The following is a 111,896-nucleotide window of genomic DNA, read 5'->3' as shown; positions in this document are numbered from 1 at the left end:
TCCTCCATCTTGTATCCGTTCTTCACTGCGTGCTGCTTTCCAAGCCCATTCCCAAGTTTCTCGCTGATTATTGTGGCTTACTTTGGGTATAACATTGAATGTTAAGTAGAATATTGAGTCTTTTAAGGTTTTGCAAATTTTTTCTTAGAGCACAACGATGACGTATTGTATTGTTTTATCAGCTAGAAAAAAAGCACTAGACGTACTACATACGAGGGAAGATCCTAAATTGTTGCGATGGGATATAGGAGACTTCCCAGTCTGGCTCACGGTACCTGCTTTATTAGATACTTCTTCGTTTAGTACTTGCCTCGCCCCTGTCCCGTTCTGGACCCGTCACTCGGAGCATTTCTCTCACCTTAATCCTTCACGGTAGCTGGAATAACTACACAAGGCAAAATTGTCTTACTTTCTCAAGACCCAGTGCAGGCATTACATCTCTAAGCCTTTTATCTCAATGCTGAGCCCCACCCCAGTACTTGACCTACTGATTAAAAAAAGTATAGGATTTTTTGTCTTAGGGTACAAAATTGGAAAGAGCTGTGAAGATTAAAAAGAAACAGAACTTTCTGTTAATAGGTACCATGTTCTGGTGGGAAAAAAAAGTATCAGGTTGAGGTAAATTAGGTTAATTTTGCTACCAAGACTGTGTTCACTGATAGAAGGCTTTGTAGAACAAATTAACTTTCTTACAAGATAACAAAAATCAGTGATAAACTTGGTAAGAACAGTCAATATGAGACTCTTAGTGTCATAAATTCTGTTAACAGAAATGATACTTCTGTCACAGGCTAGTAAGGTAAGGATCTTATCAGTTACATTTTGTCAAATTATTTAAGAATTATGAAGTTTCCCTCCAAGCGTCACACCTTTATTTAATGGTAGTTAAGGACTAAAAAAGAAGGGAGCTCTTTTAATAACAATTTGTAATCAGAAAATTGCCAAAATTGGGAAAAACAAGGAAAGATGATGCTATTATGGACTATAAAAATACCACATGGTCCAGAAAACAAAAATGCAGACCCAAAGTGGTAAGAAAAGTGAAGTGAAACTGGTACCTTCTGCTCTGGTGGGAAATCAAAGTGAAGAAGGTGGAAGAAAATGGACCCGAGAGTTGGCTCCAGCATAGGTTCAAGGTTTTGAACCAACACAGCCAGGACAGGAAAAGCTGGTCAGTGTCTCAAGAACTGCCACCATGGAAACCACTGCTTTGATCAGCAGTGCAAATGAACAGGTTTCTGGAACAGGGTCAGTCTTGAACCACTTCCCATCCTCCAGAAATGGCTACAACAAGGTTTGATATTTTTCAGACTGTAGGTTGTGATCCATTGGTCACTCATGACAAGACAGTAAGTGAGGATGCGCATTTCGTCAAAGCGTTCTCTTGGTTATATATGTGTATACAGGTCAAAATGTGTTATCTAGCTACAGTTGGAAGCTATAAGTTTATGGATGAGAGAGGACAAGGGCTCTGCAGTCCCTTTTTGCTAATCGCATCAAACACTTGACATTAATCAGGGCAGAACTAAAATGAAAAAAGAACCATATACCTCAGTTACCTACCAATACAAGTACCACAGGGAAACACATTGTTTTGTAAAATATATAATGTAAATATGGTATTGATAGCATCAAAATTAAATGCTTATGAAAAACTCAAGAAAGGTCAAAGGGGATACAAGCAAGTATTATACAGATCATTTCCTTAAAAGATAAATTTTAATATACAGAATAAAATTCAAGAGTTTATCTTTTCATTTCCCCCCAAGTTTGCAGCCATCAATGCCTTTGAATCTGATCAGGAAAGTTTATATTTTGGTCCAATACATTATTAGACTACCTGTATGATCAAGTCTGGCTTGATTATCGTAAATCATAGAGGTTAATGGAATTTACTTTAAAAATCTGTTACTTTTATAGATGATAACATTTCAATTTTTTCTTAGCTAAGAGCTTATTCCACTTTCGCCTCAGAAACCAGATTCAAGATAAGATATCTTCCTTAACAGCTGGACATCATGTTAGGCTTAATCTAGGCAAATTATTTAATACTTTATTGAATATCATTAAAAAAAACTCCACAATAAATAATGAAAAGAGTACACAAAATCATTAGCCTCTGTTTGCAATACAGAAAATACATGTCAGTTCTGGACCAAAATAATTCCATTGAAATACAAAAAGTGACAGGGAAGAATGAAAGGATTTGCAGTGACTGCTTTTGGTGGTCAGCTTACAACAAACCAACAACCGTCAGCTATTTTGGAAAGTGAAAGTGGGTTTTAATTTGCAGATAAAGAATGTCTTCGGTAGTTTAAAAAAATACAAACTCTAAAAAAGCTTGTGAATCATATACAAAAGCAGCTGTTTGAGACCAAGGCTGAAAACCAGAAATTGTGAGTTAGCACCACCAGCAAGCACAGGTCCTGTGACTCATCTGCCCTCCTCTCTTGTGCAGAATACAGACTTGAATTTTGGATGCATCATTTATAGGTATAAAAATCTGCCTGGAGTACAGGTTTCCTGTAGTGTAAAGTCTTAAGCCCTAAGAGGCACCTAGTGGTTACAAAGGCTGGGCAATCATCCATATCACAAGTTCCGACGATACAATAAATCCCGTGTTGCCTTATCAACTTTTTGCTGGTAGTCCTCTAATTTGTCAAGTATTTTCTGGGATAGCTGTAGGAGAGTAGAAGGGAATCATTAGAGAATAGGTCAAGGACTGGAAAAGACTACAGTTATCAATCACTTTGACTTTACCAACTAGATTTCCCCTAATAAAGCTGTTAGCCACTGTGCTTCATTTAATCCCCATTCAGTACAGGAGTCTGCTGTGACTCCATCGATAAAACTGGACTTTGCTGTTGTATGCAATACTCCTACCCTGTTTTCCTAATGAATTTTCTAAATATGCAAATCACACCAGTATTTTTAATAAAAGCTTTACTAGCTCTCTTCCCAGAACCAGAAAGGTTCTATCTGATCTAACTAATCCTTTCCTAAAGGGGTTGGGCAGCATGTGAAAGGCAATAAATGGCTTCTGCCCTCCCCTTGATCCTCGAGAACCAGAAGAGCAAGCCGTAGGTGTAACTTCTAGTGCAAGGGCTCAGGAAAGACTCTACTCACTGCAATGTTGTGACTGTTGGCACTGTTCTCTCCCAGAGCCTGGAGAAGCTGATCAATGGAAGAGTATGGGAGCCACACCATTGGAGCTGTTGCAGACAGTGGAAACTGAAAGGAAAAATATCTATTATTTGAAGAAAATCTGAAAAGTGGACCATTTCTAGGTAGTTACTTTCACAGGCCTCGACAACATGAAATGCTTTTTTCATAGCAGGAGATTACATGTGTATGTGTACATGCACGTGTGCACACAAGTACGCAACTGGAACCCTCCCCCCATGCCTTTTCCATTGGGGAACGTGTCCTTTTCTTAGTTAAATCAAATGTATTATTAAATTCACGTCTTCTTGGAGGAGGGTGTAGCTCAGTGGTAGAGCGCATGCTTAGCATGCACAAGGTCCTGGCTTCAATCCCCAGTACCTCCATTTAAAAAACAAATTATTAAAACAAAAAAAACCCCTAATTACCCTCTCCACCGAAATTTAAAAAAGAAAAAGAAATCTATGTCATCTTTATCTTAAAAAAGCCTTAAGGCCTATTAAGGATAAAAACAGTCAACAAAACTCTTCCCTAAATTGTCAATGAATGATACTATTTCCAGTCTAAAATTTATATTCAAATTATCTGGAAAAAAACTTTGGAAAAGGAAAATTCAGCTTCTGAAGTTCTGAATACTTTCTTGAGAGTTTAAGAACTTGGGTCTGTAGTTAACTAGACCTGGATTTTAGACCTGGCTTTTCTATTTACCATCTGTGTGAGCTTTGGTAATTTAACCTCTGAGCCTCTGTTTCCTCACTGGGTTAAAAAAAAAAAAGGATTAAAACAGTCCCTGATAGGCTGCTGTAAGGATTAAATGAGAAAACACTTGTAGAGAATTAGCACAGTCTTTGGCACACAGATAATGCCATTTTGTTCTTATTTATCTCACTCCTTCAAATATTACCTCATCCACATTCCCTTGATAGAGAAAAATGAAAGCTACTTCCCTTTTATAAACAGGAAACTGGAGACTCCTAGAGTGCCAGTTCCTGCTCTTGGAGAAAACTAGTTGTATAACTACAAACAGTGGAGGTTAAGCCCACTATTCTATAGTTCAATTTACTTCCAGATCCTGCTTTTACTTAGTGTGATAATACAGAATTAAAAATAAATGTGTACACAAGCCTACCTCAATTCCAAAGTACTGATGTCCTTTTCCCAGTACAGCATCCACATATTCTGAAACCAAATCCACAGCTTCTTCTAAAAGGTCATAGTTTAAGTAGAGACGGAGCAACTCAGCGGCATCAACCATCTGTAAAAAGTCAGTGATTTAGAACATTTACCTATTTCCATCTTACATGGGCACTGACCAAAGGATGTTGAGTGTCTGATTCCCTGGCATTTATACTTTTCATTATAAATAAATCGAGCACTATTGTTTACTTATCTTGGGATGAGGGATGAATTCCTAAGAGCTCGGTTACCTCTGAGCATCTTGTGAGGCCCTTTCTGTTAAGTGGCCTTCCTCCACTGTTCTGTGGTCTAAGACACATTTCAATTCTTTTCTATTTCAGTTTCCATAGTTGTAAAAGTCAACAAAACCTTCCCAGAAATGCTGACTACCAAAGAGATGATATAGTCACATTAATTCTCAGAAATATATGAATGACAAAGGTAAAAGAAGTTAAAAGAACCACCAACTTTAAATGCTTGAATTATATTTGTATTTAACTGAGGGTGAGAGAAAAGTGAATACAACCTCAGTTTGGAAGGGCTCTCCTAATGATGTCAACTATGCTTTCTCTATCTGATTTTTTAAAAATTTTATTTATTTACTTATTTAGAATTAATTTATTTTTATCTCTATCCGATTTAATCACAATCTTAACCTTTACCATCTTAGTTGCCTTCTCTACTTTCTAACTTAAAAAAAAAAATCAACTTTCTTGATTTTCAGCTTCATATTCTTTTTCTGTTGTACCAAATGTATTTCAAATACAGTAGTTCTCCAACTTAGTTGTGCATCAGATCAAATTAGGACCTTGTTAAAATATAGATCCTGGATCCTAACTCCAGATTTGATTCTGTAAGTCTGGGATGGAGCCCAGGAATCTATATTTTGAAGAAGCCCACCATCCAAATAATTCTGATGTAGGCGGCCCAAGAACCCAATTTTTTACAAAAAACGAAAGAAACACTTGTAGTATTTGAAAACTACTCCACCCGCTCTTGTGAATTTTTGAGTAATGAATAGTAAATGCTGTGTTATGCATATACTCATTATTCTAAATACACACTCATTGTTCTAAATACATACTCATCGTTCAGTGAGCACACAAGCATGCATTAACTTAATCACTAGCCCGTAGAATGTTAAGTCTGAACACCCAGTACACTTCATCAGGATTGAAGTAAACAGTTCTTAGCGTTTTTAGTTAAGACTGAGAAACTGTAAGCATGTAAGTTGGGGTGGGGAGGGTATAGCTCAGTGGTAAAGTGCATGCTTAGCATGCCTGAGGTCCTGGGTTCAATCACCAGTCCCTCCATTAAATAAATAAATAAACCTAATTACCTCCCCCCAACCCCCCCACAAAAGAATATGAAAATGAATACATGTATGTATTTCACTGAAACATTATGCTGTACATCAGAAACTGATGTACTGTGAACTGACTCTACTTTAAAAAAAAAGTCAGTATATTTCCATAAATTATCGCTCTTTCTTTTTAATCATCTTATGAAGTTTTTCAGGATGATAAACATCAGGTTCTTACTCTCTACAGTTAAGATACCACTCACCTTGTAACTGTTTATAAGCCAGTTAGGCAGAGGCACTCCATGAGACAAGAGCTTGTTGATTACACAGTGGTGATACAGGTTATTCTGGACTTTGTATCTTTCCAGGTAAGTTGATAATAGTCGCCATGCTTCATCTGTAGCACTTGATAAAAGCAGAAAGGACTGATGAGTTCCAGATTCTTAACAGGTAATTATAGTTCCATTCAAAGCATGTATTTATAATGGAAGAATCTTTGGAAGCTCACAACTGAATTGATAATACAGCTAAATGACAACTAACATCTTAGGGCCAGTGTGACTTAGGGTGGTTCTAGAAACTGGATGACTTGGATTCTTGTATAATTCTCTCCCAATAACAACATATGGATCGAACTATACAATTCACTTAATATCTTTGTTCCAGATTTCTAAAACAAGGAAATTGGCTCAGATCACTGTTTCCAAACCTGATCAATCATTAGAATCACGCCGAAGTTCTGATTTAGAAGACTAGGGTGATGTCTTTTAATCTGTATTTTAATAGTAATTCTGGTGTGTTAAGTTAGGGGTTGAAAAATAATGTCAGAGGACTTCAAAATTGTAAAATGCTATAATTCTAAAGTGCAAATCTGCATAATACAAATTGCAAATGCAATTCAAAGAAGGGAGATTTGCTAAGGGTTAGGGATGTTAGAGAAGTATTCTGAAGACACTGAAGTACATTCAGTTCATTGAGTGCACAGGAGAAGTATAGGGACGGTAAGCCCTCCCAGGGTCGGATGAAGACTGAGGCTGTACCTTGACTCCTTAGTGGTGATGACTGACGAGAGCTGATTGGCTGCCAGCCAGGCCCAGGCTTCTGCTTGTGCTGCCTCTCCTCCAAATTGCAGTTTGATGCATCTGCAACAAAAATGGTTCCAAACACAGTAAGCTAATCTGCCGACAAGCACCTCATCATTTTATTAATAAAAATGGAAATACGATGACAACACTAACTCTAGTCTATTGCTGAATTTACTACTGGGATACTGGCCCTTCCCTCTCCTCACAGCTACACAGCTAACTAGATGACCCACAAGGCCATTAATAAGTGTTAAGAGATAATTTATTTCCAAGAGAAAACTGATGAAAAATTCTAAAAGTTTAAAAAAATGTTTCCAACTCACAAACTACTTGACTATTTAGATACAATGTAACTTTAATAAGAAGTATTTTTTAAGTGTTTACAGGGGCCAATAGATGTCCCAAAGGATTGAAGAGAACATATGCCTTGTCTAAATGAACACCACTATTTAACTGCCGGGTGGAGCATATGGGCTTGGGAATGCCAGATCTGATTTCTCAAAAGAAGCTATAAATTAAGATTTAAAAAAAAAAAAAAAAAAAAAAAAACCCAGTCAACTACAAAAAAAAAACCATTGTGTGGACTACAGAAAAACCACTTCTTTAAACTTGGCTCATGGGCCCACTGCTTCACACTAAGCAATGTATAGTATTTTTGCATTAAAAAATTAGGACTATAAAAAGACAATTTCATACATACTTGAAAGCAAGTCCCTCAAAGACTGGCGTTAAGGGAAGCTTAAAAGTCTGACAGAGTGATATGGCGGTGTCAAAAAGGCCAGCCTGAACCAAGAGAGTGACCATCTCCTCTGCTGATGAACTTCCTGTGGAAATGGAAAAGAGCTATCTTTAGTGCAACCAACAGTACGTGCAAATAAACCGAACCCAAAGACTTGTTGATGACTATCTCAGAATAACAACCACGTGCTTTACCCCTGTCTAGCACACTGTGCCCATGCCCCGCCCTACAACTTGTATTGTGCTGACAGATTGCTGAACGCCAACCTGCCACCGCGACTGCTGAGGGGTCGTGCTGCGCCAGAGTGAGGCGAGTGCGGGCCAAGGAACACTCCTTCTCCAGATCTTCCAGTTCCAGGATTTCAATCTGTCTGTTTGCTGTAAGCCAAAGAAAAACATTTCCAAGTCCCAAAGTACAAAGGAAGTGCCTGTTAGACAAACTCAGCCTGTCAATTTCCACTAAACATTAACATCCAGTTTAATTTCATGACAAAGGCATGAAGATGGGGAGAAAACAAGGGGCTCAAGACAAGCTAACTTTAAAAAAGCAGCAGCCCTGCTTCCTGCTACAGCTGAGTCAGATCAATGTGCTCTAGTATCGACAGCTGCCGATGAGGAGGCACCTGCGAGGCATTTCAGGTATAATTTCACTTAACTCAATTGAATTACAATTACGTAATTACAATTTATTCCTTAATTACACTTGCAAAATACTGTTATTTTTATGAATAAGAAAGGAATAGGCCCAAAGCGAGAGGCAAAATTAAAGCCAGGTGTGTCCAACTCTACAGCCCAAGCCTCCACGGTGATACCAAAGGAGCCCTGATAAAACAAATGTTTGGTACTAAGTGATTTAAACACAACAAAAACACACACACACTTTTTTTAAGCATTCTCATTTTTCATACAGGCAAAGAAAGCTTTCAGAGGGCTGCCAGACAACCTTTAGCAGAAAACTAAAAATAAATTAACAAGAAGGAACTTAACAATATTTTTATAACTACTATACATAATACAATATACTACAATATAAATATACATAACACTACTGAATTACTGTTCAGCAAAGAATCAGTGAGACCCTGACTCACTTGGGGCAGCTGTGCATTCTCCATCATGATTCCTCTTAGGGGATGCTCCCGGGCGATCATACTGAAAAGACAAAACAAGTGATTTAATTGTGAAAAACTGGTATTTTATTTTTCATATCATTAACTATGATCCAGAGCTTTCATGCTTAAATTCTCTCAACAAAAATTATGTTTATTTCAACTACACAGCTCTTCTTACAAAGATACTGAAGCTACCAGACAAAGAAATGGAGTTGTCTGCCAAGGTGGCACACTTAGCTAAAACACGTTACTGTCCAAGGGCATGGATTTGATCTCCATATAAACCATCTGACTTTCCTTGGTTCCAGATTTATATTCTCTACCCATAACCCTGGGAAACAGCATAGTATGTGCAGGAACTCTACAAGTTAGCTGGGACTATATGACCCCATGAGCAGACAGGAAAAGCTCAAGGTTTCCCTCCTTTAAAAATACTAATTGTAGATTAAATGAACAAAAATGAATGAAATAAAGCAGCTACCATTTACTGAGCACTTTTTGCAGGTCAGGCACTGTCACTGTTTAAGCAATCTACATGAATTATCTCAATTAATAGCTAAACAATCCTATAAAGTAGACATTATTATCATCAAACCTATTTTATGCAAGAGGATAACTGGACAGTAAAAGATTAAGTAATCTGCACATTCTGTTGATTCCTGTTTTGTGGTTGGCTTTATTCCTTTGATAACTATGTAAGTTTAAAAAGCTAAAGCTGTAAAATGTTCTTAGAAACAATGATCAGTACATATATGTAAACTGAAAAAAATATGTGCAGTATATTGTATGTATGTATTTACATGCAATATAATGTATATGTGCAGTCAAACTAGTAACTCTACCTAATAAAACTGAAAAAGGGAAAAAAAAGATTAAGTAATCTGCCTGAAGTTAGTCAGGTTGTCTAACTCCAAAACCACTGTGCAATACGTATTCCTGCCATAACTCTGAACTTGGGAACTTAAGGGGTAGTAATGTGTAACAAATGAATTGCTGCAAAAATTAAGTTTATAAATATTCCAGTGGAAATTTTAAATAAAATGAAACAAAATGAGGTAATAGTTTTGAAAGGACCAAACCAAATAAATTCAATGATCCCCAAATTCCAGGATGAGAAATTTTCATACCAGTGCACCGGATGCTGGCTGCACAATCCATGCATATTCTGGACGAATAAGTCGTAAACAATTAATAGCAGCCAGGTAACAGTTGCCTTGCTTCTCAAGTCCCCGGAGAGTTCGCACCTCTCTGCCAAGACGCATTCCGTACTCGAACATCACTGTGCCAGCTATGAGGCAGTAACACACATTAGAATTTAAAAAAAAGGGTATTTGTACACTCCTGTTCACAGTAGTAATATTCACAACTGCCAAAAGATGGAAGCAATATAAGTGTCCACTTATGAGTAGACAAAAATGTGGCATATACATACAATTGAATATTTATTCAGTCTTAAAAGGAAGGAAATTCTGACACGTGCTACAACATGGATGAACCTTGAAGACATTATGCTATGTGAAATAAGCAAGTCACAAAAAGACAAATACTGTATGATTCTGGTAACCAAATTTATAGAAAGAGTAAAATGGTGGTGGCTAGGGGTTGGGGGGAGGAGGGAATGGGAAGTTTAAGGAGTAGAAAGTTTCCATTTTGCAAGATGAAAACGGTTCTGGAGATTGGTTACACAATACTGTGAAGATACTTTACTAAATACTTAAAAATGATTAAGATAGTAAAGTTTGTTATGTGTATTTTACCACCCCCCTACCCAAAACAAACCTCACAAAACACCCTAAAACATCCAAAATGTTACTTCTGGTGTTTAGACACTACATTCCCAGATAGAACAGAACACTAGCTTAGAGAAATCAGTCTCAGCCATACTACCACCTACCCTCACCCAGGATTCTGAAACTGAGAAATGTCTGGGTGCTCTGTTCAGGAACACAGACTTTTATTTTTATAATACTTTAGTTATTACATAGGTTGAATGGAATACTGAAAAATAGATTGTTCTAAGACAGCACAGGACTCCAGAAACTAGCATTTAAAACTTTTCTTTCAGTTTTCAAATCAAATTATTTTTCATCCCAACAAATATTTTTAAGTGCCTGCAATATGTAACACATTTTCTCAGAAAAAGAGCCTTGCTCCAGAAAGACCTGAACATTAATCCAGCTAAACTGGTCTTAGGTTGATGTAAATGGATGTTGTCATTGTGGAAGCAGAGAGAGATCATGAATCATCTCTACTTCCCTTCCTGTATGATTCAAGAAAATAAGGACTATGCAAACATGTTTTACCACTAGGAATATTAAGAACATGACTATGAATTACTTCCATCCACTCTTCCCAATGACAATCAGCAAGAAACCTAATGAAAACTTCTGAGTGAAAACGGTATAAAAATGCCGGATGTTCCAAAGGGGAACCACAATGGTTATCTTGGAAAATATGATCTTAAAACAGACATGTAATTCCTTCATTTTAGCTGACCTATTGAAGACCTCATTAGTCATCACACAAATCCAAATTAAGAAACATTCTACAAAAATGACTGGTCTGTACACTTCAAAAATAACAATGTCATCAAAGGCAAAGTAAGGCTAAAAGAATCCTCCAGATTAGAGAAGATTAAAGAGAAACGACAGTTAAATGCAAGATGTGATCCTAGGTCGGGGATGAGGACAATATAGGGGGAATGTACTATTAAAAGAAATCATTATGACAATTGGCAAAATTTAAATCTAAATAGAACATCATATAAAAGCACTACATCTACATTTAATTCACAAAATTAGTTACATTTTCTTAATTTGATAATTGTATTGCGGTTATATAAGGAAATGTCCTTGAGATGCACCTGAAGTATTTACGCATTGAGACGTGATGTCTGCAACTTCCAAAAAGAATCAGCAAAAATAAGTAAGGATAGAGAGAGAAGGCCAATGGCAAAATGGCACGGGAACTTAAAACCAGCCTCAAGAATTCAAAGTGCCTCTGGTAAAAAAGTTAAAGTTTCCTTTAAAAGCAGATGGAAGATACACACAGAATGCCATCTCACTGGAAATGCCTCAGGAATGTTTCAGGATGGGAGTAAGTGCCTGTCTTTAAGGCTAACAGGTAATCTACAAAAACGTGAAGCTAATCTTAAACTTAAACGTAAGTTCCCCAAATGCTTGTGGAGAATACTTGTCCAATGGTAAAAATAAGGTAAAAATTATGTTAAGTCAAACACATAATATTTTTGTGAAACATGATAAAACTGATAAATTGCCTCCAAGAAAGACTGCTTCAACTGCTCACCCTTCCGGTAATTGTGGCGATAGATGTGAAAGGCATACAGAAGCTCATAGTAATTGTGAGTCATAAGGTCCACAGCTCTCGCACGGGATTCAATTATTCCTACAACCTGACAGAGGGAAAGCAATCAGATATCAAAGTCAGTAGCCATCGTGACAGCCACCAAGTTTATGTCTCATCATTCGTGAATACATAAAATTACCTCATTGTGCAGATTCACATAGGGAAACTCTACAAGATCCTGTAGCTGCGACCGTTCACAAAGAACGACCACCAGCTGCCGTAAACAATCTAACTGCCTAGAAGGAAAGAAAGGGATATGAGGGTAAAGTGTCTTAGGGGATTACACAGGGCTGGTCAATTGCCTTCTCTAAATAAGACTGTGAGGTTGACTACCTGCTGGAATCAGGAATCTGGGTTAAGGCTTCGTATGCTTGGCTATTGTGACCTAAATCCAAATGATGTTTGAAAATGCATGTCCTTAAAGTAGCCTAGAAATCAATAATAGGGGAAAAAAAGAGTAATAGAAATTAAAACACCACATTCATGACAAAATCAAGGGCAATAACTGGAGTAGAGTCGGTTCTTACCTGACTTTTCCAGTCATCACCTGCTTCAGTTATCGCTGATGTGGCCAACTGAATGACCAGTTCAGGCAAACCAACAACGTCTAGCAGACGCAAAACCTAAGGGAAAGTAGAAGAAATTTCCATTAAAATTAACATGGTGAAGTGTACTTCAAAATGAGATATGATTTAAAATCAATTAAGTAACTAGGTAAGATAAAGATTAAATTAAAGGTGCTGACAAGATGGACAAGATTTCTTGGTTAATATTTTAAGATTTTCCTTTAGATTCTACTGTTAAATAAGAGGCTTGTCATAAAACTCTCTTGGTTTTCTTTTGTTCACAGCTCCATCATCAGTGTGTAGTACATAATAGGCTCTCGGTAAATCTTCATTGAATAAAGAAACAAATACAATTTCACTACTAACTTTTCCTACTAACTAGATAGGCTACAGGTGTATTTAAAGCCTAGTAAATTAGCACCATAGCCTTATAAAAACCCTACAGAGAATACGTTACTGTTTGACATAAACCATTTCTAATACAACATAAAACAGTGCTCTTCAAACTTTTTTGTCTACTCCATTAAGAATGTCTGCATATACTCCCCCAGACATGTGCATGTGTATTTACTTAGATACACACAGTTCTCTAATAAATATGTATAATACACTCAAAATACAAATTTCTAAAGGATGAAAATAAGATAGAAGTAGTTTAAAAATTATTTTTATTTATTAGTACTTATTATCTTTTCCCTTTATCAACAGTATAAAAACATCTTTTTGTTCTGGATGCTTAGCTTTTTTTTAAGGTTATGCTTTTTAATGAAGTATAACACATATTTAGAAACGTACACAAGTCCTAAGCACATAGCTGACTGAATGTCCACCAAGTAAACATATCCATGTTCCCAGCAGCCAAATTAAGAATTCTATCAGTACTCCAAAGCCCCCGTGTGACTCCTGTCAGCCACTACTGACTTCTAATAGTTTCTTCTTTTAATTTCATGAAAGCAGAATCTATGGTATTTCTGTGTGTGTTTGCCTTCTTTTGCTTAACATGTTTGTAAGACTGATCTATGTTATTTCATCAAACAATTCATTTCATTGCTGTGTTATATCCCATTGAAAGAATGTACCATAATTCATTGATCCATTCTGTTAATCAAAGGTGCAAGCGCCAGCTCTTTTCCTCATTTGCCTGCATGTACTTGGTCAGTATTATCTTCAGTCCGGCTTCTTCGCAGGAATTTTTAAAAGCCGAGTCCATATTGTGAAAGTGATGTTCATTAAAATTAAGCAGTATAATGTGTCAATCAGCCTAACCAGGCAAACATAACCTACTGAAAGCAAACGGATGAGTGAGGATGTCGCCCTGTACCCCCACCCCTCGCTGGGACTCTCTTCCCTCACACACGTACCTTGAGACTAAGTGACAAATGACCACTTGGAAAAGGACCAAATAAGGGGACCAGAGTCAATCATATTAAACATTAGCATATCTGAATTTATTTCTTCTGTGAGTGAGAGTTCTAGTGTTTTCTTCCCAAGTCCCCCCACATTGGGGTCCACTAGAGCAGTGATTTTTAACGTTTTTCTCGAATCAACATGTTTCTTCTGATGAAAGCTGTAGAACCTCTCCACAGAAAAAAATACAAAACATTTTGCACACATTTTCAGGGGATTTATCAATACCTCAAACTTATCTGGCCTAAGATTAAAAAATTCATACTTAGGATTCAAAATACTTTTCTTATTAGTAGGGTGGTAGAGGATTATTAAAAGCTACACATATATCTTAGTATAAATTCATTTATCTCTTCAACAAGCAATGCACAAAAACAGTGACGCCTGCCTCTGTTGCATTTACTTTTTGGTAGGAAATCCAGACAGCAAATCTAAAAGATAACATCAAGCTTGTTAAATGTCATAAAGGAAAATAAAGCAGGGCAAGGAGGGAGATTGGCCGCAGCGCCTCACTCCGAACGTAAGGGAGGCAGGGAGCAGGGGTGCAGGAGAGCACGTGCACAGCAGCTGTTCTGCACAGGTGAGGCAGGGAGGAGCTCTCCAAGGTGACACAGGAGCAGAGGCAGGAAAGAAATGAGAGCATGAGAACCTTGACAACCTGGAGGAAAGGCATTCCAGGCTGAGAGAACAGCAGGTAGAAAGGTCCTGAAGAGAACAGAGTGTGTGCTTGGCTCGTATGAGGCAGTAAGAAGGCCACTAGCGTTACAACTGAGTGACCAAGGTAGAAGGAAAAAAAGGTCATGAGGGTGGCTCCAGGGCTAAATCAAAAACTAAGGCTAAATATGGCATTACAAGTTAATTCTTTGAGATGTCGGCAAGACTAATATGAAGTCATAAAATTCTAATGATGATGGGGCTAATAAAATGATATTATGGGAATTTCATTTATGTTAAAAATATCAAACTTGACTAAAAATATGTTTCTTCAATATCTCTAGGCAAATTCATTTTTCTTTTCACTTGTAAGTTGAGGGCATAATTAAATTTTTATGTTATTTTTCTCCCCAAACACCAAAGCAATGTATTTCAGATATATTTTTACACAGGGAGGTATAAGGGGGACCAAACCAGGACACAGTTCACCTTATCATAGTATTGCAGCCTGGGGGTGGACACGATCTCCCCGTCCTCCGAACGGACCAAGCGATCTAAGAATTCCTCTTTGCCCACTTCAGATGCTGCCTGGCAGAAACATTCCAGAGCCTGGAGAGAGGGGAAAGTACAAAGTGACTTATGACAGACTGTTCCACCTCTAGGTGCTGTTAAGTCAAGCGTTCCTGTATTGAGGAAAGCCAAAAAAGAAACAAAATTATTTAAGACCACTGACTGCATTTACAGTTTCTGCTATATTTATATTCTCAGTTTCTGTCATATCTCAATTCTTTCTGAAGCATCATTAAATATTTCTCTTTAATTTATCTATCTTTTTAGCTTAAATACTGTTAATTAAAAAGTAAACTTTAAAATAAGATAATTGATGGTAAATATGTGATACAGCAAATATAGCACCATGTTAACATTTGTAGAATTTGAGTTGGGGGGGTACATGATTGTTTAGCATAAAAATCTTTAAACTTTTCTATATGTTTGAAAATTTACATAACAGGATGTCAGGAAAAAATGAGAAATGTAAATCACCGTAACAGGAAAAAAACATTAAAAAAAGATATAATAAAAAATAATGTAACTGAAAAATAAGTTTTATTTATAAAAATCGATCCCTAGAAACACCTACACAGGGGCAGCAGGATTTTAAAGTTTTCATCTTCATCCTAAGTCATCTGCAAATTACATGAAGCTAAATAGTCCCCACAGACACACCATGCCCTGTGTTGGCACTGTCAGTCTTCTTTATTCTTATCTGGAGGATTCTATGCCTCCCATCCCCTCCCTTAGTGCCCTCCTTACACTAAAGGTTGCTCATCTGTCAAACAGAGGTTACCTTCTGTCCTTCTCCCGTCACCAGGTAACACCGTCCCAGCATAAATCGACAGGAACCAACATTGACTTGACACCAGGGATGTAGCAGTTGAATATAATCCTTAAAGGCATAAAAGGTGCTTTCTGACTAGAGAATAAATACTACTTAAAGAGATACTCATTTTCAAGTTCTTCACAGATGAAGATAATGGTCAATCAACACAAAAGTTTCATTTCCAGAAATCATCTGGAGATTAAAACCTAATCCTGTTAATCTATTCTTATATTAGGTTACTGGACACTTAAAGAAAACAAACAAGACTCTAATAACACTAACACATGTAAACATACACTTTCCATTTTAGCAATCTCCCAACTTTTAGTATTTACTTGTTTAACTGACTAGATTCCAGTAAAGATTTATATAAAGACAATGGTATGTTTCTCTTACTATAAAGAGAACCTGTCTTACTATGAAGAGAACCTAATAGAATTAACAAAAAGTTCTCTATAAAAAAATTGTGTTAGGAATGATACTGTCAAGAGGGAAGTAAAGAAAATCTCTCTAGGGTATGTTTCAGTGTAACAGCGTGTAAATCATTATGGTTCTTATTATTAGCCCAATTAAGATTCAGGAAACATTTACAAACAAAAAAGTTCCAGCAATCCCATTCTTTACAAGAATTCTTATCCTGACATCTTCAACAGTACTTACCTGCAATTGTACATACTGACAATTTCCCATCAAACATTCCAGAAAGAGACAACCAGGATTGCTAGGCCATCTAGTCACTGATTAAGGAAATTATTTACAGACTTGGCAAAACTTAAAATATACACATTGGGCATGAAACTCTATGAGATGGCTTAATTTTTAAAAAGAAGGTAAAGAGAAGGTGGCAGGGCACATGTTCCTTCTGCATAACTATGTAATTTTGATATGAGACAAACAGTGAAAAGGTTATATACTAGGAGCCTAGCCACATAGATTAGAACTCAATTACCAGAGGGCTAAAGCATGTATTTCATCCCTGATTGCTCATTTTTAATTATAGCCAGTATACTGCACAAGCATACTGTGCCAGGGGATGGATACCCAGCACCTAACATAGTGCTTGGCATATAAAGACATTCAATAAATAAATTTCGTGAATGTATATTTTAAAAGAGATCTAGGTATTAAATGTGTGTGTACCAACAAAATCTGGCTCAACTCCCGAGCAGAAAAACAAAAAACATAAAATTAAAATAAAAATTGGGATATCTGAAAAAAAGTATTATCATTTCTTTTTGGGGGGATAAACACCCAACCTCATTAAAAATCTTCATTACACAGGCAGAGAAAGAGCCTTAGATTATTTGGATAGAAGAAACTTTTCCACTGGCTTTTAAATAAAAGGATACAAAAGCTGCAATAAATAACTGGTAATTGCGGTAATCATCTCAGGCCAATTCAACCCAGTTTGGCTTAGAGGTGCCTTTGGTTGAGAGAACAGATGAGATATAATGTGTTTTCTTGCAACTTCTTGGAAGAATAATTCCACAATTGTCTGAGGGCTAGATACTTAAAAATAAAAAGTTATGACAATCACTAACTTGTAAGAGTAACATCAATGTTCAATTAAGACAGTCTACCAATTCATTTTATGCCTGTAACAAACATTTATTATTTTAAAATATAAAATGCATCATTGGTGTAATCAATGGCAATATAAATAAAAGCAATCTATAAACTGTGAAGTACTATATGAAGACAATAAAAAAGCCACTTAAATCAACACTGTAGTCATTCCTTTTCTCTAGAAAGTGTTTACAATAAATACAGCCCCAAGATTCCAAGTTTTATACCAAAACAATACAAAATAAATTCTCCAGAATGGTTTTCAAGCGTAAGAGAGGGCTCCTTTTGAATATCTGTTGATTAAGACAAGATTACAAAAGCTGTATGAACTTGGTACATTTGAAAAATGATTTTGTTGAATTAATCACTGGAATATCAATATACAATGGAAAAGCAGTGGTGTATATATACATATGCAAACCCTTCATTTATGCCTGATCTGGGACTCCAGTTTCACAGGCCCCTTGGCACAACTAGGGGTCTGAGGACACAGCTTGTTTATACTCTCTCAAAGTGAAAACACAGTCTAGCCAACATTTCCAAAGCAAAGGTAGCAAAGGACCACTTTAATGAGTATGCAATAAATGCGAAACAAAATCAAATGCACATGGAGTCCAGTCCTTACCGAACTTATTTGCCATTAAAGCACCAGAGTCAGTTAGTTCCAGAACTGATAAATGTTGAAGATTAGACTCCCTGTGAGGAAAGGGGGAAAAAAAAAGAGCTCAGTAAATTTTCCTATGCTAAACATTACTTCAACAAGTATCCTATCAAGAACACTGTCCCTTCTATTAATAAATTACACATGAAAATTCCATTGAAAGCACAAAAAAAAAAAAAAATCCAGAAAATAAGCCATGGTTTAGGTTGTTGCCCATCATATCACTCAGTGATCCTTCAATGAGAAGCCAGAGCAGAAATTTTGTAGACCTCTAAGCCATAAAAAGCCTTCCCTTGTCAGAAAAAACCAAAATGGCTTATTTAACTGAAATGAAACGTCAACCTTATAGGTACGTATTGAGTTTTCTTTCTTCTTCGGGTTATGAAGAATCTCAGTTTACCTTTAATAACGATCACATTTTTGTATGTGGTCTAACTTACCCTGTGACCTCATCTTATTTTGCCTTCAACAGGCTTCGTCTTTACAGTATACAAAACACATATATAATAATAAACACACACTTACTATTTTCATTCTTATAGGATGCCTTTAACGTTCAGAAAATGGAGTACCTAAAAGCTCTGAATTTTAAAGGCAAATCATGCCATAGCATAGTATTTACATTTTTTTCTTCAAGACGAAGGAAAAAATAATTAAGCTCATAATTTATTTTTAAAATAATTAGAACAGGGGGGAGGGTATAGCTCAGTGGTAGAGTGCGTGCTTAGCATGCACAAGGTCCTGGGTTCAACTGCCAATACCTCCATTAAAAATAAATAAACCTAATTACAGCCCCCCCCCAAATAAAAAAACAAATTAAAAAATGGGAAAAAAAAAATAGAACAATGAAACTCACAGTGTGTCAACTGGAACATCAGTTGCCAAGCACTGACTTCCCCACTTGATGAGGGAATAAGACAACAGGAGGGGAGCTGTTCGATGTAGCAGGTCTTGCTGAGCCTGGAAGAGCTGACCAGCTCCCAGAATCACCTATATGTGACAGGTGGTGGGTGAGACAGAAATGGCAATTAGTAATGATAATGCTTAGGTTCCGGTGGAGGTAAGACAATACAGAGGGCATACATAAACGCAACACATGTATTACATTTTGGGGTAGCAGGTGGCAAAAATATCTACCCATTTAACAGTATGGAGTAATCAAAACCAGCTCACCAGGTCGTGGGAGCTACTGGTGAAAAAGAAAACAACAGAAAGCTTAACTTCCATAAATCTGTAGGTTCAGAACTCAAGAAGAGGAATGAAGCTAAGGCCTTTCTTAAGCTTCTGGTCTTGGGTAAAAATAGGTATGACCTTTAGAGGAAAATCTGGTAAGACTACCAAAAGCCTTAAAAATGTGCATAACTTGTGACCAGTTCTCTAGCTCTTACAATTTATCCTGGAGATATAATCAAAGGAGTACAGAAAGTTCTCTCCATAAGGGGAAAACTGGCAACAACCTGGATGGCCACAGGATTGGTTGAATAAGTTAATATTATACTATTAAAAATACTGTACTATTAAAACTTAAAAATGTCAAAGAATACTTAGTAACATGTGAACATGCTGGTGAGATTTGTGAAGGGGAAAAACAAAAACAAGCAGATTGCAAAAAAAATACTACATAGCATAGCCTAATTGTATAATTAAAATTTACAAACTATTTGTAGAGAAAAAAAAAGGTGTATACCAAAATGTAAATAGTGGTTATCACTGGGTACAAGACTATAGATGAATTTTTATTTTCTTTTTGTTTACATGTCAAGACTCTAAAATGAACATCTATTCTGTGTTTAGAAAAAACTGACAAAGGTTGTAATTAAAAAAACAAACAAACAAACCCAACAAACCCTGAAGAAATGGAAGAATCTACAAAGACTGACAAGAACTTAGTAAGGGCTGCCCTAAGTGACGGACTCTCAACAAAAGTTTGTTTCCTCTTGGTGGTCCTAAACAAATCTTCTCCCTAAATGTTTTTTCCTTATTTTTACCTGAAAGCCTGCCGCTTGCAATATATCTGAGTTAATAAATTCTAGTTTAAAACGTATAAATACCTGTGGGAGCTCCAAAGGCCTGTCAGTTACTTACACATTAACATGAATTAGCTTATTAATCAGACTGCTTCCTTGTCAGGCTCGGGTGAGAATAACTGAGTGAGAGACCAATGGGACTTTTGATGGTGGGCAGAAAGGTAATTTTTGAACATAAAACATTCAATACAGTGGGAGACAAGGACAGTAAGATGGCAAAAAGAGTCTAGTGGCCTAAGAGGAATAGGATGGAAAAGGAAGCACTGAATGGAGTTGGGAGGACCTCTTACCCCCAAGCAAACTCTGCGATCTCAGAACTGCTTAGGGTAAATCCTGTACTGTAGAAATAAAGAAGTTCTTTTTCTTCTTCTTCCTCTCCTCCATGCTCAGTGGTACCCTGCTATCACATCCAAAGTCGTACTAATGATACTAAACTTTGGGAGAGCCAACCTGGGAAATTTCCCCACCATTATACATACAAAAGTTAGAGTGAAACAACCTGCTTCATACATGTTCCTAATCTGTAATTCTAGGTTATCATGCTTACACAGTCTTAATTCAACATGTATTTCTAGAGTAGCTACTAAGGGCCAAGCACGGGGACAGAGCAGTGAACAAGGACAGAGGTCTCTGCGCTTGTAGAGCTGACGTTCTGCTATGAGCTAAGGTCGAGATGAGGTTTCAGACTTTACCAGCTTTCCCCCAAGTAGTACTTACTGCATCTCCCAGCCTCATTAGTAACTGCTGCAAGATCAAAAGGTCTCGGCAGATGAGGAAGCGAGTACTGGCAATCTTACACACACTTCTGCACACAATATACCCTGCTGTGGTGCTACCATAGAGCTGGGAAAGATTCATTCGAATATTCAATGGCTGAGCTGTAATTAAAAAAGAAAAAAAAAGTTAAATGTGTCATTGTTTTCTCTAAATCAAATAGGAGCACTTATTGTTTTGCCATTTACCTGGATTGAATCCCTTTTCCATTTCCACTTCTGTTTCATAATCCATTTCCCGTATAAGAAGTCCAATGGCATGGATTGGGTTCCTAATTTCTTGCAGTTTACTACAAATATCCTCCATCACATTGTCTCTATAAGAAATTATAAAGTTCCTATTACTACTGAGAATACGTAAGACAGACTCTGCATGTCCTGTAAGCTAAATGCTCTATGAAACAGGAAAACCAGCCATATAATAAACGGGTGGAGATAATCACTTAGGCATACAAAATTCTCTTACTCCACGTAACAAATTTTCCCTCATCTTTTCAGAAGTGACAGATAAAACATGAGAAAAATACTTTTACATTTTAAAATGTATAGCTCAGTTAATAGCTAATACTGGACCATAATTTATGAGCCTGTTTCCAGACCTGAAATCAGGTATTAGATTTTCTGTCTAAAAGCTGAAACACCTACTTAGACTCACAGCACTTTGACTTTAAGCCACTACTTTGTACATAACTGAATGTACATTAAAAACATGATTTTGGGATTAAAAATTGCTAAATTCCCATTAGGAAATGGACTTTACCCTAAATTCTCCTTACACATCAATAGTGATCAAATCTTCCAGAATCTGTTCTGCAGCCTTTTCTGGAGACTGTAGGTTGTAACAACTCATTTCCATCATTACTGACATATCCATATTTACTGACTCTCCGATCAGCCGAAGGCATTTTATAAGACATATGACATCCCGAGCAAGATCCGCATCTGTGAGTAAGAGAAAGTTAACATTCATGTCTCAAGCCAACGAAGAGCTACTGATTAGTATTATATTAAAATAAAATATTACTAATTAAATTCCAGGTATCTATCTGAGGCCTTGAAGATCCTTAGGCCTCTCCAGTTTTCCTTAAAAGAGCTATAATGTGGTAAACTGACCAGGAAAGGTCACAGTGGCAATCAGTGGTTTTTGCATCCATTCAAAAGAAAGCATAGGGTTCATGTAGAAAGAGGCTTGAATAGGGAAATAACAATTACTATTACCATCAGATATGGTTGTCTCATCCTCTGTCAAAAGGTTCTCATCAGGCAGGAGATATAAATGATCCACTAAGGAGGAAGGCACAAGGAAAGACAGGTACCCCTGGAAATACAAATCTTCCAGTGAATGTTTAAAGGTATAAAATAGCTGAGACCTGAATCTTATTATGAGGTAACCCCAGACAAATCCAAACTGAAGGACATGTCAATGTCATGAAAGACAAAGAAAGGCTGACAATACTTGGTGATTAAGCTGAAGAAACTTGATAACTAAATATATGCAAGATCTTGGATTGGATCCTAGATCAAGAAGAAAATTATAAGCACATTTGGTAAAATCTGAACATAAACCATACAGTATTATATCAATAGCAAATTGCCTGATCTTTAAATTGTGCTGTGGTTACATAAGAATACCCTGGCTTAGGTAATCTTGTTCCTGAATAATCTTGTGCTTAGATATATACTAAAATGTAAGGAAAGGGGGAATGATGTAGACAACTAACTCTCAAGTGGCTCAGGAAGACAAAAACATACCTATAGAGAGAAGGAAAGCAAATGGAAGTTAACAAACAAAATCTGGGTGAAAGATATACAGAAGTTCTTTAGTCTTGTAACTCAAATTTGAAATCACTTCAATATAAAAGGTAAACAAGATGCAAAAAATTATAAATAATGCATAAGACTGCTTAAATACAAATGAACTATAGTTTTAGGAAACCTGTCACCTTCCCCCCACAAAAGCCCCACTGAAGTCCTAAAAGCTGACTACGACATGCAATAGACACTACATTCTGAAAGGCCCACTGAGCCGTTTAAAGGAGTTCTGCGTGCTTCAGCTCCCTTACTTTTTTCAGCAGGCACACCATGTTTGTGTGAGGATTCAAATGCAGGGCAAGAGGATGAGAAAGGGCTTCTTGATACTGAAGACAACAGGCATAGAATTTGCACCAGAATTCCTGCTGCAAATTTCGAAACTCTTCCTGGGAAAATTCATACTCTGTTACACTTCCTTGGAGCTGGCAAAGGAAAAAAAGATGAGGAAAAAAAACTCTTGATAACATTTAGGATCCCCACCCCAAGCATAATTGTTTAGTATCCTTTTACTAAGCTATAGGCAAATGAATATTCTTCATGCATTACATGCCCTAGACTGTATAAATATATATGTAATTCTTTAATTAAAAGGTTTAAGCATTTATATTTCTTACTAACAATTTGAACCATTTCTCAGTACCAATCTATATTGAGATGGAAGAAATTATTGAGATGGAAGAAATTACCATTTGGTCTTTACCCAAACCTCACCTCACTTTCAACAGCTAAAGTAACTTCTTTCTTCAGTTCACTCCAGGAAAGATCTAAATTCCTCTCAGTTCCTCGACAGAAAATCTAAAAATAATAGACACTTCAGAGTATCACATAATACCAAAAACTGAATGAAAAACACTCCAGTTCAGAAAACACTATACAACTATACAATAGAGATTGGACATGCCTGAAATACACATTTACCCATAACACTGTGCCAATAATTTCTGATGTGAAATCATAGCAAGTTTGAAGTAGTTTCTATAGATCAGAATAAACTATAGAAATCCATGAGTCTAAAAGAATTATAAAAGGGTACAACTAGTTCATTACAAAAAGCAAAAGGAAACATAACAGCTACTGCTCTGTTGGAAGGAAGATATAAGATGATGTCAAACACACATCCTGAGTCTGGCACAAAGATAAGCTAGAATAGGGGGGTGGGGATGGGGAGTGTCACTACTGGCAATGATTCTCCTAAAGGAAAGCATCTGATAAATGCCTGACTGGTTATTCAGTCTCTCTGTGTGCAAGAGGTATCATGAGAAATTATACATCTGATTATTGTTAACAAGAAGTGCTGATGAGATGAAAGAAATACACCTTAGAAGAAAGTGACCCGTGTCACCCTGGAGTTTTATTAGAGAGAAAAGAGAAAACATGGAACTGCCAGATATTCGAGAATGGACCTAGAAAAGCCAAGGGTCTGGAAAATATAGCACTGAGGGAAAGTTAAGGAACTGGGTGTGTTTAGCCTGGAGCAAGAGAACATGGAAGGACTCTTAAAAGATTCGAAGGGCTGCTTTACAGAAGACAGACGTGGTCTATGGAATTCCAAAACAAAGATGTCACCTAAAGGATGGGGGTTAAGTTTGATCCAACATTGGGAAGAACTTTTAAATGGAACAATAAGTCACACAAGAGCTGGTGAGAAACTCGTCACCAGAGGCAGAGACAACTAGAAGCTGAACAGCTGTCTGTCAGAGAAGCCTCAGAAGGTATTTCTGCTTTGTGTGGGAGTTCAGATCAGGAGAGTCCAAGGAACCTTTCAATTCTATGAGTGATTATTCTATTTAAATTCATGAAGCTAAGTGGCAATTTAAGGAAGCCTAAGTGACCTTGAAGCTTAGATTTTTTTAGAGTTTTCTTGAACCTGAACCAAGCCAGACCTTCACTGTACTAACAAAAGGGTCAAAACAGAGTACCATCAAAACTACCCAAGACATCTAAAATTTCTTTCAAGTATAGAGGTTATATGCAGTGTAGCACAGTATCTTTTTACAGTAGTGTAGGCATAAGTTTCCCTTTTTACTACCAGTATGCTTCACTAGTCATTCAGAAAGTGCCCCCAATCCTACCTCCCTCCTGGGAGTCTTGCCATTTTAATGGAAAGAACATTTTAAAAAATTACAATCATATTTAAAAACACATGTATGTACAACTGCAAAAATATGTTCGGTGTTTAGTATATGCAAAACAATAAAAATTGAATGTAATCATTAATTATATAGTAATAGTAATGAAGTAAGAGATCGTCTTAAATAAATACTAAATATTTTCTCACTGACCTGTAAAGCTTTACATAAAGCTGCATTTATGAATCGTCCAGGTGTAAAAAGACTGTGCAAGTACATCTCCTGTTAGAACATTAAAAGAAGAATTAATACTATTCTAAAAAAGATAAAAACTGGAAAAATTTGAAGGAAGAACTCAAAGTTTGCATTTCTATCATATGAACGTGGAAATTTTGTCTTTCTGCATTTGAGCAATAACAGGTAACAGAGCAGGCATGTTTTCATGCTGAAAGTGAAGATTGCAAGTGTTTTCAACTCAACTAGATGTACTGTCCTGAAAATTCTGTGTTCTTCACGGAGCACCTCAGTGGGTTCCACTAGAAAACACAGCTTGTCAAATGCCAATCTTATTTTTTTTTTTTACCTATTTTTTAAAATATATTTTTATTGAAGTATAGTCAGTTTACAATGTTGTGTCAATTTCTCGTGTACAGCATACCAATTCAGTCATAGGAACATACATATATTCATCCTCATATTCTTTTTCACTGTAAGTTACTATAAGATATTGAATATAGTTCCCTATGCTGTACAGTATAAATTTGTTTATCTATTTTATATATATTAGTTCAAATGCCAATCTTAAATGGAAGAGGTGAATGGAAGAGATAAAAATTTGGTAAGAGAATAATTAAGCTGATTTCTACACCATCAACAAAAGAACTCATTTTATGGTTCACATATAAAAGAAAAAGAACCAATAGTAGGTATTATAAGTAAAAAAACAAAAAACAAAAATAACTGCAACAAGCTCTCACAATTGGGGAAATGAAGTCTAGAGAATAAAATGAAAAGTCTTGTACTGCTCCTTATTTTGACCAAATTTCATAAACCAGATTTGTCAGTAAGCAGCAAACCTGATTGATCTTCATTCAAGTTTCCTTCCTTTTACCGAGGTTCAGGGGGATAATAAAATGACCAAAATGAAGGAGAAAAACAAGGATTTTAATAATTAGCACATGCTTTTGGTTTTTAGACAAAAGTCAAGTACCAATAAACTCTTGAGATTAGAGATTAACAATATAGCAATATTCAATTTCAGACATTCAAAGTGGGTTTTCCAATCTTACAAGTAGTCATCGTTTCAGAGCCAGAGCCCATCATCTTTAATTTCATTTTAACATTAATGCATCAACTGAAAACTTTTCCTTCCACTTATCTCAAGGGTGTCCCTGAAAAACAGGGAGACTGGCCTGTTTTACTCTATTGCCTTCTCACTTGAAGTTACATTCCTCATAGCATACACCTCTACCAGAATTCAGCTTACTTCTAGTTCATGTGCATATAATAAAATGAACTAGACACAGAATAACATGGTTAGTATACTGGACACCTACTGTCTGTATCTGTCCAGAATCCATGTTCCCTTCTTTTACTAACAAGTCCCTTATCTTTCTCTGGGGAACCATTCCTCCCCTACCCAGATGCAACTGACTTCACCTCCCTCGACAACAGCAAGGCACAGGCTGCATGTGTTTCTCATGCCAAGCCAGAACATTCTATTCCTTCTGATCAAAGTGACTATGTCAGGAATTAGCACATGACTCAAGCCAGGCCAGTGTCAACTCCGGGACCTGGGACAGAAGTGCTCCTTCCCCTAGGGCTGCTAAGTTCACAGAATGCAAGTTTGCTCAGGGAGCCTGCCTGACAATAAACCCAACAAGGAGGAAAGCAAAAAGAGACAAAGGAGAGATCAGGCCCTGAAGGCGTTGTTCCAGACATGGCTGAAACCAGGCAACTGAATTTCTCAGCCACACAAGCCAATACATTCTCCTTTACAGCTTACATCCGTTTGAGGTGGGTTTCTTCCCTCTACCTCTGAAAGAGTTCTGCTAATACAACGGGTTCCTTTCAAACTAATGATCAGGGGAAACCATCCCCTTACGTAAGACTTTAGCATTGCTTACTCTGGGGTCTTGATCATCTCTGATAACAATTTCTTCCTCTGGCAGAGGCTGCATAAAAACTGGATTCCACTGACCTGCAACATTACTACAGAGAGAAAAAGACTATCAGTCTACGAAAAGATGATGAATAAAAATGCTGCTTATGCTGTTGGCAGTATCAGGGCAGGGAGGGTCCCATCACTGAACTTCTGCAACTGTTGCTTGATCAATTCTATTAAAAACTTTTCCAAAAGAAGAGAAACATATTCATAGCAGAGTCTGGATTATAGAAGTGCTCTTACCCATCTTAACAGGCACCTTCCTGAAATTAAAACTCTAAACACAAATCTATAAATAATAATTAACTTTCATTCTACATTTACTATATGCTAGACATTATGCTAGGTGCAGTTAATAGATACTACTCACATGTGTCTCATGATAACTCTTTGAAGGATGCATTGCACTCATTTCGAAGATATGAAAAGTGGGGTTTGTGGTATCTCACAGATAGTAAGTAGTAAAACCAGTATTCATACACTCATCTGACTCCAGATTTTTTGCTTTTTTACCATTTTGCTTAGATGTCATGTATGAGGAGTATTCAATTTTCTGAGGTGTGGCTCAGGGTCAATCTGGGGGCAACCATTCCTAGAATTCTATTCTAGAATACAAGGTTATGAGGGTCTCTTTGGATTCAATTAGTTTACAGTTGACTTAAATGACATGGGGTTTATGAGTGCCAACCCTCTGCATGTCCAAAATCCATGTATAACTTAAAAAAAATTATTATTGCATAATTTAATTATTTTTATTTAGGCAGGGTGGGGGGGTGGTAATTAGGTTTATTTATTTTATAGAGGAAGTACTGGGGATTGAACCCAGGACCTCCTGCATGCTAAGCATTTGCCCTATATCTGAGCTATACCCTCCCCCTGAAAATCCATGTATAACTTACAGTTGGCCCTCCATATCTGTGGATTCAAGCAACCACAGGTCGAATAGCACTGTATACAGTATTTACTACTAAAAAAGTCTGTGCATTAGGTGGACCCCACAGTTCAAATACTTGTTGTTTAAGGGTCAACTGTAGTTTCAGGGATGTCAAGCTGCATTCCAGGGGATCCTCCACAGGTGTTTCAGGGATTACACAAGTGTTTGATTCAAAATTCATCTTTAAAATGTATTTTGTAAGTATTAAAAAATTTTAAGTGAATATCATGTACATTAAAAAAATCAGATAACAAACATATCACGTCTAACATTAGAGATTACCAATGTTAAATTGTATTATAATTTTATACTCATAAAATACTAATTTGTTATATATTAGAGTTCATTATTTTTTGAAAAAAAGGGTTTCCTGCTTTTTAAAAAAGTTTGAAAAACATGGTACTCATTCAATCTATTACAATGAGGAATCTATTACATTCACCCTCTTACGATGAGGAAACTGAGACCCCAAAGGGGTTGCAGTGTCTTTTGGAAGTTGTAGGTATCAGAAACAGTCTTTGCTCAGAAGGAAAGAAAATATCCAGATTAGAATTTTTTTGGATATGAGCTATCTTATCCCAAGAAATATGGTACTATTTTTTTTTAACCTCATTCCGACTTTAAGAATCCTTATTTTGTCCTAAAACCATGAGGTTGGAAATAACACAAAATTCAAAAGAAGTTATGTCAGAAAACAGGCAAATCCAGGGATGAATCCTTTAAATGCAAACATCTGACTTTGGTTCTACATAAAGAGCTCTCTGGTTTTCTAAGTATGAAACTGCTTGCGGTAAGGTAGGATGATAGAGGGGAGGGACCCGTACTGTTCAAAGTTGATGTATTTTACAACTGTTTGGTTCTCAGCATCATGCCACAGGGCCCAGATATCCGTGGAGGTTAAGGCAAAGTCAATCAGTGTCTCCTAGGAGGAAATGTAGGGGGAAAAAACAAACAAAAAAACAGGTTAAAATAAGAAAGAAAAGGTATTAATTTATGGCGACTTAAATTTGTATTGGCAGGAGAGGTAAAAGCATGAAAACAAAAGACAGTACCACATGAATTTGGTAAAATCCAAATGAAATTTTTTTGAGTGAAATTTCATTAAATACTCCATTTTTAGATTTCAATCCCATTACAACATAGTTAGTTAGTCAATGCTTCTTTCCTGTACTAATGTGATAAGCAAAGGATGATTCAACCTACCTGAGAAATGAACAGTGAGGAAATGTGATCTAGACTGTAGCGGTTGTTCTCAGTGCTCACCAACTGGAAAACGCAGAACTGTTAAAACACAAGTTGGTGATTTAGTACTTGAAATAATCAACAAGCTATTTTTCTAAGCAACACACTGGCATTCAGAAACCAAATGTTTTAAAAAGTGTAATAAATTACAGAAAGTATTTACCATCTGAACTATTTTGAAGCATGTGCTTCAGTAGTATTAAGTACATTCACACTGTTGTGCAACCAATCTCCAAAACTTTTTTCATTGTGCAAAACTGAAACTCTATACCCATTAAACAACTCCCGATTTCCCCTCCCTCCGGCCCCGACAGCCACCATTCTACTTTCTGTCTCTATGACCTTGACTACTCTATATAACGGAATCTTAACAGTATTTCTTTTTGTGACTCTGTTTCACTTAGCATAACATACTCAAGGTTCATCCATGTTACAGTATGTGTCAGAATTTCCTTCCTTTTAAAAGTTGAATAACCCATTTTATGTATATACATCTTGCTTATCCATTCATTCATCAATGAAGACTTAGGTTGCTTCCACTTTGGGGCTACTGGGAATATTGTTGCTATGAACATGGGTGTACAAATACCACCTCAAGACCCTACTTTGAATTCTTTTGGATATATACCCAGAAATGGAGTTACTTGATCATATAGAAATTCTATGACTAATTTTTTGAGGAACCACCATGCTGTTTTCAATAGTGGCTGCAAAACTTCACATTCCCACCAGCAATGGACAAGGGTCCCAATGTCTCCACATCCTTGCCAACACTTGATATTTTCTATTTATTTCCCCCTACAGTAGCTATCTTAATGTGTGTCATGGGGTATCTCACTATGGTCAGAAACCTATTTTTAAGTTTATATTTTTACCAAAGTACCAGACATCTTGAATGTGGATGTCTGTGGCAATGTCAAGTCACTGCACAAGTTTGTGAATGTGTTCTCTCACTTTCTGTACTTATGTTACTGCAAACTGGTAACAAACAATTTGTGGCTCAGGACCATTCCACGGACCACACCATAGGTCTACAGTAGGACTTCTGTCTTGAGATTTTTAATAGTGTGGAAATACAGATGGCATCCTTCTAACACTGAGGATATGATGCTTGAAATGATTAAACTAATGCACTTATTAACAGTATTAGAATCTAAAGAACCAAAAGAAAACTGAGAAGAAACAAATGAGATTAATAGGAATGGATGTAAAGCATTATAGAGATTAAAAAGAGAATCTTCAAATATGCAGATTAGGGAGAAAAAACACGCTGAAGAACAGTTTTTATTTAAGAAAAAAAAGACCTCAACTTCATTATACGCTGACTGGTAAAGAAGTGTTACATAGCTGCTAAGAAAGTGCATCTGATTTTAGGCCTCATTAATAGAACCATAATGCTCAAAACAAAGGAGGTAATAGCTCTGCTCAATTTGATACTACTCCTAGAATACCACATTCACCTTCAACATAACTTTCAGAGCAGTGGTTCTTAAAATGTGGGCCATAGATTCCAAGAAGTCCCTGAGACTGTTTCAATGAGGTCAAAACTCTTTTTTATAATACTACATTATTTGCCATTTTCACTGTGTTAATATTTGCACTAATAATGCAAAAGCAAAGGTGAGTAAAATATTGGTGTCAACGTGAATCAAGGGAGAGGCACCAAACTGAATATCCTTTCATGATAAAAACCCTTAACAAACTAGGAATAGAGAGGAACTTCCTCAACACGATAAAGGGCATTAATGAAACAATTCACAGCTTACATCACACTCAATGGTGAAACACTAAAAGCTTTTTCTCTTACATCAGGACCAAGACATGGATGTCAACGTTTGTCATTTCTATTCAACACTGTATTGGAGGATCTTTCCAAGGCAATTAAACAAAAACAACAGAAAAAGTCTCCAGATTGGAAAGTAGTAAAACTACCTTTATTGGCAGATTCTATTGTCCTATAAATTTAAAAAGTCCCACTCTAATCCTAACCCTAACCCTAATAAGAGTTCAGCAGGGTTACAGGACACAAGATCAATATTAAAAAAACTGTATTTCTATAAACCTGCAATGAGCAATTTGAAATGTTATTAAGAAAATAATTTCACTTACAATATAAAATACCTAGGAATAGACTGATAGAAAAAACCACAAGTTACACTCCGAAAACTACAAAACATTGTTAAAAAAAAATTAAAGATCTAAATAAATGGAAAAGCAGCTTATGTTCATGAACCAAAAGCCTTAATACTGCTAAGATGGCAATAATTTCCAACATGATCTACAGAGCCAACACAATCTGTATCAGAATCTGTGAGGTAATAATAAATATATATAGTGATCTCTGTCCCTGGCTTCTGACACCAGCTCCTAAAACCCTTTCAATCTCCTGAGTGATAAGGGTTCGAGAAGCATCTTTTGTTCTAACATTTGGTTTTGGACACTGGTTCCTGACACAGAGCTCCTAAACCTCTTGGAATTTCCTGGATGATAGGAACACTTTCTGTTCTAAGGAGATGACTCCTGGATAGCTTCAGGGTGGGGGCTGGTCACCAGAAAGACCAAGCTTGGAACTTTCATCCCTGACTCCCATCCTCTGGAAAGCAAAAGGAGGCTGAAGATTGAGTCAATAATCCACTATGGCGATGTGATGCAGCCTCCATAAAAATCCCTAAGGTACAGTGTTTAGAGAGCTTCCAGGTTGGTGAACACATCCATGTACAGAGAGGGTGGCATGCCCCAACACCCTGGGACCCTTCTGGACCTTGCACTACGTACCTCTTCATCTGGCTGTTTTTCTGTAACCTTTATCATACAATAAATTCGTAAATAAAAGTGAGTCCTTCCCTAAGTTCTGTGGGTCATTTTAGCAAATTATCAAGCCCAAGGAGGGGGTCGTAGAACTAATCAAGAATCCAAGGAGGTAAGAAGGTCTCCATGTTTGGGAGTAGCCTGGCTTAGGGTGAGGTGCATGAGCAGGGCAAGAGGGTTTCCACATATATCGAAGGCCTGGCGCAGGGTGAAAACTCAAGCAGGATGAGGAGAGTGTCTATGCAGGGTGGCAGTCTGCACTGGGGCTTAGAGCCCAAGTAGGTGAGGAGGGTGTCCACTGCATGGGGGTGGACTATTGCAGAGTGTCAGGGCCCAGACAGGGTGAGGAGAGCATCCATATGGAGGGACAACCTGGACAGGGACATCAGAGCCCAACAGCGGTGAGGAGGGCACCCAAGCAAAGCAGCACCCAGCATGGGGAGTCAGAGCTCCAGCAGCATGAGAACAAACCCCACCTCACTGGAATGTTATTAGGATTAAATGGATGACATGTGTAGTGTGTAAGCCCACAGCAGGCATGGTCCAAGCGTTTGCTATTGATGTACATAAAAGGAACACATAATACCCAACAAGTGGCTGTTTATTATATGATTACACCATTACATTGCATCCTAAATACTTCATCTACATACACACAACAGATAGTGTCTGGATGATGAGCAAAATTATTTCTAAAAATTAACTTCCCCTCAACCACTTAATAGCACCTACGTCCCTATCATAACTCCATTGTTTTTTACCCATACTTTCCAGATGACTCTTTCTTGTTTAGTTTTGGGTTAATCTTTCCTTTCATACTCCTTTAAACTCTCTACCCCTCTTCATTGTGACTTCTCCTTCAAGATCTTTTCATTCTCATATTAGCATAAAACCAACAATCTCTGTGGAACAACACATGAAACATCTAGGTTGGTGTGCAGAGTTTAAACAGACTCAGTGAGTCTATAGCTACTTCCCACATCAGTCTACACAGAATACAACTTGATACGAGTCTTACTGGTTTCATACCTGTCCTCGCTTTGGTGCATGTATGTATATCCCCAGGTAGAGTCCCATGGAAGGGGAATAAGCAAGCCGCAGTTTGTGACCAGTCCCAGCAGTCAGCCGAAGGTCTTTATTCACAGGGACATACTCCAGCATGTCGGCGACCATCAGGCACATTTGGTCCTGCCCAAGGTAAGAGTTAATAAGTAGTATCAGAGAATATTCAGGTTAGAAAAACGCCTTCCCTTTTTAAAGAATGTACATCCAACAGGGGAGGGTATAGCTCAGTGGTAGAGTGCCTGCCCAGCATGCACAAATTCCTGGGTTCAATCCCCAGTACCTCCATTAAAAATAAACAAATAAGAACCTAATTACCTCCCCCAACAAAAAATAAAAAAATAATTAAAAAATTAAAGAGGGGAGGATATAGCTCAGGCGCTAGAGCACATGCTTAGCACGCACAAGGTCCTGGGTTCAATCCTCAGTACCTCCCCTAAAAATTAACAAATAAATAAACATAATTACCTCCCCCATTAAAAAAAAAAGAATGTACATCCATATCTAGCAGCCTATCTAATTTATCTGCTGAAGAGTGCTTTTTTTAAAGGCTGAGATGAAAATATCTCTTTAGTTCCAATAGATAAAATCATCAGCTGTTTTGTTTGAAAATCTTGAAAACTATTTTACCAACTTGTATTTTAAAAACACATTTGTTCCTAAGTGAAGAGTATACTCTGTACCACCTCACTTTTCTGTAGGACTCATAATTTTCAAAATAAAAATACAAAAAGAGGAGAAATGTATGAAAAATAAAGTAAATGAAACTGTCTAAATATGAAAATTTCCAAACTAAAAGCTCTTACCAGAGCTCTTCTAAGAGAGGAAGTAAGATTTATTTAAATTCCCTTATAATTCGCAATCCTATTTTAACTTACAGTAACTATAAACGTAGCATTTACCTTATAAGACCACATTCGTAATTTATGATCTTGACACAGAGCAAAGATGAAGGCATCGTGTTCAACACAATGAACAGCAAGACTGAGGGGACGATCCGAAGGCCCCTGATCACCTCTAAAAACATAAGGCCAAGTTTTAGAGTTCTATTGTTGCAAATTATTTAATTATCAGAACTTGCAATTTAAGAGACAAGATACAATTATAAATGCACACTCTTAACAGAAGGAGCAATAGTTTTCAGGCTGGTCTAAGAGAATTACATTTTTCATTTGACTTATAACCAATTACTACGATAAATTTTAAAACTCTCTAAATATCAATGGAATACTGTTTTAAAAATCAAACTTTCTACTTCTAATATTACACAAAATTAGATTTGGTAAGTCAGGGCAGAGCACTGAACTGGATGTTGTGAGAAGAAATACAGTAAGCCAGTTTCTGTCATCAAAGTGTCCAGTCCCAAATGAAGTGGGCTCTGGAGTGTGGCTCTTCTCAGAGGGAACGTGATGCTGTGTAGCCCCTTCTCCTTCCTAGTATAATGTTCCACTGCCTTGGAGTCAGACTGGGAGCGCTAGCAAGTGCTGACCAGTGCAAAAAGATTAAATTCTCACGCCCTTTGATTTACCTACCAGAGACCACCCACCTGATAGCTGTTGGCATCCAGCCTATAAGCAACCGTTGCATTACTGAACTCTGTTTCAGCTCCACAACCGACACCATCCCTACAAGGTTGAAAACAAACCAGTCATATCCAAGGCACCTCTTGACCATACTTGGTGAAACCCAAAGGTGAGGAGGATGCAATCATAAATGAGGAATTTATGACAGGTGATGGGCTTCTACGTAATACACCTTTCTACATGTATCACACCTTAGATACTTTGAATCATTATTAGATCAATAAAAACAGCATCTTTACATTCCTAGAAGAAATTTTTGCCATTTACAAACAGTAAATTATATTCCTGCTCAGAAGAATCGCTTCATTCTTCCAAAAGAAACACTGGACACCTCTCATGTGCCAGGTACAGTTCTAGGTGCTGCTGATAAAACAGTCAACAAAACAAATTAAAATACTCCTGTCCTCATAGAGCTTACATTCCATTGAGAGGAAGAGAGAAGCAGGGACAGATAATTGGTTAGAAAAATAAAACACAGAAAGGGCATAATGAATGCTAATGGTGGGGGTGAAGGTGGGGTGTTGCAATTTTAAAAAGGTGGTCAGGGAAGGCCTCACTGGCACGGAATAAAGACCTAAAGGAGCTGCGGAAATGAGCCACGCTGGTATCTGGGGGACTATCCCCTGCAAAAGCCCTGAGGTAGGTGTGCTTGGAATGTTCAAGGAGCTGCAAGAAGGCATGTGGCTGGTGTAGAGCAGAAGGGGAAAGAAGAAGGTGAGGTTAGAGGCAGCAGGGCATCACCGTAAGGACTTTGGGTTTATTCAGAGTGAGATGAAGAACAGCCCTATTTGAGGGCTTTGAGGAACAGAGTGACATGACTCAACTTAGGTTTCAAATGTATCAGTCTGCCTGAGAAGTTTCTGCAGAGGGGTGAGGACAGATCTGGGGAGATCTTTAGGAAGCAAATGCAATAATCCAGGCAAGTGAGCGGTGACCTGGACAGGGTATTAGCAATGAACTTCCTTGTTTCAGTTAATTTACTTTAGTTACGGTACCTCAAACTGAAGGCAGATAACCAGTCAACTCATCTCTACTAAAGGCCTTAGAAAAGAACTGTCTTACAGTTTTGTTTTCTCTACTCAAATAAGCTGTACAACTCCTCATCCACTGTATAAAATCTTGCCCTTTTGGGAAAACACGGTCAAGCATTAGGGACTCATTAGGCAAACAATAATGAGCGACCATTTTAGGGCTAGTATAGAAACAATTCCTACATCGGATGATGGCCTTGGACTTCTAATGTCTGCTTTAATGCCAATATTCCTTTGTTTAAAATTAAACCCATGCTCAGCTCCCATTCTTACCGGGTATGTCATAAGGAGGTAGTTTAAGAACAAAGATTCCCCCAGAGGCAGATGGTAGAGCAAACAGAGCCTCCCCGTTGTTGCTAAGCCAGGCTGCTGACGTGGTAGAATTTGGTGAGAGTCCAGGAACTGCTGGAATTAACTGATAGTGGCAGGGATCCCTGAAATCAACTTTTCCAATGTCAGTGAATATTGATTGCATCTGACTTTCAATTACCAACTCCTGTGGAGTAATTAAAAAGAAAAATCTGTTAAATGAAAATAAACTGGATTTTGTGCAGTTCCTCTCAGTTACTACAAAAGTTTTTAAAGTAAAAAATTGTTGAGCTTAAAAAGAAAGCTATTCTTTTGTAAGACAACTATTCTTTTCAACTTAGAATGTGTCTTATCATTTTAAATAGTAATCATGAAAATATGCTTCATTAGGGCTAGCAAGGAATCTGAATTTTCTTCAATTTTGCAGGACACTGCTTCAGCACTAAATCTGTGACAGTCAGAGTAACTTGGGAAATAAAGGATATTACACTTAACCAACTTACACTCCTGTACATCCGGGAAGGGTGTGGTAAAAGTAACCTGTGCACTGTTTGATTGGTTAATATCAAGATTATCACATGATTCTGAGTCTCAGAGACATGAACCCCTGCAGGTAAGAGGCTGCAATTTTGGAATTTGAGGCGAACTGCATTATTCAACAGATTTATGTCCAGTGACTCTTCCACCAGCTCCAATGTATCTCCAGAGGTCTTCCTATTAAAAAGAAAAGACATTTGTTTTAAAAGTTTATGCTTTTCTTTCTAACTTATTATTGCATTGAAATGTATGGCAATAGTGTCCAGGTGAAGTCTCTCAACTTGAAAATTTTGGATAAACAAACTCAGACCAATTCCAAACCACCACACTATATAGTCTACAAAACACAGCATTATATAAAATTCAAATCTTACTATACAATTGTTAAATGGAAGCATTCCCAAACTTGATAGTCCATTTTCTTTAAGAAGAATATTCAATGCCACTAAACTCCACTATAATGAAATCTCACACCATACACCCTTATTAGTTATAGTGGAATGTGGCCTCCACATATATTACTACAGTGTCAAACTACAATGACCTTAATAAATGTGAGTATTTCCCCTTCTGTGACATCTTCCTGCTAAGATGCAGGGCAGACTCTTCTTCAGGCACAGCTCTGCCACGTGGTAGCTTTAGAACCACAGAAAGCACCATGCTGGGAATGCCCGAACTTCCCATCACCCCGTCTACCACATTACCCGAATCCATTCTCTAGGTGATCTCGTTCAGTGTAGCAGCTTTAAATGGCACTGAATGCCAACAATTCCTCAACTGTGTCTTCAGCCCAGACCCTCCTTTGAACTCCTGACTACGCCTCAGCACTTCCCCTTCCGTATCTCACAGGGATCTCAAACCAAACCTGTCCAAAACAGAACTCTTGGACCCAGCAAACCCTCTTCACCTGTGCTCTTTTCCAACTCATTAATGGCCATCTCTATAACTTCCAGTTGTTCAAGTCAAAAATCTGGGGGTCACCCTTGAATCTTCTCTTTCTGTGTACCCTACATCTGATCCAACAGTAAATCCTAACAATTTCAACTTAAACCGCATCCACAATCAGAACCTCTCTCACTGCCTCTGCCAATACCAGCCCTGGCCTAAGCCATCATCATCTAATGTCTGCAACGTGGCACCAACCTCCAGGTGGTCTTCCTACTCCCACCCTCTTTCCACTACATTCTGTTCTCAACACAGCGGCCACAGCAACCCTTTAAAAACACAACTTAGACCATGCCATTCCTTCACTTAAAACCCTCCCATCTCACTCAGAGTACAAGTCAAAGCCTTCAAATAGCCAACAAGGCCCTAATCTGGTCCTTGGCTACCTTATTTCTCTATCCTTTCTTCACTCAGCTGCAGACTCCTGGCCCCTTGCCATTCTTTGAAAACAACACACAAGCTCCTGTCTCAGGGTTTTTGCACTTTTCATTCCTTTTTCTTGGAAGGCTGTACCTAAAATTCTCATCCCCCAGATATCCTTACTTCTTCTTCTCAAATATCAACTTATCACTGGGTCTTGCCCGACTACCCTATATAAAATATTAATAATAATTCCCCTTCCTTCTTCTCTATTCCACTTACCACCTTACAAACTATATTTACCTGATTTTAGGGGGTTACTGTTGATCACCTGCTCCCTCCACAAGAATAAGGACTGTGCTTTGTTCCCTGCTATATCCTCAGTCCCTAAACGTTGAGTGGAACATACTAGGCATTCAAAAATATTTCTGAAATAAATAAGATTTGTAACTCTAACATAGGTCTTTTCTTCTGAGCCTCAGACCTATACATTTCAATGCCTACTTCACACTGCCAAAGGGCTGCTACACAGATACTTCATTAGTACATCTAAAAGAATTATTCACATTTCTTCAAAATCCATTTCTATATCTCAGTAGATGACAATCCCTCTGCCCAAAGTCTGTTTAGTCACACCAGAAACCTATTTTTCCTTTACCATTCCTTATCCCATATCCGATCTATCATCAATTCCTAATGAAGCTGCCTTCTATGTATATCTTGAATCCACCTATTTCTTTTTTCCTAGTCACTCCCACAACTGAGTCACCAATATGACTTATTTGGTCCATCATAAAAACAAATTGTTCTTTTGTATTATACCCATCCCACCCAACTTACTTTCTGTGGTACCAACTGGTGCCTGCTGAGGCCCTGCGACTCCCAAACTCCCAGCCCTTAGGCATCTGCCTGCTCCTCTTCAGAAGGTAAAGTACATCCTTTTCTGATGTGTGTTTGCCCTAGCAGGATTAATAGCCCTGGGAAATGGCTAACCTCACAACAGCTCAGGCTGACTTGTCTCAGTCCGCGTTTCCTCCTTATCGGAGTCGTAAATTCCACTACCTTACCATACACCAAAGACCCTTACCTCACTCATAGCCAGTCAAAAATCTGTTCCCCTATTCCTTTGTGTTCACAGCCCCTTCCTCAATGAAAGGCCCTGCACGTTCACCCTCAGCGCTCACACACTTGCCTCTCCTCTGTGTGGCCTGCTGTTGTCTATGACAGTGCACCTAATAAACTCCTTCCCTATTTTCACCCTTCGTCTTTGGTAAATTCTTTTACCTCCCGAGACACCCTCCCACCCGTGTCCCTCAACACTTCCCACAAAGTAGACTGGTTATTTAAAAATGCAATTTTGATCACATTAGTAACCCTTTAAAACCCTCCAGTGAGCGCTCAATGAATTTAGGATAAAACCTAAAATCCTTAAATAGGACCTGAGGGTCCTTTGTGATATGAGTCCTGCCTACCTCCCTGGTCTCAGCATCTCTTCCATCATTTTCCATTTTGCCCACTGCGCTTAAGCCACAAAGACTTTCAGTCAGTCCCTCAAACCTGTCAAGGTCTGCACATGGACTTTGCGTATGGTGATCCCATTTGCTGAACTGCTCTCTCCCCCAACCCCTTGCCCGACTAACATTTCATCCTTCAGGTCTCAGGTTAAATGTGATTTACCTGAGGCCTTTCCAGCCCCATCAATAACATTTTGTCTTCCCATTAGCCTCTTATAGCCCCTATACTTTTCCTTTGAGGAAAGCAGGAAAAACTTGTATTTATATACCTATGTGTGGTCATTAGTTTTATGTTTTTTTTCCTTCTCAAAACTGCCCCATGAAAGGTGGGTCCACATCTATTCCTACACTGCTACAATATCTTGCATGATGAAAATGGTGATTGTTTTTATTCATCACCCCCAGTATACTTAGCAGTGCCTGTCATGTAAAAGCTCAAACGTATCTGTAGAATGAAGGAAACAGTAAAGCACTATAAAACTGGTCTTTGGGGCTTTATCCCCTACGCTACATTCCTTCCGCTTTTAGTGCTGCCTGAGAGGGAACCTCTTCTAGAACTCTGTGTCTCCTTAATTTCCCACTGATTCAGATATAGATAGAAAACAGTCTTTCTCTTTTCCTGCCAATAACCATTTCAGAAAATGAATGACACCTTGGGAACCACCACGAAAATTCCGAAGCCGAACAACCCAACCTTCCAGAGGGGTTTGACAAACACTGCACTTACCAATGAATGAACCTGTTTCTGGTGACGGAGAACAACTTGCCACTTTCCACATAGTAGAAGCCTCCCGCGCTCTCACTGTATTTCGCGGCTCCGGCCACGGCATTTGCAGTTCCTGCAAAAGGAGAGTGGGAAGCCTGCACACGTGGTTCTCCAGGGATGACACGCGCTGAGAAAGCGGAGGGTGATGGACTGACAACCCATACAAAACGAAGGGGGAGAAAAGGGGAAGAAGTAGGACACTAAAGAAGCTCTGATTCCGGGGCTATAGGCATGTGGGCTCAGAAGGATGAACTGGGGGTCAGAGATTTAGGGATCCACGGGAGGAGTCCGAGGGGAAGGATCGGATCGCGCCCTACGGGGATGCTGCCGTACCAATGCCGCAAACTGTGAATTCCCGAAAGTGCCTCGGCCTTTCGCGCTCAGCTCCGCTGAGTTCCACGAAGCTCCGTTCCAGGGCTCCCGCCGCCGCCATCTTCCCGCCGCCGCCGCGAGGCCCGACGGGACACCAGCGGGGCCGGGCGGTGGCGTCACTTCCGGAGGCGGAGCGAGCGGAGAGCGGACAGGTAAAGCGGCTGGGAAAGGCCCCGGGCGGGCTCCACTCTGAGCTGTGAGGCTTCCACCGACTTGGTTGGAGACAGGGTGGACAGGGAGGAAGCCGGATGAGAGGGGCAAGGGGAGCCTGCAGACTCTACCTGCGAGAGCCTTTGCGTGGCGGGCTAGGAAGCCCCAAGGAGCGGCGCCATTTTCCCGGCGGCCTCAGGGCAGGGGGCGGGGCCGAGTTTGTTTCCATTTTAAAAACCGCGGCGCGGGCGGCAGGGCTGCGCCCCCCGGGAGGGGCGAGGTCCTGGGAGGCTGGGCGTATGGCGCCCTCTGCCGGATTCCGAGTTTGCCGTCACCTCTCCCTGCTCCGCGGTGTCAAGTGAATCTCTGCCCTGTCTCCTTTTCTTCACCTTTCGGGGACCCTTGGGATGGGGAGTGAAGGGCAAGAGGCCTTTTGTTTGGTGTTGGAATTTTTTCAAGAGACTATATTCGTGTATGCTTATATAATGAATCATAATTTGTTCACTTAAACATTGATGCTGCCACCCTGCTGGGATTACCTGAATGCTGCTTGCTTGCATACGTGAAAAGGAATTTGCCTTTCCTTCCATTTGTGATCCTGGATGTTTGGAAGGTATTGCGGCTTTACCCGTATATTTAGAGCAGAACAGATGCTCGATTTGGGGGGAAAATGCTAATTTTCAGGGGGAAAGGTGTTTTTCCCTTGCTAGGCAACGTTTGTTAAGCACTTCTGTTACTGTTTCTTGTTGATACCGGTGGCCAGGACCCTTCTCTGTCCTTCTGCTTCATTCCTGTATTTTGGGTTGCTCTCCACTATATTTTCAGCTCACTCCTAGGACACCAACTCCGGCAATGCAATCCCTCCGTCCCACCTACAATCCATTGTTCCTGTCATCTTTTAACTGTCCCTTACTACTTTGATGTTTCCTTCTAGCTCTGCTTAAATTCCATTTAATTTACTCCCTTGCCTAGCTCTCCCTCATCATCATACTCAGATAAAAACTACTGCTTTAATTAACTCCAAGTCTGCAGCTGCGTAGAACTGGAGAAAAATGTGCAGATGCACTGGCCTGCCTCCCTCTGCCTCCATCATGACTCTGAACCTTCAGTGGGCCCATTCTGCTGACCAGCAAACACACTGTACAGTAAAGTTGCTTTCTACCTTTTGCCAGAAAGGAGGTACAGAAGAGGGGGTGACTTCCAGTCATACGTATACATAGGTATATTTGTTTTCATATTCTTTTTCATTAAAGATATTGAATATAAATCTACCTTCACTCAAAAAAAAAGATATTGAATATAGTTTCCTGTGCTATACAGAGGAACATTCTTTTATCTTTCCATTCAAACTTTTCCTCCTACAGCCTTCTGCATTTCCTTCTTAGGTAGCTGAACCCACTCCAGTTGATCTTACTTTACGCTTGCTCTCCCTGTCTCTCTGTTTTCCAAATACCCTATGATGTAACTCTTCCCAAACACCACGTACATTGTTTTGTTTCTTTTTGTTTGGACTCCTATCACAAAATACTGTATACTGGGGTTGGGGGGACGGTATAGCTTAGTGGTAAAGCGCGTGCTTAGCATGCATGAGGTCCTGGGTTACATCCCCAGTACCGCCATTAAAAAAATAAACCTAATTACCTCCCCCTCCCCCCCCAAAAGGGACTCTGGAGGAAAAAACAAACAAACAAACAAAAACCAAAATAAAAAAAAAGATTCTATATACTGGGTGGCTTAAACAACTGACATTTACTGATCACAGTTTTGGAGCCCTGGAAGTTCAAGATCAAGGCATTCAGTGTCTGGTGAGGGCCTGCTACTTGGTTCCTAGACAGTCATCTTCTTGCTCTGTCCTCAGATGGTGGAAGGGGCAAGGGAGCTCTCTAGGGTCTTTTTTATTAGGGCACTAATCCCATTCATGAGGGCTCCTAATAACCTAATCACTTTGAGATTATAATTTATATAAAGAATATCATATTTGGTCTTTGTCCCTCTTCCTGGCCCAGAGCACCTAAAACCCTTGGAATTTCCTAAGTGACGAGAGGATAGATATGTCTTTTGTTATGTTAATGAAGCAATGAAAGTTTCTGGGTAACCTAAGGATGGGGACGGGTTGCCAGGTGAACCAACCACTTGATTAGAGGGTTGGAACTTTCAACCCTACCACCCCAACCCTTGGGGAGGGGAGAGAGGCTGAAGATTATGTTCAGTCTCCAACGGCTAATGATTTAATCAGCCATACCTCTGAAATGAAGCCTCCATAAAGCTAGAAAGGATGGGGTTTGGAGAGCTTCCAGGTTGGTGAACCAGAATGCATCCATGTTCCGGGCCCCAAACTCTATGGGAACAGAAGCTCCTGCATTTGGGACCTCGCCCTATGTATCTTTTCACCTGGCTGTTCATTTGTATTCTTTAATTCTGTTTCTAGTAAGTGACTGGTTTTTTGAGTTCTGTGAGTGACTCTAGCAAATTAATCAAAATTGAGGAGAACATCGAGGGAACCTCTGATGTATAGCCAGTCGGTCTGGCCATAGGTGACAACCTGGAGTTGTGATTGGCCTCTGAATTGGGGGCAGTGTTGTGGGACTGAGCCCTTAACTTGCAGAATCTGCTGCAATCTCCAGGTGGATGGTGTCAGAATTGAGTTAAGTTTGTGGGACACCCAGTCAGTTTCTGGGAGGAAGTGAGTTAATTGCTTGGTGGTGTGGAAAAACCCCACGCACTGGACCTCCCCAAAGCCCCTCTTTGAAATACCATCATATTAGGATTACGTTCAACATGTAAATTTGGGGGAGGACGTAAACATTCGGTCTGTACCACTTGTTAAAAACTTTCAGGGGCTCCTGTAGCCCTGATTTTCAAGATCTTTGTCCCTATTCAACTTTATCTCTCTCCTTTTAATTTCTGCAGCTCCTTGAAGGAGAAACACTTTTTTTTTGTCCCAGTTGTGTGCTGCTGTCTTCATGCAGTGGGAGTACCCGCTCGAGTCCAGGTGAGATTCAGTCATATCTGAGCACATCTGTCAAACTGGTGCAGTGGACTTGCCAGAAACCTATTTGCAAGGGGACTGAAAAGAGTCTTGGGAAGCGATTTTGCCTTGGAGAAGGAACCTGGAGCGGTCCAACGATGCCGTAAGACTTGGCTGTAGTTGAGGGATCATTTTGAGTACAGTGATTTGTTTCCCTCCCGACTTCCACTGGACTTGCCTCTGAGGCTGCTGCTGGCTGAGTGGGGGACTATAGCGAAAAAGAGTAAGTTCATTACAAATTCTATGAAACATTGAGGGCCCGCAGTGTTTCACTGAGACTGCTGTCACAGAGAGTGCAGGAAAAGGAGAGAGCCAGCATTCCCTCGGCCCGCCGCCAAACGACCCCAGAGCAGTTTTACCTATTTAAAGGCTCCAGCACGTTGGAGGGAGTGCTTTCCATAAGTCTGGTGACCAAAGGGGTGGGGTAAGTACCTGGCAAGAACTGGTGTCCGGTAGAGCAGGGGTGGTCCTCCAGGGAGCCTGGAGGCTAGCCAGCACAGCAGTTCTTAACCGTTGGCAGAACTACCTAGATTACTTAGAAATGGATTGTTTCCTAGGCAGATTGTGTCATGAACATAGACACCTCTTGGGTACTCCCAGAAATGCCTGAGGGACTGTTTAGCAGGGACTGAGAATCTGCCTAAGTAGGTGGGGGCAGAAGTCAGGAGAATTTGTTCGCGTTTTTAATGTAACTGTGCTTTTACTCATGGGTTGGGGAAACTTGAATTTTACCAAATTGAATTATTTCACTTGTGAAGATGTTGCTGGCGATTAGGTTTTTGTCCTGTCCTGGAAAGAATTCAGAGACGGGACACGGAGGCTAAGAATGTGAACTGAAGATTTATTAGGGGATGGATAGTACATTCTCAAGGGGAGAGCGGGCAGGCTCAGGTGAGCAGCTGCCCTGAGTTTCTTTGGCAAGTTGGTTACATAGAGTGTAAAAATGAATGGGCAGAATATTCACTGGGGAGGGAAGGGTTTGGGGTCATAGTCCCTGATTTTCATCCCAACTCCACCTTCCCAAAGGGAGGACGGATTTTTGTCCTTATTTAGTCTTGATCAGAAGTATCATGGCATTGGTACATGATGGGTACTTCTAATCTGCAAGGCTAATTTTATTGAAATGAGGGCAAAATGAGCAAAAGATTACATTTGGACACTGGAGATTCCTGCCTTTCCCCACCTTTTTTTTAATCAGCCTCCAGGTCGCTCTTCACTTCAAAAGCTGTGACCGCCGATCAGCCCAGAGGTTCCTGCTTTCCATTCTCTGCCCAGGGACCCCTGGTGCTTACATGATGTGTGATTTCCTGCATTTGGCCTGTGCCCTTCCTTTCTGTCCAGTTCCTGCCATTTGGCCTGCATCTCCCTTTCTCTGCTCATATCTAACTGTCAGCCTGCTCTAACAATGTCATCCTTCTTTTAGAGTTCTATGTGCTTGATTGTATGATTTTTTTTTATCGCTGCTGTAACGAATTACCACAGATTTAGTGGTTTAAACGATGATACTTTTATTATCTCACAATTCCATGGAAGTGCAACACGGTTCTTATGGGGCTAATATCCAGGTGTCTGTAGGGCGCTGAGGACTGGCATGGCCTCCCTGAGTCAAAACCAGCTTCTGCCATTTGCTTTATTTCTCAGATTTTTGGGGGGGAGGGGAGGGAATTAGGTTTATTTAATTTATTTATTTTTAATGGCGGTACTGGGGATTGAACCCGGGACCTTGTGCACGCTAAGCGCATGCTCTACTGTGACGGAAACAACAGGCCAGTCAAGAAACAAGCACCACTCGGAGGGTTGGAGTACTCAGATGTATTACGCTGGCGGGCTCAGAGGGGCTTCTGCTCCGAAGCTCTGAGCACCTCCAAGATGTGCGCATGAGGTTTTATAGGATAAAGTACAAGCTTGGGGTATTCGGCCAATAGGCATGGAACAGCTTTAGCAGCATTATCATCACAAAAGTGGAGGCGGGGAGGCAGCAAACCAACATTCCAAAGCCAGATATGTATCTTTGAAAACCCAGCTGGCTAGCAAAAAACATGAACAGCAAACCAACACTAATTAACCTAGATTTACAAGTTAGTCCAGCAGAACTCAGATTAGTATTCCGATACTTAGATTTGTGAGTTATCTTGTTAGATCAGCCCGGTTTTTCCTTCACACTACCACTGAGCTGTACCCTCCCCTCAAACTAACTTCTGAGTCACACAACCTGTGACCTTTGGGCCATTTAGTTCAGACTGTGTTAATTTCTTAGGTACTTGTCTATCACAGTGCTTTCCAAACACAGTATTTTCTCACATCTATAAAATTTTTCCATGTATAAAAAGTAAGAATTTAAAAAAGATTTAAAAATGTGTTACATAATAAATGGCTTAACAGAAAAAATTAAACTATTTAAAATTTTAAGTGTCATGCAATCAATATGTGATTTAATGTAGTTATGTTTCTTTCTTTCTCCCCCCAAAAAGTGGTTGTTAAATTGATGGAGCATCTTATAATTTCTCAGGAATCCAGGAATTATAATTTTTGACAGCTGTCTCATTCCTCTTCTCCAGCATCCATGAGATTTTTCAGAACTTGAAAGTTCCTCTGGCGGTGAGGGTATAGCCCAAGTGGTAGAGTGCATGCTTAACATGAAGGAGGTTCTGGGTTCAATCCCCAGTACCTCCTCTAAAAATAAATAATATAAACCTAATTACCTCCTCCCACCAAAGAAAAAAGTTCCTCATACATCTATCAAAATACATCAAAGTGTACATCTGAAATATGTGTAGTTAACTGTACAGGAATTATACCACAATAAAGGTGTTAAAAGTTCCTCATAAGTGTTTGAAGGGATGACTAAATGAATGAAAAATGCACATATACATTCTTAGAAAACTCAAATACCGTTTAAATGATCAGCATCCTGGCAGGGTATGGTTGTAACATAAGTGGAATCATATTGCCATCTAGTGGTTAGGTGGTAACTTCATTTAGAAACAAACGCAGAATGTTAGAGGAAGATTATTGCTTGTGCAGCAAGTTTTTATTTATAGATGTTTTCATAGGAAAAAATATTTTTATTTCTTGACACTATAGTCTTGGTTTTTCTTGAGAATGTCTTGGTTTGCCAGATCACCACTAATGAGTAAGTGTAAGTGAAGGGTATTATAAATTGAACTTTAAAGCAGATTTTCCTAAACTAACTTAATAGCTATTCCTTGAAAGAAGAATTTGGTGGTTGAAATAAGCATGGGAAATGATAATCAATAAAGTTCCGTGTATTTCTTTCCTTCAGAACTTTTCAAAGACATTAATATGATAGTGTGCTTTGCATAGCTCCGAGAGGGGCTTGTGTGTGATGTTTTCCAGACTCTATACTCTTTTCAAGAAATAATTCATTGAATTACTGTTCTATGGGTAAAAAATGTTAGGAAACACTGTTCTATTGTCATTTTCCTCACGTGTTAAAAAATCTGTTAGTGCATAGTGTTTTCCTGACTCCAGAGCCTTTTGTGACCTTCGTGTCCATGTTCTAGACACAGTGAGTTCAAGGAGCACTGTAAGAAGTCAGCAGTCATGCTTTACTAAGATAAGGATCTAGTTAATTTTTAGGTAATAATTTCTTTAATTGAAATTAGTATTATGTCACAATGAACACTTTGTGTATGTGTGTGTGTAATCTTTCTTTGACGTTCTAGGAATGTGGTTTCCTGCCGTTTGGACAGTTACTTTCAATAGTAGCTATTAGCAATAGCAGAATGACTTGGGATATAACCACAATGCAAATGACTTAAGATTTTCTATTTCTGTTAGGTCTTTTTATATTGCCTTTCACCAATGTGTTGCTGTATTAATCACAGCGACTAAATGTCAGATTCCTGGCAGGAGCTTCGTTTACCCTTCATTTATTCTTTCAGGCTTGACTGCACGCCTACCATGTGCTCGGCACTGGGGTAGAAAGATCCCTCAGAATATAAGCTCTTGTACACCAGAAATCGACACGTTGTAACTGACTATACTTCAATTTAAAAAAAAAAGAAATAGAAGATCTGTGCAGTCAAGTGTCTTGTCTGCCTTGTTTTCTGTTGTATCACTGAGGTCTAGCATGGTGATTAGCACTTACTCAGAGTTCATGATGTATTTGCGGAGAGAATAAAAATTTTATGCTCTCTGCTGTTGAGACGCGATCAGTTTAATAGACAAAGAAGAAATAGAGATAACAGTAAAATACGTTAATTATTATAAAAGAGATACCTACAAAAAGGAGAAAGAGCATTCCAGGCAAAAATTCTTGAAAGCATGGAGATAACTAGGGTGAGGAGTGGTTGAGAAGGCTGGGGTCATTTTGCAGAGAGCTTTTCCTTTCTTGCTGAAGAGTTTAGATTTACTTGACCGTCTTTTCTTACAACTCCGTGCTTAAAGTACTAAGTTCCTGTTGTAGATTTGGTATAGGAATTTTATTTGATCTCAAACCAAACTTTGTAAATAGTTAAAAAACTTTTTGAAAGGTGGATCTGACCTCAGTCTAGAGAGGCTTAACGTGTGTGACTTGAAACAGAGCAGACATCACTGTAAGGCTGGTAACTCCTGGGGAAGCCAGGATGAACTTGTAGGTTCTTAATAATTGTCCTGACATGCTGTTTAGAATTTTGAAATTCTCCCCAGGAAACCCCCAGAGCAGAGCCCTGCAGGAGGAGTTTCTTTAAAAATGCAAAATTGTGGAATAAATGAAGTGTGTCACTTGTCACTTCCTTTTTCATGATTCTTTCTACCCGCTTAGGAAACCATGATTTCTGGCGCCAGGACCCTCAGATGGCCCCTGAAAGCCCAGAGTTCCCACTCAGACCTGATCTTCCTGTGCTTTGGACTTAATCTTTGGGATCATATGTCTTGGATTTTTTTCACCTTTCATATAATAGTTCCCATAAATTTCAATATGTTGTGATTTCATTGCATCCTTACTTAAATGTTATTTTTACATTATTGGAAGAGCTTGCGTGTAATTCACAAGATCAGAAAAAAGAAATCCTTGCTTGAACTGTCCTGAGTTTTGCTTCTAACAGTATACATGCTATACCTCTTGAAACCAGCATTGGAAATGATCTGATGTGGATTCATTCTGAGATGCCGGTGATAATAAAAGCTTAATAAATTGCCCTTCCCGGAGGTATGGGTACTGCGTCACACATTGCCTTAGCGTGCAGAGCGTTGTCACTCTTTCCTCTCTTGCTCACCTTGCTAATCAGTTGCTGGGGAGGTGTCCTTTTCTACCTCAGTATCCTTTCAACACAGTGATTTGGACAGCTGCTATCAGCCGGCTGAAATTGACATGTGGCATATAATCCATGTACCATCGAATCCAAAGGAATGGAACTCTTAATGGTGGAGCTGGAGGCTTCACCAAGGAACCAGATGTGTAGGCAGGCTTAACAGGGGCAGTTAAGTCATCTCAATAAAATATGATTAATATTGAGATTAAAGACAAAGATCAAAGCTGATCCAGGAAAGAGTTTTATTTGCATGTATAGAGCCCAGAACTGCTTTTTCATGTAAAAGCACACAATACAATTAAGAAGCTAGAGATGCAGGTTTTTAAGTACAGATTCACATTTAAATCTAGATTCTTGAGAAGTTGCACCCACACCCGAGGCTTCCTTCTAATTCTGTCCCTTCTTAAAACCTCAGGGCTGTCGCTTCTTTTGTTGCTGTGAAATCGTGGGCAGTGCCAATCAACCTCCCCGTGTTTTTGCATCTTCTTTTGCAAAATAATGATGGCAATTAATAACAACTGGGAGATTTTGCCATCTGTTTCATTCGTATCTCTCTTCATCTCCTCCTGTGAGTTCTCTAACTTTCTCCTGTTCTATTCCTTCAAAGAGTAAAAAGGTTCAAACCATAAAAATAGGAAGAGTTTTTAGAAGTATTACCCCTTCCTCATTTTGCCTGCCAAGTTTCCATTTGGTGCAGGTGCTGACAGATGTTTATGGGCAAAGAAAATAAGTTATTTCTATACCACAAGGCAAGGATGCTCGCTGACCTGTGTGAGGGTTAGGACTTTGATTAGAGGCTCCAGTTTGAGGTCAGAGGCCAATGCTTTTCTAAATCCCAGACTTTAGTTTTCTTTTAGCTCGCCTTTGTTATCGCCCAAATCCTGCAAGAATGTCTGGAAATTAAATAAGTTAAAATGTACGACCGTAATCTTGGGCCTGGCAGAGCTTCTATAGGCAACCACAGGTCCACACCCAGTGATTGTTTATACTTCTCCTGCATCCTCCAGGATCCTGCTTACGCATCAGTTTCTGTTGAGTAACTGTGCAGAGCCAAGTCAGGAACGGTAATGTTCCTTGTCTGCCTTCTTGGGCTGGCCTGACGCTGGCTCCTGACAATGCCAGGCTCGGGAACTATTTATTTCTGAACTCCAGCCAAGAAATCTAACAATTCTCTCCCTTCCTTTCCATCGCCCTCTTCTTCCTTACCAGTGCCAAGTCTGGGAGTTTTCCTCGTCTAGAGACTATACAGGCAAGGAAATGAACTTTCCTGGGATACGACAGACCACTTAACAGAAAATGTATCCTTTGTTCTCATTGAAATGCCTTTTCCTTAAATGACATCTCTCTCTAAGGCTTCTGCAGACGTATCCGCTGTTAGCTACTTAATTTCTGCAAGGTCCTTCTCAAGAGGCTACGAAGCAGGCATTGAAATTCTAGTTTTCCTGATCAGGAAGCAATAGCTCAGAAAGGAAAACTGGATTCAGTCAAGCAATTCTCTTAGTTGAGCCTGAATCCATTCTTTAAACTTATTTAAAAATCCTTTTAGCTTCTGGCAACCACGTCTAAGACAAAGGAAGCAAACTCTTATATTCCCCTACAGAAAATAGAAGCAGGTCTTGTTATTGATTGCTGACTCCACCACGAATCAGAAAATTTTACTTCATTTGGACATACCCAGGGACAGTCCAGCATGGATTACAGTCAGCAGGGATGTGGGTTCTACTTCCTGCTGTTAACCCGCCACTTGACCTTGGGCAGGTCACTTCACTTCTCTGGGCCTCAGTTTCCTCATCTGTAAAACAGGGCTGTTGGGTTTCATGATCCCTTTGGTTTCCTTCCAGTTTCAGAAGTCTACATGTGGGAAAAAGCTGAAATAAAGACATAAGGCTAAAATATCTTTAAGAAGTCGGCAAAATAATTATACATGTAAAACACATGAATAATCTCTGGTAAATAAAAGTATGTATACATTTTGACTCGGCAGTTTCACTTTGGGGACTTAGTATCTTAAGGAAACAACGAGAGATGTGCTTCAAGATACAAGAATGACTGTCACAGTGTTTTTTTGTTTTTTGTTTTTTGTTGTTTTACTTTTAATTTTAAGGTAGTTTTAGATTTGCGGAGAAGTTGCAAAGACCAGTGCAGAGAGTTCCTGTATACTCCGTCTGCCCTCCCTCCTTCCCTCCCTGCTTCCTTATCAATAACATACTAGTAGGACACATTTATCACAAGTAATGAACCGAAACTGATACATTATTATTAACTAAAATCCATACTGTAATCATATTTCCTTACTTTTTACCTAATGTCCTTTTTCTGTTCCAGGATTTCTGTTCCAGAACACCACATTATATTTATTTATTTTTAATTTAAAAAATTTAGGTGGGGAGGGGAGGTAATTAGGCTTATTTATTTGTTTTTTAATGGAGGTACTGGAGATTGAGTCCAGGACCTTATGCATGCTAGGCACACACTACCACTGAGCTGTGCCCTCTCCCCCTACCCCACATTACATTTAGTTGTCATGTCTCCCTTGGTTCTTTAAGATGGTGAAAGATTTTCAGATTTTACTAATTTTTGCTGACTTTTGACAGTTTTACAGAGCGCTGGTCAGGTACTTTGCAGAATGTCTCTTGATTTGGGTTGGTTTGATTTTTTTTTTTTTTAATTATGAGTAGACTGAGATTATCAATTCCTGGGAGGAAGATCACAAGTTGCCGTTCTTGTTACATCATATCAGTCGTACAAGATGTCCACATGAGTTTTCACCAATGATGGTAATCACATAGCAGAGGTAGTGTTTGCCAGATTTCACTGTGCTATTTTTAAAAATTTAAGTAATTAATTATTTGGGGGGTAATTAGGTTTTTATGTCTTTATTTTTAATAGAGGTGCTGGGGATTGAACCCAGGACTTTGTGCACGCTAGGCATGCACTCTACCAGTGAGCTATACCCTCCTCTTTGTGCTATTTTTTTTAAATAATAAAACTTCTCAAGCTAGACGTCAGTAACAGGACTGTAGACTCCATGAGGGCAGGGGCTTTGCTTGTTTCACTCACTGCAGTGCACCCAGTGCCAGGCACAGTTCTGACACCTAGGTGTTCAATGAATAGAATTTGTTGAATGAGAAAGACCAATTTAAATAAATTAATTTATACAACATGATAGAATACCAGCAGTCATTGTGAATATTTAATGATATGGAAAAAATGTTAATGATAAATTCAATGAACAAAACAGATTTAAGAAGTTTCTATACATCCTATTTTCTGTAAAATAGGATTGTGCATGTGTAGAAAAAGTACTATGAGAATATGGTCAAAATGTTAACAGGGGTCATTGGTTATTGCTGGGTGGAAGGATTATGGGGGATTTAAACTTTCCTCCTTGTTCAGTAGTTTCAAAAAAAATCTAATAATAAAAGGGATTACTTTGGACATCAGAAAAACATACAATAAAAATGGAGAGAAGTTTTAACCTTCAAAAAGATTCTGGGCAAGAAAAACAGATGTTCCGATACAATGCCCAGCAACCACATTATTTAGCCATGTATTAGTATCTGAAGGAACTGAAATCAGTGGTGCAGTGCGTAGAGGGTGTTGTCCTCAAAATTCTGCAGTTTCTAGGAAACAGGGTACACTAGTCACCATCTGTTTCTGATTTAGGGCATTAGAGTTGCAAGATCATGAGCTGTATCTTTGTTACTCTCATAACAAATTGTTTAAAGTTAAAGAAAAAAAAAACCCAGTAAAGAGCAAAACCAAATGCACAGGATGCCAGAGTGAATGGCATTATTGTATCGTTTGCTTTCTCCTCCCTGGGGCTTAGCATTTTAAAAACACATGTTGTGGTTTTTCTATGATTATCTTCCCACTTCCTGTGTTGTATCTCCCTTACTGTAAATATCCTTTTGTATAGTCATGCTTTTCTTTCCTTGTATCTCCCATGCATGTATGGCTTTCTTCATATTCACTAACTTTCTCCAAATTTCCACTGGATATTTTTCCTAATTTGTATGAATCCAATGGCATTTTTATTCTCTAACGAGATTTTTAGAACCCTGGTTTCAAATCCTCATTCTATCTTTTATTATAGCTGTGTGATTTGGGGAAAGTCACTTAACCTCTCTGAGTTCCCCCCTCAGAAACTGAGGACAATATTATGTACTCAGTGAAGTACTGCAAGGATTAAATAAGCTATAACGTAAATCTGTAGAGGAACTATCTAAGCGCTAGTCACAAACAGGGCACTTAACCTTTGGTATCTTTTACTTCCTTTTCCCCTTCCATGCATATTCTATTCTGTGTTTCTCGCCATCTTTCTGAAACGCCAAAATATACTGAAAGATGGAGTCCCAACTTAGGCTTTCAGTGTCCTTTTCAAATGAAGCCCAACCCATCTCACTGGTCTCACTATCTTCCAGGCACATTCTATACACACCATAGGCTCCAGCCACACCAAGTCACTGGCTGTTGCCTAAATACATGTCACTCTTTCTTCTCTGCTTGCCTTGACACAGGCTATTTTCTGTGTCTGGAAGTCTTTTGTGCTCCTACCTGACAAATTTCTTTGTGAAGCCTCTCTGACAGCTTGAGGCCCCTATGCTCCCCTCTGACCACAATAATTTGTTCCAACTTTTATTAAGACAATTCCTTATTCAAGTATCTATATCATTGACTCATTTATTCAACAAAGAGTTATCCAGCCCCTACTATGAGTCAGGCAGTGGGAAAGCAACCTCTAGTTCAGTTATGGACTCTGCAAGGATAGGGGTCTTGTCTTATTTCCCCCTCCCCAGGGCTTAGCACAGGAGAAGAAGAAACACTTAATGCTGGTTCGTTCAATGTTGAATAAAATTAGAGCACTTCATTTTCAATATGCAAATTGAAAAGTCATAATGCTACCATATACTTCCTCGTTTGCCTTTTAAAGGCAAAGATAAAAGTCACATATTTTCTTTTACATGTAACATATTGTTATGCTTACTAACAATTCCAGGGGGCTCAGAAATCTTCCTTTGCTTTGAATGTTCTCCATCTGGAAGAGTTTAGCTAATTAAGCCAAAGACTGCAGATGAGTTGGCCCCATTTATCTCTGATGGATGAAATCTTTTTCTCTCCAGAGATTCCTCAGACAAATAGCAGGGGTCAGTGTTATTTTTAGTAACATATAGTTTTGAAAGTCTTAAATTTTTTTTTTCAATTTCTAAATTTGGTAACACATACTTTTGAAAATCTTTCCATTAAAAATAATTTAAATTTACTAGTGAACCTTAGCCTGTACAGAAGCATTTGTCTCAACTCAAGGGGATGTTGAATTACCATATTGGAGGTTAAGTTAGCCATTAATCTACAAGAAAAGAAGTTAGAAAAAAATGCTTTCTCTTTCCTTTTTTTTTTTCTTGGTAACTGCAGGATTCCTGTTGATGATAATATTCTGGGTAGCTAAATGGTGATTCAGAGAAAACTATTATTATCCTTCCTTTTGAGGGATTTTCAATTTTTGATGATTGTCACCATTTCTGAGCTTTCATTCTTGCCCTTCCCCTCTCCCATTCTCCATCCTCTCCTCATGTAAAGAAACATATGGCTCTTGTTTTCTTGCATTAGTTTGGATCCCCATTGTACAGTTCACAGGACAATCATGAAAATTTATGTGCTAGTTACATGCTGATTTCTTTGAGGTTCAGAGAGAAAACACCATATAACTTCACATTCACAACAATTCAGAAATGGCCACAAGAGCTGAGTTTTATTGATATAAATTCAATTTTTTTTTCTCCAGTTGGAAATAATTCATCCACCTCCTGGGTTATATCATGAGATTTAAACTGAAGGGCCCTGATAGGAAGGAGGTATATCAGGTTTTACTGAAAAAGAGACAATGCCAACTTTGATAGTGAATAAACCAAATTTAATGGCGAAGACTGCCTGCCATCTTTGCTAGGAAGTATCAGCCTGTATGATGGATTTAATTGAATTTCTTTTTTGGGGTGGGGTGAGGGAGGTAATTAGGCTTACTTATTATTATTTTAAAATGGAGGTCCTGGGGATTGAACCCAGGACCTGCTACATACTAAGCATATGCTCTACTACTGAACTATACCCTCCCCTCAGGACTAAATTTCGTGGAAACTGAAAGTCAATAAAGAAAGTCAGTGTGTGGTAGCTCATAGCAGAAAAAAAATGTGACAATGAATATATGTATGTTCAGGTATAACTGAAAAATTGTACTCTACACTGGAATTTGACACAACATTGTAAAATGACTATAACTCAATAAAAAAAGTTTTTTAAAAAAAAAAAAAGAAAAGAAAGTGTGGGGCCAAAGAACCTGTAGAAGTTCCTCAGGCCCTAAGTGAGACCCCCTTTCACTTCCTGCCTGAGGTTGTCCTGCAGCCCTTCTCAAGACTCTGACTTCGACTTTTCCATCTTTTGGGGGTACACAGGAGCCCAGGAAAGGCAAGGACTCGGGTGAGGGTTGGCTGTGGTATTCAGATCGCTGAGTTTAATAAAGCAAACAGGTTCTGTGGTCATCACAGCCTGAAATAATAGATTTGATCAAACCCTTAGCTCCTGGGTGGTATTTGGCATTTTTCCATTGCCCCGAAATTCCAAAGGGTGTCACCAGACACTTTTCTCGTTTCTCTCCTTTGGGGCCCTCATGGAGGTCATTCTGTCCATCCTTCATTTCCCCGGTAGTGTCAGAGGAGGTTAGTCCTGTTTTGTAGCCTCGGGTAGAAATACTTCTATCTCGTGATTTGGTGTTACAAGAAGGGCGCAGGCAAGGCTTCGCTGTGTTCTGAGAAGGGTGTTACTAGGATACTGTTCTTTAAACTCCTCTGGAGGGATCCACTGGAGACACTGTAGTTTTAGAACAGTTGTGCTGCACCTCCTGCAACCTATTCATCCTTCAGGGACATTGTGCATTTTGTAATTCATCATTTTTCTCTCTTGCGCTAATGACTGAGAGGCTCTGAGCCAACTTTTGTCCCCTCTATAGCAAAGACTCCACAACTTGCATCTCACTTCTATACCTTTGCTTTCCCTCATGTTTCTTATTTCAAGTTTATTTGATCTTCCTAGACTGTTTGCATTTTTATAAGCAGTCTTAAATTCTTCGTGCAAGAAGATAGGTTGTAGATAAACAAGTAAAATAAACATTCGTGGGTCGGGCAATTCAGAGAAAATGAGTTCTCTCATTTCCCTTGCTAGGACTGAGAACTGTCAAAATGGTACGGATTGTGTTAGAAAATGCAGTGCCCCTTTGAGCATCATGGTGATCTGTATGGTATGGATAAATATGGCAACGAATGTATGGAGCCCAGGGATCAGTGAATGAATGGTGAAGTGGGAATCTAGGAATGCCTTTTTTAACTTGGTTTTTGAAAAAGATTAGTTCTCCTACAGGAGAAAAACTTAAGTGACCCAAAGGAAGTGATTCATAGGGGATGAAACCAGAGCATGGTGACAGAAAGCTAAAGATGGCATCCCAGAGGAGAAGTAGGAAGTGCCAAGCAGAAACTACAAAAATAAAAAAAAAATCCACATGTGTCGGAAGGCAAGTACATAAGCCATCTAAACCAGGGTCACAAGCTCCTAGCAAAGTGGCTAGAATTTCTGCTGATGAATTGAAGGAAATTTGCAATAAGGAAAAATACACCCATCTGAAAAGAAATCCAGTTCATAAGGTCAGCCCAACCCAAAACAACATCAGTGAACAGGAATTTCATTCTCTGAACAATACCAATCTTAGCCCTACTGTGGCCAGCTCATTCCTTTCCAAAGGGCACACAGTTCACACCTATTTTTGTACTGAAAATTCTGTGGAGAACTTTTGAAAAAAGTCCTGCACAGTCAGGAACCCTCAGAAAACGTGATTCTGTTTCCTTGTACAGCTGCATGGTGGCACACATCCTTTTACTGTGGTAGCAATTGCCAGCTTCACTAAAACTGCACAAATGGGGGTAGTGAAACCACCAGTTACCTCACACACAGCACACCTCTCAGGGAAAAGAGACAATGCCACATTGGAATATTTTACATTTAAGCACTAGCCTATAACAAATGACCATAGCCTCTTAAAAAAACCGATAACTAATACCAACCTCTTATAGATACGATGATCATAATAATTATAATAGCTCATACTGACATAATGCTCACTATGTACTAGACCAGTGCTAAGCATTTAACACATATTAATGCATTTAGTTTAATCCTCATCACACTTCCTTTTAAGGTAGTCATGTCACGTAGCCCTATATAGCTTTACCATTTTGATAGTGTCTATATGTATATGTCTTATTACCATATTCTAGGTCAAAATTTTCCCTGAGCCTGAATGTTTATGAGCTCCTTCAGATTACTTGGGCTGGTGGTATAAGGAGGTACCAGGTGGCCTATTCATTGAATTCCTGCTCTGTGCCCGTCCTATGCTAGGCACACATTACAACATCAAACCCTTAAAACAACCCTTGGAGGTGGTTTCTATTATTAACCCCATTTTACCTTTGCAGGAACTAATTCAGGAGGGCTAAGTACATTCAGTACCCTGCTGAAGATAGCACAGCCAACAAGTGGCAAAGTTGGAATTTCATTCCAGATTTGTTAAGCCCTGGAATTTTAGTTCTTAACCAAGAGTCTATGTTGTCCTTCTGGTAGACTCCATTTGAGGGTGGGGTTGTGTCCCAGTTGCTTTTAGGTTGAAAAGTTTAAGGTGTATTGGAACCAATATTTACTGAAGCCCGCCAGGCTCCAGGCACTGTGCTTAGGCATTAGGTATGCCATGGAGAACAGAAAGGGGGACTGGCCCTTGACTTCATGGGGCTTCTAGTCTAGTCAGGTAGACAGATAGAAAACGCAGACACAAATAAATAAGTACTTGGAAGGAAAACAAAAAAACAGGCTTCTTTTAGGAAAGTAGCAAGACCTATGTAATTTAGCTCCTGCCCACCTCTCCTGCATCATCTGCATCTCCTGCATCTCCTGCACACCTCTCCTGCATCATCTCCTGCATCTCCTGAGCACCTCTCCTGCATCATCTGCTTGCCTCTCCTGCATCATCTCTTGCATCTCCTGCCCCTCTCTCCTGCATCATCTCCTGCCATTGTCCCCTCCTCCCATGAGTTCCAGCCCACAGGTCCTGCACTTTCCACTCTCTCTCTGCCCCTTGTTTGTTTCTTATGTACACTCATCACAGTTTACAATTACAGTGGATTTTTATCTTTTCTGGGGTATACTTCTTTTTAAATGATCAACCTCATTAAAATGTATGCCTTGAAGGCAGCCATTGTGTCTGTTTATATACCTTTGAGTCACTGTCATGAGCATATTCCTGGCTCTTATGTAGTGTTTGAAAATCGTTTGTCCAATGAATGAATACACAGGGTGACCTAGATGGAGTTGGGCTGGATCGGGGGAAAGATCTCAGTTTTTTGGTTCCACTTTGGATTTTCTCAGCCTCATTCATCTCTTGTTACAGCTCTGCATGGTGCTAACAGTTTCACACAGGTGTAACCTGACCAGATTGCTCCCAGTCTGTACCTCACCTCTCTGGCTTCCTGCTCTTGCACGGCTCTGTTGGCACTACCAGGAGGCCTTCCCATTGCGTACGACCACACACACCCAGCCTAGAAATGCAGGGGAGTTAACATGCCATGGCTGAACCTTTGAGCATTGGGGGACAGGAGCCAGAGGATATCTCCCTTTTGCTTGCACTGAAGGATGGCCCCAAGACACAGTCTATTCAATTTCCTGGGAATTTGATCCTGCAGATTAAGTGATCAGTTGCATCTGGAGGCGGCCAGCACGTCCTCACATTGGCTTTACCTCCTTCCTCGCTTCTCTCCCAATTCCTCAGACCTGTGGTGCTGAGCGCCAGAAAACTCCCAGGGAAAACTCTCCGCCAAAATGCAAAAGCAAAGGAAAAAAATGAAAAGCAACGATTTTGGACCAGGCTGGCATACACTGTGAGCCCAGTCTGCCATATTTACTTTTTCTTAATCTAAAATAACAGAGATAACATACACAATAGACTTTCTAACTTGCCACTTTTCCCTTATCTTTTTTCCCTTTGTGAGCCTAAGACATCATGTTCTTTCATACAATCCCTCAAAAAAAAAAAAAAAAAAAAAGAAAGAAAAGGAAAAAAAAAAAAAAAACCTTGGTCATTCCATTCCCCGCTGCCCATGGAGAAGAACAGACTCTATCTGATATTTCAGCTGGAAGGCCGGGTGGCAGATTCTTTCCAATGGGGTGGCGACTTCCTCCCTACTTTCAGAACACACCCCTTCCCAAAAATACGCCCTCCTGGGCGCTCAGCACAAAGGGAGCAGACCCAGCTTTCAGCGTCAGCAAATGCCCACATCCCTTCCTTTTCCTTTTACACCCAGTGGCCTCGGAATGGCACAAGAGCTTGGGGCATCCGCACCGTAAACCTACGTAGAGCCCCTGTAGGCCTGGACGTGGCCTTACTCTCATCTCTTGCCCCCCTAGCTGGTCCTCCAAACCAGCTGCCATAGTGACTCCTAACTCGCCAATCTGATCACTCCATCTGCTGAAGAACTTGCCATGGCCTTGTAGCCCACAGCAAGGATTTGAAAACTCCAGCCTATGTGTATGGTTCTATGCAGAGGTTGGCTATAAAAAAATGATCATATTAAGATTCTAGTTTGTAGAGTTTAGGGTAGGACCTGGGAATCTGTGTGTTACTTTGCATTCTTCTGGTTGTAAGTGACAGAAACTCATCTCAAAATAGCTTAGGTCAAAAGAAAGGAATCCCTTATCTCCTTTGACTAGGAAGGAGATTATCTCAATTATATCTGGGGGACTTTAATTTATGGACATGATTGAGTGATGACAGGGAAAGGTCAATGTCATTGAAAGAAGAATTTATTCCTTACATTTCCTGAGAGCAGTGGGTATGTCATGCCATGCAGGGCACCTGGGGAAGCACCAGTTTGGGCCAGGAGGCAGAAAAGAGCCAGGGAAAGGTGAAGATCATGGCCTTTTGGGGGTTTCTGCAGGAAAGGCAAGGCGGGGTAGGGTAAACAGCTTGGGTTTGAATAATTCTGCTGGGCTTTGGGGCATAGTGGCTGTTCCGAGTTGTCTGATACCTGGCTCTGGGTTGATTTGGGACAGGTGAAATAATGGCTTGGTGAATGAGAGTTAGATAAAGGAGGTGATTTCAGAATGTGAGCTCTGGATCTCAGAGGAGATGGAAACAACTTCAGCTGTGAGTTTGGCCCTATGACTAAGGAATGCCAAATATACAAATAAAGAGTCTAAGAAATCAAAGAATAAGAATTTAGCAGGAATGAATCCAGAGCCGTGTGGCATATAAAGCAGCCACTAGCCACGTGTGGCTGTTGAGCACTTTTTTTCCTTTTCTTTTTTGCTGAACACTTTAAATGTGGTTAGCGCAGATTCAAATGGGATGTGAAATATATGCCAGCTTTCAAAGACATAATAGAAAAAAGAGAAAACTATGTCATGAATGATCTTTGATATTCATTACATGTTGAAATAATATTTTGGAAATGTTGGATTAAATACAATATAACATGAAAATTAATTTCGTTTCCTTTTCCTTTTGTTAACATTGCCACTAGAAACTTAAAATTGCATACTACAGCTAGCATTTATGGCTTACATTATATTTTGATTGAACATCATATTTCAATTGATCTGATCAAGATCAAATGATCTTCAGAGGGAGGGTATACCTCAGTGGTAGAGTGCATGCTTAGCATGCACAGAGTCCTAGGTTCAACCCCCAGTACCTCTGTTAAAAAAAAATACGTTAAAAATAAATAAATCTAAGTACCCCCCCAACAAAAAGATAAAATGATCTTCTCTCTCTCCAGCTCCCTCACTCTTTCCATAATTCGACTCTGCTCCTTTGGGCATATTTGGAGTTCATTCTTTCCTACTCCAAACTGTCCTCTTCTGTGTGTCCCAGGGAAGATGGCTGCTCTGGACTTAGAGAATTCCAGCTTCCTCATGCCGTCCAGAAGAGATGTTCTCCTGCCATTGCTCATGTATCAGTTTCTGAGAGACACACTCATTGGCCCTGCTGAGGTCACCTTCCAATCCCCTTGAAATGCTTCTGTCCAGAAAAAAACTTCCTATATCAACAGCTTGATTTTCCTGAGGTACAGGTGGTACCCTCTCATCCCCATGATTTTGTGTGTGCCAGCCCATCCGCCTGGAAGACCTTTCCTCCTCCTCCGCCTGCCTAATTCCTAACCTAGCCAGATTCTTTATAAAATGTGAAGCTCTGCTATCTCGATCACAGCACTTACCTCCTTTTATTGTCCTTTTTTTTGTTTTCTTCTCTGTCTCCTCCACTGACCTTTAGCTCTTCCAAGGCAGGCTCAGTCTCTTATCCTTTGATTTGGCCCCAGCTGGATAGTGAGTGCTCTGTAAACCTTGGTGAAATGGAGGTGAGCTTGTTCATTGTAAGCACTGTGCAAATGGTGAGTCTGAGATATCTGCTTTATGTAATGCATTGGCTTTGTATTGCCATGTAACAAATTACCACAAATCCAGAGGTTTAAAGCAGTACATTTTTAAAAATTTATTTGGGGGGGGTTAATTAGGTTTATTTACTTATTTATTTTTAGGGGGGTACTGGGGATTTAACCCAGGACCTCATGAATGCTAAGCATGCACTCTACCACTAGAGCTATACCCTCCCCCCTAAAGCAGTACATTTATTATCTCACAGTCCTATGTATCAGGAGCCTGGCTTGGCTTAGCTGGGTCATCTGTCCAGGAGCTCAGCAAGCAGTAATCAAGGAGGCAGCTGGGCTACGATGTCGTTCAGTCTGCAGGCTCCACGTGGGAAGAGTTAATTTCCAAGATCATTCAGGTTGTTGGTAGAATTTATGTCCTTACGATTGTGTGATTGAGGTTTCTGTTTTCTTTTTGGCCATAAGCTGGGGCTACTTTTAGCTCCTCAGAGGCTGCCGACAACTCCTTGCCAGGTGGCTCTCTCCGTAAGCCCCCTCGCAACACGGCAGCTTACTTCTTCCAAGCTAGTAATGGAGAGCAAATCTCTGCAGTGTGTGCTAACCAGGCGGAACCTTGTGTGTATAATTGTAACACTAATCACATTCGCCACATTCTGCTGGTTCCAAGCAAGTCAAAGCGCCCACACATACCCAGGGCATGTCTTCCACAATCGGCTATGTAACTTGTTGAGAGTCTGCTGTGTACCAGACACAATACCAGGCATGTTTTGTTGATTATTTCATTTAATCCTCAGACTACCTTGTAAGATGAATACTACAAGAGCTGTTTTACAGATTTGGACATTGAAGCCAAGAGAAATTGGTTTTGACTTGTTGAAGGTCCCACAACCAATACATGTCAAATCTGGGTTTCAGACTCAAGGTTGATCTTAAAATAACCTTCTACCCTTCAGACTTTATCTTTTAAACAGTTTGCTCCAGAAAACTCCTTTAAAATTGCCCTCTTCTTCCTTTTTCTCTAGGATAACAACAGAAATTTTGCTTCTTGGATTCATATTTTCAATCATAGTCAGAATGAATTCTTTCTGCTAAGAGGGGATGTCCAGATCGAAGCTGGCTCTTCGAGGAAACATTATGTTGCAGTAAATTAGGGCAGCCTGCCAAAAGAGGGAATGAGACCTGACCTGGATTTTCTCAATGCTGTTAGAAAATAATTATAATAACATGTCATAGTTACATAGTGAGTTATCAATTGCTGTCACATTTTATCTTCAGTGTCCCTGTGAGTCAGCCAAGAAGGCAGAGATTTTTATACATTTAGTGTAGAGATTATTCTGTGTATATAATTTTGTACTTTGGATTAAAAACTTAAAATGTTATTGCATGCACATTTTCCCCCATATTCTTATATCTTCTCCCTAAACATGATTTTAGGTACCTGCTTAATACTCAGTTCAATGGATCTATCCTAGCTTACTCTAAAATATTTCCCTAATTTTGGCTATTTAGGTGTCTTCTTGTTTTTCACTATTGTAAAAAGTATTGTTATAAACATCTCTGTATGCACGTTTAAGACAGGGTCCCAGAAAATGAATGGCAGATGACACTCTCAAGCTCTTGGTCCAAACAAAGGCGTGAGCATAATAACCCCTACTCTTCAGGAGAGGAAACACACTTAGAGTGAGACTTGCCCAAGATCAAATGGCCCATAAATGTACAGTTGAGACTGGGATCTGAGTCTTCTGCTTTCTAGAACTTTCTAGTTCAACTGTACAACTAGCTGCTCACAGTCTGCTCCTTGGACCAGTAGCATCGGTAAACTGGGGAGGAATGTTAGAAATACATTACCTCAGGCCCCACCCAGACTGTGAATCAGAATCTGCATTTACCATGATCCTGAGATGCCTCTATATGCATTAAAGTTTGAGAGCACTGCTTATGACACATCTTCCCAAATAATCCAGTGACGTGCTTTAAAATGAGGCAAACCACCACTGACTTTGGTGTTACCAGTTTCACTGCAGCTTTGAGATATCTCTTTCACATTTCCTTAAGAGCTGTGTGCAGTGTGCCCACCTCATGAAGGGATTTGTTAATTTCATTGTGAAACATCAAAATCTATAACTTGCCTCCATATTACACCTGGATATGGCCAAACCCTCCTGCTCAGGATCATATAAATAGCATTTTGGAATAATCTTCTGTAAGTATCATAGTGAAGGAGAAGGGGTATTATACCAGGAATTCTGGTCCAGGTTCCAACATTAACAAGCTGGGTGATCCTGGGAAGCCTCGGAATCATTCTTTATTGAATCAGATTCTGAGATGAGAACATGCTTTGTAAGTCGTAAGGTACTAGACACACCTGTTGGGAGCTTTTATTTAGACATCATCTTCCTTGTGAGAGAAATGAAGGTGCTTAGACCAGATGATCCTTGGGGCAGCTATTCAGAGGACCAAATCCTTCTGAGAAAGCCTATTTTAGGTTGGATTCCACCTGTGCTCCCCAGGAATATAATGGCAGAATCAAATCAGGATGGGTGAGAGTGAGAGCATGGAGGAACTGATCTTCAAAGTCTCTTTTAAATCTGTTGATCTTTTACCTATGATCTTTTACCATTTCAACATGAAAAAGGAATGAGAATTCTGGTATCAGCTGGTCATTTTAGACAGCTACCTGCTTCCGGGAAAAAGAGCAGCTATTCTATTCTTTAAAATTTGAATTTATTTCAAGTCCCATTTGTGGGATTAAAATATTTCTTTTTGTATGTGATTTGATCCATTTCACTTGCCTTAAGCACATTCAGCAGTCAGAGACCAGGCTCAGGTCTTCTCAGATGTCATTACTAAAGTCACTGATCTCTGGTCTGTTTTCCTTTTTTCTCTCCATGTATCACCTTTCTTAGAGGAAAGAAGTTAAGCTTCATGTCATCTCAGTTTTGCAACCACATTTCTGAAACTTAGAGCTGAGCAGCATTATGACTAAAGAAGCAGCTCTTACTCGGCCGCTTGGAAAGACAGGTAGTTAAAGGAATTTATATGTCACATGCAGCAGATTTTTAAAAAAAAGAGATCAACAATAGCTATTTGCCCTGAACATCAAAGTAATATCTTCAGAAAAAAGAAACGTATTTTTGAGACTAAAATCTCAAACTTTTCTTTTGTTTTACTGTATTATGTAGAATCTGTTTTCTTCAAATAAATCAGATTATCTTTTCCTTTTTTCTTAGAGCTCCTTTGATGTGGGGGGGGGGGGTGTTAAATTGAGCTTTTTAATAGTGAGAGGTCAGTATTTCTAAAATCCCCAGTTCCAAGAGGTGGGAAAAAGAGAACAGAGAGTATTTCAGTTACTTCCAGAATATTTGCACAAGGGTCTGTTACTTAATGCTTCTTATTAGGCATGGATGGGAAATTAGCCACTCATTCATTTTACACATATCTGGTAAAAGCTTATTATGTGTCAGACATGCTTAGAGATCCTGGGTGAGAGACATGGCTCCTGCCCTCAAGGAGCTTAGGTGGAATGGTGCTCGTGGAGAAGGGTACACACAGGATACTACAGAGATAGCAGGCACAGAAAATTTCTCTGAAGGGGTTGAAGAAAGCTCCCTAGAAGAGATGTCCCTTGGGCTGAGGAGGAGATAGCCAGGGGATGAGGAAGTGAAAGTATTTCAAGCAGAGGGAAAAGCAAATGCAAAGTGCAGAGGCAAGTGAGAGAATGTCAAAGAACTGAACGTGACTGGATCTTGGCAGGCAGGTGGAAGATGGGGAAAGACGCAGGAGCTGGAGGCAGAATACAATGCAGTCCTTGCCAAAATAAATCAGACAGACTGAGCCAAGGCCTCCACCGTATAAAAATTTCAGACTAGAGTTACTTTACAGGCACTTTAGAAATAATACCTGTTAGAGGAGGGAGGGTATAGCTCATTGGTAGAATGCGTGCTTAGCATGCACAAGGTCCTGGGTTTAATCCCCAGTACTTCTATTAAAATAAATAAATAAGCCTAATTACCTTCCCCCCCAACAAAAATTTAAAAAAAAAGAAATAATACCTGTTAGGAATGAATTTTAGTTTGGAGAAGGTACCATTTCAAGAAATCCATTGGCATCATAGTTCTGATTTTGCCTAGGCTTAATTTTTTTTTCTTTTTCTTTCTCCTTTTGAGTGCAACTGCTTCATCTGTCTTTGGAAGAAAATGAAGTCTCAGTACAGGCCGCGTTTCATGCAGTGCTCATTTGATCTGGCTGATTCAGGAAACAGATGCATCCTCTTGGTCTTAGCACAAATCGTTGGGGTTTCTTTTTTTTGGTTTCACCAAAGCCAGATCTGTGTCTCGATCAGCACAGAGGAAAAAAGTAATTACCGAAGTATTAGTGTGATTATTATTTCCTGATATGAACTGCTGCATTCCTTACTAGTATCTGGTTCTGTCCCTAGGCTGGAGTTAGAAAATTTAAAAACAAACTCTTCTCAGACATAAGCCTATATTAATTATTTCTAAACTTGTTTGCATGAGAGAACTCTTTGAGAATTTTAATGAAAAGGATAAAGCCTCTCCTCAGAAAAATTCATTTTCTCACACCTACACAATGCAGCATAGTTTTAAGAGGTTCACAAACTTCTTTTTTTTAAACTATTACACTTTTTTTCCCAAGTGTCTTTTTTTTTTTTTAATTTAGTTTTTTAAAGTTTTTTTTGGAGGGGAAGGGGAGGTAATTAGGTTTATTTATTTATTTTAAGAGGAGGTACTGGAGATTGAGCCCAGCATGCACTCTACCACTTGAACTATGCCCTCCCCTCTTTTATTTTTATTTTTTTGTAAGAAATTATTTTTCTATGTATTTGCAAAGTGAAAGGGACCAAAGAATGTTGTCAATTGCCAACTTTTTTTTTTTTAATGGAGGTATGGGGGATTGAACCCAGGAACTTCTGCATGCTAAGCATGCACTCTACCACTGAGCTATAGCCTCCCCACAAGAGGTTCATAAACTTCCTGATGCCCTTGAGGACCCTTGAGGAACTGTAGACCCTGATGATGAACCTCTGGTCTCTACAGTCAAAAATAAAATGGAAGAAGTGCTTTTTGAAATTGGACTGTAACAGTTTTTTGCTAGCTGTGGCAGTTTGGTAAATCAGAATAAACCTGATTGCAATGGCCATATAGTTGCTCAAGCCTCTGCTACAACACTGATTCAGTGGGTAGATCTCAGCTTCCCTCGTGTCCCGACCTCTATGCCAACCAAAACACAAGTGACGGTCCCACAGGAGCTGGGGGAGCAGGAAATCACTCAAGACTTTTAATTTTCTAAAGTTATCTCTTGAGACTTTTAATGTCCTAAAGTTCAGTCTCCCCATCCTTGGAGTTAGAAGAAGACCTGGTTTTAATCTTAGCTCTAACACTTTCTATTTATATAATTGTTGTGAGTCATTTACATTTTTTGAGAATCAGTTTCCTCATCTATAAAATGGTGGTAATTTTAATACCTTCCACTCAGAGCTGTTCTAAGGACTTAGTGAGATAACAAGTGTGAAAGTGTTTACCAGACACCTGGTAAGATGTTGCTTGACAAATGTTAACTAAAATGCAGTTCTCCTAGGGCAGAGGAAGACCTTTTAGAGACCCCTCAGTATTGAAGGGTGGGGGACTTCCAGTTTCCTGTCTGGCATGTAAAGAGCTTAGAAATTACTGCACCATCCTAACAACAAGTAAAAAGCTGAACAAATGAAAAAAAATTTTCCTAGATCCATCAAAGAAATGAGATCACAAGGCAAACCATTGAGACAGATCAGTAGATACAGAGAATCATAACTTATGGGAGCAGAAACCACCATGGGAATCAACAGTAGGGAAGGAAAACCTGAACTGTAGTTGACAAGTTTCTGGAGGCTCAGTGCAGACAACTCTAAGAGTTAAAAAACCCCAGGGGGACCCAGTCATAAGGGAGGGGTCCACACTTTTGTACTAATATTCCTCACAGTGAATAATGGAGAAAGGCACGCATACTTCCAGCAGGTGGAGGAGAAAAAGGAACCATTTTGAAGTATGTTAGAGTATTCTGTTCTTCTGAATAAGACCTGCCCTCAGGAGAAACTATTTTACCAGAGCTTAAGCTACTGGGGCTTTATCAGAGCCTAACTTAACCTTGGTGGAAGGGAAATATCCAACTCTAGCCCCCTCTAGCCTTCCATGTGGGAAAAGGGAAATTCATAGCCCCATACTGGCCCAACTGAGGTTGGGGGTGGATGGGTGTTTAAAGCACTGGTGAAGTTCGCAGTCCAGGATCACGGGCTCGCTGAAAGACTGAGACCTCATCATAGGACTATAGAACACTTCTTCTTCCCCCTCACCCTTTACCATCATGTTACTGAAGGCCTATTTTCTGCAGTTCTGTTTACACAGTGCATCATGTTCACCTTTCAACAATAATTTACAAGCACCCTAAAGGGCAAGAAACATAGTTTAAAGAGATTGAACAAATATCAGAACCAGAGGCAATAAGGTAGGAATGTTGCAAATGTCAGACAAGGAATTTTTTAAAACTATGATTACTATACCAAAGATTTTAATGGAAAAAGTAGACAACATGAAAGAACAGATGGGTAATATAGAGAGATGGAAATTCTAAGGAAAAAATAATTTTAAATACTAGAGATAAAAAACAAATGAAAAATGCCTTTGATGGGCTCGTTAGAAGAATGGACATAGCTGAGGAAAAAACTTCTGAGTTTGAGAATATGATAATAGAAATTTCCAAAACTGAAAAGCCAAGAGGAAAAAAAAAAAAAAAAAAAAGACTGGGGAAAAAAAACCCCAAAATAGAATATCCAAGAACTGTAGGACAGTTACAAAAGGTGTAACATACATGTAACGGGAATACCAGAAGGAAAATAAAAAGAGAAAGAAATAGAAGCAATATTGGAAGCAATAATGACTGAAAATTAACTCAAATTCATGTCAGACACCAAGCCACAGAACCAGAGAGCTCAAAGAACTCCAAGCAGGATAAATGCCAAAAATGTTGCACATATGCATATCATATTCAAACTTCAGAAAATCAAAGATAAAGATAAAATTTTGAAAGAAGCCAATGGGAAAAATATCTATAGAAAAGAAAGGTAACAATTACATCCAACTTCTCCTTGAAACTATGCAAGCAAGAAAAATGGAATGAAATTTGTAAAGTGTTGAGAGAAACCCCCACCAACCTAGAATTCTATACCCTGCAAAATTATCCTTCAAAAGTAAATGAAAAATAAAGACTTTCATACACAAAAATTGAGAGAACTTGTTGCTTGTAAACATGCCCTGCAAGAAATGTTAAAAGCAGTTCTTTAGAGGGAAGAAAAATGGTATGGGTCACAATCTCACCTATAAAAAAGAATGAAATAATGCCATTTGCAGAAACATGGATGGATCTAGAGATTATCATACTAAATGAAATAAGTCAGAAAAAGACAAGTATCACTTATATGTGGAATCTAAAAAAATAATACAAATGAACTTAGTTACGAAACAAACAGACACAGACATAGAAAGCAAACTTACCATTACCAAAGGGAGAGGGGTGGAGGAGGAATAAATTAGGAGTTTTGGATTAGCAGATATACACTGCTATATATAAAATAGGTAAACAATAAGGTCCTACTGTATTGAACAGAGAACTATAATCAATATCTTATAATAAACTGTAATGGGTAAGAATCTGAAAAAGAATATATATATGTATGTATGTATGTGTGTGTATATATATACACATATATATTCAGGTATATATATATGTGTGTGTATATATATGTATATATACACACACACACACACTCATATATACATATACCTTAATCACTTTACAGCACACCAGAAACTAATATGAAATTGTAAATCAACTACACGTCAATTTTTTAAAAAGAAACTTAAGAGGAGACATTCACGAGACACTTCAGATTCTATGGACATTGAAAGGATAATAAAGGGGGAGGGTGTATCTCAAGTGGTAGAGCATGTGCTTAGCATGCACAAGGTCCTGGGTTCAATCCCAGTACCTCCACTTAAATAAATACATACATAAATAAACCTAATTACCCCCCCCAACAAACAAACAAAAGTGATGCTTTAAAAAAATTTTTTTAGAAGGATAATAAAGAAATGTTATGAACAACTCTATGCTCACAAATTTGATAACGTAGATGAAATAGACCAATACTTTAAAAGACACAATCTGCCAGAACTCACACAAAAAGAAATAGAAAACCTAAATAGGTCTATATCTATTAAAGAAATTGAATAAATTATCAACAACCTTCCAAAACAGAAAGTACAAGGCCTAGAAGGGTTCACTGATAAAGTCTACCAAACATTTAAGGAAGAAATTATACCTGTCCTCTGCAATCTCTTCCAGAGGATATAATCAGAGGGGAGACTTCCTAACTCATTTTCTGAGGCCAGCATTACTCTAATACCATATTCAGATAAAGAAATTATAAGAAAAGAAAACTACAGACCAATATCTCTCATGAATTCAAATGGAAAAATCCTCCACAAAATATTAGTAAATTGAATTCAACTATGTTTAAGAAGAACTATATACACCATGACAAAGTGGGATTTATTCCAGATATGTAAGACTGGTTCAAAAGTTGAAAATCAATTAATGTCATCCATCACATCAACAAAATAAAGAAGAAAAATAACATTATTATAGGATTAGGTACAGAAAGAGCATTTGACAAATTCCAACATTCATTCATGAGAAAAACTCTTAGCAACTAGGAATAGAGGAATAGAGTTCCTAAACTTGATAAAGAACGTCTACAAAAACCTACACCTGATACACATAATGGTTAGAAAGTAGAAGTATTTCCACTAAGATCAGGAACAAGGCGAGAGGTTGCCTCTCACTACTGCTTTTTGACATTATTCTGGAAGTCCTAGCCAATACAGTAAGTCAAGAAAAGGAAATAAAAGATGTACACATTGGGAAAGGACAAATAAAACTGCTTTTTTAGGCAGATGACATGATTGTCTATGTAGAAAATTTGAAAAAAATCGACCAAAAAGCCCCTCATGAATCTAGTAAGTAATTATGACAAGATTTCAAAATAATAAGTAAATATACAAAAGACAATTGTTTTCCTATATACCAGCAACAAACACATAGAATTTGAAATTAAAAAAAAAAAACAAAAACTCCTTACATAGCAACTGCCAAACTGAAAAACCTACAAAATATTTGAAAAATTTATGAGGAAAACAACAAAACTCTGATGAAAGATATCAAAGAAGAGCTAAATAAATGGAGACTTATTCCATGGACAGATAGGAAGAATCAATATTGCAAAGATGTCAGTCTTTCCCAGCTTGATTTGATGTAATGCCAGTCAAAATCCCAGCAAGTTATTTGTGGGTGAAGACAAACCAATTCTAAAGTTTATATGGAAAGACAAAAGACTCAGAATGGCTAACTTGATTTTGAAGAAGAACAAAACTGGAGAACTGACACTGCTCACTTTCGAGACTATAAAAGCTGTGGTAATCAATACAGTGTGATATTGGTGAAAGAAAAGACTATTAGACCAGTGGAACAGAATAGAGAGCCCAGAAACATACTCACATGGATACAGTCAACTGATCTTTGACAAGTGAGCAAAGGCAGAACAATGGAGCGAAGATAATCTTTTCAACAAATGGTGCTGGAACAACTGGACATCCACGTGCAATAAAATTAATTTAGACACGGACCTTAACACACTTCACAAAAAGTAACTCAAAATGGATCATAGACCTAAATGTAAAATGCAAAACTATGAAACTCCTAGAGGTTAACATAGGAGAAAACCTGGATGACCTTGGGTATGGCAGTGACTTTAGATTAAACACCAAAGATATGATCTACTAAAAAAATAATTGAAAAGCTGAGCTTTATTAAAATTAAAATCTTCTGCTCTGAGAAAGACACTGTCAAGAGAATGAGAAGATAAGCCACAGCCTGGGAGAAAATATTTGCAGAAGATTCATCTTATAAAGGATCGTATTCTGAAACATACAAGGAACCCTAAAACTCAACAATGAGAAAATGAACAACCCAATTAAAAAATGGTCAACAGGCTGGATAGACACTTCCCCAAAGAACATATACAGACGGCAAGTAAACATATAAAAAGATGTTCAGCAACATATGCAATTAGGAAATTGCAAATTAAAACAATGAGATACCACTACACACCTATGAGAATTGCCAAAATCCAAAACGTTGACAACAAAAATGATGGCGAGGAACTCTCAGTTGTTAGTGGGACTGCAAAATGGTACAGTCATTTTGAAAGACAGTTTGGCATTTTCTTAGAAAAGTAAATGTACTCTGAACATGTGACCCAGCAATCATACTCCTTAGTATTTGCCCAAATGAAAACTTATGTCCACATAAAACCTTCACACAGATGTTTCTAGCAGCTTTTTAATAATTGTCAGAGCTTGGGAGCAACCAAGATGTCCTTCAGTAGGTGAATGGACTATTACTCAGTTCTAAAAAGAAATGAGCTATCACACCATGAAAAGACATGGAGGAAACTTTTAAAAATGCATATTATTAAGTGAAAGAAGCCAATCTGACAAGGCTATATAGTGTGATTCCAACTACATGACATTCTGGAAAAGGCAAAACTGTGGCAACAGTAAAAAGATGAATGGTTACCAGGGGCTGCAGGGAGGAGGAGGGGTGAATAGGCAGAGCATAGACGATTTTCAAGGCAGTGCAACCATTCCGTACAATAATGCAGTGATGGATACATGTCATTATGATCTGTCCAAACCCATAGACTGTACGACACCAAGAGTGAACCCTAATGTAAACTATGGACCTCAAGTGACAATGATGTGTCAGTGTAGTTCCACTGATTGTAATAAGTGTATCACTCTAATGTAAGGGGATTTTCATTGTGGGGGAGGTTGTGCTCATGTAAGGTCAAAGGGGTATATATGGGAACTCTGTACTTTTTTTTTTTAAATTTTTTGGCTGACAATGTTGTGTTAGTTTCTGGCGTACAGCGTAGTGATTCAGTTAGGGAACTCTGTACTTTCCACTCAATTGTGCTGTAAACCTAAAACTGTTCTCAAAAGTTAAGTTTATTCATTAAAAAAAGCAAAAAAAATTGTAGTGCACCTCCACTCCTACAAGTAACGTGAACTAAGAACAATGTATAATAAATAAACCTGAGGGAAAACATTATTTTTTTCATGTCATCAAAGCTTTTTTTTTTTTTTGAATCGGAGCTTTTTATTTATATTTTTTAAATTGAAATGTAGTCAGTTTACAATGTTGTGTCAATTTCTGGTGTACAGCATAATGCTTCAGTCGTACATGAACATACGTACATTCATTTTCATATTTTTCACCAGAGCTTTTTTAAAAAAGAAAAAATTGGCAGGGACGGTATAGCTCAGTGGTAGAGTGCCTGCTTAGCATGCATGAGGCCCTGGATTCAGTACCCAGTACCTCCGTTAAAATAAATATATAAGCCTAATCACCTCCCTGCTGAAAAAAAAATTTTTAATCAAATTCTTTTTCTTTCTCGTGTGTGTGAGCGCGTGCGCACACACCTGCCTTGCTGATATCCAGGGAACACGCTTCATCTTCTAGCTGGGTAACCCAAGCACTGAATTCCCCAAGTACACAGTCCAAGATCATAATCAAGGACGTCAGAAAGGAAGAGTCCTTCAGTGAAAACCGTCATAGTCAGGTTCACAGACACCAGAACAGTTTCTTCTGAGGGTTCGTCATCAGGACTCCTGCCCCTGGGTCACCGTCCCAGCCAGGGTGCCCCTCCCCTCTCCCGGCATCCTCCCAGAAGTTGTATTAGTGAATCGAAAATGCTCCTATAACGCTGTGTAGCCCGCCCCTCGGAGGTGTTGGTCACCTTAGATGGCCTTTCTCTTTCTAAAGCAGAACTGAAACTTCACCTGGGCAGTCAGCTAAAGCAACCGCAGAACTTTCATTTCCTTTTATCTTAGGGAGAGTTTCTGAATGCTGTTACTTCACCAAGAGAAATTGAGTGCTGGGTGAGTAGTGGCTGAGTGGGGGCTGGGTTCACACCTGAAGTTCCTAATCCAGGAGATTGTTGGAATCACCTGCGGGAACTCGTGATGATAACGATTCCTAGGCTCCACCCCAGACCTACTCTGGGCAGGAGTCTATAATGTCTTACATGCTCCTCAAGTGATTCTGATGATCTCTTAGGCTTGGGAACCACTGGGCTAGAGAAAAACTACCTAGGGGAGGGTGTAACTCAAGTGGTAGAGTGCATGCTAAGCATGCATGAGGTCCTGGGTTCAATCCCCAGTACCTCCTCCAAGAATAAATAAATAAACCTAATTACCTCCCCACAAAATTAAAATAAAAGCTGCCTTCCCTCTTCTGCCCAAGAGTATTCAGCCTTCCCTAAACTGGACACATGTTTTATGTTTTATGATCTTTGACCACATCTCTCTCTTGCTGCTCCTTCCTATAATATTTGCACATACTTTATTATGTCACTTATACAGTATTATGTAGTTTTTCTTCTTGACCAGATGAGCTCCTCAAGGCAATCATGCCTTATTCATCTTCGTGTTTCCTGTACCCAAGGTTGCCATGTATAGTTGAGCAGGTTGTTCACTGTGCAAAGGAGTTCAGTGGGAGGGCTAAGTGGGTTTGTACGTGGGACTGGAATCTAGCCTGACTCACCAAGTCATGAACACTGATTTTGACCTCTAAATGTCTAGAGGAGGGATGCCTTTTCTTAAAAAGAATTTACTCACTTTTGGGTGGGGTGGTAATTAGGTTTATTTATTTACTGATTTATTTTTAATGGAGGTACTGGGTTTTTAAACCCAGGGCCTCATGCATGCTAAGCATGCACTCTACCACTGAGCTATACCCTCCCCTTGGGATGCCTTTTCTAAAAGAACAAAGGTGCTTATCGCTGGCCCTGTCTGCACTTAGCATCACATTAGTATTACAAAGGCTTATGTTTCCTGAACATCTATTCTAAGAAAGGCATGGGATTTAGTATTTTTGGTAGAGGGTAGGTGATTACATCATATTTGTTAAATTGAATTAAAATCCTTCTTTCTCATCTCTATCTCTCATAAGCTTCCATTTCTGCAAGGACCTGCAAAATATTACTTCTAGGTGAAGTCTTCCTCCAGCCCCAATTCATTGCCCCAGTTCATTCCTCCTTGGAGATACAGCAGCATCTGGTTTGTATCTTTGAACAGCACTTTCCATGCCCTTATGTTGGAGCTGGTGTCTCCCACTTTCCCGTGAGCCCCTCAGAGGCAGGGGCTACCTTATTTAGCCCCTACATCCTGGATGTCTAGGCATCCTAATGAAGCTGTATTAGATGAATGAACACCCCATCCTGAAGTGGCCCTTTAGATTCTGTGTTTCACCAGATCGTGTAAAGATGCAGTAGCTTTCATCCCTATCACCTGAAACTGGAAGCAAAATTTCAGAAATTACTGTTAATTCACCTCATTATATACATGTGTGAATATGTGTATGTATATATAGTGTGTATATTATATGTGTATGTATATGTGTGTACGTAGACATATATATTAACATCAGCTTTGTGGGCAGCACTGGGCCAAGTTAAATTGGTAATTGGCAGACAGTTCTGCTGGTTGTTCATCCTCTAATAATATTTGAGTGTATGCAATACTAGGTTACAGCTGTATGTCAGGAAGTTTGCATCTTGGTTTTACTGATGCAGTAGACAGTTCTGGGATTGCCCCATGTCTGAGATTTAAAAATAAGCCTTGCCCTGAGCTAATCTTTCTGCCTTTTGCCAGGAAAGAGGTTCAGAAGAGGGGGTGACTTCCAGTCATACATATACATACATATATTTTTTTCATATTCTTTTTCATTGTAGGTTACTACAAGGTATTGAATATAGTTCCCTGTGCTCTACAGTATAAACTTGTTGTTTATCTATTTTATATATAGTAGTTAGTATCTGCATATCTCAAACTCCCAATTTATTCCTTCCCACCTTTCCTCCGACTGGTAACCATAAGTTTGTTTTCTATATCTGTGAGTCTGTTTCTGTTTTGTAGATAAATTCATTTGTGTCTTTTTTTTAGATTCCACATATGAGTGATATCACATGGTATTTTGCTTTCTCTTTCTGGCTTAGTTCACTTAGGATGACGATCTGCAGGTCTATCCATGTTTCTGCAAATGACATTATTTTATTCTTTTTAATGGCTGAGTAGTATTCCGTTGTGTGTGTGTGTGTGTGTGTGTGTGTGTGTGTGTGTGTGTACTACAACTTTAAAACAATCTTAATTCAAAGTGCCATGGTCCAGAATCAAGTGTAGTTCCATCCGTGCAGCATCGTGACTCTAAGTTCTTTTGTAGATGATGCCAAAAGTAAACCTGAGTTCTTTGTCAATGTAAAGTCCAGATTAAATGGCTCCCATCTCTTTCCCCAGTTTGCCTAGCATCAAAGAAGAAATTTAAGACCTACTATAGGACGTGTTTATTGAATTAATGGGAGCTGAAGGTGCCAGGTACAGAGGCTCTCGCTGATGGAATCAAATTGCTATGAGGGCATCAAAAAAGGCACATTGGGCGGAGAAGCATTGGGTGTTTGATTAGAAACCAGGACCATTCAATACGCACATTTGCTTGGTCTTCCATGGGAACTGCAAAGTCTAGAGAACTTATTTCAAATCCAGGCACAGTTGGGAAGGCACAGGATTGGTCTTAGTCATTTTGACTTTTGGACCAGGTCCAATGCACCCAAGTGCATTCTTGGGCAGCCTCCTCTGGAGTTAGATGTTACATAGGGCAAATGGAATGTGTCCATACTATAGGATAGAGTTATTGAGAGCAGTTTTCCGGCAAATCAAGTCCTTGTTTATGCATGCTATTTCCCGCCTTTAGATGTGAAGTCATCTGCTCTTCTGGGGCCCCAAGTCTATCAGAGGAGGTGGGAAACAAAATTTGGCATCAAGTAGATGAAGAAAACCCCTTTGAATTGTAGAATTTGTGGAACTGTCCTCTTCAATAGCCCCAGGCTGAGCCCAGATCCTGGCATCAGACTGACCTGGGATCATGGCCAAAGTTAGAAATCAAGGGGAAGACAAGTTAAGTTTATGCTGTGGACCCAGAGTCGGCAAACTTCTTCCATAAAGGGCCAGAAGTAGTATTTTAGGCTTTGTGAGCTCCATGACCTCCGTTGCAGCTACTCAGCTGTGCTGCCATCACATGAAAGCAAGTGGCTGACGTGGCTGTGTTCCACCGAAGTTTTCTTTCCAAAAACAGGTGGCAGCAGACTTGGCCCACAGCCCATAGTTCACTAACCCTCACTCTGGGGCACCACAAACAGAAAATGGCATCTTCGAGAAATATCAAGTCTAAACTGTGATCGAAGAGCATTCTTGACTCTAGAAAAGGGACCCCTCGATTAGGTGGGCTTGAATCTCAGATTTATTATTTACAAGTTGTGGGACTTTGGGGAAAACACATAACTTCTCCCAACTTCAGGCTTCACATGTGTAACATGGAGATGATAAAACCCGCTCTTCCTGCCCCAGGATTACACTGAGGCTCGAATGAACTGTAGTGTATCAGCAGAAAGATGCTCTTATTAGCACTATTAATTGCAGAAACATCTTTTGAGTTAAAGACTAAAGCTCCTTCAGTGGAGGAGATGGTGTTCATTTGCCATTGACTCTTTAGTACCTGCCACAAATTGGCACTCAGAATAAATTTATTGACCCTGTAAATGAAATAGATTGGGGGAGGGTATAGCTCAGTGGTAGAGTGCTGTGCTTAGCATGCACGAGGTCCTGGGTTCAATCCCCAGTACCACTATACAAATAAATAAATAAATCTAATTACCCTCTCCCCCAAAACCCAAAAAGAGCAAAAACTTTTAAAAAATTTAAAAAAACAAGCAAAAAAAAGAAATACATAAAATATTTCCTTCTTTCAAACCAGTGTGGCATTATTTGAATAGCCTGGGCAGATAGAAGCCCACAGTGAAATAATCTGAAACTAGCACATAAGCCATTTGATTTTCGGAGTTTAGCTACACTTGGGGAGTGTTTCTGGACCAACTTGCCTAAACAGCTTTGGACACATAGAGAAGTGCTCCCGTCAGGATATTACATACACATTTCCAACTGCACTCAGATATGCTGGAAGTGTTCCATCACTGAGGGAGGGTTTTCCCTCAGGCCCTTAAAAATTTCTCATCAGTAATATCCTCATCGCAGGAGAATCCTAATTGAGCCCCTGGGACAGCCCCTGGTTTCAACCCTGGACCCCGTGTCTGGACATGACCATGGGCACAGACTTCTCAGACTCACAATCCCAGCTTGCTAAGCAAGTCGGGGGTTTGTTGGGTGTTCTACAGATGTGTCATGGCCAAAATAAAGGCTAAAGATAACAATCTGTTATGAATACTACTGATGCCACTAAAAAGAAAACGAAGCAAAAATCTTCATTATGCTTGTATCCTGGCCCCACTCTTTCAATTTTGGAGGCAGCAGGGAACAGTGGAGAGAGCAGGAGCTTTGAGGGCAGCCAGACCTGCGTTAAGATCATGATGACAGCATGTTAGAGAGTGTGGCCCTTTGTGGTTTACTTCATCTCAGTTTTACATCTCAAGATTACTGGGAAAATAAGACGAACCAATGTAAATAAAAATACCCTGTGCAGTGCTGCTGGGAACCGTTCTTGGGTGGAAGTGGAGGAACGTCCTGAGAGGTGAGGGCTGTTGTGGGCTGGGTAGCCTCCCCTAAAGGGGTCTCTACCATGGCCTTCTTCCAGGGCTTTGCCTTCTGCCCATCACATATAGGGTCAATGAAGATGAAAAACATTCCTGAGAGTAGATGAAAGACACTCCCAATCAGGGTATGATGGGGAGGAAAGTTTCCTGGACAGTCTTGAAGGAAGTGACCAAAAGACTAATGGGCAGGGAGAGAGGCCCTAGGTGACCATCCCAGGGAAAGGACCCACTGTTAGTGATTGGCTTGTTCGTTTCCTTTTAACATTTCCCTCTGTTAGCTTGTTTTTTTTTTTTTATTGTTGAAGTATAGTCAGTTTACAATGTTGTGTCAATTTCTGGTGTACAGCACAATGCTTCAGTCATATAGGAATATACATATATTCGTTTTCATATTCTTTTTCACCGTAAGTTACTACAAGATATTGAATATGGTTCACTGTGCTATATAGTATAAACTTGTTGTTTATCTATTTTATATATAGCAGTTAGTATCTGCAAATCTCGAATTCCCAATTTATCCTTTCCCACCCTCTTCCCCCTCCCTGTAACCATAAGTTTGTTTACTATGTCTGTGAGTCTTTTTGTGTTTTGTAAATAAGTTCATTTGTCTTTTTTTTTTTTTTTTCAGATAATACATATAAGTGATATCATATGGTATTTTTCTTTCTCTTTCTGGTGTTAGCTTGTATAATAAGGGTCTGTCTGCATCTAATGCAACACAGTTGCTTTTGGTAGCAATCTGAGAGTGTGGTGTACTGGTTGGGAAAGGAGGCTTTAGACTTAGACTACCTACTGGGCGAGTTAGTTGGAGTCTCTGAGTCCCACTACCTTCTTTCTGAGGGTAATAGTCTTCATTCTCTACTCTCTGTCTTTCCCTTGTCTTGAGGCTTATGCTTACCCAGAGCTTCCGCCTGCTTGTCAGTGCAGTTCTTTCAGGGCCATAAGGCTAATCACTGAGGTCTCTGGGCAGAGGTGTTCATTTGAGATGCCTCAGGAGCTGCTGGCCAGTCTATGGTTGCCTGCCTATCGGTTGGCTGCCCACCCCAGGTCTAAGCAGCATGACGAGCAGGGAAATGGGGTGGATGTGGTCACATAAAGTAACTCAGGGCTGGCTGCTTAGCCAGAGACTGCAGACAGGGCCGTTTCTCATAGGAGATTGTGGGTGTGATGTGCACCATGATAGATGCCCAGGACGCAGAGGTAAGAGAGAGAGCTGTAATGCAAGCTAGACAGTGGTAAATGCAATACAAGAAATGCTGATAAACAGCTTTAAAAGTTCACTTGAGAAGGAACTTGCTTTCTAGCTAGGGGAGTAAGGAAAAGACTCTATGGAAGAAAAGGCCCCCAGAGCATCTACACCGTAACTAAGTCAGTCAGGGCTCATCCCTGGACTCGAAGGCGAGGGTCAGTCCTACCCAGACCTCACACCTGGGAAATTCAGGGAGTCCCTGAAAGGAACTTGTCCCATCCCCTGGCCACAAGCATTGACTAAAGGAGGGGAGTATGACAAAAGTCAGGCCAGTCAGGGACAATGAGATCTACCAGGAAACAGACGTTCCACGTCTTTGCTGAATTTGACGTGGAAGCACGTGGTCTTAGAAGCCCCTGGCAGCTATCTTACAGACACAAGGGGAGAGACTTCTGAGAAGAGAACCCTCACTGAGGAAGTAGAGCTGTCACACAGAGTAGATGAAATGGGGTTGGTGGGAGAAACTGGGCCTTGGACACATCATTTTGGGAACATACGGGGAGTAGAGGGCAATAGTGAAATACACAATTCACTGGGAGCACTGGAGCAGGGATGTCAGTATTGGAAAGACAGATTGGAAGGAGGTCATTGGGGGTCTTGAGTGGCAGATAAGAGGCTTTTTTTTCTCTATAAGCAATAGGAAGCTACTGTGAGGTGAGCAGTGCTGTGAATAAGTTGATCAGTGATGTGTGCAAAATAGATTGAAATGGAGGGAGGCTGCAGGTGGGGAGGCCATTGGAACCTTATTGCAAAAATCTGAAGAGTTGAACTAGAGCAAGTGCAGTGGGGCTGGAAAGAGGAGAAAGAGGTGGAAAAATAAGACCATAGATTCAAGTTTGCAGAGTAAGATTTTGCCACTTATTAAAGACTGCATGAGTGAAAGAGGGTGTTTACGCACAAGCCAGGGCTGGAAGAGCACCATACCTCAACTTCTTGGATGGCTCTTCCAGGCCAGTGGTTTATCACCATAAAAAAGCAGACAACAGATTAGATGAAAGATTTTCTTTAGTACCTCGTCACGATACAAATGGATCATGATAAAATTTTACAACGTTGAGAAATAACTTGTGGCATTGACTTACCAACATACTTCAGGAGCTATTTATAGAGAGTGCTCACAAAATATTTTTGAAGGTGGCATAAAACATACATATCAATTTGTTAAGATGGGAACTTTTTCTCTAACTAGCTGTGTGACCCTGGGTAAATCACTAACCCTCTCTGAGCTGCAGTTTCTTCAACAGTTTAAAAAAAAGATTAATGCTTCAGAAGAAGCTTTGGGGTTGTAGTCCTTACCTCATGGTCTCGTACGAAAAAGTTGCCAATTTCTAACAAATGAGAAGTAAAACAAAAATATTAAAAATAACAATTAAAAACGTAAATATGTTTCAAACCTCTCTCCTTTTCTAAGTATGCTTTTTGCAGGCTGCCCTTCCACGGGTACAGTTTGTGTGTTGTCACAGCTTGCTTGATAGGTTCATGCAGCTTTTATGGTTTAGTCAGTAGATTCTAGTACCATCTGCATTACAGAATCGGATGGCCTTTCGTAGCTCTGTATTCTGTAAGAGTGGACTAACTAAAGCACAGTATTTCATTACGATGATTTGCTGAAGGAGCTAGAAACTATCCCTGATTTATAACAGTGGGGGGAAGGGTGGTGCCCTGCAGCAAGGGGCTCTGGGTGTGAAAAGCACTGTGACTGACACATGTAGAGTAGGCAGGTAATACGGATGCTACAATGCAAGGGGAAGTGACGAAGAACATAGAAGAAGAATAGATGAAGTACCACAGCGAGGTGAGAGCCACTATTGTGGATCCAGTGGCACAGATCTATTGGCAGCTCCCCATTTCCCCTCCACTACCATTTCTTGAAGGCTCTGTATGCTAAGGGTTCGTACTATTTCATTCAACTTTGAAATAACCCTCTGAGGTAGATAAAGCATTATTATTGTGCCAAATGAGCATAATCTGTCAAATGGACAGATGAGGATACTGAAGCTTAGGTCACTTGTCCAAGGTCACGAAGACAACTAGTAAGTGACAGAGCAAGGACTTGAAGCTGAGCTTTACTAATTCTAGAGCCCAAAGGTTTAAGTATTGCCCCAGATTGCCTGTGCTGAGATTTCCTGGAAAGACCTCTCTTATCTTTTCTTTTATAGGCACATGATTTATATCACCCATCTGGAATGGGATGGAGTGAAAAGGGGGATTCAGGAACTATTGCCTCTTTGAGATTACTCGACTCTTTGATTTCTCCCCTGGGAGCCACACTGACTGTCAGCTAGAAGGTGCTGGAAAAAAATTAGATTGCTCCAGTGTGTTCAGTTGTATGCAATTTATTATTTCTAAAGATAAAGCCTAAAGAGACGGCTACATTGCATTATATTTCTTCCAGTGAATGAAAGCAGAAGGGCGTCTGTTTAGCATTTGAGACATGCACCTGGCTCGCTTTGGTTAAAAGAGAAAAAGAAATTACTAAAACATAGTAATCCAAAGAATTACTCCCTCTGTGGCTAGCTTGCCTCTGCTTTGAGTATGGGCCTCAAAGGCGATAATTTAAATTTGGGGCTGCCAGAAAAGGATGTCTTTGCTCTTGATTAATTGGGGAGACTAAAGATCTCCGTAGGAGAGGGCTTGGATTCCCTCCCAGCGTCTAACCCTCCTAGATCTGGATCTGAAGCTTAGAAAAAGTGCTGAGAATCTATCGGAGGGTGAGACAGAAGAATATCTCCTTCAAGACCTTTTGACTGTGGAAGACATTGATGCCCAGTGTGCTGGGTACCTGCTGCTTGCCCCTCCAGACCTGCTCTCCATCCTTTTCCACTCTGTTCTGTGTCCTGGGAGGCTGCCCTGTATGTATTTATCACTGGGTTGCCTTACCTTCTGGCATTTAGTTTGATTAGGCCAAAGGGGAAACGCCCACGGGGGATCAGAGGGCAGGAGATTGAGGTAAGGGTATTCTTTCCTCAGCTCCCTCCCCTGCTCGGGCACCTGGACGGGCTGCAACCCTCTGACAGTCACAGCCCCCATCAGGTGGCTCCTCAATACAGCCACCCTCTCTGGTCCCAGTGACTGCTTCTCCTTTTCTCCTTCAAGGCCTAGCAGTAGTAAGGGCTCCTTGGGGTCACTAGCCCTGAGGTACTGTGCTGTCTATTTTGTGCACACGTTTTTGTAAATAGCCCTGCTATTGCACAGCAATCCAATTGCCCAGTCCGGATGTGCCATCTGTTTCCTGCTGGGTCCCTGACTGATATACCCAGAGAAGTTTAATGACTTGGCCAAGGTCTCAGGAGGATTTGATTACCTACCAGTACGTGCTAATGAGAAGAAAAACACTGGTGTGTTTTACAGTTTACAAAGCATGGTCACAGCCATAATCTCAGGTGTGAGTAGGGTATTAAGTTTTCCACCTGGAGACTAGGAAATTGAATCTTAGAGAAGAGGAGGGATTCGCCGTAGCTGGGGAACATCAGAGCCATCCTCAAACCCAGTGCCTGGGCTCTGCCGGTCACACCCTGGCCTGCCTGCAGGTCAGGGCTGAACCTCTAATTCTTCACTAGGACAACTCTACACCTTGAGCATCAGGGAAACAAACATACCCAGTGTTCCGTCTTCCAGGCCCAGAGCTAATGATGCTACAAACACAATCCAACAGCTTGTGAGGCCAGTGGTGTCATTTCTGTTTTACAGATCAAGAAAGTGAGGCTCAGAAAGCTGAATATCTTACTCCAAGTCATGCCACTGGGGAAGTAGCTGGAACTGGGACCCGAGCCTGTCTCCTTGTGCTGTCTCTTTGTGCAGAGATGTGGATTTCTGAAGGCACTGGCGGCTGCAGGCCTAGCACACCCATTGTATTTTCTCTCATCAAACCCATCCAGCCCAGCCTTCATACTAACTCTGGGACCTTGGCCTGGCTTTCCTGTTGGGCAGCCAAGGAGGCTTTTGTGGATAAACCATGATAGAAAATGGAGTGCAGCTGATTGAGACCAAGAGATAACAAGGCAAAGCCAGGCCAGCCCTTTGTGTGAGACAGCCTGGGAAAAATGCAGCTGGGCTCAGGACCGCCTCTGTTGTTACTACTGAGGGCGTATGGTGCCAGAGGGTGTTCTGCTGCTCAGACAAGCCTCCCAGTCGGCAGGGCTGAAGGGTCCCTCTAATCCACCAATTTAGTGGTAAAAAATAATTTCCTTTACCCACTAGCTTTCATGACACAAAAGCAGAGTCAGAAGCAGTCGTTGGCTGAACACTGACCTGGGGTTACCCCCTCCCTGTGTGGCCTAAAGGTCTGACTTCTCCAGTTTGGGCCTCAGTTTCCTTATCTGAAATTTGGAAGAGATGGGTGAATCCAAGTCTCTACCACCATCTTCCCCATCTGTCTTTTATCCGTTTGGGAATCTGGGGAAGTATTTGAGACTTCCAAGACTTCCCCTTTCACCCCCCACCACCCCTGTCCCTTGATGGATTTAGATCAGTCAATTCACATTTTCCCTATTTACTCACATCATAAACCCCTGGCCAAAACCACACAGTGGCCTGTGGTTGTGGAGCGGGGCAGGATCGGACTCCGGACTTTATCTGCACAGCATTTCCACCAGCCACCAAACCTTGAGTGGTGTTTTGTAGTCTGGGGAAGTAGTAGAGATGAAGAGCTGGGCTCACTTCCCTTTGCTTTACAATAGGGAAAAGGAGAGCCTGGGATGCTAAGTGGCTTTCCCAGGACACCCAGTGCCCCGGTATTAGAACAGGGCCTCCCCGTGTACTGTGCTCTTATCACCTAGGAAAACCCTACCGTGCTTGATGAGAATCTCCATTTGAAGTTACTGCTTTGAGGATTAAACAGCAGTGATAAACCTCCAGTGAAGGGAAAAAAACAGAAAATGCAGATAAGCAAAAGGAGGAAAATGAAATGGGGTGATTTGATGCCCTGCCGTTTTGGCTTAAGCAGAGCAGGGATTTTTTGAGATGTACTGGAGCCTGGCTTAAAACCCAACAGAGACTGAACTTCTTGTTCTTGTTGGCAGGTTCAAGGGTTAGTGGTCACTGCTTTCTGTTTTGGGAGGGCCCTTGGCCAGAGTTTCAGAGTACTCAACTCAAGCCAAGCGATGAAGCAATTCCAGTAGACAGAGAAAGGGAAAGTGTTTCTCCTGTGAGGAGGTGGCTCCTTGGTGGTTCCCGTATCACATCACTCACATCTGGTACACCCACCAGAAGATGGCATGGCCCCCAAGACAAGTGGGAAAATCTACAGGGACAGTTGCTCTGTGAGAAGACTTGCTTCCCTCTAGTGCCCACTTTTGGAGGGTGGTCCTCCTTTCTTGTATCCTAAGAAATCACTGCTTCCAGATTTACATTGGCATCGAAGACTGTGCTTCCCATGATCCATTAAAAGAAAACTCTGCTGAGGGTTAAGACTCAGAATTTCAGAGTGTCTGAGCCCAGGAGGACCCACCTAGCCCCAACCAACTTGTTTAAAACACAGGGAAAATGAGGTTCAGAAATAACAGAAACTGACTCACTGCATATCATATAGTAAGTAAGTTGTTGGCAGGGCCAGGCCTAAGACGTAGGTGGGTCTTCTGGTTCCATTCCGTGCGCTCTTGGGCTAGACATCAATTTCAGACACATGAGAAATGTGTTTTCAGCCAGCGTGGGACAGTGAAAGAGAGTCAGTGCTTTTGAATAAGTAATTAATGGCCTTAATTCCATAAACATAATAATGATGAGATGAAATTTACTCAGATTTATGTGCAGTTTTGTAGTCATTATCTCATTTAATGTCCACAGTAACCCATGAAGGAGATGTTATTATTCCAAGTTTTTTGGATGAGAAAACTGAGGCTTAAAGGAGTGACATAACTTGTCCAAATTCAATCAGCCAACAAATAGCTGAGAGGATTAGAACTTAAGTCTGATGCAAAGCCCTGTCTCCAGCTCCCTAGATTAACATAAAATGATCCTGCAAAATTTGGTCTGAAATGAGACACAACTTTAAAACATCTTTTTTTCTTGGTATCTGAATGTTTTAGTAAATCCATGTGAGACTGAATGTAAGGGTTTAAAGCAGTAGTTCTCAAGCTCTAGTGGGCATCAGAATCACCTGGAGAACTTCTGAAAACCCAGGCTATGGGCCTCTCCCCCAGAGTAACCCAGTAAATCTGAGGTGCAGCCTGAGGATCTGCATTTCTAGCAAGTTCCCAGGTGGCGCGGAAGCTGCTAATCTGGGGACCACATACAGAGAGTCACTGATATAAAGGAATCGTGAAAAGTTTTTGTGTCAGCTGAATTTTCTTGTGCTGGGTCTCATTTTCCAAGTAAATACTCAGGAGCAAAGCTGCTGTGTCTCAGTGGAAGATTCTCTTCAGGAGATATGGGAAGCAATATTATCAGTCACTTGAGTTCCTAACTACCCTCTCCTAACAGTTCCTAACAGAGTTGCTGAGGAGTCTTCAGTTGTGATGAATTGTTAGGAAGGCTACAGATTCAGGCTAAAAAGCAGAGGCTGCAGCAACAAATAAATCCAGGCATTTCTTCTGTTCCTGAGGGAGTCTTCTCAAGACTGAGGGTCCCAGGGGGATGGGTATAGCTCAGTGGTGAGGTGCATGCTTAGCATGCTCAAGGTCTTGGGTTTAATCTCCAGTACCTCCATTTTAAAAAAAAAAATTCAGGGTCCTGGAAGAGAGAATGTGAGTGGCTGAGCTTAGATCACATGTCCATTCCTGAGTCAACCACTGTGGCCAGAGAAATGTGATGCTTTGATTGGCCAAACCTGAGTCACATGCCCACTTCTATCGCAGGAAGTGAGATTGACTCCTGGAAATGAATTCCACCCAGGTGCAGGACCTGGGACAGGGTTATGAGTGGTCCCCCCCTGGGAAGCCTGGCGATGAGGGCACAGGAAAGGATAAATGGATACCAGGTGCCACCTATGCCCATCTTTCTAGTTGCCAAGCAACCTTGTATCTTTCAGTTCTGGTTACTCCTCTTTCCCACAACGTTCTCCTAGCACGAGGGCTGACTTAGGAGAGGGCCAAACCCAGGAGGCTTTGAGTGAAAGGGAAAGAGATCTGGGCTGGAGATTTGGGTTTCAGTCCTGTTCTGCCACTAGCTTCCTTCCCTCCGAGCGTCTGTGGGTTTGTTTTTTTTGTTGTTTTTTTTTTTTTTTTTTTTTGTCAGCTGTTAAACAAGGCAACTGGATAGGATCTCTGTGGGCCCTTGCAACTCTAATAGGTGGTGGTTCAGGGCAGTTTCATAGGCAGTGGGGCCCTCCCAGTGCCTTTCACATCATATCTCAGAAATGAAGGCATCCTTCTTTAGACATGGGCAGTCCCTACAATGAATTGACATGGCTTGCTAGAAAGAGTCTCAGTCTTGGCATCAGAGAGACTTGTTTTGATTCCTGACTCCTCTATTACCTGTGTGACCTAGGAAAATTAGCTGAACCTCTCTGAACCTCCTTATATAAAGTGAAGTTAATGATAATCCCCACTTGGTCTCAAAGGTTGTTGAGAGAATGAGACAGTGGATGTGAAAGTGCTTTGTTAGCCCCCCTAGTGCCGTGCAGATGGAAGGCCTACCCACCCAGGGCTCCTGCCTCCCAGGCCAGTGCGGTTCAGGGACTCAGCGCTCTGAGAAAAGATTAGTGCCCACATTCAATGAGCATGAGCCCTTCCACAAGGCACAAGTCTGCTACTTACAAAGCATTTGTCCTAAACCTTGTTATTCTGTACATGCATGCTGTATCCAGTGGTAAACGGAGGCAACTGGGAGGGTGTGGGGAGGTAAGAGGGAGAGGCCACTGATGATTCCAAATCTTGCAGAGAGAATCTTGCCTGGAGTGTCAGGGTGGGGATCCAGGACCCAGAGGCTGACAGTAAAGGAGTAGAAAGTCAGGCTCTGCCCTGGTCCTCTGACCATCCTGACCCTCTGAGCAGGCCTTTGGACAGAAGCCTCCCTCTGACCTGTCTAGTGGGGAGGGGGTTAGCCATCTCCACTGTGATATCTTACAGTCATCTCAAATTAATATGTTTAGAATGGGTTTCTTAATCGTGGTCCCCACCTCCAAAATCTACTTTCTCCTAATTCTGTAAATGTCACTCTCAGCCATTGAGTCTCGCATGCAAAATACCTATAGGTCATGACCCTTGACATCTTTCTCTTTCACCACCCACCCCACTCATCATCAAATCCTGTTCCTTCTTCTTTTAAAGTATATTTCATTTCTGCTGATTTTTCTCCCCATTCCCACCACTACCACCTCTGTCTGAGATGCTGTCATCTCTTACCTGCAACTGCCTCTCTCTGGCCTTTGTCCAGTTCATAAGCAGGCCAAGTTCCTGCAAATCCCAATATCCTTTCTCAGGCTGTTCCCCTCCCTCGTCCGCCCTTCCTCCTTTCATCACACACAGATGATATCTGTTCATCCTCAGGTCTCAGCCACAGGGTCATATTTTCAGAGAGGCCTCCTCTAATGATCCTATCCAAGTAGTCCCTTTGTCCCTTCCCACTTCCCACCACTTATTCTGTCTGTCTCCTCCATAGTGCTTACTACAATTCATATTTATCATTGTGTTCATTTAGTTGATTATTGCCTGGCTTCACTAGGCTGTAAACTCATGAGGGCAAGGAAAATGCCTTCCTATTGTATGCTGAGCACCTATTTGCTCAATAAATATTTTTTGAATGAAAGAACAAGTGCAAAAATTAGAGGCCTTGTCCCTCTGTCTTCTTCAGAAGATTGTCCCCCAATATGCTACACTGTGGATCAGTAATTCTAGGTACTCTTTAGGAGCCAGGAATAAAAAGAAATGCTGGTGGTGTCTGGCTGTACCCAAGTTGGTAGAATAGTTTACCCTGTCCCTTGACCTTAACCATGCCCTTCCCCTCCTGCATGTCCACTGTTGCAAGTACCTGGACCCTCAGGCTCTCCTAAAACAGCTTTCAGAAAAGGATCTGATAAACCCAGCTATACCAGCAAATGAGAACAGTCACGATATTTTTCACAACAAACAATAAACCAGGACACATGCAATGACAAGGATTTTTGTGACCCCTCCTGCAGGACTGACTGCATAATTTGCTGGGTCCAGGACAAAATGAAAATGTGGGCTGCTTGTTAAAAAATTATTGAGTTTCAAGATGGTAGAAAACAAACTTATGGTTACTAGGGGGAAAAGGGGAGGAGGGATAAATTAGGAGTTAGAGATTTACAGATACTGACTACTATATATAAAGTAGATAAACAATAAGGTCCTACTGGTTAGCACAGGGAACTATGTTCAGTATCTTCTCATAACCTGTAATGATAAGGAATATGAAAAAGAATATATATATATATATGTATATATATATATATATGTATATGTAACTGAATTGCTATGCTGTGCACCAGAAACTAACACAAAATTGTAAGTCAACTATACTTCAATTAAAAAAAAAAAAGAAAGAATTTGAGGATGGTTACAGCAGGACATTATACCAAGTGCAGGGCTCCCTCTAAGTTGCCTCAGTTGCAAACCCATGAAGCCAACCCTGCTTGCTGCCTCCAGATGCAGGCCAGGAGGTGAGTTTGGATTCTCTGAGCTGGCCCTGTTATTTCTGGATACCGTGGCTTCCAAGAGACCCTTTTTCCCATCAGCTCAAGAATGATACTGATTCCAGACAGGACTCTCTATCTCAGCAGCCAGGATGTACCAGGCTCACAAGAGGCAGCTGCCACTTCTTTACCCCAAATTTCCCCCAGACTCCATGATTTCATGTCAAGCCAGTTGACTGAGGGCAGAGCCAAGTTTCTTTCCTTCCTTCCTTTCTTTTTAAAATAGTTTATTTTTTAATTAAATTTTTTTCTTTTAGACTTTTTTTGGGAGGCAGTAATTAGGTTTATTTATGTTTTTAAATGGAGGTCAGGGGGATTGAACCCAAGACCTCATGCATGCTAAGCAGTTGCTCTTCCACTGAGCTCTACCCTTCCCCCTATTTTCTTCCATCAAGTAGTTTAAGGATGCCGGAGGGTTGTTTTGGTAAAACTCCGTAGCAGGAAAACATGATGACGTTCTCTTCTTCTGCTTACATGAACACACAGGCATGGAGGGAATGTCTGTTGCCATCACACGCCATTGTTTACCTGTCCTTCACACACCTCCAGTGAGTCAGTGAGCCACCTCCTGCAGGGACCCAGCCTTCAGGAATTTGGCCTTATTTGAGTGAAGGGGAGAGGTAGGGAGAGGAAGGGTGAGGGTGGGCCCGGGGGTGTGCCTGTAAAATGAAAACAGGAGGGACCCTGGCTGACATTTCCTGAAAGCCACCAAGAGAAACCAAACTACATTCATCAACGTATTCAATCAATTTATATTTCGAATAAATATAGTTGTGAATTTAATTGGCTTTGTTTTTGAACAGGTAATACATTCTAATGGCTCCAAACTCAAAAGTTACAAAAAGGTTTATGGTGAAAAATCTTCCCTGCTCCCAAGTAATCCAGGACTCCTCCTTACAGGTTGTCGTTGTAACTAGTTTTTTTTGTACCCTGGTAGAAATACTGTTGGCATAAATAAGCAAACATGAATATATCACTCCTTTTTTTTTTTCCCCACCATTAATAGCATTCTTTAACAAGGTCCTGGACTTTGGTTTTTCACTTAAGATTAGATCCAGGAAATCTTTCTATATTAGGTCACAAAGAGCTTCCTTGTTCTTTCGTAGGTATGCGTGGTATCCTCATTGTACAACCAAGTGGACATTTAGATTCTTTCAGTTTTTTGTTATTACAAACAATGGTGTAATGAATTACTTTGATGACTGAGGGTCAGAGCTCCTCTTGGTTCCTTTAAGGAAACTAGAAATCAGATTCACCCTCCTGACCTCATTTTCAGTCACTCTGAGTTGAGAACATGTGCATTTATAAGTTTGTTGGATACCACTATTCGGCCCTCTGGATTTCCACAAATATTTATCTAGTGCCCACTTCATGCTAACACTGTTGTAAAACACTGGGGATACCTCGGTGCTGTGACAGACCCTGCTCTTCTGGGGACAGTCTGCTTGGGGACTGGGGTAAGAGACCAGTGATCATCTAGACCCAAATGAATGAACAAGAGAATTTCAGACAGTGATCCATGCTGTAGAAAAGAAAAAAAGTCAAACCCAGCTGATGTGATGGAGCGTGTGCAGGCTGCCACTGAAACGGGGACCAGGGATGACCTCTCTTGGAAACCTGAGCTGTGCTTGGGGGATGCTTTCAGAAGAGGTAAAAATAAACCCGGCACTGCGTTTGTGTGATTTGTGAAGCCCTTTCAGGCTTCCCCCCATCAACTTGGTTCCCTAAATCCCTATTACTTTGTTGGGGTGGAGAGATGGGACTTTCTTTTTTCTTTTTTCTCTCACTCTGTAATTCTGTTTTTGCAAAAGAGAAAATAATCTTCAACTCTCCACTCCAAAGAGGATTGCCCCTCACACTGAAGAGGAAAGACCATGGGGCAGTGGCCTCGGGACAGTTCCGGGGAGGCCCCGGCCTCAGTAATTCAAGCCACCTGAGCTCAAGGTTTTCATCTCATCTAAGTGGCCCGCAGGCTGCAGAAACTGTCTCGTGGAAGTGCCCGTGGTGGTGGCAGCTCGGCTGCAAGGATTCCAGAACATCCCTCTGTTCTTCAGGCTTTCCTCCCTCATCCGTCTCATTTGGTTGCTCTCAGAGCCAGAAAGCCCTAGTGTAGGAAGCCTGGACAGCAGTCCTGGGCACGGAAGTTGGCATGTCCCTTCTATTCAGGATAGTGTTAAAAACTGTGAGCCTTCGCCCAGCAACAGCAGCGACCAATCAGGCAAAAGCCAGATGCTTCGCCAAATGGATGTGTCTCTCCCACTCCCTGCCTCTCCATTTCCTTTCTTCCTAAGGCAGTAGGCAGTTCCTTATTGTTTCTGCCTTTTAAAATCCTTCCCATCCTTCAAGTCCTAGTTCAAGTGCCCCTCGTCCCTCCTCCACGAAACCCCTCCCTCATTGCAGCCTAGTTGAAAGCTTCAGTGTCAAGGTAGGCATTGTCTTTATCCCCTACAAGGTCCCTTGGGGCAGAAGCCTTGACAACTGAACCCAATTCTGTCTCCCCCAAAGCCCTGTCCCTAGTAGAACCTTAACACACAAGTACTGTCGGGGGAGTGAAAGGGCCGCCCCTGGTTTGTGAGGTGACACTATGTCCATGCATGGGTGAGCTGGTGATGCTTAGGAGACTGATTAGCACACGGTTGCTCCTTGACGTTGTTCTAGTGGGTCTATTTCCCATCCAAGTCAGCACTCTCTTGTTTTCTATTTTGGGTCCAAATTCACCAGAATGATTAAACAAAGGGGAAATGATCAAAAAAACCACAGCCAAGCCTGATGGGGTGGAGGAAAAGTCAAAAATAAAGCATGTGGGGTTGGGTTGAGGGGAGGGTGATAAAAACACAGTCAACAAGTGAGAGTCCCAGGGACGGGGCAGCCCAGACTCAAACTGGAGCAAACGATGGATGCAAAACAGGACCATATGGCAGAGGCTTTGGGAAAGAGCTTTATGAGAAGGGGGGCTGAAGTCCAGACAACTTCACCCTGGGAACCGGTCAACTCTCCTGACTTGTAAGAGAGGGAAGCCAAAATTGCTCCAGGATTTTTTTTTTCTGGAAAGAAGCATGAACAGAAATTCCAGCTGAAGGGACTGTTTCCCCCTCCCTTCCGCCGCTGCTTGGGCTGGGTGCTCAGTTCCACTCCCTGGGGAAGAGGATCCCCGCGTGCATTCCATTCCCAGGGCTGCTGGGAGAGAGGGTCGCTTCTCCCGTGCTCCTGTCCTTGGTGGAGGAGGCTGACCTTGGACACTCCCCATGGCAGAGAGTCTAGGTCCCTGGTGGGTCACAAGAGTGTCACAGAGGGATATGCCTCCGAGTGGAAGCGGCCTGGAAGGAGCAGGAACCTGCAGTATCCAAGGGGGATTCTAGAGCCTAAAGTGGCTGAGGGCGGGTGCTGAGGGAAGAAGAAAGAAGGAGGCTTGGCTGCATCTGGAACTTCTGCTGATTTGAGCTTTTTTACCAGCCCTTTTGATCAGAGGCCCAAAGCTCTTGCTTCGGCACAATGGTCCCCATACCCTTTCCTCCAGAGATGGCAGAGCTGGCTGTATGGCTGTAGCCACGCACCACTTGAAACGTGGCTGGTCCAAGTGGAGATGTGCTGTAGGTGGAGGTGTTAAATACACCCTGAACACTGAAGTCTTTGTATGGAAAGAGAACATAAACTATCTCATTAAGAATGTTCATATTGGATTCCACATATAAGTGATATGAAAATGGGAGAATTTTAAATAAATGCCGTACTTTTTAAAAAAGTTTTTTTAATTTTATTTTTTATTGAAGTGTAGTTAATTTACAATGTTAGTTTCAAGTGTACAAAGAGATTCGGTTATACATATACATACATCTATACATTTCAGATTTTTTCCATTATACGTTATTATAAGAAACTGAATATATTTCCCCATGTTATACAGTAGGTTCTTGTTGTTTATCTATTTTATATATAATAATGTGTATCTGTTAATCTCAGATTCCTAATTTATCCTTCCCCCACCCTTTCCCCTTTGGTAACCATAGTTGGTTTTCTACGTCTGTGAGTCTATTTTTGGTTTGTAAATAAAATTGGTTTTCTTAGATTCTACATATAAATGATACCATATGATATTTGTCTTTTTCTACCTGACTTACTTCATTTAGTATGATCATCTCTTAAGTCCATCCATGTTGCTGCAAATGGTATTATTTCATTCTTTTTATGGCTGAGTAGTATTCCATTGTATATACACAGCACATCTTTTTTTAAATTGAAGAACAGTCAGTTAACATGTGTCCATTTCTGGTGTGCAGCACAATGTTCCATCATGCATATACATACATATATTTGTTTTCATATTCTTTTTCATTAGAGGTTATTACAGATATTGAATATAGTTCCCTGTATAGTACATCTTCTTTATCTAATCATTTGTCAATGGACATTTGGGTTGTCTCTATGTCTTGGCTATTGTAAATAGTGCTGCTGTGAACATTGGGGTGCATGTGTATTTTTGAATTATAGTTTTCTCTGGTTATATGCCCAGGAGTAGGATTGCTAGATCATATGGTAAGTCTACTTTTAGTTTTTTAATGAACCTACATACTGTCCATGGTGGCTGCACCAATTACATTCCCACCAACAGTGTAGGAGGGTTCCTTTTTCTTTACACACTCTCCAACATTTGTTATTTGTAGACTTTTTAATCATGGCCATTCTGACCAGTGTGAGGTGATACCTCATTGTAGTTTTGACTTACATTTCTCTAATAATTAGCAATACTGAGCATCTTTTCATGTGCCTGTTGGCCATCTGGATGTCTTCTTTGGAGAAATGTCTTAAATTCAGTACTTTAAAAGGGTTCTTTACAGATTTAAATTTACGGTATCTGATTTGGAATATAAGAATGTATTGTATAGACTTTGATTTGGGGAGTTTACATATATGAAAATCCTTAACAAAAAGGAACATCTTTTCTCTTCACTTTCTTTCTACGCCTCCATTTTCTTCTTCTTCTTCAAATCCAGTTATTCTGCTTCCTTTCCTGTTTTTCTCTTTTCTTTCTGGGGCCTCCATTCTCTGGCTAGAGCTGAAGGCAACCTCAGTGGATGAAAGGTTGAGAGGGAGAAAACTGCCTTGATTCATGTCTCTTCTGTTGTCCAACAATGCCCTGGTGCCATCTCAGGACTAGGAGAAGGCTGCCACTTTGGTTGTGCATTAGGTTCAGGTAATACAGGACAATGTTAGGACAATCCAGTTGTAAAATCATGAGCTTCTGAGCTGGGAAGTTCCTTAGAGATTGTCTGGTCCAATCCCATCGCTTTATAAATAAGGACATAAAAACCCAGAGAGGGCAAAAAACTAAAAATAGACTTACCATATAATCCAGTAATGACTCCTGGTCATATATCCAGAGGGAATTCAAATTCAAAAACCTACATGCACCACAGTGTTCACAGCAGCACTATATACAATAGCCAAGACACGGAGATAACTCTAAATGTCCATCGACAGATGACTAGATAAAGAAGCTGTGGTATATTTATACAACAGAATACTACTCAGCCATTAAAAGGAATAAAATAATGCCATTTGCAGCAACATAGATCGATCTGGAGATCGTCACTCTAAATGAAGTAAGCCAAAAAGAGAAAGAAAAATATCATATGATATCACTCATATGTGGAATCTAAAAAAGAAAAGAGAAGAAAAGAAAAAAGAAGACACTAATGAGCTTATCTACAAAACAGATTCAGACATAGTAAACAAACTTATAGTTACAGGGAGAAAGGGGGCAAGAAGGGATAAACTGGGAGTTCAAGATGTGCAAATACTAACTACTATATATAAAATAGATAAAAAACAAATTTCTTGTGTATAGCACAGGGAACTGTATTCAATATCTTGTAGTAATCTATAATGAAAAAGAATGTGAGAACAATTATATGTATGTATATGTATGACTGAAATATTATGCTGTACATCAGAAATTGACACATTATAACTGACTAAACTTCAATAAAAACAAACAAACAAACAAACAAAAAACCCAGAGACACGAGATGACAACCAAAACCTGGGACTCCTGACCTCTGCTTGGTCTATAATACACAGTGGCTGGCCCACATATTTTTCCAATTTTTTCTTAAAAACAAAAGCAGTTAAAACTCAACTACATTAAACCAAACCAGACTTTTAGATTTTATTTTTCAACCCCTAAGCCTTTTAGACAGATCTCAGTAAAAATTTTTGGTCTTGATGCATGGGAGAAAAGAGACGTTCTGTAAGTTCCTTTTGAATGAGGAATGACTCCGTTCTAGAAATATTTTAAAATATTGTATCATGTTTTAAATCCTAGTTATAAATTAAATGACTGAAAATTGCCTAGCTATCACAATTTATTTTGTTTTTGAGGGAGGTAGGTAATTTATCTATTTATTTTCAGTGGTGGTACAGGGGATTGAACCCAGGACCTTGTACGTGCTAGGCACACACTCTACCACTGAGCTATACCCTCCCCAATCACAATTTATTTTGTGACTTTGCTTTTTAGAAAAATGAATGTTGGTGAAAAGCTACTAACTAAAGTAAAGCAAGAGTTTTCATCTCATTTTGAAAGCTACTAACCAAAGCATATCAAGGTATTTTACATATTAAACATTCATCTGATAGGGAAAGTAACCTTTAACAAAACAGCATGCAAAATAGCTAAATTTAGTGGAGTTTGCATAAAAGTATCTGTTTTTCCTAGCGATTAGATAATAGTGTACTTAGTGGTTGAATGTTAAAGCTGTAGAGAAAAATCCTTGCTCTGACACTTAGAAGCTTTTTGAGCTTGGACAAGTGGTTTAACCTTTCTGGGTCTGTTTCTTCATCTTATAAAATGGGGTTACTAATAGTACCTACCTCAGAGAGTAACTGTAAGGATTAAAAGAGAATCTATATGAAGCTTATAGTATTGGACTTGACACATAGTAAGCATTTAATAATAATATTTTATTATCATTATTTTTTTATTGAAGTATAGCTGATTTACAATGTGTTAGTTTCTGGTATACAGCACAGTGATTCAGTTTTATATATATATTTTTTTCATATATTTTTTCATTATAGGTTATTACAAGTTATTGAATATAGTTCCCTGGGCTATACAGTAGGACCTTATTGTTCATCTATTCTAGATATAGTAGTTTGTATCTAAATCACTACTTATTTATTACATATTACTATTATGAGATAATGTGAGCTTTACAAATTAAGTGCTGTGCAGATGAAATTTTTAAAAACTACACTGATATTTTGAAAATATTTTAATTATTAAAAAGACCTCAGACTCTTTAAAGGAAGTTTTGAAAATAAAAATTTGGGAAAAAATAAAGATCAGCTCATAGTGTCACCATTCAAATGCAACAACTGACCCTTCCTTTAGTTTATTTCTGCTCATCTTTTTTGTAGACATGGTGTAGTTTTACCTTGTATATATCATTTTAAAACTGGGCCTTTGTCTTTGGCATTATTTCATTATCTTCATATTGTTTGTTAGAACAAAGGTATAGCCCACTGGCAGCAAGCCTGTGAGACCTCATGTGTGTCCGTGTGCCCTTCTCCTGTCGAGTGTCCCTCCCCTTCTTGCAATTTATCTTACCTTACTGTATGTTTATGAGTCTCTGTAATTTGTCTAATATTCTTTATGGAATTAGCAGAGTAGAAATCAATGACTCTCAATCCTGATTGCCCATTAAAAGCACCTGCAGGCTTTGAAAACAATACTAGTATTCCAGCAACATCCCAATTTAATAAAAACTTCTAGGGATGGGGTGGGGCATCAGTATTTTTCAAAAAAGCCCAAATGTTTATTTATGTAAATAAACAAATAAATAGAGAATTATAATAATCTGTACTGTATATCACTATTGCATATCTTTCCTAAACACATACTTTAAAAAAACCTCAAAAAACCCCTGAACTTTTGTGGTATTATTATCAAAAATGCGTAAGCTGAATGTAATCATTGGGAAACATCTGACAAAACCAAAGAGAGGCATAGTCTACAAGATACCTGGCCTGTGTTCTTCAAAAATGTCAATATCTTGAAAAGCAAAGAAAAAATTTAAAACTATTCCAGAGTAAAAGAAAGTAAAGACAGGCCAACCAAATGTAAAATGGGATGTGGGATTTTGTTCTGCTATAAAGAGGCTGTTGAGACAATTTGACAAATCTGAATAAAGTTTGAAGATTTTGTATATCACATCACCATCAATAAAGTATTTAGGGATAAAAAGAGCTCATGTCTGTAGTCTACTTTCTAATGATTCAAAAACATATTATGTATGACGTGTGTGTATGTACGTGTGCATGTATGTGTGTACGTCTGTGTGTAGAGAGAGAGAAAATGATAAAAAAAATGCAGTAAATTGTAAATATCTGGGGTGAGGATACAGTACAATTCTTGTGTTATTCTTGCAAACTTTTGTAAGTCTGAAATTATATTAATATACAGTTAAAAAAAAAAACCTAAACCTTTACAAAGTCCTAAAGATGGGGTAAAGTAGGGACAGAACTTTAAAATGCAAAATAAATCTTTTTTTTCTTTAAAAAATAATCCATAGCTATATGGAGAGAGGTTTTACTTAAGAAGAGAGAGATCTCAGAATACAGGTGAGGGAGGTCTGGGCTTCCGTTCAAGGATCTGCTGATTTAAGGATCCAACAAGTATGCTGGCAGAGTACCTCCAATAGAGGGCGGTGCAACATTATGAAGACTAAATCACATCACATGGGTTTGGGGCGACATTACTTATAGTGGATTCTAAAGTGTTAACAAATAGAACAGAGGCACTGAGAATCTTAGAGCTGAATTCCATCTGCATTCCATTTTACAGATGTGCAAACTGAGACTCAAAAAGGGGAAAAAATCCTTGCCTAAAATCATAGCCACCAGCAGCACAACTGCCTTGCAAATAATAACCCCAGCTATGATTTATGGAAGGCTTACTATATGCCAGGCACTGTCTGTACTAAGCACTTTGTATACATTTCCTATTTAATCACACCTCCACCCTCCACATTTCCCCCCCACCCCCTAGTTATATAGCTGAGGCTCAGAGAAGTCAGTAACTTACCTGATGTCACTAATAAATGAGATTCTGGCTGCACTCAAGAGCTAACATGCCATTCTGTCCTGCATGTTTGCTGGTGTACCTGTCTTACCCTTGAAGAATCAGTCACCTTATAGGGGAAGTCAGAACACAGCCATCAAAAGAGAAATTTATCTCAGCGTCTACTGAGTGATACACACATACACAAGGAATCAGAGCTCAAGTGAAGGAAGATTCCTAGGACTGAAGATAGCAGAAAAGGAAGATGTCATTGAAATGGTGGGGTGTGAGTGGCATGCGAAAATGGGTAGGTTTCAGGGAGGGTGGAAGTTGGTGTAGCTCACCGGTAGAGCACATGCTTAGCATGCATGAGGTTCTGGGTTCAATCCCCAGTACCTCCATTAAAAAAAAAAAAAAAGAAAATGGGCAGGTTCAGACATGGTGAAGAGAAAGCAGAGAATAGAGAGTAGAGGTGGAGAGAAAATAGGGGAAAGAAAGCACAGGTCTTGTGGGGAGGCAATGAGTCTAAAACCTGACTCCTGTCTCTGCTACCCTAAGTCCCCTCTAATGGATCCATCATTAGATGGATAGATGGATCATGTTTGCTCTGCTTCCAGAGACATCAGTGATCCCTCCAATTCTCTCCATCTGCTCTGCCAACCCCCTCACTTCTCACCTTTACTCTTCAAAAGCTTCTGAAGGGGGAAGGTATAGCTCAGTGGTAGAGCGCATTCCTAGCATGGGCAAGGTCCTGGGTTCAGTCCCCAGTATTCCCATTAAATAAATAAACCTAATTACCTCCCCCACAAAAGAGAACAACAAAAAACACTAAAAGGTTAAAAGAAAAAGCCTCTGAACTGGTCCCCTTGCTTCTTTTCTTGCACTCTCCAGACTCCAACCAGTCATCTTTTAAAACCTGTGTTAATCATGTTACGCCCCTATGAACATCTTCTAACAGTTTCCCATGCACTTTGGAAGAAAATCCAAGCTCCTCACCAGGCTCTGCTTGAGCTGGTCCCTGCCTCCCTCCCGGACCTCTTCTCCCACCAGCCTCTCCCTTGCCTGCATCACTTCAGCCATCCTGGCCTTCGGTCCACCCCCAGCACGTGTCAAGCCACCTTAGGGCCTTTGCACTTGCTCTCCCTTTGGCCTGGAACACTCTTCTCAGGTCTCTGCCTGGCTGCCCCCTTCTTCTCACTCAGGCCTGCCCTAAATGTGGCCCCACAGACAGGCCTTCCTGACACAGGGTCTAAGTATTCCCTCTGCCTTTCCATCATCGCTTTTTTGGTGCTACTGTATGTGCTTTTGTTACCGTAGCACAATAGCCAGGTTATCCTTGTTGTTATCTGAAATAGTCTTGTTAACTCCTTTGCTTGTTTATCGTCCAACTTTCCCCTCTAGGATGTATTCTTCTTGGGGACTGGAACTTGTCTTGTCATCATAGCAGCGCTCAGAGCTGCGAGTGCCTGGCACGCAGTAGGGATGTAATACATGGTTACTGAATGAACAAATGAATGGTCTGAGTTGATTGGAGGAGAGAATTCTGGTGCAACAAAGCAGAGTGGGGTGGGGAGGTAGGTTAGAAAGGATCAGGACAGGATGAAGGAGGGCCTCAAAGGGTAGGTTCACCCCTGCCAAATGCGTTCTGTAGGCAGTAGGGAGCCACTGAAGGTTTTTGATTTCCTGAAAGCAAGGCTTGTTTATTTAGTTTCCAGGTAGTGTGTAAGATGGATTGGAGAGGAGAGCCTGGAGAGGGACCGTTAGGGGACTAGTGGAAACCCAGGCAAATGCAGAGTCATTTTTTTTTAAACTAAATAAATTGACCATATGAGAAAAATAACTTCCGCAACTCATCCTTATACAGAACTGACTCTGCTTTTGTCTGAGTGTCTCAGCTGACCCGGCCGGAATGTCCCCTGGTGGAGTGAGGGCTGAAAGAAAACTAGAAACGGAATCAGATGGACAGAGGTTTCAACTTATCCTGAGTCTGCAGTGATGGTTCATGGGTAATGTTTGAGTCGGTCTTTAAGGGTTTAAAGTCAGGTCATAGGATTTAAGAATTTAAACGTCTTAGCCCTAAAAGGGAACCAGTCCACATCTTGTCATTTCTATAGAAAAGGAAACATGAAATGAGAGAAGGGAAGGGACCTGCTCAGGGCCAGGAGGCCAGGAGGCTAGGAGAGCTGCTTTCTTTTCCAAAGACACTTCATGTCTCTGTGTTAGGTTTCTTCACCTAGAAAATGCAGAGAAACAGTCTTCTTTATAAGATCAAAGAAACACAGTGAGAGGGTCTTGCAAACTTTGAGACAAGAGGCTCACGTGATATTTTATTACCTGGCCCTACCTGCCAGCTTGGCTTTAGCTCAGGCTCAGATTCATTCTTTCCACAAATTTTTGGTTAGTTTTATTTAGCCTACGAATGCAGGTCCTGTTCTCAGCACAGGAGACACCGCAGTGAACACAGCCCCGACAAGCCAGGGTCCTCCCGGTGCTTACATTCCGGTAAGCTGTGTGTGGGGGTGTGTTTGCTCTGCGGTGATAAGTGCTGTAGAGAAAAGCAAAGCAGGAAAGGGAATGGGGAGTGGCCAGAGGAGGGACAGAACCTGGAATCACACATTGGTGGGGAGGGTGTCAAAGAGGGCCTCTCCCAGAAAGTGACCCAGATTCTAGACTGCACCTGGCACAGTGAAGGGGAACTTTCACAATTAAAATTTTGAAAATTTTTGAATGAAATATATTTGTTCTTGAGCAGCAGAGCCTTGAGGGGGAGACTGATTTGCTAGGGTCTGCGGTCCATCGACCCTGGCTTGGAGCGCAGGCTGTAGAAATGAAACTCTGTCATCGGCATTCTTTTAGACAGTTAGATACAACTTTCTGCTTCCTTCTCACAAAGCAAACCCAAAAAAGCCTTCAAAAGTTAGCATAAATGATTTGCATGAAGACTTATCCTCAGATCTTTGAGTAGTTAGGGAAGGAGGCAGGAACCCACACGGCAGCCCTCCTGGGTCCTAAATGCAGCGCTAGGCTCCTACACACCCATCTCATTTCATCCTCAAAGCAGCCCTGTGAGGGAGATATTATCACTTCCATTTTGCAGATGAGGAAACTGAGGTTCAGGCTTGCCCAATGTCAGCCTGGCTGAGAAGTGACAGACCAGAGATTTAAACCCAGATCGGCCTGGCTTCATATCCTGTGCTCTCTGTGAGGTCACAGCCCTTTCCCTGGACGAGGAGCTGGAGTGGTTTTGAAAGCACTATGGAAACCTTTCCTAGAAGGGATCCAGGAATTACACAGTCCGACTCCATTTTTCAGATCAAATGAATTAACAACCAGAACATGCGTTTAAACACCTGGTTGCCATGAATGGATGTTGGTTTCCTGTCTTTGCAGATCAGAAACCAGTGGTTTAGAGAGAAGTTGCTTCCCTGAGGTTTAGAGAGCAGGTCAGCAGCAAGCTTGTATTCGTAAGCAGCCTGGGACTTCTACATCTTTGCACTGCCCACTGAGGCCCTTAAGGCTTAGCTGTCAATCAAGGGCTGTGGTGTCAATGACAAAGAGAAAGAGGAAGAACTGTCAGGCCTACAGAGCAGTGATCTTTGAAGACTTCTATCAAAATGACTCCTGCAGGGGAATGGCTGGGATGGGTGGAGGTCTGGGGTTAGTAACAGCAGGTCTGAGCCAGTGGGCAGAAGATGCTCGGTTGATACTGAAGTGGTGCCGCTCTCATCTGCTGCATAGACTGGCACCTGTCACGTTGGATTTGCTCTTCAAAGTGCTTTGCTTTGAGAGGTAGGGTGGAGGTGGGCACTGCCAGCAGACTGTGGGCTGGGTGTCCTGGCTCCCCATTCCCGCTCACGGAGTGAATCTAAATAGCAATAATAATAGCAATAGCTAACATTTAATGAGTCTGCATCTCAGGGGCTGGGCTGGGGAGCTGGTGTGTGTGTGTGTGAGAGAGAGAGAGAGAGAGGGAGAGAGAGGGAGAGTGAGGAGAGAGACTCCTACTGAGAGGAATGTGGGCTAAGCTTGGGGGGTGGGGAGTCTAAATCAGGAGGAGGTGGGCTCACATGTCATCTTCCCAGGACCCAATCAGGTCACTTGATTTTTCTTCTCAGTTCACAGATGAGAAGGCAAAGCCTCAGGGAACTTCAGGGTCACATAGACAGTGAAGATTAGAACTCCAGTCTAAGCTCCATTTCCCCAACTTATGTTGGGTGTGTGCGGGTGTATGTGTGTGTGGGGCTTAACTCTTTCTTCTTTTTGAATGAGAAAATGCCCTCGGGGTCAGGATTTAGGGAGGGGGCAGGGTGGGGGGAGATGGGGAGGGAGGGAGGGCTCTGGCAATTTCCGTTTCTAGGAGTAAAGGCTCCATACTTTTGGAGCTGTCTCTCTTTGTTTGGGAAATTCACCAGGATGAGCCTTTATACAAACATGAGGCAAGTCTCCGCCCATTGTCCTTGGGGAGGAGGGTGGGGTCACCCCAATCTCTCCACAGATGGAGAGGAGTGCATTGAGTTCTCTTTAATGATGTGAATCTGCATCTTTTTAACTGCCCTTTACCCTTTGGGAGCTGGGGAGAAATAGTCTTCCTGAAGAGAGATTCCAACTGGACATTAGGTGCCTCCCTGGGAGGTTTTTGAAGATTGAGTAATGGAGACTAGGAAGGTACCGTGACTGCTCCGAACCACCCAGACACCCCTTCATTCATTCGCTCGAGCTCTGCTAGGCTTTGGGGAGTTACTGGTGAGTTGCCCCCAGCTGAAATTTGGGAGAGTTAAAAGGGCTGCAAAGCAGCCCCCAAAAGGGCAGCTGAGATTGGAGCTGACTTTGGGACCCGTGAAGCCCTCCTGGGATCTTGACGTCGGGGTGGTGGGAGAATGCAGAGGTCTGGGTCAACGTCAATATTTGGATATTTTACAACGAAGGAGATCAAATGGGTGAGAAGATAAATCTACAGTCAGAGTCGGGAATCAGGGAAATGGCAGCTTGGAGATGTGTTCAGTTAGTAGAGATTATTTTTTAATTTGAATTTAAATGCCTTTAGGTGGGGGTTGCAATCCCAGCTTCCTGGGTTCTCACCACTCCTTCCTGGCCCCATCTGATTCATGTATTTACACTACTGGCCGGCCGTCTGCCCAGTCCTGTGGCTAACGGAGTTTTCTACCCTAACAGAAGATGTCTCCAAGCTGAGAGTCTATTTAGTCAAGTATAAATGAACCAAAGCAGATTTGCAGCATCTCGTGTGGTGTTAAAACTTTGAATATTTCTCTGATTCTCACTGCATTGGGATAATAATGGTGATTTTTTTAAATGATTTTTTAAAATCTTAACGTTTAAAAGAAAAATTGAAGTATAGTCAGTTTACAGTGTTGTGTCAATTTCTGGTGTTCAGCATAAGGTTTCAGTCATATTCTTTTTCATTATGGATTACTACAAGATATTGAATTTAGTTCCCTGTGCTATACAGTATAAACTTGTTGTTTATCTATTTTATGTATAGTAGTTAGTATCTGCAAATCTTGAACTCCCAATTTATCCCTTCCCACCCCCTTCCCTCCCTGGTAACCATAAGTTTGTTTTCTATGTCTGTGAGTCACTTTTCTGTTTTGTAAATAAGTTCATTTGTGTCTTTTTAAAATATTCCACATATGAGTGATATCATATGGTATTTGTCTTTCTCTTTCTGGCTTACTTCACTTAGAATGATGATCTCCAGGTCCATCCATGTTGATGCAAATGCATTATTTTATTCTCTTTTATTGCTGAGTAGTATTCCATTGTATACATATACCACAACTTCTTTATGCAGTCATCTGTCAATGGACATTTAGGTTGTTTCCATGTCTTGGCTAGTAATGATGATTTACTAGTGATCTTTATTGATGACAATAATTATTGGTGATACATAATGGTGAATAAGCTGACCTTCATTTCCATTCATTCCACATGTTTCTTGAGACCTGCTATGTGTCAGCGATTTTCTAGGTCTTGGGAATACAGCAGTGAAGAAATCAGAAAAAAATGGAACTTGAATTCCAGTGTGGGTGGAGGGAGGCAGACAAAAGAGGAGATACATGATGGAAATAGACAGTGTATTAGATGGTGATCAGTACTAAGGAGAAAAAGTGGGAAACAAAGTAAGAAGTATTGGAGGAGGAGGCATTAGATAGGGTGGCCATCACAGGCTTCACTGAGAAAATGAATATTTAGTAAAGACCTCAATTAAGTGAGGGAGCTGTCCACCTGGGACAAAAACATTCTCAGCAGAGAAAGTAGCAAGTGCAAAGGCCCTGAGGTGGGACCAGGCCTGGTGTGTTAGAGGAGCCCTCTCAACATACTGTTCGAAGCTCTTTTACTTCTAGGAGGGGGGTTCTGTTATTGTTCCTATTTACAGATGGGCAGACTGTTGCCAGAGAGTCTAAGAAACTTGCTGCATGTTAAATCAGAGGCAGAACCAGGCTTCTCACCAAACCAGTCTAACTCCAGAGCTTATGCTTTTAAATATGAAGCTATGTTAAAGAAAGATTTATTTCGTTGGCCTGGGTAGACCCAGGTACCAAAGATTTACACCTCCAGCTATTAGCAGCCTTCCAAGGCCCTGGAGGAAAACCCTGGGCGTGGTGGTAAGGGAGAGAGTGACTCAGACCTTGGCTGGCTTCCTGCTGAGTCACTGCTGATGGGCCGTGAAGGGAGGCGAGTGGTACTCAGGCCTCACCTCCTCATGCTGGCAGGTTCCTGCCTTTTGAGGGGAGATGCCTGGCTGCAGGCCCTAACCACACGCTCTTGGTGAACGAATTTGTCTGACTTTCCTAAGAGCTCCATGGTGGAATTGTGGGTGGGCTCCATTTCCTTGTGCGGCCCCACAGCCCTGGAGGCTGACTTTCTGCCCACCTTGGCCCTGCCTTCTTCGACATGTCCTGGACGGATACTCTCCATCCCTTGTCAGGCTGGCTTCCTTCATCTTGGGGGAACTCTTCGAGAACAGCTGTGTCCTGGCCACACCACTGCAAAGAACGAGAAGCAGAGGGTAGCCACGCACATTGCCCTGGGCTTCGAGAGGCTCGCCGTCTTGACATATTCATTGAGGAATACAGCAAGGAAGCGATGCCTAAGTACAATAATGTGTACATCAAGTTTGTTAAGATTTCAAAACAGGGACTGATGGCTGAGGACAGCTGGCCGGTATTGGGCACTTACTGTGTGCCAGGCAGGATTCTGTGCATTTCACGTGGTTTATCTCATTTTCAAATTCTCATAACACCTGATGACGGAGTAGCTTTCCATTTTACAGAAAAGGAAACAGACTCAGAGAAGTCACACCTAGCATCAGAAAGTGCAGACTGGATTTAGGAAGGAGCTGGAGCAAAAGGACGGAGGAGGAGCAGAGTGAGAGGCAAAGCTGGAGAGGACAGTGGGATCAGACTGTGAAGGGATTTTTTTCCTTTTTATTGTTTTTTTTTTGTCTTTTTTTCTTTTTATTGTAGTGTTTTTGTCTATTTTATTTTTATTTTTATTGTAGTATAGTCAGTTTACAATGTTGTGTCAACTTCTGGTGTTCACCATAATGTTTCAGTCATGTGTGTGTGTGTATTTATATATATATAAATTTATATATATATTTATATATATATATATATATATATTTATATATATATAAATATATAAATATATTATTTATATATATATAAATATATATATTTATATATTCCGTTTCATATTCTTTTTCATTATAGGTTACTATAAGATATTGAACATAGTTCCTTGTGCTATACAGAAGAAATTTTTTTTTAAACCCATTTTTATATACAGTGGCTAACATTTGCAAATCTCAAACTCCCAAATTTATCCCTTCCCAACACTTTGTCCCCTCTGGTAACCATAAATTTATTTTCTATGTCTGTGAGTCTGTTTCTGTTTTGTAGATAAGTTCATTTGTGTCTTTTTTTTTTTTTAGACTCCACATATGAGTGATATCATATGACATTTTTCTTTCTCTTTCTGGCTTACTTCACTTAGAATGACGATCTTTAGGTCCATCCCTGTTGCCGCAAATAGCATTATTTTATTCTCTTTTATGGCTGAGTAGTATTCCATTCTATAAATATAACTTACTTATCCCACACTGTTAAGTTTGGATTGAGTTCATGGTGATAGGAAATCACTGAAGATGTTCTAGCATGTTTCTCCTTGGTGCCCCAGTGGTATCACTTCTTTGTTGCTTTGGTTTGGGTTCACCTTGGAGCATGAATGGTGGGGACTGAACAAACACAATGGAAAGAACTCAGACTCTCTGCGTAGTGAGATCTCTAAATTGCTCCTTGCTCACTAAGCATCCTCTGTATTTGTTGAACATCTGCTGCAGAATATCTGTTGGTGAGAATCATATGTTCCAGGAAATGTCCTGACAGTTGCTGTCCACAGTTGGCTGGTCCTCTCCACTGGGGCCATGCCCACCTCCCTTGATTCACCTCTTTTCCTGGCCTCCACCTCCTTGCTCCCCAATTCTAATGTGCACATAAGTTGTTTCTGTCTAGCTAGGTTTCTACTTCTTTTACAAAGCTTCTCCTCCCTGTGTTTCTTATGTGATCGGGCCAGGTTGCCTCATGACATCTTCTTGTGTTAGACACCATTAATTACCTACCCAATCTAGTCTTCTTCCTTCCTGGCTTAAGAAATCCCAGTTTTGTTCAGGGTGACCACGTAGCCAGCCCCAGGCAATGGATCATGATACATCTAAGCCAACAGCATCCCCGTTTCCCACTTTCCTAGACTTCCTTGCAGCTAGGGGTACCCATGTGATTCAGTTTTTGCCAATAAGACCTGAGAGGAAGCCTGCTCTAGGGCTTCTGGGAAAGCTTCTGACTTTTTTGACAAAAGGGAACAATTCCAGCTTTCTCCCCCTGACAAGTCCTTCCCACTGCTCCCAGCTTAAACACAGTCATAACGGCGAGAGCTCTCTGTAGCTGGAAGGATGTCAGCTGAGGATTGTCAGTAGCCATCATGTGGAGAAAGCCTGCCTTCTGAGGAGAGAGTACCATCAAACACAGAAAAGCACCAGAACAGGGAGAGAGAGAAAGAGAGGAAAGGTGAAGTCTCGTTTAAATGTCTAGATTCACACCTGAAACCAGCACCACCCCTGGAATTCCAAGTTACATGAACAATACATGCCTTTCTTTTTTCTTTATGCTTATTCAGATGGTTCTGTTATTCGGAACCTAGGCCCAGGTGTCCTATCTTGACGGTGAATATTCAGCAGGGCTCCCAGCCTTCCTCTGTCTGTAACACCCGTGACCTTGACAGGCTGTTAGGATGTGTGTAAGGGCATGTAAGGATATGTAAGTCACATGTCATCCACCTGCCCATCCTCAACCTCAGCACCCCCTCCCGAGCGCGCGCACACACACACACACAGAGTTATCTCCATTTCTACCCTCTGGTCAAAAGCTGGCCCAAGGGAGTGAGGAATGAGGAAACTCAGGGTGTCACCCCATACCAAGGCCACCTCAACTCCACAGCATCCTCAGAATGCCCTTGCTACGCCCTTGTTTGAGAAACAGCGGAGTTAAGAAATGGGAGTCAAAGGAAAGTGGGCTGGGTGGACAGGAGTGAGGTGCATAGAGTCTGTCTGATTTGTGAGGGGCCTTTGAGATCATTCAACTGCTTTCTCACTCATTGTTCATTCGTAAAACACATTCTTTTGCTTTTCTTCTTCCTACTATTATTAACTGAGATGTATTTGACTTACAGTATTGATTTCAGATGTATATGATGATTGATGTTCGTACATATTGTGAAATGATCACCACAGTAAGTCTGGTTTTACATCCATCATCACCCATAGTCACAAATATTTTTTTTTTCTTTTGATGAGAACTTCAAGATTTATTTTATTTACTTATTTTTGGTGGAGAGGGGGAGGTAATTAGGTTTATTTATTTATTTTTTAGTGGAGATTCTGAGGATTGAACCCAAGACCTCATGCATGCTAAGCGGGCACTCTACTGCTGAGCTATACCCTCCCCTGTGATGAGAACTTTTAAGATCTATTCTCTTAGAAACTTTCAAATACACAATAGTACTATTAATTATAGTCAACATGCTGCACAGTCCCTCCCATGACTTATTTATTGTGTGACTAGAATTTTGTACCTTTTGACTTCCTTCATCCATTTCTCGCCCCCCTCCTCCACCGCCTCTGACACCACCAAGCTGTTCTGCACGCCACACATTTCTTCAGTCGAGCACCTACTTGGTGCCAGGCTCTAAATGTTCCCTGCCTTCTCTCCATCAGTGAGGAAATGTGAAGTACCGCCAATGAAACATATAAAAGAAAGAAATGGACTGGCGAAGCCTCCATTGTCTCTCCTTCCCAAAGAGGAAATTGACCTTAAAATAAAACAGATGAAATCCAGATTGGCCATGAGAGAGCCTTTCTATTGAGTGGGATTTGGGATGTTAAGATGAGACATCACATTGGAAGTTAGTAGAATCTCCTTTCCTGGAAACCTTCAGGAATGAAGATCTAAGCCACTGACTCGTCTTTAACAGGCATCTGCGTCGGGTAATGCAATGGCTTCTTCTTTTCAAATTGAAGTTTAGTTGATTTACAATGTTGTGTTAGTTTCTGGTGTACAGTGTAGTGATTCCCCTATACATATACTTTTTCATATACTTTTTCATTATAGATTGTTACAAGATATTGAATGTAGTTCCCTGTGCTAACCAATAGGACCTTGTTGTTTATCTATTTTATGTATAGTAGTTTGTATCTGCTAATCCCAAACTTCTAATTTATCCCACCCCCCTGCCTTTCCTCTTTGGTAACTACCAGTTTGTTTTCTATGTCTGTGAATCTAAACAACATTAGATGGTGGGATGAAATGCCACAAAGCAGGTGGCAATGCCTTAACCGTATGTGTGCTGTCAAGGCTTCTCCCATCCTTGTCCAGGGGAGTGGTAACCTGTCCTTTCACCCAGCGCTGCAAGGGCTTCTGAGTGAAGACACTGAGGTTCGAATCCTGATTGCATTCTTGAAATGGGTAGGTTTTGACAAATCGATAAACCTCCCCGAGTCTCAAGTTTCCTTTGAGTTACTGGGAGTGTTGTCTAAAGATACTGTTATCTACCGTTCGGGGGTCTTACTACATTCTGGTTCTGATCTAAGCACTATATGTGTCTTAACTCATTTAATCTTCACATCAAATGAAGAAGCTGAGACTTGGGAAGGTCAAATTCCCTGCTGGTCAGTTGTAGAGCCTGGCTTTGAACTCAGGGAGCCTGGCTCTGGAGCTTGTATGTGTAACCAGTTCCCTGAGGGCTTGCTCTTACTGGTAAAATGGAGACACAGTCGTTTCAACCACTGGGGAGGACACGGCAGTGGTAAGATGCTCAGGCTCTGGAGTTTCTCTTCTCTGGTTCAAATCCCAGGCTTATTACTCATTAGCTGAGTTGTTATGAGCAAGTCACTTAATTTCTCTGTCCCTGTCTTGATTTCCTCCGCTGTAAGATGGAGCTGATAATAACACTCTTGGGCTTTTTGTGAAAACTGAGGTAGTGAACACAATAAACTTTTGAGTCATACCTGGGACATGGTAAATACTCAATAAATGCTACCTACTCTTATCTTTCAGGTCTCTCTGCTTCCTCCCCCTCTCCCAGTCTGAATTATGTTCCTCCTCAGAGCACCCTGTTGCTGTCCTATCCAGCACTTAGGACGATTTGCAATCATGTGTAAGAGTAACCACCTCACAGGGTTCTTATGATGATGAAATGAGACAGTGTGAGTAAAGCACAGAGCTTCTTGGCGTGCGTTTGACTCTTGGCAAGTGCAAGTGAATATATTATCATTATTATTTACACTGGATCTCTTCCTTGGTTAAAATCACTGATGTTTGGATGTATTGACAATGTCATCAGATCTAAGGCACCCATCAATTGTAAACCACACCATTACTGACGCATTTTTTTTTTTATTGAGGTATAGTCAGTTTACAATGTGTCAATTTCTGGTGTACAGCACAATCCTTCAGTCATACATGAATACGCATATATTCATTTTCATATTCTTTTTCACCATGGGCTACTACAAGATATTGAATATATTTCCCTGTGCTGTACAGTATGAACTTGTTTATCTGTTTTATATACACCAGTCAGTATCTGCAAATCTCCAACTCTCAGTTTGTTCCTTCTCACCCCTGCCCCCCATGGCAACCACAAGTCTGTATTCTATGTCTGTGAGTCTGTTTCTGTTTTATATATAAGTTCATTTGTCTTTTTTTAAATATAGTCCACATATGAGTGATGTCATATGGTATTTTTCTTTCCCTTTCTGGCTTACTTCACTTAGAATGACAATCTCCAGGGCCAACCATGTTGCTGCAAATGGCATTCTTTTATCATTTTTTATGGCTGAGTAGTATTCCATTGTATAAATATACCACAAATTCTTTATCCAGTCATCTGTTGATGGACATTTAGGTTGTTTCCATGTCTTGGCTATTGTAAATAGTGCTGCTCTGAAAACTGGGGTATAGGTGTCTTTTTGCATTAGTGTTCCCTCTGGATATATGCCCAGGAGTGGGAATCCTAGGTCATTTGATAAGTCTATTTTTAAGTCTTTTGGGGAATCTCCATACTGTTTTCCACAATGGCTGTGCCAAACTGCATTCCCACTAATAGTGTAGGAGGGTTCCCTTTTTTCCACATCCTCTCCAGCATTTATTTACTGATGCATTTTTTAAAAACCATGACACAAAGCTTTCCTATCATATAGAATTTTCATTTTATGCATATGGAAAGAGCTCTCTGAATTTAGACATAGATTTTTATCATATGTTAAGCTGCTCTGTTTCTTTGCCTCTTTAGTCCACAATAACTTTTCATTTCAGTGCCAAACCAGCATGGAATCTTTTCTGAAGACATTGTAAGTGGCGATTAAACCAACACCCGTGGTGCTAATTGTGTCCAAAGCTCAAGGGACACAAGGACAAGATGGGGAGCTATGACCAAGTTTGTGCACATGCCATCAGTGGCAACTACATCATGACTATCTCCTGGCCACCAACTATTTGAGATGCCATCGATGACAACACACAACCTTATTTCAGAGATGTAAAAATATTTTTGAAAAACTATCATAAGTTTGATGGAATACAATATTAAAATTTAAATGTCTCTCCTATCAGTTGTTTGATTCCTTATTTGGTTTTCCAAAAGCCACCATGGTTTAAACCAAACCTATTAGGTTTTCCTTCTAAGTAATGGCTTCATCTTCAACATAGAGCTTTAGATTGGTTAAAGCAAAGCTGGCTGCTGTGAAAGATAAACCCTAAAAACACTCTAAAGGTTTATTTCTTATGCATGTAAAGTCCAAATCAGACATTCCTCATTGACGGCAAGGGCTTCACTCCATGTGGTCATTCAGGGATCCGGATACATCGAGGTTTTGTTGGTTTCAACCGGTCATTTCAAGGGTTGCCATGGTCCCATGACATAGAAGGTTTTCTGGGCTAAACCTGGGGGTGGCTTGCACAGCACACTTTTTCTCACATTCCACCTCCAGATCTTGGTCACAGGGCTGCGCCTAACCACAAGGGAGCCTGGGAATCGTCTTCTGGCTGTGTCTTCACGAAGAAGAGGAACTGAGTTTGGTAACTGGGCACCAATTTCTGCTCCAAGCTTTACAGAGAATCCAAGCACTGTGATGGGTGGGCATGCTGGGTAAGTTAATTCATTGCACCCTCACAGCAGCCCCACAAGTGGTTATTATCTTCATTTCACAAGTAAAGAAACTGAGGCTCAAGGAGATGAAATGGCTTGCC

At 40.3% G+C, this 111,896-nt stretch overlaps 1 protein-coding gene, 1 long non-coding RNA gene and 1 pseudogene across 2 annotated transcripts; 1 reads left to right on the top strand and 2 right to left on the bottom strand.

Moving 5' to 3' along the window:
* Nucleotides 1-1,589: 1,589 nt before the first annotated feature.
* On the bottom strand, nt 1,590-40,597 carry NUP160 (nucleoporin 160). The gene is made up of 36 exons (XM_010964529.3): nt 40,447-40,597; nt 40,075-40,186; nt 36,495-36,705; nt 35,956-36,178; nt 34,615-34,693; nt 33,971-34,085; nt 33,036-33,194; nt 29,160-29,237; nt 28,781-28,878; nt 26,985-27,069; nt 25,072-25,140; nt 23,501-23,584; nt 23,041-23,211; nt 22,196-22,295; nt 21,754-21,919; nt 21,167-21,294; nt 20,922-21,082; nt 19,034-19,167; nt 18,142-18,212; nt 17,300-17,459; nt 16,611-16,680; nt 15,918-16,016; nt 15,059-15,178; nt 12,470-12,565; nt 12,276-12,370; nt 12,082-12,178; nt 11,883-11,988; nt 9,704-9,864; nt 8,556-8,616; nt 7,732-7,842; nt 7,427-7,550; nt 6,682-6,783; nt 5,905-6,046; nt 4,292-4,417; nt 3,127-3,231; nt 1,590-2,679 (listed from the first exon to the last, which is right to left on the bottom strand). Exons 1-36 carry the CDS (start codon nt 40,544-40,546, stop codon nt 2,590-2,592), a joined length of 4,209 nt encoding a protein of 1,402 aa, XP_010962831.2. The 5' UTR covers nt 40,547-40,597; the 3' UTR covers nt 1,590-2,589.
* On the top strand, nt 40,576-111,256 carry LOC123619560 (uncharacterized). The gene is made up of 3 exons (XR_006728202.2): nt 40,576-40,637; nt 43,546-43,627; nt 110,964-111,256. It is a non-coding gene; the product is annotated as an uncharacterized LOC123619560 (long non-coding RNA).
* On the bottom strand, nt 108,937-109,053 carry LOC123619649 (U6atac minor spliceosomal RNA; annotated as a pseudogene).
* Nucleotides 111,257-111,896: the final 640 nt, after the last annotated feature.

The sequence above is a fragment of the Camelus bactrianus genome, chromosome 10, assembly GCF_048773025.1.
Source record: "Camelus bactrianus isolate YW-2024 breed Bactrian camel chromosome 10, ASM4877302v1, whole genome shotgun sequence".
Classification (NCBI taxonomy): Eukaryota; Metazoa; Chordata; class Mammalia; order Artiodactyla; family Camelidae; genus Camelus; species Camelus bactrianus.
This window is presented reverse-complemented; position numbering and strand designations above follow the sequence as displayed.

Coding starts and splice junctions, on each gene's coding strand:
- NUP160 (XM_010964529.3), bottom strand. CDS start 40,546: ATGGCGGCGGCGGGAGCCCTGGAACGGAGCTTCGTGGAACTCAGCGGA. Junction 19,168..20,921: donor TAATGAGGCTGGGAGATGCA/GTAAGTACTACT, acceptor TGTCACATATAG/GTGATTCTGGGAGCTGGTCA. Junction 16,681..17,299: donor AGTTATTTATTGCAGCTTTT/GTATCCTTTTAT, acceptor ATCAGTGACTAG/ATGGCCTAGCAATCCTGGTT.